The sequence below is a fragment of the Miniopterus schreibersii genome (genome assembly GCF_964146895.1).
Source record: "Miniopterus schreibersii genome assembly, chromosome: 4".
NCBI classification, from domain to species: Eukaryota; Metazoa; Chordata; class Mammalia; order Chiroptera; family Miniopteridae; genus Miniopterus; species Miniopterus schreibersii.
The window spans coordinates 68,841,601-68,963,496 of record NC_138105.1 but is presented as its reverse complement, the minus strand read 5'-3'; the positions used below and the strand labels follow the sequence as shown (position 1 = coordinate 68,963,496).

Here is a 121,896-nt window from a genome sequence, read left to right as displayed (position 1 = left end):
AGACACAGCACCAGCTCCCAGCTCTGGACTCCTCAGCCCTGGGTCCTAGGTTCCTTCTCTGCCCACCAAGGGTCTGAGCCTGGAGGCTGAGCGATGCCCAGGGACAGGGCGGGTCAGGCCGATTTTGCTGAATGAACGAGTGAATGAATGAAGGTCTGTATGGCCTCTGACCTGGGTGTGGACGGAAGAGGCCTGGCTGCTCAGGAGTGGGGAGGGTCGGGCGAGGCTCCCCGGGGCCAGACCCGAGGGCGAGGGCGGGAGCAGCCGCAGGCCAGGCAGCGCAGGCCCAGGCCGAGGAGGCGAGGCCAGCGGAAGAGCAGGCGGTGGGCCGCGCGCACCCACAGGCGGCCCGAGGGGTCTGCGGCCCGGAGCGCCGTCAGCGCGCCGTAGCGGGCGTTGGTCTGCAGGCGCAGGGGCGGCCTGGCCGAGCCGATGACCTTGACAATGGCCTGTGTGGTGGAGTCCTGAGCTCCGGAACCCAGGGACGGGGCTTCTGTAGGGTGGGGTCCCCTACATGCTAAAGGGCGTCTTGGGGCCGCGCCCCCCTCACCTGGGCCACATCCTGTGGGCTCTGCCCTACGGAGCAGAAGAGCTCCCTGGAGGCCGGGAGGTAGACATCCCTGAAGTAGTGCAGGGTGTCAGGGTCAGGGCCTGGGAGCTCCACCGCGGACACCTGCTCCAGGAGCTTTCCTTCGAAGTCCGTGGCCACCGGGCCGGGTTCCACCAGGGAGATGCTGGGAACAAGGACGGGGAGGGGGCCCGGTGCTCCAGCACACTCACGGCTCCATTTCGCTCATTACTGTCCCTCTTCCCTTTTCACCCTCATGTCTCCCGTCATTGTTTCATCCCTCCCTGTGCGCCCATCTCCTCGCTGCCCCCATTTCCTCACCTGCCCCATCACCCCTCCACTCCCCCACCCTGCCCAAGGGCTCGCCTCGCCTCACAAGATGTTGAACTGGAGCAGCTGGATGGCCAGGCTCTCGAAGAATCCTTCCAGGGCAAACTTGGAGGCTGCATAGACGTCGTTGAACACGACACCTGAGAGGGTTGGAGGAAGGCGGGCCCTTTGGGGCCTGGGTGATGGGCTTTGTGGGTCCTGGGGGAGAGGGTCTTTGGGAGACAGAACAAAGAGGGTTTGAGGATCGGAATGAGGAGCCATCTGGTACCAGGTGATGGGCATGTGGCGCCAGGATGAGGTTGTCCTGGGGTGCCAGCTGCCACTTTTTCCCAGCAGTGCTCCATCTGCCCTTGGCCCAGGAAATGCTCTTACTTCCCTCCTTCCTCTAAACCCTGAGGGCTACTTGGGTCTGGATCCCCAGGGCCCCTGAGGGCGAGTCCTGTTCAGCCGGGTCCTTATCAGTCCTGCTGAGCAGTGAATGCGGTTGGGTGAGGGGCCAAAGGAATGGGCCAAGTAAATGCAGCTTCTCCGCTGCAGGGTGGTGAAAAGGGAGGATTCCTTAGGGGACAGCTGGGGAGGGGGCATATCTGAAGAAATGTCCAAGGGAGAAAGGGAGGCTAGAGGGTTCGAGGAAGAGAAACCCAGGAGCATGGAGGTGGCGAGTAGGTGGCCTCCACTGCAGGCCCATGGCAGACGTCACTGGTCAGTCACTGTTCTCTTTTCTGAGGAACTTCAGAATCCCAAACCTAGACGCCCTGGGGCCTGGTGGGAGGGTTTGTCAAGGAGGAATCTCAGGAAAAGGGGTTCTGATGCTTTTTTTGGATTTTGGGGGGTGGTTGGGAGAGATTTTTGGAGGTGTTCAGAAGTGGGGCGCAGATGGCCATTGGCAGCACCTGTACTGCGGCTGCCGAGTCCCTCACCAGTCACTCTCCTCCAGAGCTTTTCCTTCTGAGCTTCAGAGCCCTTCCCAGCGCGGGCTCCTGTGGAATATGAACTAAAACCTGTTTGCCATCCTTCCAGCTAAGGAGAGTCAGACACGGGGGGTTCCCAGGGGTGGCACCCCAGAGCTTACCCTGCAGCCCCATGACACTGCTGACCACCACGATGTGGCCCTGTCGCCTTCTCTTCATGCCAGGAAGCACAGCTTTGACCAGGCGGACAGCTCCGAAAAAGTTGGTATCAAAGACTTTCTGCATGGTAGCCAGGCTGAGCCCCTCCAGGGGCCCCACCAGGCCCACTCCAGCATTACTCACTGGGGGGGAGGTGCTGAAGGTTACTTTAAAGTCCCCCCACCATTCTGGTGTCACTCCTTCAGGGACACTCTCCGAATCAGCCCACCCACCCACTCCAAATCCAGGGTATCCTGGGTGGACAAACGTGGAGCCTTGATAATATTTACATATAATTCAACATTTGCTATAGGGGACCCTGAACCCTGGGTGGGAGGAAGCACTTCTGGGAACAACCTCCCCTTTAATGTTTGAGTGATTCAACTCTGACCCCAAATTGCATCCAGCCATACCCACCCTCCTTGGGTATGTTAAGGAGTCATGAGCTCCTCTTCACCATGCTCCCTTCCCCAAATGACTCATCAAGCCACATAGGATTTTCTCCATGTGTGAGAAGTTTTCTTCAATAAAATCCCTCTGTGCAAAGATTTCAGTTTATTTCTTGTAGCCCTACTAAGACTTTGGTTCTTGGCCAACTGGTCTACCCCTTCTGTTCAGGGCAAGAGGATGCTGGTGCCCAGACACTGCAGGGCCTCGCTGTGGTGAGAGTGTGTGCTTAGGCCAGGGAGGGGGCGAGTGACCCCAGGGACTTCTCAGTCTCACCCAGCACGTCCACTTCTCCTCCCTGGATGCAGCTGAGACATTGGGCCACTGACTCATCACTGCACACATCCAGCTGGGCCACAGTGAGGGTCTGACCCAGAGCCTCCCCGGCAGCTGCCTCCAGTGTCCCCTTCTTTCCCATATCTCTCATGGTGGCCACCACTGGGGACAGAGAGCAGTTGAGCAGGTACTGACTCCTTTCGCCTACGTATGGACTTGCATATTTCTATGATCTTGCATGAGCAGTCACAGAGGAATGAAACCCACAGGTTTGCACACCTACATTCACCACAAATCCACAAATTCACACTTGTATACATATCTTTACATGCTTATCCATCCATCCATTCATTCATCCATTCATCCATCCAACATATTTATTGAGCATCTACTACATACCATGTCCTATTCTAGGTACTGAGGCTATTGCATAAAATAAGATAAAGTTAGTGCCTTCATGGAGTTCACAGCCTAGTAGGCCAGACAATAAAGTGAACATAAAACATATCTCCTTGAGAAAATAAATGCATATACACCTAGGGTCAACATATGTGCTATGTGCACATGCAAGTATGATAGACGCATTTACATCATCAACATAAGTTCTGACTTATTGAACACCTACTATGTGCCAGACACTGTGCTAAACACTGTTAGAAGAACCATCTTGATTCCTCCTTACAAGAACCGTATGATTAGATCACTGACTTATTTTCCAAAGATGGCCACAATGCTTTTCATCTAGAACCTTGCTGCTTCCCCATCAAGACATAAATCTCTTGTCCCCCTCTTTGAATCTTGTGACTAGCTGTGAACCAGGGTTTTCCTCATTTCTAAGATGGGGTAAATGATAGCGGCCACCTCAGAGGGGTGATGTGGGGATTAAATAGCTAACCAGATGCAAAACATTTAGCCTGGCACATTGTAAGCGCTCAATAAACACCATCCTTTAGCAGTGTATACACCCTGCCTGCCGCAGGGACACACGCAGCTCAGTGGCTGTCCCGCATACTGGCACTCAGGCGGTCACACTCAAAGCTGTGCATGTGTCTAAGACAGAGGACAGAGAGCCGGCTGGGAGAGCAGCTCTGCCAACTGGGACAATGCCCTCCCCCCTGCAGCCTCCTCTTAGGTAAGAGCCCTTTGCCTGCTTGGACTCCAGTCTGCTCTCGGCCAGAGGTCTCCATGGGTGGGCTGCAGACGGGCAACTGACTTCAGAACTGCAGGAGGCCAAGTCCCTAAGCCAAGTCCTCTAGGACCCCTTGAGCCCTCCAGGTCAGATTCACTTAAGAGGCTTATCTTGGAGCAGTAATCTGGGGAAGGGTGGGGGAAGGGAGTCCTAAGTGAAACCTCCCTGCCCAGCCCTTCTAAAACTGTCACCCCCCCCCATTCCCCTTGCTTCATTTTGTTTCTTAGCACGTCTATAAAAATTTTAAATCTGCATATTGCCTTCCCTCCCTCCCCTCCCCCACTACACCACTATTGGAGCAGAGATTTCGGTCTGTTTTGTTCACAGCTGTTTTTCCAGCACCTAGAATAGTGCCTGGCATCCAGGAGATGCTCAAGAAATATTCACTGGATGAGGGGTTGATTCATAAGGAGAGGTAGTCAGGGGGCTTCCACTTGTCCTGGGTCCTCCCCAAGCCCACAAATGCAGCTGGGAGGGAAGGGCTGGTGGAAATAGTGCCAAGGGGGCTGAGGGTCCTGGAAGCCGTGCCCACCCTGCCCTGGGCCCCTTACCCTGGTAGCGCTGCCTGGAGTCATGAGCCAGCTGCACTGCGAGCTCCAGGCCAATTCCAGACGAGCAGCCTGAGATCAGCACAGTCCGGGGACGGTCAGCCATGTTGACCCCCCCTGGACGCATGGACTCTGCTGGCCAGCACCTGCTCCCTGCCACCCATCTCCCTAAACATCTTTGAAACAGGCCCCCTGCAGGGCAAAGGGCCCCCTAGAGCCCCTGATTCTGAACTGATCGAGGGCAGGCAGCTGGGGGGAGTTCCTTAACCCCAATACACCCTCTTTTCTTTATCTGTAAATATTTCTTCTCACTGCTACACTTACAATGTGGAGCTTTTTATTAGGCTTGTAAATTATTCAGGGCTGGGGGCAGTTTCAGGGAGCCTGGGGAGTTACAGGGGTACTCTCTTGCTGTCTCTCTTCTGGGCAAAGAATCTCCGATTGGAGGGAGAGAGGGAGAGAAGGTGACAGAGTGTGGTCTCAGAAGGGTCCTTTCAGATGTGCACAGAAATGTCAGAAGACAGGGTGAGATAGAGCAGAAACTTCCCAGCAAGGCAGGGCAGGGCAGGGCAGGGCAGGGCAGGGCAGAAATTTTATGAGAACCTTAGCCTCAGATGTCCCTGGGGAGGGAGGAGGAGCAGCCTAGGGAGATTCCCTCTGCTCCCCCCACCCTGGGAGCCCCCACCTCCCTCTCAGGCCAGATGGGTCCCCACCCCCTCCTCTCCAGGGACACAGAGACTCTTTGTCTGAGGAGCCAGGGGCTGGGAGGGAGGCACTGCTGGCTTCTCTCTCTGGGTGGTGGGGGGGGAGTTCAGGGCCCAGGATACGCCCCTTGGGCTCCTCCCTGTGGAAGCTGCCTCAGGTCACACACGTCTGCTCTTGTCCAATTGCACAGACAGCTTCACCTGGTCCCCTGGGGCCTCTTCACACTGGGGGGTCCCAGCAGGGTGAGGGGGGCTCTGCCTCACCCCAGAAATGGCAGGGGACTGCTCCTCCCTGTGGCAGTGCTCCACATTTTATGGGGGTATGTGTGAGGATTTGAGGTTGGGGCCAGGGCGTCCATTTGGGACCTGAGTGGGGGAGAGGAGGGCTAGGCATGGAGGTGGGACCCTTTATTTGAAGATTAAGGGTTTGGGGGAAATCAAGGCCGGTGCTTGGGAATCTGGGGTAAGGTTGGGGGTGGGGCCCGGAATCCAATTCTGGAATTTGGGAGGATAGATGAAGGTTTACGGCAAGTCTGGGAACTTCATTTGGGAATCTGGGGCGAGGTCTGAGGTGGGGCGCGGACCCTTTATTTGGGGACCTGAAGGGAAGGTGCTGGGGTGAGGCAGTCCCTCTTCTGTGGGGCTAAAGGGTTGGGGCAAGGCAGGTGGCAAGAGTCTGGTGTGAGCCTGAGATCCCTTTAGGGGCCCTGGGTGACAAGGAATTTGGTATAAAGCTATACCCCCTGCTGCCAGGAGGCTGAAGTTTGAATGAGGCGAAGATCTCCTTTGAGGGGGCCTGTTAGGAGGAAAGAGTTTGGGGTAAACCTGGGACCCCAAATTCTAAGGCTGAGTGGGAGTGACCCTGCTCCTCCAGAGTGGGGTGGGGCCAGAAGGGCCCAGCGCGGGCCAGGGCTCCGCCCCCAGCTGGCCAATCAGCGCTCGGCACAAACTTCCCGAACTTCCCCCTCGGCTGCCGGCCGCCCCCCCCGCGGTCCCGCCCGGCCGCGCGCCGCCGAGCAGGGCGAGGCCAGGGCGGGGTCTGGGGCAGTCTCCTGCCGACCCCGAGCGGAGCTGCCGCCTCGGGTGCGTGGCCGAGCCCGTGAAGCCGCCACTCCCGGCAGCCGCCCCGGCTGGTCCCGCATCTTGCGTGCGGGCCCCGCGGGGATGGGGAGTCGCCGGGGCCTAGGCCAGCCGCGGGCCGGCCTCTGCCTGCTCCTGGCCTCGCTGCAGCTTCTGCCCCGGACACAGGCCGGTGAGCCCGGAGGGAGGGCATGGGACCCAGGGCGCAGGATCCGGAGAGGCGCCCAAAGACCGGGTGGAGTCGGGAAGGGGGAGGCGTGCGCGTTGCGCGTGGCTACAGTGTGCGAGTGTCGGGCTCTGCGCGGCTGTGGGTGTGACAGCTGGGCGAGTGCGAGGAGATGTGTGACCCTGTTTCTCTGGTGGGTGCATGGGAATGAATGCAATTTATAAGTGTGTGCATGCGTGAGTGTAGCAATGTGCGTCTGGCCATTTGGAGTAAAATTGTGTGTATGCTTGAGAGTGAGAGCTGACGATGACTGTATGGGGATGGGTGACGGGCTGAGCCCCCAGCGAGTGTGTGATTGTCAGCTGTGGACGTGCAAATGTGTCTGTGTGTGTATGTGTGTGTGTGGGGGGGGGCGGATTTTGAGAATAATTGTATGCATTACGCTTTATGATTGTGTGTCTCTGGGTGACCTCATGCGGGGTGCAGTGGTGATTTTGGGGCATAAATAATAGCCCAGAGGGACGTAAGTGGATGATTCTAAGGGTGATGGTGAGTGGGGCGTATGGGAGGGGGCTAATCGTAGGTTCAGACTTCCTTTTGCGTCTCCCCAAATGGGTTCACCCTACTCTCCCTCTTCTTCAGCCCCCAATTGGCGCGCCCACCTCCTCTCCCCAACCCCTTTCCCCTCCCCCACCCCAGCTCCCCAGAGCCTGGATCAGCACCATGGACAGGGCCCGGGGAGGGCCGGGTGAGGGGCGAGGCCGGGCGGGGCGGGGGGCGGGGCGGGGCGGAGCGCTAGCGGGGGCGGGAGTGGAAGTTGCTCCCCCCCGTTGAGCGAGCCTGGGGTGTTTTTCCCAAGGAGTTTCTCAGGAGCCCCCCCAAGGGTCTCGGGGGCCGCCGGAGGGGTGAGTCAGCGCTGACGCACGCCCAGCTGCGCTCGCCTGGCTGGGTGCCGCGCCCGCCCCGCAGGGTTCCTGGTGCGAAGCACCCGGGGGTTGGGAAGATGATAGTCCCTCAAGTGAATGTCTAGAGAGCTTCCCTGGTCTGAGAGATCCCAGGCCAGGCCCTCTTGGAAATCCTTCCTAAGGTAAACTCAGTCCCCCAATACACACACACACACACACACACACGCACACACGCACACACACGGACGCACACACGCACGTGGGCCACTGTCTGAAGTTCAGGGAGGTGCCTGCTCCCGTGGATAAGCCCAGATTGGCCTATGCCCCATTCCCATGCTCACACATCCACACAGTTGTTCAACCTCGGCAATTTTTCAGAATGCAAGCCCCTGGGACATCAGGAATGTTAAACACCGGTGCCCAGGCCCAGGCAGCCCCATCAGTCACCCGCCACATGGCCACAGCTTTTGTCACCCTCCTACACTTTCAAACTCTCACATATGCTTCCACTGGCATCCATACAACACAGTCAGCATTCACAGCCAGTCACCCACACGGCTTGGCCACACTCTCAGGTATTACCACATTCCCCCAACTTGAGTCTAAATGCAATCACAGACTCGCCTGCCGGACCTCACTGCAGGGACACAGAGCCACAAGTCAAAGAACTGAACCGAACCTTTCCATCAATGGCCAAATACCCACACACATTAACACACCACAGATCGCTCTCTTAGCCACTCCCTGGTCCATTGAACATCACACACATGTACAATCTCATGCACGTGCACAGAGGCACATATACCCATTTGCACAGGCACTCACACCTATGCTCCCCTACACTTCTGAGGGTGTCCCAGCTGTGTCCCAACCTGCTCCCTGCTTGCCCCACTCCACATCCTAGATCCCACCCAGTGTCTCCCTGGGGCCCTGACCACCACAGTGGAGAGTCTGTGGGGGAAGGGTGGGCTGGGTCTTTGACAGACCCCCACCCCCTGGCTTGCAGGCAAGACTCAATGCCTCTTGTGTGTCTCCTTGTCACGAAGCCAGCCATGAAAAGAAAGGGAAGTCAGTTTCTGAAAGGTCATTTAAGAAGGGACACAAGATTGAAGCAAGAGGCATTTGGGTTAGATGCTGGGAAGGAGTTTTTTTAAAAATTTAATTAAAAAAAAAATGTTCTTTTAAATTGACTTGAGAGAGAGAGGAAAGGAGAGAGAGGGAGAAACATAGATGAGAGAGAAACATTGATCGGCTGCCTCCTGCATGCCCCCCCCCGGGGACTGAGCCTGAAACCCGGGCATGTGCCCTGACCAGGAATCAAACCGTGACCTCCAGGTTCATGGGTTTACGCTCAACCAGTGAGCCACACTGGCTGGGCTAGGGAGGACTTTTAAAACATGAATGAGTGACTGGTAGAGAGGAGGCTTTTCCCCACTGCACAGAGACTGGAGTCAGGTTGAGGGGAGAGCCTGGGAGAGCCACACTGAGATAACAGATCTCAGGCCTCCCCTGGGCCCCAGCCTGGAGAGGGGTCAGCTGGGATGGTCAGCGCACGAGGGAGTGACCCTTGTGGTTAGCAGAGCCTGGGAGCCCAGATCTTAGTCCCAACGGTCTGTAACCCAAATACCTCTTAATGACAGCCCAGCCGCGGAACAGGCAATGAGAGCTGGGGCTGGTGATGGCAGCAGGATTGAGGGGGAAGGGGGAGAGAGGGGGAGAGAGAGGCTGCTTCAGAGCTGGACATGGAGAGACCTGGAAAGACCGAGACAGAAAGTGGGGCAAAGAGAGGGTGGGGTGGGGGGAGAGAGAGAGAGAGCGAGAGCGAGAGCGAGAGCGAGAGCGCGCGCGCGAGAGAGAGAGAGAGAGAGAGAGAGAGAGAGAGAGAGAGAGAGAGAGAGAGAGAGAGCGCGAGCAGACAGGTTGGGGGCAGGAGGGAGCTGAGGCTGAAACGGGCTCTATGGAGTAGGGAGAATGACAAGTCTGACCCAGGAGGAGTTAGAATGGGGTCCCTCATCCAAGCCCCTCTCTCCCGCTGGTCTGGCCCCCTATCCTGGCCCCCAATGGTGAGGTCAGCAGAGCCGCCCCCAGGGTGAGGTCATGGGCAGATTCAGTAGAATCTGGCTCCTGCCAAGAGGCTGGGTCAGGGGGTCAGTGGGGCGTCTGCTGGGGGTGGGGAGGAGAGATCAGGCAGGGGCTTTGGGCCAGGGGTAGCTCCCGCCTACCCCTGCCCAAGCCATGTGGTTCCACTTACTGCTGTTCAGTCTGGGCTGCATGGGGCAGGACTGGTGGGACTGCTTGGATTAGGCTCTGGTTGGGCCAGACCAGTCCTTTTCTTTGCTGAGATGAGAGGGAGCAGGTCAGAGGGAGGAGGTCAGGGCGGTATCAGAGCTAGGTAGTCCTAATGAAGACAAAGAGGGAGATAAAATGGGGAGGCCACAGGTCAGATGAAGGAGACTGGGACAGGCAGAGGGAGGAGGTCAGAGGGCGGAGGTCAGAGGGCATGGCTAGAGAAAGAGTGGTCAGAAGGAGGAGGCCTGAGTGCAGTAGTCACAGGGAGGAGGCCATGGGCGATGGTGGTCAAGGAGGAGATCAGAAGGAAGTGGTCAGGAGAGGTGGTGGCCAGAGGAAGTTCACTGGAAGTGGTGGTCAAAAGAAGAGGTCAGAGGGCGGAGGTAGGGAAAGAAGACACAAGGAGCCCCTCCTCTCCAAGTGGGTTTCCCCTGGCAAGGGGGCTTCAGGCCTGGGAAGCAGCCTGGGAGCTGGTGCGGGGGAGGGCAGAGAAGGGGACAGTCTGGCTCTGGGGCTCAGGCCAGGAAGCTTTGATTCATCCCAGAACTAGGTCAGTGTTTTTTCTCTCACCAAAACCAAGGGAAAAAACACAACAAAACAGGAGTCAACAGGCTACTGAAGCCGGAACAGCTGTGGGGGAGAAGGGGGTGAGGGTCCCACACCTGATTCCTCTCCCTAACCCATAAACACAGTTGGGGAGGGCTGAGTCCCCAAACCTGAGCCACTCACACGGAGTCCTGGGCTTGTTTTAACTGCCCTGCACTCTGCTTCTTTCTGCAGCAGACCCCGTGGACGTGCTGAAGGTGCTAGGTGTCCGGGGGGGCCAGGCTGGGGTCCCAGAGGGGCCTGGCCTCTGCCCCCAGAGGGCCCCAAAGGGCGACCAGGCATTCAGGGTGGGCAAGGCCAGCATCCTAGGCATCCCCACCTGGGAACTCTTTCCAGGTAAGTCAGTGTGGGAGGGGCTGGGGATCATCCTGGGAACACGGGTCACTGCCAGGTCATCCGAGCCGCCCCTTTCCCTCTGCCCCCCATCAGATGGACACTTTCCTGAAAACTTCTCTGTGCTGATCACTTTTCGGGGCCAGCCAGCCAACCAGTCTGTCCTTCTATCCTTTTATGATGAGAGTGGTGCCCGGCAGCTGGGCCTGGCCCTGGGGCCGGCTCTGGGCCTCCTCGGTGGCCCCTTTAGACCCCTCCCTCAGCAGCTCAACCTCATGGATGGCAGGTGAGTATAAGGAGAGTGAGGATCCAAAGAGTGGTGGGGTGAGAAGCATCCCCCACTGAGGCTTCTCCCTGCAGGTGGCACCGGGTAGCAGTCAGCGTGGACGGTGACATGGTGACCCTGGTGGTGGACTGTGAACCTCAGCCCCCTGTGTTAGGCCAAGGACCTCGATTCATCAGCACAGCTGGAGTCACTGTGCTGGGGACCCAGGACCTCAGAGAGGAGACTTTCGAGGTAGGTGTTCAGTGATAGGGGAAACTGAGGCAGAGGGCAGTGGAAGTTTTATCCACAGCCTGATCTGGAGAAGAGATTAGAGAAGGGGGACATCGAGCTCCGCTTACCGCCAGGAAGCTGAGAGAAGGGGCACCACACATCACTGTGCATCTCTCCGGTGTGTGACTGAGGTTCTAGAGCCACGTGGTAATTTGTGCTGCACACACTTGGCCTGTGGTGGGAGGGTAAGGTTGTGGTGTGACTGTGTGTGGGGTGGTTATGCTGTTGGGTGCCTGCAAGGCACGGTGTTGTGCAGCCGTGTGACAGGTGTGTTTTTGGTGCAGGGACGTGCTGTAAGTGATTGTGCCATGTGCCACCTCCAGGGGGCCAGGGGCCTCCTCTATCCTGTTGCTCCCCTCCCCAGGCGCCTGGCAGCAGAGAGCGAAGGGACGGATGTGCCTCTGATGGGATGGATGTTGTGGCGTGTGGTTCGCAGTTGTGATTTGCTGTGACCCTGATAGAATCTTTCTTTTCTCAGTTTTGAGGGGCAGAGGGGTCACTAGGGCTGTGGCGGGGCCACCCCCTCCTTGTACTTTGGTGCTGTGGGTGGAGAAGCACCAAGCCCCTGTGCTTGGAATGGGGTCAGAGGCAGCCCGTGGCTCCCTTTGCTGTCTCCCACCCTCTCCCCAGGGAGATATTCAGGAGCTGCTGATAAGCCCGGATCCTCAGGCTGCCTTCCAGGCCTGTGAGCAGTACCTTCCTGGCTGTGACCACCTGGACCCTGCAGCCACAGGGGTGAGTAAGAGGCTTATCCTGAGGTCACAGGCTGAGTCATCCCTGCTCCGGGTCTCAGGAGGGGGGGAATTCTGAGCCCCATCCATGGGACTGAATGACTCCTGCCCTCAAACAGATTCTAAGCATGAGTGACCTTGACTTCAGGTCACATAACCAGGTGACCCTTAGCTCCAGATAATATAATTGACCTTGACCTGGGGTCACAAAGCTGAGTGAGCCCTGGTTTCAAAACACAGGATCAATAGATCATGTGCCAACATAGCCCCAGGTGGCCTGATGAGGCCTCCACTGAGGGCCCCTGGGTCTGATTGGGGGTCTCTTTCCCAGGTCCCCCAGGGTGAGCCAGAAACCCCTCCCCCTCGGCGGAAGAGGAAGGGGAAGGGGAAGGGGAAGAAAAAAGGGCGCGGTCGTAAGGGGAAGGGCAGGAAGAAGAACAAGGAGACCTTGACCCCAGCTCCTACTCTTGGCTCCCTGGAGAACCAGGTAAGGGGCCTGCAACCTCACCTCTGATTGCCGACGGCTGATTTCTGGTCTCTGATTCCCACTGACAATTGGCAACTCATTGAAGGTCTTGCTTCTAGTCTCCAATCCCTGACTTTTGAATTATCTTAGCTGACTGATGAATGGGTGGCAGGGAGAGGGTGCTGGTCCTGCCTTACGAGCTCTCCATGTCTGCCCCCAATTTCTGGGGGACTGGAGGGAGGGGGCACACCCAGATGAGTATCTTATTATTAGAAGGGTCTTGATGAGGGTTACTGTTTAAGGGTAGCTGGGGTGAATGATGGGTTCATTAGTGTGTCACTGCTTGGGGTTGACGGGCTGGGGTCATTGGTAAGGATTATTTACTGGGGATCATTAACTGAAATTGGGAGCATTATTTGATCTCTCTGGTAGAGGTTGCTGGTTGGTGGGGTCACTGTAGGGAGATAATACTTGAGATCAGTGTTTGAGGGGTTCCTAGTTGGGGGTCACTGTTGGAGGACATTGATGGAGGCCACTGTTGATGTTATTAGTGTCACTAGTTTAGGGGTAAATTGTGGGGGGTCATTGCTGAAGGTCATTACTTGAGGAGGTCATACATGGGGGAATCACTGATTGGAAGGCACTAGTTGGAGGAGTGACTTTCAGGGGTGTATGGATGAAATAGTTAGTTTGAGAGACTGCAATGGGAAGTCATGGATGGGTCATTGGTTAGTCAAATCACTGTTTAGTGTTGGGGAGCACTAGTTGGGCTCACTATGGGTATTCATTGTTCATTGTTGGATGAACCGGTTGGGGAATGATTATTAGGAATCACTGGTAGGGCCTATTAGTTGGGGGGATCACTAGTTAGTGCTTATTGTGGGGGTATCACTGGCTGGAGTCATTGATTGGAGAGGTTACTGAATGAAAAAGTAACTGGTTGTAGCCATTGATGGGGGCCAATGATGTAGGTTATTTGTTGGAGACATTGGTTAGGTTTCTTAGTGGAGATCATCAATCGGGGGTCATTGATAGGGGTAATTATTTGGTTGGTCACTGGGCAGGGGTCATTGGTGAATACCATTGGCAGGGGTCTTTGGTTAGGGTAGGGTCACTGGTTGTACTACATCTGCTCTCAATATTAGCAGGGAGAAAGAAGTTATTACTTCAGGCCCAGGCTGCCCCTGGTGTCCGGGGTAGCCTGCCCCTCTCCAGTCCCTTCCTCAGCCACCGCCCCTTACCTTGGCTCCCACTCTCTTTTTTGTGCTCTTGACTCAGTTCCTCTGCAGCTGTCCAGCCAGGAGGAGCTGCCACTCCCTCAGTGACTGTGGCCTGGCTGGCTGACTGCTGAGCTCGCCTTGGGAGAGAACATGTGGGATAGGCTTCCGGGAGTCTGGCCCTGAGTGCTGGACCTTGAACTTGACCATTGGGCTCTGGAGCCAGCCCGCTCTGTTTTCCAGGCTTCCCAGACCTGGCTCAGCCTTACCCCTCCTGCACACATGAGGGCTCCCCCTGCTGGCTGTCCTGGTCCAGCCAGCACCCCTTTGCCTCCAGTGGCCAGCCCCCGGCCCCACATCCCTCTTATGTTTCCTGGGAACCCTCCTATATCCCCTTCCCCAGACAGCGCTGGAAGGAGGGCAGGGCCAATCTCCTCTGCTTCCTTTTTGTCTTAATTGGCCTGACCCTAAACCTGATACTCCCTCGTCTCTTCTCCAGACCTCCCCTGACATCCCCAAGACAGAGACAACAGCTCCAACTCTGCCTCCGACTCCCATGCCCTTGGTCATCACCACCACTGTGACTATTGGCAGCAATGTCACCATCCTCGAGGTTGGTGGGAAGTGGGTGGGGCTGGAAGGGAAGGTCCCTGGGCAGTGGTGGTGGTCAGGGGCAAACTTTGGTCTGTCCTAACATCCTCAGGGGGGGCTGGACCCTGACGGTGGAACTGAACTGGGGACCCTGGAGACTGAGTTATCCAGAGAGGATGAGGAAGGTGGCCCCACCATGGGCCCTGACTTCCGGGCAGCAGAACAGCCATCGAGGACTCAGTTCCAGATCTTTCCCGTGAGTCTGGGTCACTGGGTTAGGCACAGGGGGGGCCACACACGGTCAAATTCTCTCTCTCTCGCCTTTTAAAAACCTTGCTTAGAGTGCCTTCCCACCACCCCAGTTCAGTTGACAAATATTTATCTACAGACACTGTGCTAATGTGACAGGCATTGTGCTAATAGATGGCTCTGTGGGTGGGGTGATTCATTCAACTTCTAGTTTAAGCATCATGAGAAGCCTCTGGAGACGGAACATAATCTGCTTCCGAGCGTGAAAGGCTCCCTCTGGCTGCTGAACAGCACGCGGACTGTAGGGGGAGCCAGAGGGGCAGCAGGGACGCCAGTAGCCTCGGCAACAGAGGGTGGCGCCCGGGGAGGGCAGTGGAGGTGGGGAGAGAAAAAAGTGGACAGATTTGGGTCATGCTCCGTTTTGGTCTTGCTGCTGGAGGTGGAGAAAGATGTAAGGATGACGGTAGACCCTGATGGGACCGTTGAATGCGATGGGAAAGCCGGAGGAAGGAGCAGGTAGAAAGTGCCAGGATCTCATTCTGGGTGTGCTAAATTGGCAGCCCCTGTTTGGCATCCAAATGGGAATGTCAAGCGGATAGATGGTTAGTTAGAGGATTCTGGAGTTCAAGGGAGATGGTCTAGGCTGGAGATAAAGACTCGGGACTGATCAACAGAGAGATGTTATCTTTAGCCAAGGAATTAGGTGAAGTTGCCCAGGAAAATAATGCAGGCAGAGGAGGCGTCAGGTCCTAGCCTTGGTGCTGCACAGGGTGGAGGTGGAGAATCCTAACGAACTTACCCTGAGTGCCTGTTAGATGCCAAGCGTTGTTCTAACTTACTCATATTTTCATGGGATTTTATACAGTCCTCACTCAGCCACCGACTTTGCAGGGGAGGCCATAGAAGCTAAGTAAGTTGCTGAACATCTATTAGCTAGTGAGAGACAGCCCAGGATTAGGGCCTCACAACAGGCCCTGGAGTTGGTGCTTTTACCTGACGCAGCGGCTGAGCTGCTCAAAACACGCTGGGTGGAGGAGGGACAGCAGAGGCAGCTCAGAGGGCGGCCTCTGTGAGCATGCGAGCACGTGTGTGCGCGTGTGCGTGCGTGTGTGCGTGTGCGTGTGTGTTGAGTGTGAGGTTGGTTCGCTGGGAGTTCTTTGTCTGAGTTCCAGGGCTCACAGGTCTTTTCTCTCCACCCCCTGTCCCAGGGCGCTGGAGAGAAGGGAGCCAAAGGAGAGCCTGCGGTGATTGAACAGGTGAGGGGCCTGGCGCTGGGAGGAAGTGGTGGGATCGGGGCTAGAATGGGGGTGACACTCATTTCTCCTTCAGGGACAGAGGTTTGAGGGACCTCCAGGAGCCGCAGGACCTCGCGTGAGTCAGGGCTGCATTGCCGTCTTCCCCCCTTTCTCTTGCAGTTGGGGTGTCTGAGCCCTGGGGGTGAGGAGCTGGCATGTGGTATTGTCAGGCCATTTGAAGACTATTGGACATGTGAGGCTCAAAGGATGTCGACATAGGGGTTGGGTGTAAAGGGGATTGATGTGGGTCAGTGGAGTATTAGGGGGCCAGGCGTGGCTCAGTGGTGGGGTGGAGAGGTCGGCATGGGCTCAGGGCCAGCGGTGGGTCAGAAGTCAGCCCGGTCCAAACTTTGCACTTCTCATGACCTCTGTTCCTCTGTCCTCAACAGGGGATGGTTGGCCCCTCAGGCCCTCCTGGACCCCCAGGATTCCCTGGGGACCCCGGCCTCCCGGTAAGAGACTCCCCCAGGGCATATGGTTCTGGGGGAATGAGGTTTCAGGCTGCAGACTGGGGCTGGCAGCATGGATGCCTGAACTCGGGTCTGGGGGCTGGGACTGGGGATACCATCCTGGAGCTGGTGCTGACCTGACCCCTCCTGCTCCTCTCTCCCCATCTGTGAATCATCACTCTGGCTCTGGCTCTGGCTCCTCTTCTGTCTCTGGGCGCCTGTCTCCTGCTTTTCCCCCTCTGTCTATCTCTGAGTTTCTTTTCTCTCTGTTTTTCTCCCTGTGCCTCTGTATCTCTGTTTCTTTATCTCTTCTGTCTGTCTCTCTGTGTTTCTGTCTCTGACACTTCTTATGACACTCTCTCCCTTCATCTCTGCCTTTCTTTTCCCTCCCTCCCTCCCTCCCTCCCTCCCTCCCTCCCTCCCTCCCTCCCTCCCTCCCTCCCTCCCTCCCTCTTTCTCTGTCTCTCTCTCCTCTATTTGTCTCTCCCTGCCTCCTTGTCTCCATTTCTCTGCCTCCACCCCTCTCCATCCATCTCTCTCTCTCACCCCGTCTCTCTCTGTCCCCTTCGGCCTCTCTTAGGGCCCTGCTGGCCTCCCAGGAATCCCCGGCTCTGACGGAATCCGGGGTCTACCGGGAACTGTGATCATGATGCCGGTAAGGAGCTAGGGTGGCACAGCCGGGGGGGTGGAGCCTCTCCTTGGGGCTCCCCTCACTACCAGTTGCCTGCTAGTTCCAGTTTGCAAGCGGCTCCCTCAAAGGACCCCCAGTCTCCTTCCAGCAGGCCCAGGCTCAGGCAATACTGCAGCAGGCTCAGGTGCGTGGAGGACAATCCGGGCGGGGGGGGGGGGGGAGCCATCGAGAGAATGGCAGAGATGGGGTGATGAAGGGCAGGTATTTTGTCCCCTGAAGATCCCTTTGGGGGGGTGTGGTGGAGGCTTGTGGGAGATCTGAGGCTCTGTTGCCCTGTCTTTCCAGCTCTCCATGAAAGGCCCCCCTGGCCCAGTAGGGCTCACTGGACGCAGAGGCCCCGTGGTGAGTAAAGAGGCTGCAGGAAGGAGGCAGCTACGTCACTGGAGAGGGGAACCCACCCTAATCGCATTACCCCATCTCTTCTTCCAAGGGTCTCCCTGGGTATCCAGGCCAGAAAGGAGAGATGGGAGAAACGGGGCCACAGGTGAGACTGGTGGGGCTGGGGACAGGATTCCTGGGAAGGGTCTTCCCACAGGATAAATTACTAGTCAGGGAAATGACAAAGGGGCTGGGACACTCTTACAATTACTGCCCTTCCTAGGGAATGATTTAAAATAAGTCCTTCCTCCCCATCATTCTTCTTCCCATGTCTCCTTTCCCTTCTCCTCTAGGGCCCCCGAGGCCTTCAGGGACCTGTTGGGCCCCGTGGCCGACAGGGCAAGATGGTAAGTGACCCCTAGGTCCTCAGATCATCTCTTCTCCATCGCTCAGCACCCAGCATGAGCCTCAGCTTTGTGCTTCCAGGGTCTGTTGGTGTCATTGGTGGGATAAGAGAACAGGACAAAGGATGGCAGCTCCACTGAGTGTGTGACAAAAGAGCCCAGAGGCAGGGAGGACTTGCCAGAGGAACTGAGGCTTGAGCTGAGGTCTGAGGCAGAAGCAGGCAGACAGGAGAGGAAGGACATTCCAGGAGAAGGAACAGCACGTGCAGAAAAGTCTGGCACGTGGGGGAGATGACGAACAGGAGAGCTGCAGGTTGTTTTAAGTGCCGTGGAAAACACACAGCAAGGCAGTTGATGGAGACTGAAGATGACGGTTCTTAATTTTTGTGATGCTGGTGACTTGGACTAGAGAAAGGGAATGGTTATAAAGAGTAAGGGATGGGTTTGAGGTACACTTGGAAGGTTAGAGTAATACACACAGAAGCTCCCAGCACAGGACTCTGCATGTGGAAGGTGCTCAATGAATGGTAGTAGGTATCTTGATGATGTGACCTCTCCCACAGGGCCGCTCTGGAGCAGATGGGGCTCGGGGCGTCCCAGGGGACACGGGACCTAAGGTAGGTAATGGGGACGGGACTGGACGGAAGGTAAGTGAGGAAATGTCAGGGTCAAGGATTCGAGGCTCAGCTGGTGTCTCTTTGTGCAGGGCGATAGGGGCTTTGATGGCCTTCCAGGGCTGCCTGGTGAGCAGGGCCAAAGGGTGAGTGTGTGAGGTCCCTCCCTCGTGCCCCAGCCCCCTCCCAACATTCACAAGCCCCTCCACACCCCCAGTACCAGAGCCTCCATTCCTGTGTGAGTCCTCACCCTTCACGTCCCATCTTCTTTCCTGGGGGGCTGGTTTCCATCCCCACCTTTCCACACCAAACTCCCTTCTGTTCCCCACCCCAGGGTGACTTTGGCCCTATGGGGAAACCTGGTCCCCCAGGAGAAGATGGTAAGAAGGTAAGTTTGGAAGGGAGTTAGGAGATGGTTAAGGTGGAAAGCCAGAATGAGAGTCAGAGAGTAGAGTATTCAGGGAGCAAGATGGGGAGTGGTTCTCCAAGGGTCCTTCCTCCCCTCTCTCCAAATGATGCTTTCCCACAGGGAGCAGAGGGACCTCTGGGGCCCACTGGCCAGGCTGGAGAGCCGGTGAGTGTCAGGGACCCCTGGACCCTTTGCCTGGTGCAGGGGACGGAAGGCAGGACTCATGGGGCCTCAGAGCAGGCAAGAGTGGAAAATGTTCCCACTTCCTTGCAGGGCCCCCGAGGACTGATTGGCCCCCGAGGCTCCCCTGGCCCCCTGGGCAGCCCGGTGAGAATGCCTCCCTGCCTGCCGCCCCGCCTTCCTCTGCATGGCCCCTCCTGCTGCCTGGTCTCTCCTGTGCGCTCACCTTTCCACCCGCACCTCGTGTCTCAGACGCGGGCTCCTGCGTGTGCGTCTGCCCCGTCTCACAGCTTCTCCTCCCCCAGGGCGCAGTTGGAATTGATGGTGCTCCGGGTGCCAAAGGAAATGTGGTATGTGCTCTACCCTCTGACCCCGCTGCTTTCTGACACTCCGACCCCATGACCGTTCATATCCTTGTCTACTCCATGACCCCCCAATGTCAACTTCACTGACACCTCAACGCCATGATCCCTTCCAGCTTCACAAAACCCCACTTTCTCCCCAGGGTCCTCCAGGAGAACCAGGCCCCCCAGGACAACAGGGGAATCCTGGGTCCCAGGTTTGAGCTCTTTCCCAATACTGCGGGTGGTGAAGGTCAGCCAAGGTCATAGACCACCCCCAGCCTCCCCAACTGCAACACTCACCACCCCTTTCTCATGCTTTCCTTTGCCCTCTTTTTTATGTCCCCAGGGACTTCCCGGCCCCCAGGGACCTATTGGCACTCCTGGGGAGAAGGTGAGTGACAGCTCTGTCTCCCTCCTCCCCCAACCATGTCTTGTTTCAACACTGTCTGCTTCCCCGCCCAGCCCCTTTCCTTAGCTATGGCACTAAGCGGGATCACACAAGGGGATATTGTCAGGATGCAGGGGACCCCTCAGAAGCCAGTCATAGAAAATATTACCACCGCTCATGGGTCAGGAAAGCCCTTTCTCTGGGGTCCTGTGGTGTCAGCTTTGTTCCTCTGCACACGTTTCCGTCTCCCTTGGCAGACAGGCTTCTTTCCGCACAGACTTTAGTGTGTCCCCAACCATCATTTCTACCTGATTTTGAGTTGCTACCCCAACAGCTGATCCTAGTTTCTGTCAGGTAAGTTTCAGGAGAGAATCTGATTGGCTCGGCTGGGCCAAGTTGCCTGCCTCTGTTTGCAGGACATAGGGGGTCACCTCATGCTTGCCAAGGTCCATTTCTCTTCAGATGAAGCTGTGGGTGGGAGGTACTTCGAAAGAAAGGGGTGTGGCTAGGGAGCCCCCACTTCAACATGTTTTTCCATCCTTTGTCTCAACTCTCTCAGAGGCAGAGGATTTTTATTTATTTATTTATTTATTTATTTATTTATTTATTTATTTATTATTTTAGTTCTCACTGGAGGATATTTCTTCCATTGCTTTTCAGAGAGAGTGGAATGGAGAGAGAGAGAGAGAGAGAGCGAGAGAGAGAGAGAGAGCGAGAGAGAGAGAGAGAGAGAGAGAGAGAGAGACATCTATGTGAGATACATTAACTGGCCAAGCAGAGGGTTTCTGAGGCTCAGAGAGGGGAGGGGGCTTAGCCACAGTCACAAAGCAAGTCTGGGCAGAGCTGGGGTTAGATTTCCTGGCACGAGGGATCTGCTTGTTCTGGAACCCTGAGGTAGCAGAATGCTGGGCTCTGACACCCTCTGTCTCCTCCTACTGTTCATTACCTTTCAGGGTCCCCCTGGACACCCAGGAATTCCAGGCCTCACAGGATCTGATGGCCCTCCGGTGAGAACTGGATGCTGGAAGATGGAGGAAGAAGAAAGGGGAGGCTTGGGAATTTGGGTGGTAGATGTAGGCTTCTGACAACTTAATATTTTTCCCCAGGGTCACCCAGGCCATGAGGGCCCCACAGGAGAGAAAGGGACCCAGGTAAGTGATCTGGAGAGAAGCTGGGTTGGGAGAAGGGTAGGCAGGGCCAGGAGTCAGGGGCTAATGAGAGAGATGAGGGCACTGAAACCATGGAAGGGGGAAGGACAGGATGGCACTAATCTTATCTTCATCTCAGGGCCCACCAGGGTCAGCAGGCCCTCGGGGATATCCTGGACCTCGGGGCGTGAAGGTAGGTGATACTTGGGGCCTGCAGGTAGGGGTGACTCATTGGCATCGGCTTTGGGGAGCCTGCTCCATCAGAAATATCTGCATGTGTGTTGAGAGGAATCAATCTGCCAGGCAAGGTGTAGTGGCAGAGTGTGGTTTGGGTCTGAGGGGCAATATATGGGCGTGTGTGTGTTACTTTGGAGCTGAACAGCCTAAGGACAGCATTGTGGTGTGGTCGTTGCCTTGTAGTTGAGAACAGTTAAATCCATTTGAAGCTGAACCCACTTCACTGTAAGCACATAGGCCACGCCCAAGGCCAGGTCAGCACATTGCAGTTAAGCAGAGGTTGTTTTAAAGCTCAAGCCCAGAGTCACATGATCTACAAGCACAGCAATGGGGGGACAGCCAAGAGCTGCACTGTGGCTAAATAGAGGGGCACTGTTTACATCGGAATTCACATCTGTTTGGTAGCTAAATCCAGTTACACTGTAGCCAAGTACCGGAACACTTTACCTGTGGTCTAAGAACAGAGTGTGGTGGTAGCCAAGAGTCGTCTCTTTACGCTTTTGCATTGTAGGCAAGTTTAGTTACACTATAACCAGGGAGGAGGCTATATTATAGCAGGCCACAGAGTCCTGTGGGTGGCCAGACTCAGATTAACATTGTAGTCAGGCGTAGTTATATGTAGTTGAAACCTTTGTTACAGCTGAATCTAGTTACATTGTGGCCCAGGCCAGAGAACAATTGTTGCCAAGCTCAGTTACGTTGTGGTCAAGTGCATCTCTCTGTACCCGGAGACAGTCATGCTATTGTCAAAAAACATAGTTAGATGGTATCCTAGTGTAATTTCATTGTAGCCTCTGAGCTCAGTTACACTGTAGCCAAGTGCAGCTTTCCTTGGGGCGGGAGCCCAGAGTTTGGTGTGAGTGGCACTGAGCAATCTCGCTGTAGCCGAGCACACACTGGCCTTGTTGTCAGGCACAGAGTCGCATTGTAGCCAGTACAATGGGGAGCATTCCTTTGCCTTTAGAGTGAGGCTGGGGCCTGGAATGCTCATCGTCCTTCTCCTGCCAGAGGCAAATGTGGACACAGTGTCCCTGGGAGACGGGAATTAATTACTTGGAAATTTGGCCTTCCCTGCACATCCTCACGCAGATGACCTTAGGAGGCTGCCAGTGAGAAGGGGAGGGAGAGAGGCAGCTTCTTGCACACCACACTAGTGGGCTTTGGGAAAGATCATTTCCTCTGGGCCTGCCCCCACCCCACTCCAGTCCAACATCTTCTTGGGACTGTCCTGGCTGTTTTGGGGCAGGGGGCTGAGTTTGGGGCCCTTCTTAAGCAGGAGAGGGACCTGAGAACTTTTTTATTTTTCAGGGTACCTCTGGCAACCGGGGCATCCAAGGGGAGAAAGGCGAGATGGTGAGAAAGAAGGGGATCCCTTGGGGGGAGCCATAATAATAATGGGGCTCAGCCTGTGTCCCTTTCCGGAAACCCTGACCTCTGACCTCTGTACTCTCTCCCATTCAGGGAGAGGATGGCTTCCCAGGCTTCAAGGGTGATGGGGGGCTTAAAGGCGATCGGGTAAGGTGATCTCCAGATGAGGGGTCTTGTGGGTTTGGGGGACTTGGGGAAGATAGGGAAGGGGTGAGTTGGAGCTAAGACAGAGGGCTGGAGGGAGTAAGAGTGACAAAGGAATTGATATTAGGGTCTCTCCTTTCCATTCCAGGGGCACCCGGGACCCCCAGGTCCCCGGGGAGAGGATGGTCCTGAAGGGCTGAAAGGGCAGGAGGGGCTGCCCGGTGAGGAAGGGCCCCCAGGCTCAGCTGGGGAGAAGGTGAATGCACCCGGGTCACCCCCTCCAGTGTCCCCTTCGGCTTCTCATCCTGTGGTCACCGTGTTCCCTGGCCTTCTGCCCTCTGCCCTCTGCCCTTTCCTCTCCCTCCTCAGGAGGCTGCTGTCCTCACCATCTCCCCTAACCCGCAGCTCAGCATTGCAGAGCAGTTCCCTGCGCATTACCTGCTTTTTATTCCCATAATCAGCACATGCAACAGGCATTTGTTGTTGTTAATCCCCACCCCAGGATATTGATTTTTAGAGAGTGGAAGGGAGGGAGGGAGAGAGAGAAACATCAATGTGAGAGAGACACATCGATCTGCTGCCTGCCGCACGCGCCAGGACAGGGGCCAGATATCTAACCTGCAACCCACATATGTGCCCTTGACCGGGTATCGAACCCGTGACCCTTCAGTGTGCGGGTTGACACTCTAACCATGGAGCCACACCGGCCAGGGTGCAATGGGCATTTGAATCCCCATTCTACGGACAAGGGAACTGATATTTGGAATGGTCGAGTGAGCTGCCCAAGGACAGGCCCCTCCCAGGCAAGAGCCAGGATCTGAAGCATGTTGCCTGAATCTCACCCTGCTGCTCCCTCCACCGGTCCCAGCCATCCTGCCCTTTCCCCTCTGACCTCCAGGTTGCAATTTCTGACCTTTGTTCCATAATCCCTCCGCAGGGCAAACTTGGAGTGCCAGGTCTCCCAGGTTACCCAGGACGCCCGGGCCCTAAGGTAAGAAGCTAGGGGGCTGAAGGTGAGCAAGGGCAGGGTGCAGAGACTGATTAACATCTGGGGGTCTGGGCTGCGGCCTAGGGGGTGAGCTATCCACCCCCTTGGTCATTGACAAACAGCATAAGATATGGGCTTTGGCAACAGAGTTGGGCTCAAATACCCATCCATTAGCTTCTATGTGACCTTGGGCAAGTCACCCCTTACCTGTTAAGTAATCCTGGGCGTTTCTTGAGCCCATTTTTTTCAGTTGCAAAATGGAGATACCAGTGGTATCTATTTCATCTGTTTGGTTATAATAATGACGATTTTTATGATAAAAAATTTATAGGATCCTTCTTACTTTATGTGACTGAAATTGGTTTAAACATTCAGCAAGGAGGAGAACCATAAAAAATACAGATCTTACAGATCTTGAATTAGTTATAACTTACAATAAAATGTACTTAGATAAAAATGTACATCGCTTGCCAGTGGTTTGATGGATGAAGCTACTGATTAGACATGTTTTCTGCCAAAGCTACACCCATATTACATCACTAATGATTTATCATTTTTGTTTATATAACGTGGAGTAGAAGCTTAAAGACACTTGGGAAGAAACCTTAGTGTAGAATCGTCCCTGAGTTTCAGCTTTTGCCCTCTCAGTCTGGCACAGTTATCTTGCCCGTGCCTAATTTGACAACATTTTTTTTTAGTGGCTTCCCTTCATATCGAGTCTGTTACGTTTAACTTAGACTTGATGGACATCTTTCTTTTCCTTTCTACATTTCATCAGTTTCTGTAAACTTTCATTAAGTCACATGACTCCAGTAGCAAGGGCAACTGACATAATTAGGTTTGGGGATAAACTCAAAGCACCATAGCTACGGATAAAACTCAGTCTGTGGGAGAAGTTCATGGAAGTCAGAGCAAAGCCACTGAGCCAGGACCTGTCAGTGTGTCTTGGGCATGGAGCAAAGCATCCTGGGAGGCAAGGTGTGTCTGTTGAATCGAGGTCAGTGTCATAGTCAGCTCAGGCTGCTGTAACAAAAACACCTTAGACCGGGTGGCTTAACCAACAGAAACATTTCTCACAGTTCTGGAAGGGGGCGGTCTGAGATCAGAATGCCAGTGTGGTTGGGTTCTGGGGGGCTCTTCCTGGTTTGTAGACAACATCTTCTTTCTGTAGCCACACATGCTGGGGGGGGAGGGGCGGGGAGAGAAAGGGAGGGAAAGAGGGGGAGAGATCTAGTCTCCTCTTATTTTAAGGGCAACGATCCCATTCATGACGGCTCCACTGACCTGACTTAACACCCCCCAAAGGCCTCGCTTCCCAGTACTGTCACAATGGGGATTAGAGTTTCAGCATGTGAATTTTGAGGGGGACTATTTCAGTCCATAGCAGATAGTAATACTCAGAAATAACAACAATGACAACTAACATTTCTCGAGCACTTACGATGTGCCAAGCATTGTGTAAAACACTTTCTACCCTTTACCCTACTTAAGCCCCACCAAAGCCTTGTGAGGGGGATGCTGTTGGCTGCAAATAAGGAGACTGATTCCAGAAGAATGAAGGCATTTTCCCAGGGCCACACAGCGGTGGATCAGGGATTCAAGACGCAGTGAAGGGTGGGAGGGGACTCAGAGCCTGTGCTGCTTCCTCCAGGTGGAGGGAGGACGCCCCCAGGATGCAGCACAGGGTGGGCTGGAGCCCCTCAGTTAACAGACGGTGGGGAAGCGCCCACTACGTGCCAGGCAGTGGGGAGTGAGAGCAGAGCACTATGTCCCAGTGGGGAAAACAGATGTAGGATAAGTAAGCAAGTGAACGAGGCTGTTTCGGTACAAATATTACGGGAAAACAAAATAAGACAATGTGATAGACAGAGGGTGACTCAGGACGTGGTGGTCAGGAGCGGGCAGGAAGCCAGATGCGTGCATGACACTAAGTGGTGGGGAGGAGCCAGCTCTGTGGGGACGGAGAGAAGAGCGTCCAAGGCCAAGGGAGCAGCCAGTGCCAAGGCCTCGGGAGGGAGAGTGTTGGTGTCTGAGTGGCACTGAGGAGGCCAGTGCGGCTGCAGTGGGGTGAGCAAGGGGGAGAGTGAGGGGGGAGGAGGGCAGAGGGCTGCTCTGGAGGAGACGGGGCTGGAGGGTCACAGAAGCTTCTGGAATCAGTGGCATGGGAAGGCCTGAAAGGATGGGGTGGTTGAATCGGGGTGAGGGACCAATGGGGTGAGGGATGCAGCAGCCACACTCTGCACCCCATCTTTTCTCTCCGCTGCTTCTCTCTACTCAGGGATCTACAGGCCTTCCTGGTCCCCTGGGACCCTTAGGAGAGAAAGGGAAGCGGGTGAGTGGTGATGGGCAGGGGGAGGGGCTTGCGGGGGGGGGGGGAATGACAACATCTTGGCTGTGCACGATGGGGGGGCGGGGGGGGGCTGAGTGCCTGTGTGTGTGCCTGGAAACACTTGTGTGCACACTTCTTCCCATGTGCAGTGCAGGGCACATGCAGGTGACCCCACTTGGCATCGTGGCAGACGTGTCTGTGCGTACCTGTGCGCATGCGTGCCTCTCAGTGCAGATTAGATGGGGTGTGGGTGCTGTCGCCTGTGGGTCCGTGGCTGAGTGACCGGGGCATGAGCCTACACACAGTGTGTGACTGCGGACATAAATGAGTGTGAGGGGCATGCCTGCGTGTGTGAAAGGATACGATACACACACATGCGTATCTACTGAGGGACTGAGCACACATTCATGCATTACTTGGCTCTGCGCATTGCTGCTGGGTAAAGGGACATCGTGTGTAGGCACATGAGTGCATGTACGAGTTGTGCTTATCAGGACTGTGTCCTCGCAGAAACCCACGCGTGTTTACATGGAGTGTACACGCATTCAAGGGACATATTGCATGACAGGCTTCACGTGGCAGCCTGAGGTTGCGGCCACCCGGTGCCTGTCCTGGTGGCATGCAGCCCTGTGTGCAGCTGTGGCGAGCAGGCGTGCACGTGGGGGGCATGCTTGTGTGGGCGGGTCCTGGAGGTGCGATCATACAGGTCTGTGATCTTCGTGCGTGTGCGTGTGCGTGTGCATGTGCGTGTGCAAGGCTTGTGAAGAGGTGGTGGCAGATGTCTTTCCAGGCCTGTAGGGGGCGCCATCGCGTGTCCGCGTCATGTGTTTGCGCCCTAACTCTCTTCTGCTCCCCTCACCTGATCCATTTTCCAGGGGAAGGCAGGGCAGCCGGGCCTGGAAGGAGAGCGGGGCCTGCCTGTAAGAAACGGACGGCTTCTCCCACCCCGCGCGTCTCGGGTCTGGGGGCGGGGCTGCGAGGAGGGGCTGCGCAGGGGAGTCGGGGGTCAAAAGTGGGCGAGGGAGAGGACTCGGGTCGTGTCTGTGTCCCCGGCGGGGCCGGAGGGGAGTCGTGAAGCGGGGAGACCTAGGGGGCTCCAGCTCGCCTCCGAGCCCCCCACTTCTAACCTCTGCTTCCTGTCTATTCAGGGTTCCCGTGGAGAGAGGGGGCAGCAGGGTGCCACAGGGCAGCCGGGCCCCAAGGTACGGGTGCGGGTGCGCGGCGACCAAGCCCAGGCAGGCCCTGTGCGCGGGCTCCCAGCCGGTCCCAGCCCCGCCCAGCCCCGTCCCAGCCCCGCCCAGCCCCGTCCAGCCCCGCCCAGCCCCGTCCAGCCCCTCCCAGCCCCTTCCAGCACTGCCCCAGCCCCGCCCAGCCCCGTCCCAGCCCCGCCCAGCCCCGTCCCAGCCCCGCCCAGCCCCGTCCAGCCCCTCCCAGCCCCTTCCAGCACTGCCCCAGCCCCGCCCAGCCCCGTCCCAGCCCCGCCCAGCCCCGTCCAGCCCCTCCCAGCCCCTTCCAGCACTGCCCCAGCCCCGCCCCAGCCCCATCCCAGCCCCGTCCAGCCCCTCCCAGCCCCTCCCAGCCCCTCCCAGCACTGCCCCAGCCCCGCCCAGCCCCGCCCCAGCCCCGCCCAGCCCCTCCCAGCCCCTCCCAGCCCTGCCCCAGCCCCCCCAGCCCCGCCCAGCCCCTCCCAGCCAAATTGTTCTGGGGCGTGAATCTCATTCGCTCTGTCCTAGGGCAACGTGGGCCAGGACGGGGCCCCTGGGGTCCCTGGAGAAAAGGTGAGTGAGTGAGTGAGTGAGTGAGTGAGTGAGTGAGTGAGTGAGTTTTTGGGTAGGAGACAAATCCAGGAGGGAGGGAGATATCATAATGCAGTGGAAAGAGCACAGCTTCTGAGGTCAGGGTCATGAGTTCAAGTCCTACCTTGGCCACTGACCCGCTGTGTGACCTTGGGCAAGCCACTGAACCTCTCTGGGCCTCAGTTTCCTCCTCTGCAAGATGGAAATAACCACGGTCCCCACCCCAAGGGCTGCAGTGGTGAACAAAACGACTGCTGTATGCCAGGCTCTGTGCCTCGTATGCAGAAGGTGCTCGATATGTGCTAGTTCTTGTCATTATGTAGGGTTCAGGGGTGCCAGGCAGGAGTGATGAATAATGACTTCTGGTTCCATTTTAGGGCCTCCCAGGCCTACAGGGGCCCCCTGGATTTTCTGGGCCAAAGGGTCCCCCTGTAAGTGAGCTCACCCTGGCTGGGTGGGTAGGAGGGGGGCTGGGGAGTGGAGAGGCTCCTTATTTGTGCCTCCACTCTCTCCGACCTTGTCCATCAGGGCCCCCAGGGGAAAGAAGGACGAACTGGGCACCCTGGACAGAGAGGAGAATTGGTGAGTGACCACTTGACCTCTGACCCCATTAGGCTTTCCATTCTGCCCCCCTCCCCCGTGTGACACCTTTTAATTTTTTCTCTCCAGGGCTTTCAAGGTCAAACAGGCCCACCTGGTCCAGCTGGCGTTGTGGGACCTCAGGTCAGAGTGGACCCCCCAAGTTCCCCTAGTTTTGTACCAGATGGGGGATATTTGGGGGGAAGTGGATTTCAGACAGACCCCTACCCCAGACCACCTCCGTTCAAGATGGTCCTCCTTTCTCTCCAGGGAAAGACAGGAGAAGCAGGACCTCTAGGTGAGAGGGGGCCGCCAGGTCCTCCAGGACCCCCTGGTGAACAAGGCCTCCCAGGACCGGAAGGCAGAGAGGGGGCCAAGGTGAGACCCTGCCCTGTGGGAGATCCTGGTGGAGTGGCCCTGAAGGTCCCTCAATGGCCCCATGCCACCTAAAGGCTCAGAATTAGCCCCACAGGGGGTAGACTCACAAATTGAGGGGAGACAGCCTTTCTCTGGAGCCTGACCCTTCTCCTCTGCACTCCTGCAGGGGGAGCTGGGGCCACTGGGGCCCCTTGGGAAGGAAGGACCACCTGGACCTAGGGGCTTCCCTGGCCCCCAAGGAGCCCTAGGGGACCCTGTGAGTATCCTTCGGGGCCCTCTTGTACCTGGCTGGGCTGTGAAGTAGAGAAGGAAATGAGGGGCTCAGGGCAGGGACATGGTGACAGCATCTTGGGTGGGGACAACCGTGAAAGTAAAGGAATGATAGCAGGAGGGACCTGGAGGAGACTGACCCCTGAACCTCAGTGTCCGGAAGGAGGTGGGAACTGTGAGCCCCCCAAAATGAAGACAGGACCTGGGGGTACCTGTGGGGGTCTTTTGACTGTGAATCATCTCCTCCTTCAGGGACCTACTGGGTTGAAGGGTGACAAGGGCCCCCCAGGCCCCATTGGTGCCAATGTAAGTGGAACCCCATCTGCTGGGTGGGAAGCAGGGTGGAGGGAAGTTGGGGTGTCTGGGAAGCTTGACATTAAAATATTAAGTCCACTATTTTTGCAGTCAGACAGTCCTGGGTCACATCCAGCTCTGTCACTTGCGGGTAGTCATGCTACTCTGTGAGCCTCAGTTTCCTCACCTGTAATATAGCCCATCTCATAGGTTATCGTATAACTCAATGAGATGATCCCTCTGACACATGCTTACCTGCGTGCCAGACAAAAACATATAAAACCTCCTTTCTCCTGGAGGTTGTGTTCTAGTTGGGGAGACAGGAAATCAGCAGTGATGAATACCCCCAAAACAGCAGTGCAGAGAGAAGGGAAGAGCAGTTGAGGTAGGCTGGTCAGGGAAGGCCTCCTGAGAAGGTAGAATTTGAGTTGAGACCTGAGGAGGAATGGAAGGAGCCCTGTGGATGTCTGGGGGAAAAGAATTCCAGGCAGAGGGACAGCATGTGCAAAGGCCCTGAGGCTGGACCATGTCTGGCTTATTGGAGGAAACAGCAAGGAGCCCCGTGTGGCTGGAGGGGAGTAAGTGAGGGTGAAAGTAGGAGGAGGTTAGGGTAGGATGGGCCAGGGGCAGGTTGTGTGGGCTGCCAGGAGGACTTCTCTTTTTTTCTGAGGAGGGAGCCCTGAGGGCTGTGGTTACAGAGGGAAACACTTACCCTGACTTAGGTGTTCACAGAGTCCTCTGCCTGCTGCGTGGGCAACAGTTTGGGTGCCTTCTGGTAATCACCTAAACTCTGCCTGGCAGCTTGAAAACCTCCAGAAATGAGAACTACTGCTATTGTTATTTTTCCTGACACCTCACCCCTGTTTTCAGGGCTCCCCTGGGGAGCGTGGGCCTGTGGGCCCAGCAGGAGGCATTGGGCTTCCTGGCCAAAGTGGAGGCCAAGGCCCTGTTGGCCCTGCAGGAGAGAAGGGGTCCCCGGTAAGTGCTCTGCCCACCCCAGGCCCTCCACTTAACAGGACCCCCCTCTAGCCCTAGCGCCTGACTTCCCTCCTACTCTCATACAGGGCGAACGTGGGCCCCCTGGCCCCACTGGCCAAGACGGCATCCCAGGGCCCCTGGGGCTCCCCGGGCCCCCTGGAACTGTTGGGCCTTCTGGAGAGGAGGGGGACAAGGTGAGAGTTCATGGAGAGGGAGGGCTGGGGAAGGCTGGGGGCCAAGGGCTGGGGTCCTCCCTCATCCTGGTTCCTCTGCAGGGGGACATGGGCACCCCTGGTCACAAGGGGAGCAAAGGCGATAAGGGGGACGCGGTAAGTAAGGGGTCCCCACTTGGGGGTGGGTCCTCAGGGAGGGGAGAGGAATGTGGAGGATGGGTGGGTGGGGCAGAGGGGAGGCCATGGAGCTTCCTGCCTTCCTGAGCTTCATCTTGACACCTGCAAGTAAGAAGAGCCACTCAAACTACCTGAAATGAAGCGGCCAAGTCACTGGGGCCCCAGGAGGATGGGAAGGGCCCTGAGGCAGTTACTCTCTCCTCTGCTCTTCCTTGGTGGCATGTCATTCTCTCTGGGGTGACTCTGCGGCTCTGAGGCATTGCGTCCCCAGCTTCCCTTTGGGACTTCAGCCACAGCTGCCAGCATCAGTCCCTGGGTGCTGGGGGACTTCTGGGGAAAAGCCTGATGGGCCCAGCTTAGGACAGATGTCTGTGTCTGATCCCTTCAGTTGGTGGCTAGGTGGACAGGGTTGAGGTGTGTGTGCAGTTGTGGCTTCCCGGTGGGGAGAGTGGGCAGGGGACAATGATTGACATTTCTAGTTCCACATCCCAATCTTGAACTTTAGAGGTTTTCAACTGTTTTCTCCTCCAGGGCCCACCTGGACCAACAGGGATACAGGGTCCTGTGGGACACCCAGGTTCCCCGGTAGGTGCTTCCAACTTTGTGACCATCTCCTGAATTCCTGATGGGACAGTGTCCTACACCTGGACTCAGGCTCAGGCTCAATTCCAACCATAATCTACTCCTCCATGCTGACACCCAGTATGAACTCATCCCAGAATCTGACTCAATCTGAAACAGCCCCAACCCTGGACCCCATCTCAGCCCCAATCTCAACCCGCCTGTGACCTTAACCTCAATCCCAACTCAAACCTTATCTTCAAATGCCTCATTAGCTAAATCCTGACCCAGTCTTACCCTAACCCCAATCCTGGCGTACCCTTCAGTGCTGACCTCAACCTGAGTCCAAACTCTGAACCTGGCCTTGGCCCCAACCTCAAACCCAGCCCTAAATTCTATCTCAACCCCATCTCAACCCTGCTCATGACCTTGACCTCAATATGAACCCGACTCATCACCCAATGTTCATCTCAAAACTTTGACTCAACCCTTGACTTTATTCCCAAACTCTAACCCTTAACCCACACCCCTAACTCCAAACCTAACCCTGACCCTCCCCCACAGTAAATCCCAACCCTGACTCCAACCATCAACCTCGATCCTGACTTTGACCCTGAGCCTATTTCCAGCCGTTGACCTGGACCCTAACTTTGCCCGGTCCTCTTCTTCTCCCAGGGAGCAGACGGGGCTCAGGGACGCAGGGGACCCCCGGGCCTCTTTGGGCAGAAAGGAGATGATGGAGTGAGAGGCTTCGTGGGGGTGATTGGCCCCCCAGGCCTGCAGGTGGGTGTCTGAGTTTGGGGGGCACAGACTCTGGTTCTCACCACCCTATGCCCCAATCTTGCTTCTTTTTTCCACAGGGACTGCCAGGCCCTCCTGGAGAAAAAGGGGAGGTCGGAGACGTGGGGTCCATGGTATGGACAATGGGGGAGAAGGTAGAAGGGGGAGGATAGTGGCAGGGTGAGGATGGCCGTTAGATTGATGTTGGGGAGACATCACAGGCCACATTGTCATTTTAAGGATCATTCGAGTCACAAGCATCAAGGGTGGTGTTTGTGGCTACGGGAGCATTTTTGGGGGCCTTGGGAGTCACATGATGCTATTCTGATTGTCCCACAGGGTCCCCATGGAGCTCCAGGTCCTCGGGGTCCCCATGGCCCTAGTGGATCAGAGGTGAGGACTCTGGGGCTAGAGGAAGGGCTTCAGAGGTAGGGACATCTTTTTCCCAAGAAGGGGAGATTGGAATCCCACAGTCCCACCTCTACCCCTTGCTGTCTCTTCAGGGCCCTCCAGGGCTGCCTGGAGGAGTTGGTCAGCCGGGCGCTGTGGGCGAGAAGGTAAGAGAGGACAGTGGACTCCACAGGGTGGGGGAGGCACAACCAGTCCTGATTGGCAGTGGCTGTTTGGGGACCCTCTCCCTGTCTACCAGGATCGAACCTTCCCTATCCTCACTTTGCCTCCTGTAGGGTGAACCAGGGGAGGCTGGAGACCTAGGACTCCCAGGAGCCCCTGGCATCCCTGTGAGTGGCTGTGTCCTGTGCCCCTGCACCCATCCCAGGGAACCCCTGGCCTCTGGGCATCTCAGGCCAACTGACCTCTGGGCAGTCCTAAGTCACCCACTGACCCAGCACTTATGGGCATCCTGAGTTATCTTGATGACACCTTGGAAGGTGTCAGTGCTACATACAGGTTGTACACTGCACAAGGGTGTGGGACCAAGGGGGTAGATGGGGCTCAGATCTAATATGACCCTGGCTTGGGGATGAGCTTCTCACAGGGGGCTCCTATTTGAATTCACTCTAGAGTGGTACATGGACTAGGCCAACCTTGCCATTGACCTCTAGGCAACTGGACAATCCTGATCCCTGACTCCTATGAGTCCTAGATCCCCTTGACTTCTTACCCTTGGGAGTCTAGGCTACTCTGATCCCTGACCCCAAGAAAATCCCAGACCACCCGGATTCCTAAATCCAAGTGTGCTAACCTTGACCTCTGGGGAGTCCAGGCTCTTCTGACTTCTGACTTCTGTTTCTGTAAAGGGACCCAAGGGAGAAGTTGGTGAAAAGGGGGACTCAGGCCCATCTGGGGCTGCAGGACCCCCAGGAAAGAAGGGCCCCCCTGGAGAGGATGGAGCTAAAGGGAACGTGGTGAGTCTTGGGGGAGGTGGAGGCAGAGATGGGGGAAGGGCACTCGTGTCTACTCAAACCTGCTTCCCAACTGCCAGCCAGGTGTCCGTTCCTCTATTGTTTTGATCCTATGAACAACCCAGAACATGGCTGAATGAATGAATGAATGATAGAATGAATGAATGATTGAATGAATGAATGATTGAATGAATGAATGAATGAATGAGTCAACATGAAAATACAGTGATTATATGTCATCGGGGGGGGGACTTGCTTCCACATGGAATCATTCTAACAATGCTGGGAACGACAAGGTGAAGATTGGTGCTGCGGTGGGATTTCCATTGGGCAGAGGCTGAGACCCTCCTGCCCCGCGGTGGGGCGCGGTGGGGTGGCAGGGCAGTGGGGAGCTTCAGTGTCTGTGGGGCCGCGATGTGGGCCTCTCCGCCCCCGCCTGCTGTGTCCCTCTGGGTTAGTTCTCCCCGTGAGTCCCGAGCTGGGGGCTGCTGGGCCAAGCGAGCGATGCACCTGAGGCTCCTAGCGCGGCACCTGCCCGCATGAAACACTAGTGCGCTCTCTGCCGGGTGGACGTGTGTTCTGTTCGCATGTGTCACCAGCAGCCAGAACTGTGCCTGCGCCCCATGCATCTGTGACATGAGTGAGTGAGTGTGCAATAATTCTGAGATGTGATTACTTATTCTGTGTTCCAGGGACCCACGGGGCTCCCAGGAGATCCAGGACCCCCTGGAGACCCTGGAGTTTTGGTGGGTGTGAGCCCTCCTGCCCCTGCCAAACCCATCAGATTCCCTGATTCTCACCCCCACTCATACTCACAGGTCCCCCCTCACCCCCCAGAGACCTGGTGTCCTCATGTCCCTACCCCATAGGCCTAAGCAAGGTCGCTTGAACAAATAACCTTCATTATCCTCCAAGTCTCACCCCCAAATTCTCATGTGCCCCCATGATCCCTCCCAACTCTGTCCCCTCTCCCCCACCGCAGGGTCTAGATGGTCCCCCGGGGGAGAGAGGAGACCCTGGTGATGTTGGAGGACCGGTGAGTGAGGAAACAGGATGTGATGCTGGGAGTGGGGGCCGGGCTGGTGCGTAGGTGCATTGGGGGCCAGAGGAGCGGGTTAAAGAGGCACCCAGGGCCCATGTAGGTGCACCTGCTTTGTCTCTTGGGGCCTCACCGTGAATGTGAAAAGCTTGAGGGAGGAGGCAGGAGGCGGGTGTGCTGGATGAGTTTGTGTAAAGCTGTCTTTGGGTCAAAGGCATCTTGAAACGTTGCCATGCTCAGCCAACATTAGCTCATGCTGTTCTGGTGCTCTTATCATCTCCACAGGGTCCTCCTGGTGCTTCTGGGGAACCCGGCCCCCGGGGGCCCCCTGGCAAGAGGGTGAGTGATCACCTGCCTCCTGGCTGCCCTTGCTCCAACCTTGTCCCACTTACCCCCACAGGCCCCCACAGGCTTCCACTCACCCCCACAGGACCTCGATCATCCCCACATGTCCCTCGTCGCTCCATAGGCCTCCCACCCCCACAAGTCCCCACTTACCCCCACAGGCCCCCACTAACCTCCAAAGACCCTCACTCACCCCCACAGGCCCCCACTCACTCACACAACCCCCCACTCATCCCCAAAGGGCCCCATCTAATGGTCTCTCCCTTCTTAGGGTCCTCCTGGCCACATGGGGCAAGAAGGCAGAGAAGGGGAGAAAGGTGCCAAGGTGAGTGCCTCCTGCCCAGGGAGGCGTCCCTGGCCTGACCCCTCAGCTAACAGTTGGGCCACCAGAATGAGGAGGGGCTCTGTGACCACCACAGGTGCCCCAATTCCCTCCCTTTCCCTGAAGGTTCTTGGTTAGGGGGTCAGGAGGCAGGTATTCCCTGACTCTCTGCCCCCTCCCTTGCTCCTGTCCATTTTAGGGGGAGCCAGGTCCTGATGGTCCCTTAGGGAGGACAGGCCCCGTGGGAGCTCGAGGGCCCCCTGGACATGTCGGGCCTGAGGGTCTTCGAGGGATCCCTGGGCCGGTGGTGAGTGGGGCAGGAGCAGGGATGGGGTTGGGGTGGGTCAGGCCCTCCCCGTGTGCTCACACTTTATAACTTCTCATCGCAGTTGGGAGGGGCTGACCCTGGTAGGGGTGGGGGCATCCTCACTGGGTTCTGGCAGCGTGCAGACCCCCATGTTCTGTTCCATCCCAGGGTGAACCAGGCCTCCTGGGACCTCCTGGACAGATGGGTCCTCCTGGCCCCCTGGTAAGAGACTTCTTTGTCTCTGAGGCCCTGGCACTAAGAACCACAGTGACCACCACGTGGCCATGGCGCTGCAGAGCAGGCTGACCCTTCACTGACTGTCGACGCTGACCATGTGTACTACGTACCCTGGCCACACATCTTGATGATCTGCATTGGCCACCACACTGCTCTCCACCGCGGAGCATTCATATTGGCCACCCCCCAGCCAACCCTGTATTATCCTTCATCCCTTCTCCCTCCTGACCATCCCCACGGTCACATCCTGGCAATTTCCCTTTGAAATCTGGGAAATTTCCCGTTTGACGCCCCCCCCCCCCCATTCACCCACATGGACCTTGAGGTTTTATGTTTGAGTCTCACCAACTGACTCTCCCTCTCCTTCCAGGGGCCCTCTGGCCTCCCAGGGCTGAAGGGAGATGCTGGCCTCAAAGGGGAAAAGGTAAGGCCACCTCCTTCCATTATTTCCCTCTCCCTTCACCTCCATTTCCTCCTTGGCCAGAGGGCTGGGAGCCTGGGGTCTTACCAATCTGCACTATCCCCGATACCCCTTCTTCCTCCACATGCGACTTCTGTCCTCCAGGGCCACATCGGATTAATGGGCCTCATTGGCCCCCCTGGAGAGGCTGGTGAGAAAGGGGATCAGGGATTGCCAGGCGTGCAGGGCCCTCCTGGCCCCAAGGGAGAGCCCGTGAGTGTGTGGGAAAAGGGCCCTCAAAGGAGGGCACAGTGGGGAGGCCGGTTTGCTTTGGGCTGCATTAGGGAAGCCTGGGTCTGGAATGATAGCGCTGTCTGGGGAGAATGGGGCTCCATCCCGGGACTTGAAGGCTGGAGGCTGTGTCTTGAGGGGACTTGAGGGGACCATGGAGATGATGACTCTGATGTCCTTTCTCCAGGGTCTCCCCGGTCCCATTGGCTCTCTGGGCCCCCCTGGGCCCCCGGGCGTGGCAGTGAGTATGAGGGGCCTGTGAGGTGGGGGTCAGCATGGTGAGCCAGCCAGGACTCCATCTCTCCCTGTCTCTGCTCCACAGGGCCCCCTGGGACAGAAGGGCTCAAAGGGGGGGCCGGTGAGTACTCCCTGCTCCCTTGGGCTCCCACGTTCCAGCTCCCCACCCCTTGCCACACCAGAGCCCTCAGTTCCTTTGCAGTCATTCATTTATTTAGTGATTCAATCACACATTCAACAAATACTTATTCAACACCTACCATTTATTTCATCAAATCTAAAATGCCATCAGTTGTAAGATGCACCATTATTTTATAAACTGCTATGAAAGAAAACAATTCTGCCAAATAACTATGACTTGCCAGAGATGGTAAGACGCTGATTTCAGAGATGTTAAAATATGGAAAGAAAATGGTATTTTATTCTTGGTGCTGACAATGCCATGTCCCACCCCAAGGGCTCTAGGTGTGTGTGCATGTGTGCGTGTGTTGGCAGGAAGGGGTCTCGTCTCCATAGACTGAGTTTACTCCCAAGTCATTTCTCCCTACAGGGATCCCTCGGCCCCCGTGGAGACACTGGCCCCCCAGGCCCCCCAGGTCCCCCGGTGAGTTCCCCAGGGATGAGGGTCGGAGTGTCCCACTGGGTCCCCCAGTGCTCAGAACCAGGTGGGGCACACACCAGATGTTCAGGGGAGGCAGGGCACATACCAGATGTTCAGGGGAAGCAGGTGCCTTGAAAACCAAAGAGGGATCTGGGCTGTGTGTGGTGGGGGGAGATTAGGGGGACATCCATGGGACCCTGACCAGGTCTCCTCTCCATTCTGTCTTCCCCACCCTGTCTCTCCACCTCTCCTGTCTCTCCTGGCCTTTCTCTGTCTCTGTCTCCAATGCTTGTTCCACTATTTAACCTGTTTTCTCCCCTCCCCCCCTCCTTCTCTCTATTGTGACGTCTTTGTACTCCTCTCGTGCCCTGTCTCTGAGTCTTTCTGTCTCTCTCCCTCCTGTGGTCTCTGTCCCCATCTCCCGCGTCCCTCTCCCTGTCTGTCTCGCTCCCTCACCTTTCTCATCTCTCCCGCCCCTGCCTCTCTGCCTGCCTGTCTCTCATTTCTGCCTGGATCTCTCCCTCTCTTCCTCCCTGGTCTCTGCCCTCCATCCCCATCTCTGCTCAGGGTCCCCCCGCGGAGCTGCACCGGCTGCGCCGGCGCCGGCGCTCTGTCCCAGGCCCCAGGGCGCTGGAGGCTCCGGAGGGCGGCCTGGAGGAGGTACTGGCATCTCTCACGTCGCTGAGCCTGGAGCTGGAGCAGCTGCGGCGCCCTCCGGGCACTGCCCAGCGCCCCGGGCTGGTGTGCGACGAGCTGCACCGCAACCACCCGCACCTGCCCGACGGTGAGGCCCCGCCCCGCCCCTCCCCGGGGGGGCGGGGAGCCGCGGGGCCCGCCCTCACCCGCCCCTGGCTCCGCGCAGGGGAATACTGGATCGACCCCAACCAGGGCTGCGCGCGCGACGCTCTCAGGGTTTTCTGCAACTTCACGGCGGGCGGCGAGACCTGCCTCTACCCCGACAAAAAGTCCGAGACCGTGAGTGCCTCGGGGCGTCGGGGGGAGGCGGAGGGGGCTCTGGATGCATCCCACCCCCCCAGCACCCAGGAAGGGCTGTTCCCCCTCCCCGCCCCCAACACACGCACCCGGCTTTGTCCTTCCTTCGAGCAACATTTATTGAGCATCTAGTGTGTGCCAAGTGCTGGGGCCTCAGCAGAGAATTAAAACAACACCACCTGAGCTTTATGGGGCTTGCCTCCTAGGAGGAAGACAGGCACCGAAAGCTAGTAAAGAAATCAGGAATGCTGGCCAACCTTCAGCGCTCTGACAACTTAGATGCACTAACTTACAGAGCCCTAACCACCAGCTGTGCTAGGTCTGTCATCATCCCCCAGACAAGGACACCGAGGCCCAGAGAGGTGACCAGATTACCTATGACAGTCTGGCTCGAGTCCCAGCCCCTAACCACCAGGCTACCCGCCTCCTGACCTACTATCTTATAGGCCCGGTGGGCTCGCTGCCCTCCAGGCTGCAGGCTGGGAGGGGAGATCTCCTGGTCCCCCCGAAATCCTGGGCATCTCCACCAGGGAGCCCTGAGCCTAACAGCCTCGTACACCAAGCCCCAGGCTTAGCAGTGGAGGGCAGGGGGCGAGCAGCACCAGCTCTGGACCAGGGGGTTGAGATTCGAGTCTGTCACCTCAGTGTTTTAATCTGTAAAATGGGGCTCAAGCAGTTATCTACCCCAGAGGGAGGTTGTGCAATCGCAGTACCAATGCACATATCAGGAAATACTGATTAAACACCGACTACGTGCTAATATATCTACCACAGGTAAACACGCAGCCAGCACAGGGCCTATGAAAGTGCATAATCATGGCTTTTTCTTTTGAATCATGCTCTTTTTCTGACACATTATTATTTTTAACTGATCAGAGCCCCAGGTTAGTGGCACTCAGACCTCCAATGTGTGGGGGCTGGAGTGCTGACATCTGCAGCCTGACCCCTCACCAGCTCGCTTCCTCCTGCTCAGAGAGAAGCTGGAGAGGGGAGTGAGGAGGGGTCTTGGTTTGGGTTCCCCACATTTTGGGCAGGTCATTTATTTAGGAGGCAATCCCAGGAGGCAGCAGAAGGGGAGAGGGGGATGTGAGAGGGGTCATGGGAGGCAACTAGTATTGTTAAAATGTCACCATTGGGCACCCAAGGCTCGGTTCCACTGAGGACTTCTGGGAAAACGGGGGGGGGGGGGCGCCTGGAAGTTGTCCATCCTGTGCAAGCTGCTGACCTCTCGGCTGTCTCAGGTGAGGGCTGCCTGGGAGCGGGGCCCTCCCCTTGGGCCTGCCCTGTGCACCAGCCAAGCCCTCTCCCATGGCCAGACAACAGCCCCACAGTCCCGGGTACTTAAGGCCTGCAGCCTTCACTGATGGGAGGGAAATGCAGAAAGGACTTGTGGGCACCTGCTCCTGACCCTCCCTCCCCCCCCAGGTGAAACTGGCCTCCTGGTCCAGGGAAAAGCCGGGAAGCTGGTATAGCACGTTCCGTAGAGGGAGGAAGGTGAGTTGCTGAAGGCCGAGGTGGCAGGTGGTATGAAAAGTCACGAGAACCAGTGTGGGGAGCTGGGAGAGGGGCTCTGAGGGAGAGAGGGAAGGACAGACCCGCTTCTGCCTTGTTGGTGACTTGCAGGCTGGTGGGGGGGGGGGTGAGTGGGGCAGCGTCGGATCTGTGATGGGGAAGCATGGGGCATGGCGGAAACCCAGAGGCAGTGCTGGGAGGACCTGAGGCTCCCTGCGAGCAGTCACAGCTCAGCTGAGGCCTAAAGAATGAGTTAGCAAGTTCAGGAGGACAAGAAGGATTGTGGCAGGGAACAGCATGTGCAAAGGCCCAGAGTCAAGGGAGGGTCTGGTGAATTTAAAGAGGAAAAAGCCACTTGCTCTGCTTTAGAGAGTGCGTGTGAGGGGCAATGTGGTTAGAGAAGAGGCTGGGAGGTAGATGAGGGCTAGGCCCCTCTCCCCAGAAAGACCTGTGGGCAGTAGGGAGCCATTGGATGTGTTTAAGTGAGGGAGGAGCTCAGATCAAAGCTCTGTGTTAGAAAAATGCCTCTGGGGCTGGTGGTGGTGTTGGTGAGACTGGAGGCTGGGAGACCTGGAAGAGAGGGATGCATTGACCCAGGCGAGTGAGGAGGGGGTCCAGGCTGGTGCTGGTGCCACGGGGCAGAGAGGAGGACATGACTTGGAACAGTATCAAAGACGGCAAGTTAATAGGACCCAGTAATGGATGCGCTGCAGGGGAGGGAGGAGACAGGTACGATGCCCAGTTCCTGCCTTGGGGAACATGATGGCCGGTGAGGTTCCGGGATTTGTAAAGATCAGGTTTAAGGGGCATTTCTTGACTTGGTGAAGTTGATATTGTACTGGCCATATAACCAAGGGAACAGACGGACCAAGGAAACAAATAAAGCTGTAGAGTGATGTAAGGGGGTATCTTGGTTTGGATTCCCCCCAAACAGGCCCCGAGACAAAGGTTCAATTGCAAGTAGTCTATCTAGGAGGTGATCCCAGAAAATATCGGTTGGGGGTGCGGAAATAAGCCAGGAGAGAGAAGGAAGTGAAGGATGCGCTGCCCAGCGCAGTCTCAAGCCAGTGATGTGCTAATCACACACTTTATTAACCCAGCATATCCAAAATATTGGCACAGCAATATAAAGATTATGGAGGCAGTTCGCTTTTTTTTTCATACAAGTTCTTCAGAGTCTGGTGCATATTTTACACTCACGGGACACTGTAATCTGGAAGCTAAATGTCACTGAAAATGCTTGATCTGTAGTTGGATTTCACAAGACCTGCAGCGGGAATAGAAGAGCCCCTTCTCAGTGGGTTCCAAACCTAAGCTTTCTGATAACCGGGTGGGGGCTCGGTTACGAGTTATGAATTTAAGTGAAGAATTTGAATGAAATCATTAAATAAAACATGAACATTACACAAGTACAGTTAAGAAAGAAAAAGAAACTTTCTCAGTCTCCCGAGGCACCTTTTAAGCGCTGGGTAGCTCAGGTGCGGAAGGGCGCCCGGGGCGCCCACCCTGCGCCTTGTCCCCCCAGTTCTCCTACGTGGACGCGGACGGGGCGCCGGTGAGCGTGGTGCAGCTGACCTTCCTGAAGCTGCTGAGCGCCACCGCCCGCCAGAGCTTCACCTACACCTGCCAGAACTCGGCCGCCTGGCTGGACGAGGCGGCCGGCGACCACGGCCGCGCCCTGCGCTTCCTCGGCACCAACGGAGAGGAGCTGTCCTTCGGCCACGCGGCCGCCGCCACCGTCGCCGTCCCCTACGACGGCTGCCGGGTAAGGGAGCGGGCGGGGCGGCCCGCGCGGGGCGGGGCGGGAGGGGGGCGCCCTCCGCCGACTCACCCCGTGCGCCCCCTTGGCCAGCTCCGCAAGGGACAGACGAAGACCCTCCTGGAGCTGCGCTCCTCCCGCGTGGGCTTCCTGCCCCTGTGGGACGTGGCGGCCTCCGACTTCGGCCAGACGAACCAGAAGTTTGGGTTTGAACTGGGCCCCGTCTGCTTTAGCAGCTGAGCCCCGGCGGAGGGCGGGGCGCCCAGGGAGCCCCATTCGGGGCGCATTGGTGCTGCGGCTTTGAGGCCACCGTGTTTATCGTCTCCTGTGACTGTGGGGTCCGAGGGAAATCTGCTCGCCATGGCCAAACGATATTCCCTCTCTGCGTCCGGAGGCTGCGGGCTGGGCCCCTGGGGCCGCCCCCCCCGCCCCCTGCTGGCTCTCCCCGCTCCACGCGCGGTCAACCCGCAGCTCCCCGCTCACCCCCGCGCAATGACCTTCTGGTTCCGAGCTGATGGATGCCCCCACCTGCCTTTCCCGTCTCAGGCAGTGCCCCCAACACCCCTTGGTGCTACCCTTCCCCATAGTTAAAGCACTGGACGTCTCCTGACCCCAGGCGGGCCCCTTCATTCACCCCGATTTCCAGGTGGGCTCAGCGGGAGGGAAGAGGGGCTTGGGCGGCCTGAGCGTGAGGTCCCTGCTGCCTCGGCCCAGCTCGGATGCAGGCCCCTCGTCTCGCGCCGCGCCAGGTGGTCTGGGGACCAAGCTGCGGGGAAAATCAGGACCCTAATGGTGCTGCGCTATTTATACCTGGGTCCACATGAAAGGGAAACTCCCCTCTGTTGTATATTTCATCTGCTTCCTCCCTACGGAAGGCTGGGAGGTGATGAAACTCTAGCCTGACCCTACCCCCCCCCCCCCAGGGCATGATTGGCACCTCAAGTCTGAGAATAAACCAGTGAACTGTGTCCCTGTCTGTGTGCTTCCTCTGGCGCTGGCTGTGTCTTTCTTAGGGTCTGGCGCTTGTGTCACCTGAGGTATTGCCACCACCTGTCTTAATTAAGTGTGTCCTCTGGTGGAAGTGACTGGGGGGGGGGAGAACCCAATTATAATGGGACTCACTGGAGATGGTGGGCCTGATTGTTAACTCAGGGAGAGTTGAAAATACATCTCTAATATATCTAGATCTCTAAGAGAGTAGATCTTAACTTTTCTCACCACAAAAAAATAATTATGTGACTTAATACAAGTGTTAGCAAATCATTTTGCAATACATACGTGGGTCAAATCAACACATTGTACACTTAGACTTACATCTTATAGGTTATATATATGTCAATTATATCTCAGTGAAGCTGGAAAAAATGAGAACCCATTAGGAAGGAATCAACCTTGAAAGAAGAAGGAAGGAAGGAAGGAAGGAAGGAAGGAAGGAAGGAAGGAAGGAAGGAAGGAAGGAAGGAAGGAAGGGGGACAGTCAGATTTTTATGTTAGTCTTTATTAGTCCTGGAGACACTGGCTGAGCTGAGGAGATGCATCAAGAGATGAAATGGGATGTGGTTTTGATGTGAGATGAAATCACTAGATGCCAAAGGCCTGGGTGGCAAGTCAGGGGATGAGTTGGGGGTAAAGAGAATTGAGTTAGGAGTTGAGCCTTGAAGTGAGTTTGGGGTTGGCATTTAGGGTCTGAAAATGGGTTGAAGAAGCGTTGATTTGGAGGTTGGTTTGGAGTGAGTTGAATGAGTTTGGGGTTGTGAATTAATGATGGGATCTGTTGAGTTGGAGGTTGGATGGTGAGTGGATTGAGTTAACGGTTTGGAATTAGGTGTTGGGGTAAATTGAATTAGAGTTGATTTGAGAAGTAGGATGAACCGAGTACAGATAAGTAGCAGTTACTATGAGTAAGGGGTGGGCATTGTCAGTTTGGTCAGTCAAGATGGGATCAGTTAAGCTGAGAGATGAGTTTGTGGTGGCATGAATTGGGGGTTAGATGTTGGGTTCAAGTGTTTTTATTTTTTTAATTTTTGATTTTTATTTTTTAAAAACAGATTTATTGAGATGTAATTCAATACCATATAATTCACCCATTTGAAGTAAATGGTTTTTAGTACATTCACAGACTTGTACAACCATCACCACAATCAATTTTAGAACATTTTCATCACCTCAAAAAATGCTATATCCATTAGTAGTCACTCTCCACTCCCCCAGCCTCTCAACAGTAGGCAAGTACTAATCTCTCTGTCTCTATGGATTTGCCTATTTTGGACATTTCATATAAATGGACTGTTACAATATGTTGCCCTTTGTGTCTGGCTTCTTTTGTTTAGCATAATGCTTTCAAGGTTCACGCTACAGTATGCATCAATACTTTGTTCCTTTTGTTGTTGAATAATATTTCATTGTCTGGCTATACCACGTTTTGTCTACCAGTTGATGGAGATTCACCTGTTGATGGAGATTGTTGAGTTAGGAGTGATGGCGGGCATGTGTGTTGAGTTGGGTCAGGTGGGGTTGGATGGGTAGAGGTTGTAGGTTGGGGTGAGTGCTTCCCCCAAACCCAGAGCTTACCCTACTACTCCTGCCACCAGCCCCCTAAGGTCACCTGAATTTATCTGTCTTGGATTTCCTTATTCAATAAATGTCACTAAGAGTCTTACCACCATGAAGAATGTTGCTGTCCAGAGGTTGATTGATGAGTTCATTCACTCATTTATTCATTTGTTTCATTCCATTGAGTGTTTACTCAGTGCCAGGCACTGTTCCAGATGCCAGGGATAGGAGAGCAATGTGGTGTTTGCCCTCAGAATCTCACTCCTGAGGGAGATGATAATACTGTGTAAATGTGATTTCAGGTAGTAGTGGTTGTTGTGAGGAAAATCAAACAAGGTACATGGCTAGAAAGTGATGGGGTGGGTGGCTATTTAAAATAGGGTGGTAAGGAGAGGCTTCATTGAGGAGGTGACATTTGAGCAGAGACATGAAGGATGTGAGGGAAGAGCCATGTGGAGTCTTAAGGAGCCGTAAGGAATTATTCCACACGCAGTGAACTACCCAGAAACCCTCACAGACCCGTGAGGGCTCTTGAGGGGATGCTGTTTCTCTTGGCTGCCTTGTCTCCTGATTTGTTGCGTTTGCTGATTTCTTCGCCCTGTGTTCTCTTCTGTCAACCGAAATGTAGACACGGTCCTGCTTTCCTCTCCCAAACATCTTTCACTCAACACATATGGTAACACCAGTGCTGTAGGTTATTTTCCTCTTCCTGGGCACACCTGAGAACACATTTTCTAGCTTCCCTTGCAGGTAGATTGGGGCCTGGCATGGGTAGCCATAAAACCTCCTCCATAGTCCTCCATGATCTTTCTTCCCATTCCATGGTGACTCCATGGTGACTTTGGAGATCTCATGAGTAAGATGGAGGGTCATATATGAAACTAGAAAGGGACCTGGTTCCCCGAGTTACTACTTGGAGGATGCTACCAAGGAGATCTCCATCAGATATGACCAAGAAATAACTTGTTTTAAGCCCTTGAGATTTATTTTTTTTAAATTCCTCACCTGGGGATATATTTTTCATTGACTCCGAGAGAGAGAGGAAGGGAGAGGGAGAGAGAGAAACATCGATGTGAGAGAAACATCCATTATACGCCCCAACCAGGATCAAACCTGCAACGTGGGGATGTGCCCTCACCAGGAATGGAACCCATGACCTTTTGGTGCATGAGATGATGCTCCAACCAATTGAGCCGCACCAGCCAAGGCTAAGCCCTTGAGGTTTTTAAGAGTTGCTTGTTACAGCAGCTAACATTCATTATCCTGACTAATACAGTGACGGCATCTAACTTTTACTGAACGTCAGCATGTGAGTGTGTATGTGAACGTGGAGGCGTCATTGTAGGACAACCAACAAGTTAACATTGAATATGGAATATCCTTATCCTCAAAAGCGCCCACCATTGTGGATTTGCCACTGGAGGTGTACTGTCCCCAAGTCTGGATTTCCTGCTGTTCTGCTGCCCTTTCTCTCCCATCGCTCCCTCCCTGGTGTCTCTCCTTGCCTACCCTCTTCACCCCCTTCCTCTAAGGCTGTCTACACTCAGATCAAATTTATCTCACCTTCTTGTGAATAACCTGTCACTCAGCCCTTCTTCCTTACAGACCACATCTGCGAGTGCACATGATCCGTGATTAGTTCACCTAACACTATTAATAACGATAATGATGATAATGACCGGGCATGTACATGCCAAACACTGTTCATCAAATGTTTTCCCTGGATGAATGTATTTGTTCCTTCTCGCATCCTTAAAGGAAATTGCTGTTACTGTCCTCATTTTGCGGATAAAGGAACTGAGGAACAGAGAGGTGGAGAAATTTTGCTAAACAAAAATCCATCATCTCCTTTGAGAGAATTTTTTCCTATCCTTTTAAAAAATTACCTCCACCCTGGCTGGGTGGCTCACTTGGTTGGAGCATCGTCCTGCACAAAAAAGCCTTCGGGTTCAATTCCCAGTCAGGACACATCCCCGGTTGGCCAGGGCATGTACGGGAGGCAAGTGATCCATGTCTCTCTCCCTCTCTCTCTCTCCCCCCCTTCTCTCCCTCTAAAAAAAAATTCAATAAACATCTCCTCTGATGAGGATTTTATATATATATATATTACAGCCAATACACAGCCCAGGGTTTGAATGCAGATCAGCTGGCATCAGCTTTTGCAATTCCAACCCACCTTGGTGCAGGTATTTTGGAGGGGAGGTACAATTAATAGTGTAATAAGAACTCTTTAATTAGCTAAAAAGCTCGTTAAAGAATTAGAAATCGGGCGCTGCTAAATTAAAGGGTAATTGACAAAGGTGCGAGGAGGGACTTCTGAATCTCGCAGGCTCGGCTCAGCTCAGCTCTGTGTATTTACTCAGCAGCATTGCTGGCACCCCGGCGGCTGCTGGGAAAGCCCCCAGCTGATTTGCATATTCAGCGGCCATAATTAATCAGGGCTTGTGCTTCCAGCGCAATTTCACCCGCTGTTCTGAGCAGGGAGCTGGGTGAGGCAGCCAGCTTGGGGGCACCTGGGGCTTTATACAGACGCGGTTGTGGGGGAGGGGGTGGAGCAGCAGACTTTGCACACAGCCCCCCCAAGAGCCCAGGGAATCAGACCCTCATCTTGTCTCTCGCTTCCCCCTGCCCTGCCACACACAGCAGCAGGCCACATCCAGCACCCACAGGCAGATGCCTAGGGCCAGACCCATGTTATAACACGCCCTACACTCTCAGCCAGATCAGACACATTGACACGGACAGCAGGCCACACACACAGTTGCACACACCCATTTGTGCCTGGACACACACCCAGAGCCCTTTCACACACATACACACAAACAACTGTGTTCACAAACTCAAACTCAGAGGTGGAGCCACATCTGCAGGGAGACACCCATTGTCACACAGAGACATGCTAGGCATGCAGAGGGACACATAGTCTGGCACAGGGACATGCTGCCAACACATAAGCTACATACACAAACCCAGGTAAACTCCATCATGACCATCTCCAAGATCCCCACACCCTCTCCACACAGTCATTCAGTCATTCATTCAAGAAATATTTATTGGGCACCTACTATGTGCCAGATGCTGTTCTAGGCTCTGGGGAACCAGCAGTGAACAAAACAAAGATCCCTGCCCTGGTGGAATTAACACTCCAGTAGGGCTGACAAGCAGTAAGCAAATACATATAGGGTATGTCAGGTGGTACCATGGAAAAAAAATCAGGCAGTGAGGCAGACGAAAGGCCTCCACCAGGAAGGCATCCTTGAAGCAGCTGCTCAGACGGAGAGAGGGAGGGAGCCGTGTGATGTCTCACACAGCCATGCCCAGGCAGGCGCCACGTAGATTCACAAGGGCAGCTGTGTGGCCTTGTGTCCTGAGTGCCCCATACACCAGAGCTTCCTTTTGAGAGGGTGGGCCTGGACCTCCAAGGTAACAGTGGAAGCACTGGGAAGACAGGGCAAGCTGAGCAGACCAAGGACCATTGACCTTGAGAGGCTGCCCTATTCTTCCTTGATGATGCTCTCATCTCCTTTATATATGCTTACCCCGGGTATATTTCTTATTTTTTAATTTTATTTCTGTGGTTTAAAAAAACAATAACCCCACATGTAACGTAAAGTTTACCATCTTAACCATTTTTAAGTGTCCAGTTCAGTGGTGTTAAGTATATTCATATGGCTGTTCGATAGATTTCTAGAACTTTTTTATCTTGCAAAACTGAACCTCTGTCCCCATCAAACAGAAACTCTCCCCTCTCCCTCCCCCAGCCCCTGGCACCCACCATTCTAATTCCTGTTTCGGTGAAGTTGACTCCTCTAGGGACCTCCTATAAATGGAATTATACAGTATTTGTCTTTTTGTGATTGGCTTATTTCACTTAGCACAATGTCCTCAAGGGCCATCCACTTTGTAGCGTGTGTCAGAATTTCCCTCCCTTATAAGGCTGAATAATATTCCGTTCTATAGATCTACCACACTTGTTTATCTGTTCATCCATTGATGAGCACTTGGGCTGCTTCCAACTCTTGGCTACTGTGAATAGTGCTCCTATGACCCTGCTTTCAATTCTTTTGGATATATATTCCCAGAAGTGGGATTGCTTGATTGAATATATTTCTTTTTAAAAAATTGCTTTCATTGAGGCACACAATATACGATAAAACACACTGATCTCAAGTGCTCTGTTGGATGATTTTTGACAATTGTGTGCACACCCTGAGCAAGAAGTAGACTGTTTACAGCACCCCAGAGAATTCCTCATGCCCCTTTTTATGCCCCTTCCAAGAGCTCTTCTTGGATACATTCCTAGTGTGACAAAACCGAGGAATGAAATATGGAAGGTATCTAGAGGCAGTGCGGTGTAGTGGTTAGAGCCAAGCCATTTGGGCCACGTTTCTTTTTAATTTATTGTTGACAGCATTCTATCCAGATGTCCCCACCCCCCCGCCTTTGCCCCCCTCCACCCAGCTCCTGCCCCACCCAGGCCTTCCCCACTCTATTGTCCATGTCCATGGGCTATACCTATATGCATATATGTTCTTTGGTTAATCTCGTCCCATCCCCCCCCTCCCCCTCCCCTCTGAGAGCTGTCATTCTGTTCCATGCATCCGTGCCTCTGGCACTTGGCCCAAGTTTTAGCCCTCCACTGTGACAGGTGTGACCTTCAACCCTCTGAGCCTCAGCCTTCACAGGTACAAAGTGGGGCGAATAATAGCACCCATAGCATCAGGCTGTGTGAGGGTTCAGTCAGTTGAATTAGATCAAACACTTAGAACAATGTCTGCCATGTGGCAAATGCTGTCGAAGGGTCGCTGTCATTTTGAAAGGCACATGTAGAGAGAACTTGATAATGAACTGTGTGCACCACCCAGCCTAAGAAATGAAGCATCGTGCAGTTAATGCCCTCTGCATACATTTCTGCCATTACACCCCTCTCCTTTCCCCACCGAGGGTAGATAAATGAGTGAAGAATTTTCAAAAAAAAAGTAAATTATGCTAAAATATGCATAAGATAAAATTTACTATTTAACCATTTTTGTGTCCAGTTCAGTGCCGTTAAGTACAGTCCCATTGTTGTAGCCACCACCAGCAGCCGTCCCCAGAACTTTCTCACCCTCCCAAACTGAGACTCTGCCCATTCACACCAGCTCCCCCTCCCTGGGAGCTCCTGGTCCGAGGTTTCTCCATGTTTTCGGCATATGGGGCGGTATCCATGGATGACACACAACATGATTTGGCAAGTTTTAAACCACAACTGGTACGGTATCGAGCATTTTCTTTTGCAACTTGCTGTTATTCAACCGGGTTTTCTGTCTTCTCCATGTAGACACAGGCATTTCTGGTCCTGGCCGGCCTTTGAATGTCTCTTGAAGTGCTTGCCTCAGCACAGTTCTCCGTCCCCCTAGTCATGAGCTTTCGGGGTTTCCATTTGCTCCGCTCACGCATCCCAGCGTGACTGCTGTGCGCAGGATGGTGCCCCTGGGTTTAGAACACATAAGAATGGACATCCTGGGTGGCCGTCCTGAGTCGGATCTTCATGCTGGTTGCCCAGACCTCACTGTGTCCTTTCCTCTTATCATGCTCCTGAGGCTCCCTTTTGGCCCCAGGATGAATCTAGTCCTTCTGTCTGGCAGCTCTGGCCTCCCTTGTCATCATACCTCATGAGGAGACCTAGCCTCCCGCAGTTGTGGCCTCAGGGCCTTTGCATCTGCTCTTCTCTCTGTCCACCGTGCCCTGCTGGCTCTTACTAATCCCTCAGGTCTCAGCTGCAGTGTCATCCCCTGACCCTGAACCCCTCAGGCTAGACCAGGGCCGCCCAATCATACTCAGAGAACCCTGCCCATCCTTGCATGCACCACACTCTTAACTTTCTTTTTTTACTCACCTTAGTACACACTGAGAGAGGAGAGAGAGAGAGAGAGAAAGAGAGAGAGAGAGGTGAGAGAGAAACATTGATCAATTGCTTTCAGTACGTACTCTGACCAGGAATTGAACCCACAACCCAGGTAGGTGCCCTGACCAAAACTGAACAGGGCCACACTCCTAACTTTCCATTACTTGATGACAGAGGCTGCCTTGTTCATAGCCACAGAGTGAGTCCAGGCCGGGCCTGGAGGGAGCACCTGGTCTCTACTTGTGTATGAATGGAGGAGTCCTTGCATCTACCTCCTGGCTGGGGCAGGGGCTGCACAGAGACCTGGGCTCCCATCCCAGCCCACCAATTCCTGGCTGTGTGGCCTCAGGCAAGTGGCTTAACCTTTCTGAGCTACTCACTGTCCTTTCCTGTAAAACCCTTCCCAGGGCTGTTGCAGAGGTTGAAATGAGTGAGCCCCAGTCAGGCCTGGCTCAGGGTAGAACACTCCTGGTAGGAGCTACTGTGGTTCTGAGCCAAGTTCCGGCCCTGTTACCCTGGCCTGGGGCCTTGCTCCTTCCTGGCTTGGCAGAGCCGGGAAGCAACACCAGGTCTCCTTGTCCAGCCAGCTCATCCCTCGAGTCCCAAGCCTGTAATGAGAATCACATGTGCTGGATGCCGGCCCAGCCCCTTCCTTCTGCCTTCCCCTCCTCCCCCAAAGGGGCCCCCTGAGTCATCCTGTTTAGCCTCATTCCCACGCTGCCCTGGCCTGTGATACACATGTCAGAGGGTGTGTCATGTCATGGGTTTCTGTGTGTGTGTGTGTGTGTGTGTGTGTGTGTGTGTGTGTGAACTATCTGTATGTACCGTGTGATTGTGTCTCAGTTGTAGGTGTGTGTGTGTTTCATACAAACTATGTGCTTATGTTGTGTGTCTGTGTGTTTTGCATATGAACAACTTGCCTATTTTGTGTGACTGTCTTTGGGTCTGTGCATGTGTTAAGTACATGTCTGTTTCATGACTCTCCATGTATGCCAGAGGTGGGGAACTCTTTTTCTTTTTCTAAAAAATATATCTTTATTGATTTCAGAGAGAGAAAGGGAGGGGGGGAGAGAGAGAGAAACAGCAGTGATGAGAGAATCATTGACCGGCTGCCTCCTGCAGGCCCCCTACCGGGGATCGAGCTGCAACCTGGGCATGTGCCCATAGCCTGGTGTTGAGTTCTTAGTGGGAGCCCGATGAGTGGGGATGGTTCTCATTAAAGAGATGCAGTGCTGAGTAGGTCATCACAAATAGCCTGGAGTATTATGGCTTCGTGAATGATGAGGTCCTCTCCAGACAGGTCAGGGGAATGAACATTCCAAGCACATATCAATCAAGGTTTCACTGTAGGAAACAAGGACCCAAAACAAGGAACTTTATGCTCACAAAACTGTTGGAAGTCTGGCAGATGGGACTCTAGGCTAAGTCTATAGGATGACTTGCTACAGAACATCACTTCTGAATTGGCCCACCTAGGACCTTCTGTCTCTGTTATTTACAGGAAGGTGGGGAATCACCCTCTGGGAACCACTGACTTCAAAAATACATCACCATAGCCCTAGCGGGTTTGGCTCAGTGGTTAGAGCGTCGGCCTGTGGACTGAAGGTTGGATTCTGGCCAAGAGCACATACCTCAGTTTTGGGCTTGATCCCCGGTCCTGGTCAGGTCGGGGAGCATGTGGGAGGCAACCAGTCGATGTGTCTCACATAGAGATTTGTCTTTCTCTCCCTCTCCCTCTCTCTCCCTCTCTCTCTCTCCCTCCTCCCCTCCTCCTTCTCTCTGAAGAACAATGTAAAAAATATCTTTGGGTGAAGATAAAAAGCAAAACCCCCAAAATATCACCATGATGGATAAACACAATGTGGCCCACCCATACAGTGGAATATTATTGAGCCATAAAAAGGAAGAAAATTCTGACATGGATGAACCTCAAAAACTACGCTAAGTGAAAGAAGCCAGACATAGAAGGAAAAATATTGCATGATTCCACTTATATGAAGTACCTAGAATAGGCAAATTCATAAAGACAGAAAGTAGATTAGAGATTACAGGGACTGGGGTGGAAAAAATGAGTTATTGCTTAATAATTATGGATTTTCTGTTTGGGGAGGTGAGAAAGTCTGGAAATAGAGAGTGTTGATGGTTGCACAACACTGCAAAAGTAATTGATACTACTGAACTTTACACTTAAATATTATTAAAATGGAAAATTATGTTATATATTTTACAACTTAAAAATTAATCACATTAAATATACCAAAAAACATGGAACAAAGTACTTTAAAGGGTGAATTGTATGGTATGTAAATTATATCTCAATAAAACTATTTAATAAAACAGTGTATTACAAGAGTTGCAATTTAGAGATTTGGAAGTTACCATCATTATCACTTGCAACTGCCTCTCAACAAAAGCTGGTGGCACTGGTGACTGGAGACAGTAACATTCCTGCAGGAAGACCCATTGTCTCCATGATGTGTTTTCCACATGCCAGTGCAGTGCAGAAGAAAGATGACCTCCACCCACTTCTCCCACCCACATCTCATGTTTCCACTTGATAGAACCTAATTGGCACACAGAAGTCTAGCTGTAAGGGAGTCTGGGAAACATAGTTTTTAGCTTTGCAACCTCTGTAGTATGGGACTGCACACTAGGAGGTTGGGATGGTGCCTCAATGCTTGTCATCTTTTGGTTTTGCTTGTACAGCATTCTTTCCCTCTTCTTTCTGTCTTTCTTTTTTTGTTGTTGTTGTTAATCCTCACCTGAGGACATCTTTTCCATTGCTTTCTCAGAGAAAGTGGAAGAGAGGGAGGGAGGGGGAGAGAGACAGAGACAGAGAGAAACATTGATGTGAAAGAACCACATTGACTGGTTGCTTCCCACAAGCAACTTGACAGCAAGTGGGGGGTAAACCTGCAACCCACATACATACCCTTGACCAGGAATTGAACCCGTGACCCTTTGGTGTGTGGGCTGACACTCTAACCATTGAGTCACACCAGCCAGGGCTCTTTCCCTCTTTTAATAGTAAAAGCTCCGTATCTTCCCCTAGTTCCTTTATTTTCTATCCAGTATAGGTTAGATGAAACTAACTTCACTCTCTGGATCCACGGGGTGATCTACAGTGAGGTCTGGCCAAGCCATATAATCCATTGCTCCAAACCCATGATTGGCTCAGGGATGGGCACATGACATGGGATGGACCAATGAGAGTCATTACTTTGTGAGCTCTTTTTGCTGAAGTTGTTGAGCTTGGAAGATGTAAGTTCCTGGGAGCCATATTCGGCTAAAATGGAATCCTTTGTAGAGAATAACAGAGACAAGAAATGAAAGAGACACAATCCTGATGATATAACAACCCCTGGATCCAGCCATGCCTGAATTCCATTATCCCTGAATTTTTTTTATGTGAGCGAGTAGGTATCTTTTTTTGTTTACGATTGTTCAAGTTGCCTTTCTACCACTTGCTAGCAGAGGAGCCCTGACTAATATATAGAGACATGTCAGCAAGAGCAAAGGCGTGCTAGACACGCATGCTATAGATTCATTCACTCATTACATTCTTTTTGATCATTTTTTCTGGTCAGGCCCTATGCAGGGTGTGGGAAAACAAATGCCTTGACTGTGTCCTCCTCTGGCTGGACACACAAAGGGGTCACAGGAGAGTAGAGGCAATAACTGCTCAAGCACCGATTAGGAAAACCTATTAGCCAGGTGATAGGAGTTGGTGGGGATCCAACGTCCCTGCACCCAGCCTCCTGCACATTGTGGAGAGCAGACTTTGCCCAGTGCCAGACCCTGAGCCACCTGATCCATCGGTTTTGCTGCATGAGGTCCTTGAGAAGCTCATCTCTCTTCAATGATGGTCCACAATTCTGACCACTACACTAACCACAGAAGAAGGCAGACACCATGCTCATCACAGCATTGGCCATGATACTGACCTTGAAGTGGACAACGGTACAGCCAGGACACTGAGTATGACCCTGACCACAGTATGATCTGATCATAATTTTGACCATAGCATGGCCAGGTAACTGTCCAAAGCAAGGTCAGAACATGACCAGGGCAGTGATTGTGATTCAGAGCACAACACAGCCAAGGAAATGGTTACCACACTGACCACAACACAACCAGGAATGACTGGTGGAGACCACAATATTGACCACAACGCTGACCCCAGTAGAACCAGGAAGCTGGTGGCAGCCCCTATCACAGTTCAATAGGACACTGACCACAACATGTTCAGGACACTGAGATTGCCATTGACCACAGCTGTGGTCATGACCACAGCACTGAATGTATTGGCCAGGGTCCAGTTGCAGGAATAAAGCGAACACCAGGTAGTTCAATAGAAAAAATTTACTATGTGGATTTAAGCAGAGGTGTTAGTTAAACTTTAAGAACAAATGGGAGAAGGTGAATTGGCTCTGGGTTAGAAAGCACAGGGATGAGGTAGAGTCTAGGGGCTGGGGCCACCTGCCAGGAGCTGAACCACGGTGGATTCTGTCCACTGGGGTTGAGAGCGCAGAGGAGACACAACAGCCACTTCTAGAGACACCCAAAGTGGAGAGAGATGGAAATATGCTCTGGCTTCTTTCTTCCCACCTGCCAGTCTCCCTCCAGGCCTCCCATTGGCTGAGCCTAGCCTGATGCAAGGGAGCCTGGGATATATAGTTTGCAGGGGTCACCTGAACCTAGAAACTGTAGTTTTCAGGGACCATCTTCCCCAAAACAGAGAAAGCTGGTTGGGAATGTACTTAAGGGCATATTGACTGATGCCAATTACACAACACAGGCTATAGCTTGACCATGACAATGACCATCTCAAGGGCCAGAGCCCAAGGAGGACATTGTTCACAGTCTTGAAACACAGCACTAACAAGAACGCCACTCAGTAGGAAAGGGACAAGTAGTAACCCCCCCCCCCCCCAGTGTTGACCGCAGCCCACTCTTGGCCAAGAGCTTGAGGGTTGCACCAACCAACATCCCTCTCCTGCCCCTTGCCTATGGCAGACTTGCCCTGAGGAGTCAGCAAAGGACCAGCTCCTGTTTGGAAAGAGGAGGTAGAGGGACAAATGAGATGCTCTTCCTGGCTCGGCTTTTGTTTGTGTCCCACATCCCATGGCCAGTGTCCTCAGCCCCGTGCTTCACTGCAGTAAAGCCCTCTGGGGACTGAGCACTGGCTAGGTGCTCTATTTGCCCACCATCCACAGATGTCTCTCAGCAGCTCTGTGAGGACACAGGTCTTCTGAGGGAAGGAATGCTCTTTGCCTGAGGTCACATGGCCAAGAAATGGCAGAACCAGGGTTGAACCCAGGTTCTACCGGACTCCAAACTCTTCCTCCTTGCTTTGACAAAACCATCCATAATGTGCTATCTGCCTCGCACACAGAAGGGTAAAAAAAAAATGCCAGGCCTGCCCCTTATCATCGCCAGTTCTTCTCTAAGCCGACTTGCTTGCTGCCTCCTAAAAAAAGCCACCGAGGGACTACAGGGAGGAAAGGTGCCTGGGGAGACCCACGAAGGAGAAAAGGCGGGGAAAGGCTCGAGGCGGGGCAAGGACGCCCTTCACATGCAGATGATGCCGGCAGCCTCCATAAGGTTCTCCCGCCGCCCGATCTCTAATTTTGGGCCTTTGGAAAGGGAACCGGAGAGTGTCCCAGGTGTGGCGGGGGAGGGCGCGACGGGAATAGGGGGTGGGATGGGGAGAGTGAAAACAGGGTGCCCCCTTTGGGGGCCAGGCCCACCCTGCCGGCCGTCCCCATCGCCCTCTGGTCTGGCTCCCGCCCCCCGTTTTTGCTTTTCACTCCCAGTCTCCATCTCTGCCCCACGCCCCTTGTCCCAGCAGTGACCCCTTCCTCCAGTGTCCCATTTTACAGACTGACTCAGTTTCCCTCTTGATTCTTGAGTTCTTTCAGGAGGGAGCCTCTCCATTTCTCTTCTTTGCTACCAGGCCCTCCTCCTCCCCTCGCCCCTTGACCCCGCTCGGCCCCCATTTTCGAACGTGGGAAATGTCCAGGGAGGGTGACATTTACAAACACGTGACGGAACCCCATTCCATCTCGGTGACCCGCCCGCATAGTGGCCGGGGGGCTGCTGGGTTTGGCCCCCAGCTACTGGGTACCCAGTGCGGGCTCCCCGCGTCCCCGCCCCCAGACCCCGCCGGGTGGGCGCCCCTAGACGAGCTGGAGGCGGGGCGGGGGGCGGAGCCCGCAACAAAGACTCGGAGGAGTGAGGGGCCGGGGGCGGGGCGGAACCCGGGCGCCGGGAGGCGGGGAGGCGGCGCGGAGGGTCGCCCGGCCGGCGGGCGGGTCGCGCCTGGTGGCCGTCCCGCGCCGAGGCGCCGCGAGGGGGGCGGGGGCAGGACGCGGGGGGGCGCGTCATGTGGCCGCTCACGGTCCCGCCGCTGCTGCCGCTGCTGCTGCTGTGCTCAGGCCTCGCCGGACAGGTAGGGGCCCGGCAGGCAGGTGCGGGCGCCGGGGCGCCGGGAGGGGAGGGCGGCTCACGGGGCTCCCCAGGAACGGGGCCGGGGCTGCCGAGGCCCCCGGGCTGCGAGGGGCGGAGGTCGCGGCGGGGGAGGGGCTGGAACGGCCACCCCGGCTTGGGGAGAGAAGTAGGGCTTCGGATCCAGCCTCAAGCTGGGATGATTTGGGGGACAGTCTGACCCCATCTTCGGGGTTCTCAGCTCCTCGGTGACCCGGGGCCACCACGCCCGCCATCTCGATGGAGCTGAGTGGGGTTGGGGGGAACTTCAGGGGGCTTTGGGGTGTTGCTTACCCTTCCCTCCCCCCTTCATGGCGGGAGGTCCCCAGCTTCTGAAGCCCCCGCTCCTCGCCTGCACCCCCAGGGTGGAGAAGGGGGCGGGACTCACGCGTGAGTGACTGATGGGGACGTGTGAGGGGCTGCTGGGTGCGGGGTAGACGTGTCTTTGTGTCATGGCTGGGTGTGACTGGGAGTTTGTGTGTGTGGCTGCTGGTGTGTGTCCAACTGTGCGTGAGTTGGGTGTGATGGGAGGGTGTTTGTACGTGAGGAAGAGTGTGTGACAGCGGGAGGCTGTGACTGGGGGGTGGTGTAACAATGGGGGGCCTGGGAGGCTGTGACTGGGGGGTTGGTGTCCGTGTGAGTGGTGGTGTGAGAGCGAGTAAGGGCTGTTATTCCCGGCTGTACCCGGGCAGCTGTAGCTGTGCGTAAAGACTGTGACAGTGTCCCCACGACTCTGTCCACCTGCCTGGGTGTCGTACAAAATGCACGCAACCAGGTGTGTGGCTGTGTGAGAGCTTTGGGGTGAGTGTGCTGTTCGGTGCCTTTGAGTAAATCACTTAAAAGGGGGTGTAAAGAACAAGGGCCGTGTGTGCAAATGTGTGCACCCATGCACCTGTGTGTGTATGTGTGCTGGTGGGGCCTTGAACACTCCATTTGCGCTCCCACAGAAGCAGGTCTCGCTCTCCATGTTACCACCATCTCTTTGGCAGGCTTGAGGACCTTGCACAATGTGGGGGTCCAAGCTTTTTTCAGCTATTGGGAAGCTTCTTTCCTCCTCCATCTTGGGGGTGGGAGCACCCTCAGGCTCTCAGATCTGTAGGAACTCAGAGGGAAGCTGGAATGGAAAAAAATGAACTGATGATCACGGCTAACATTTATTAAGTGCTTATTATGTGCTGGGCATTGTTTCAAGCACACGGCATGAATTAATCATTTAATCCTCCCAGCACCCCACTGGTGGGTGCCATTGTTACCCTCATTTACCATATGGCGAAACTGAGGCACAGAAAAATTAAGTCACGTGCTCAAGCTCAGACTACTTGGGAGTGGCAGAGCTAGGGTTCCACAGACAGTCTGGTTTCTGAGCCCACATGTTTACCTTCTTGTGAAAGAATCCGCTCCATGGTTGTGGACAGTGCCTGTGTGGACACTGGAGGGGGTTTAGGTAGAAGCTCCAAGGAAAAATAGTCCTGGCACATTCTCTTTCCTGGTCAAGAGAAGAAAGGAATCAGACCCTTGTACCCAACCTGAAAGGGGCATTGGGGGGCACGGTGACCTAGATAGGATCTTCAGACCACAAGGAGAGGTTGTGAGGTCCCCTTTCTGGAGGAGCCCCCCTCCCCCCGTTTTCCCATCTTAGGACCCACATACTGGTGGGATAGGAAGCGTGCTCAGCACCTAGCATCAGGCTGCACACAGTAGGTACTCAATTGATACGGGAACCAGAGAGAAGTAAAAAGAGTCAGCTGAGGAAGAGACAAGAGATCACAAGAGGCATATACTTTAGAATCTGCTGGAGAAAAATGAACCGGGTGTGAAGTTGAATTTATTTCCAAGCAGGATCCTTGGGACCACCACCTGGGTACTCTCCGCCGCCCGGCTAGCCCCTAGGGAGCTGGCTTTCCCGCCTCCCAGCCAAGACTGCCTAGGGGGGCGGGAGCCTGTGCGTCTCACTGACCCCCGGGCGGGGACCGAGTTGCTTGGGGGCGGGGCTAAACAGGGGCCGGTGGAGGCGGGGCCGAGTGGCGGATGGGGCGGGGCTGCCGAGGGCCTATCGCCCGCTGCAGTTCCGCAGGCGGCCACCGGGGGCGCTACGGTGTCGTAAACCGGCCTCAGCCCCCAGCTTGCCTGTCGCCTCAGGGAGGGAAGGGGCCTGAAGAGTGGGTGCTCTGTCCCCTCTCCGTCCTCGCCATCGCTTCCCAGAGCTCCCTCCTCGGTCCCTGCTGGGCTCTGAGAACCACCAGGGTTCCTTTCTTAGAAGCATTCATTCGTCCGTTCAATCAGCAGATACGATTAAGCACTGGGATGCAGCCATGCGCCAAGTAATCAAATCCCTGCCCTCCTGGAGCCGATCTTCTGGCAGGAGAGACAGACAAGAACCGAATAAATACATAATACAAGGTCAAAACTAAATATAATACAATGCAAGTGTCATGAAGAAGTGGGGGAGAGGGAATTAAAGAGCGATGGTGGTGGGGAGGGGGCTGTTCTAGCAGCATGATCAGGGACAGTGTCTCTAAGGAGGTGGTATTTGAGGCCACACATGAAAGAGGCGAGAGAGGCAGCCTTCTGGTATCCAGGGGAACATTCAAGCAGGGGGACAGCAAGTGTAAAGGTCCTGAGGTGGGAACAAACTTGGTGAGTTTGAGGAGCAACAAGGAGGCTGGTATGGCTGGAGAGGGGTGAGCAAAAGGGGCCTTGTGGGGAGATGAGGTCAGAAGAAGGTCAGGGAAGTCAGAAGAGGGCAGGCCACATGGGAACTTGTGGGCAGTGGGCAGGAGTTTGGAGTTGGCCTTGAGAGCGGGGGAGTAGCACCTGTCAGACGAGACGCCCCTCCTTCCATGCTCTGTCCAGGATGTTCTAGATGTAGCCCATGAGTGCCTGGGAGCTACCAGGGAGCTTTCCCTGTGGGAAAGATGCCCTTTTCTTGACCACTTGGTCTCCTCTAAGATCTAGCTACTTCTTTGGCACTATCTGGGTTTGGGGTCACCTCTTCCCTGGGGTCTCCATGGGATAGGATAGGAGTAGTAGTCCAGTTTGCATTGCATGCTTCAGGGCTTATGCACTCGCTATTCCTTCTGCCTGGGACACTGTTCTCCCAGGTAGCTACCTGACTCTTCCTCTCTCCTTTTGCTCAAATGTCACCTCCTCCAAGAGGCCCACCTCGAACATCCACCTACCCACTGCCATTCTCTGAGCTCTTGATGTTATTTTTCTTCATAGCCTTTGTCACTATCTTTACACAATGTTTATTCACTCGAAGGTGCTCAACAAATATTTGCTGAATGAACCGATGGCTGGATTCCTCTCCTCCTCCCACAGAATCTTTTCTTTCTCAGACCGTGGGCCTCTTGTGCCAAGGGAAAGTCAGCGAAAACACTCTGTCCTAGCACCATCCCATACCCATCCTAGCCAACCGCGGCTCCTGGATGTGAAGCATCAGGAAAAACCCTCTTCATCTGTGCCTAAAATTCCACATTAAAAGGCACCGCCACTTGGGGTTAAGATGCTGTTTTCTCAGGCCCCTTTTAGAAAATATAAATGTCCCAGGTGGAGGGAAGTAACGGGAAATCTTAAGGATTCCAAGATAATAAATGAATTGGGTATTTTCTTCCTAAGGAAGATCCAGGTTGGGACTGGGCGACACCTAGTGGTTGAATAAGGTTTGTGCAGAGACTGTGTGTGTGTGTGTGTGTGTGTGTGTGTGTGTGTGTGTGTGTGTGTGTGTGAGAGAGAGAGAGAGAGAGAGAGAGAGAGAGAGAGAGAGAGAGAGAGAGAGAGAGAGAGACTATGATAAAGGTGTACTGACTGATGTCCCTGTGTGTCACAGCCCCCTCCAGAATGAGGCATGTGAAGCACTGGCCTCTGGTGTGAAGTTGAAGGGGTGCCAGAAAGCTCCGAAACCAAGATAAATGGTATCCCAATGCAATATCTTAATAAAATAAAAATTAATTCCAAAAATCTATGATGTACAAAATATCAAAATTTTAAATAAAGACAGGATCAAACTCTGCACTTGCACAACTCACATCACTTGCCTCACTGTACCCCTGGCTCTATGGGCGTGTCTGTAATGTCTATGTGTGTGTGTGTGTGTGTGTATGTGTGTGTTTAGGGATTGTGTACCTGGCATTGGCCAAGTGTGCCATAATCATGTCTGTGGGTGTGTACACACAGTGACTCTGTGTCCTTATGGGTCAATCATGTGGGTGTATGCATGGATTTCTCATGAGCACAGCAGCTGGTGCAGGCAATGACTTTGTGCTTCCAGAATTCAGTGTCAGTGCTGTTTTCCCTATTTCACGCCTTGTGTGTTCATTTGGGAAGCATTCTCTGGGAGCCTTCTGTGTGTTGAGCCTTAAACCAGACACCAAAGGCTGGGTGACAGTTTGAGCTCTCAAGGGGTAGGATGGAGGATTTCACTTCTGTGATGTTGGGTCTGGTTGTGCTGGGGAGAAGGGAGCTGTGACAGGAGCAGGAGACTTTGTTCCCACTTTTCGGGAACTCTTGTCTGAGAACATCAACATGTCTTCACGCCCAGAGTGGGAGCCTGGTCTGTGTTACCACCTCACCCCTCACAGAGCGAGGAGACACCAGATGGAGCAGAGAGGAGTCAGAATAGATACCATGAAGTCTGTGTAAAGCGGCTTATTTGCACTGGGAGCCCCAGTAGGCTCTCAGTGCCTGTTTACTGTACTTTACACACAGTTCTAACAGTGCTGCGCAGGGAAGACAGGGAGTCACAGTGTGGGAGACAGAAACCAAAAGGCGAAGTCAGCCAACGCTGTTGAATGAAATGGCAGATAGCTCCTTACCTTTTAGGCTCTGAGAGTGCTCCAGTTATTCCCAAGAAAAACACACGGTGTGCACATGCTGAGCCAGGTTCTTTCTCTTCCCAAGTTCTCTAGTAATTCCTACATGAAAGACATCAAGTGGGGTGCTGGGGATATGAAGGCTGTGGCACAGCTCACTGTGGAGGGGCTCTCAGGGCCAAGTTGGGGAGCATGCAGCAGGCACATGGTACAATGTGCAAAATGTCAAGTCAGGCAGGCTTCCTGGAGGAGGTGGCATTTGAGTTGGGCCTTGAAGGATGAGTGAGTGAAGATTGGAGGGTGGACATTTCATGCAGAAGGAGGTCATTGGCCAAGCTAGCAAGACTTACAGCACATGGTGGGTCCTGAAAATGGGAATCAGGTGGAGTGGGGATGGTGCACATGGGGAACTGAGAAAGGTGGTGAGCTTGGAGAGGTAGGTTGTGATCTGGCTCTAAGGGACTTGAAGGCTGGTTAAAGGTTTTACAATTTATTGAGCTGGCAATATAAGACCATAGAATGGGATGTGTGCGTGTGCATGCATGCCTCTGTGTGTTTTTAAACAGAAGGTCATTTAAAAAATTTCAGCACAATATACATAAAATTTACTATCTTATCCATTTTAAGAGTACAATTCAGTAGAATTCAGTGCATTCACGTTTCCATGCAGCCACCACCACCATCCATCTCCAGGACTCTTTTCATGTTCACGAACTGAAACTTTGTCCCCAATAAATGATAATTCCCATCCTCCCACCCCTACCCCCTCCCGGCCCCTGGCAAACATTTTACTTTCTGTGTCTATGCATCTGACTCCTCTAGGGACCTCATATAAGCAGAACCATACAGTATTTTTCTCTTTGTAACTGCCGTCCTTCACTTAGCATGATGCCCTCCAGGTTTACCCATGTTGTAAAAAGGAATTGCATTCATTTTTCGGGCTGAATCAGATCCCATTGTACGTACACATCACACCGTGTTTACCCCTTCATCCTTTGGTAGACACTTGGGTTGCTTCCACCTTTTGGCTACTGTGAGTAATGCTATGAACATGGGTGGACAAATATCTTCCAGCTCTTTTGAATATATATCAGAAGTGGGACTGCTGAGTTATATGATAATAATGGATTTAATTTTTTTTTTCTTCATTTTAAACAAGAAGTTTAAACAAGAAGCTTGACTTAAAGGGAAAATTATCTAGGATACATGTTTTGTTAATGCTCACCCGAGGATATTTTTCCATTGATTTTTAGAGAGAGAGGAAGGGAGGAGAGAGAAAGAAACATCTATGTGAGAGACACACACTGATTGGTTGCCTCTCACACGTGCCCCAGCTGGGGCCGGGAATTGAACCCGAGACCCTTCGGTGCAAAGCCAACCCTCTAACCACGGAGCCACACTGGCCAGGTTTAGGGCTCATTTCTTTTAAAGTAATTTATCCCTACTTAAAAGACAGATTACCCTACATGTAACAGCTATGTACAAAAAAGTTATAAAATTGTCCTTGGTTTTACAATGATAAATGAAAACATTAAAATTCTGCAATCAAACAAGGTTTGCAAGGATCTTTATGCTGTTCTTTTTTTGTTAAACAGTGAGAGCAAAATAACTTACTGGAATATAAAGATAAGAGCCAAATGAGTTTCTACTAACGGAGAAAGGGGATATTTTCACAGAACCAGTACTTTCCCCCCTCCCATCCATTGGCCACTTAGCTTAAAAAGTGCAAATGCTGTGCACATACATCAGTTACTTTATGCACAATAAACGAATGGGGAAGGGGAAATGCAAGAGTAGAGAAAACTATACTGTAGAAGTCAGGGCGTTGTGGCACCAAGTGGCGGTTTTCTAATTGAGACTGTCCTCTTGGTCTGGAGGGACCGGGCCCGGGAGTAAAGGGGGCAGGTTCCCTGTCTAGCGGGTGCCTCGAGTCTGCTGCTGGACCGCAGCAGCTGTGTCCCCACCCTCCCTTTCCTACTGTGCACGTGTGTGTTTCACCGATTGGCTGCCCCTCAAATTGGACTCTCACCTGCCTCACCCACAAACCCTGTCCTTCGCAATAGGCGTTCGTTAGTTTACTAAGTGGTGTATGCCTCTCAATCTTACCCTGCACCCCAGGACCATCCTGCCTGCCACCTTCACATGAACATGATCGTTGTGCTCAGTCTGGATTCCTTCCTTGGGCTTTTCGTGGGCTCGCCCAGGAATCTCCTTCACAAAAGACGCAGCAGGCCCACGCCCAATGAGTACACGAGCTGCACCAGGAGCCAGTCATGTATTTCAGTTTTTGAGGAACTTCCTTACTGTTTTCCACAGTGGCTGCCCCATTTCCCACTCTCACCAGCGGTGCACAAGGGTTCCACTTTCTCCACAACCTCACTAACACTTGTGATTACTCACTTTTGATTCTGGCCCATCCCATGGGGGTGAGGCGATCTCTCGTGGTGGCTTTGGTTTGCATTTCATTAAGGGTTAGTGCTGTGGAGCATCTTTTCATGTGTTTACAGGTCATTTGTACATCTTTGGAGAGAAATGTCTAGTTAAGTCCTTTGTCCATTTTTAAATTGGGTTGTTTGGGTTTTTGTTGTTGTTGTTTAAAGAGGTTTTAGAGCCAGGAATGAGACATGATTGGATTTGTGCGAGGGACAGATCTTCTGGCTATAACATGGAAGACAGACTGGAGTGGGAAGAGTAAAGGCGTGAAGACAGAATTACTTCAGGAGCTGCAAGGGCCTGAGGCAGATTGGCACCAATCTGAGGTGCTGCGAGACTAACACTTGGGGTGGGGCACTGAGGGAGGGCCCTTCTCATTGTCTGCTGTCTGGAGTCCCTGACGACGAGGCTGCAGGCTCCTTCCCACTCCTCCTGGAATGCTGAACCAGGTGGGAAAGCACAGTTGACAGGAGCAAGACTGTGCTGAGAGGAGAGAAAAAAACAGCTCTTCCTCGGGCGAAAAAAAGGAGACACATTTCAACACCATTTCCCAAAACTTGCTGCAACCAAGAATTTAAAGCCAGCCACAGGCTAGAAGGCTCACACCATTTGGATTCGGAGGGACCCAGAGCTGTGGATGCATGGGCATCAATTCATACCTTTTTTTAATGTGTGAAATGAAATACTATGGGGGTCAAGATGGCCCAACTGACAGAGGCCACTTGGCTTACTGCAAAGGCCACTTAGTTTTGCTTGGTTTGCATTTTCTAGCTTTTCTGCTGGAACTTATGTTTTATGCTTGATGCCTTAATTCATAATTTTGAGTCAATTTTCTTCTTGGCATAAAACCTGCACATTGTAAAGGTATGGCTTGATCCATTGTTTTGAAGTGACCTAGCTTTAGCAGCACCAGGTCAAGAAACAGAACTTTGCAAAAATCCAGAGGCCCTCCCCTCATGCTCCTTCCAGGTGCCTGCCCCCTCCCCCCAAGTAACCCGCCACTAAGCTGACATCTCTCATGCCCGGTTTCTTCCGCTCAGCATACTGTTTGTAAGATGCCTCCACATCATTGTTCTGGGAGAGATCACGTTTTCATCTCTTTATGGCGTCCCACTGTGAATGCACCGACGCGTCCGGCCTAGGCATCTGCATTGGTGGTTTGTGGCCGACACAAACAGCGCTGACAGAGACACTCTGCACGTCTGCGGTGGGTGTGAGGGTGTACACATTCTGTAGGTTCTCTTTACTCACAGCAGTCATGCTCTGTAAAGACCCGGCGGACACTGAATTAGCGAGTACCGAATCGTCGCAGGGTTAGATTCCTGCAAGCCTCTGGTCCCAACATATTTATGGACCAAACAATAGCAGCCTTGTTTTATATGTGTTTCTGTTTAACAACACCTTATTTAACATATATTGTGGGTTTATTAGTATCGAACTCACAGCCAAAGGCAGCATAACTCATACCTGAATGAAATTTATAGGCCAGACGTAATTTCTCCTGAAGACACATCGCAACTTTCCTGTGCTTAGAGACACTCGACAGCCCTTCAGCATTATGCGTGGGAGCCACTTAAATAGAGAAATCACCACTAAAAACCATGAAAACATGAACAGCTTGGCACTAAATGGACTGAAAAGGACATGTTTACAGTTAGGAGAGCTGACACGGGAAGGCAGAGGATGGCTGTGTTGAACCTCAGCTGGGAGCCTGTGTGTGGGTGACCAAAATTCTGCCACTCTGCGTGCATATCCACGAATGACCACAAAAGCACTGCGACTATTGATTTGGAGGTTACAAGTAAATTGTAACGAGTAGGCAAGCTTGTCAGAAAGGAATCTGCGAATAGTGAGCCTCGACTGTATATACCTAAGAGTAGGGTAGGGTTGCTGGGTCATGGTGGTGGATATATTGAGATTTAGGAGATACTGCCAAACAGCCTTCCAAAGTTCCGAAGGCTCTCCGAAGAGTTTACCAATGTACTCTTCCACCGGTACTGCCTGAGAGCTCCAGTTCCACACTGTTGCCAACACCTGGTGGTGTCTTTTTCATCTCAGACATTCTCATGAGTGTGTAGTGATATCACATTGTGGGTTTAATTTGTAGTTCCTGGTGACTAAAAGTTCGAACTACCTTTTCATATGTTTATTGACCACTCAGGTATTTCCATTTGTGAAATGCCTATTCAAGTCTTTTGCCCATTTCTCTATTAGGCTGTCTGCCTTTTTCTTATTGATTTGTAGGAATATCTCTATCTACCTATACATATTTTATATAAGTATAAAGTCAGGATATGAGTTCCTTATCGGACATAAAGATTGCAAATACCTCCTGTTACTCTGTGGCTTGTCGTTTCATTTTCTTCATGGTATCTTTGATCAATAAAATTTTAATGTAGTTTAAATAAGTTTTTTCCTTCAAGGTTAGTGCTTTGTACTGTCCTGTTTTAGTGACCTTTGCCTACCCCAGAGTAATGAAGATATCCTTCTATATTTCCTTCTAAAAGCTTTATTGTTTACCTTTCACCTTTAGAATGCACATTCTACCTGGAATTGATTTTTGTATGTGATGTGAGGTAGGGATCAGCATTATTTATTTCCCTATGAATAGGTCCGATTGACTCAGCACCATGTAGTCTGTCTGTCTGGGATAGGACCCTGGGGGGCCCTTTGAGAAAGTTTCTTAGCATCTCTGTGCCTCTTTCCTCATTTTAATTATAATCCTATCTACTTCATAGTGGTATTCTGAGGGTTAAATGAGTTATCACATGTATATCACTGCAAATGGTGCCTAATATGTGATAAGTATTTAATAAACCTTAGCAAATATTGTTCTGACAATAACTTTCTGACAGTTATGAATGTTTTTCCTCCTGTGAATTTTCAGGGGAAAAACATTACTTTCCATGGCTCCCAGCCTCAGTGTACTCAGGCTGCTGTAACAGAACACCACAGACTGGGTGGTTTATAAACAACACAGATTAATATCACACATACACACACAAAGAAAAGATCTATATCTCACAGTCTGGAGGCTGAGAAGTCCAAGATCAAGGTGTTAGCAGATGTGGTGCCTGGTGAGAGCCCATTTCCTGGTTCATAGGAAGTGTCTGCTTGCTGTGCCCTCACATGGTGGAGGGGGTGAGGGAGCTCTCTGGGGTCTCTTTTATAAGGGCATAGCTCCCATTCATGAGGGCTCCACACTCATAACCTAATCACCTCTCAAACACCCCACAACCTAATACCATTACCTTGGGGTTAGGGCTTCAACATGAATTTTGGGAGAACAAACATTCGATCTACAGCACTCCCAAGCACCATACTTACAGTGATGATGGTGATGGAGAGGAGGAGACACTTCTGGGGATATTTCTGTATCAAAATCAGACGGCATTGGTGCTGGCTTGGATGGAGGAGTAGGGGAAGAGAGAACAAGGGGGTAAAAGGGAGCAAGTTCTGTAGTTTCTAACTGTTGATACACCTGGGTTATGTTCCTGGGAAGCAAGGAACATAGGCCGCAAAAATCAAGCAAGAACTCATTCTCATGTCAGTGCAAGTACAGGGCACCTCAAGGAAGGGGGCTTGCAGGGGACGTTTAAGAATGTTCCCCTTGCCTGGCCGGGTGTGGCTCAGTGGTTGAGCATTGACCTAGGATCCAGGCGATCGGGGTTTGATTCCTGGTCAGGGCACATGCCCGGGTTGTGGGCTCGATCAATGACTCTCTCGTTGTTGATGTTTCTATCTCTCTCTCTCCCTCTCCTTTCCTCTCTCTGAAATCAATAAAGATATATTAAAAAAAAAAAAGAATGTTCCCCTTGCCCTGGCCAGTTTTGCTTAGTGGTTAGAGCAGCAGCCTGTGGACTGAAGGGTTGCAGTTTGATCCCCGGTCAAGCGCATGTACTTTGGTTGCAGGTTGCACTGGGGTGCATGCAGGAGGCAACCAAGCAACCAACCAACCAACCAATGCATTTCTCTCATGTTGATGTTTCTCTCTCTCTTTCTCTCTCTCCCCCTCCCTCCCCCCTTCCACTCTCTCTAAGAAAATCAATGGAAAAAATATCCTTGGGTGAGGATTAAAAACAATGTTCCCCTCATTTTTAAAAAACCATGTTTTTATTAATTTCAGAGAGAGGAAGGGAGAGGGAGAGAAAAACATTAATGATGAGACAGTCATTGATTGGCTGCCTCCTGCACGCCCCCTGCTGGGGATGGAGTCCACAACCAGGGTGTGTGCCCTGACTGGGAATCGAGCTGCAATCTCCTGGATCATAAGTTGATGCTCAACCACTGAACCACACCGGCTGAGCTGTTCCCTTCCTTTAACAGTTTTATTTAGGTATAATTTACATACCATAAAATCCACCTGTTTAAGTGTGCAATTCAATGGCTTTCAGTAAATTTACAGAGTTGTGCAAACATCACCTCCATCCAGTTTTAGGACATTTCTATCACCCCCCCAAAAGATCCCTCATGCCCATTTGCAGTCAGTCCATCCTCACTCCCACCTGAGATTATGAAATTGCCTGAAATTAGTGATTGTCTGGCTTCTTTCACTTAGCGAAATATTTTTCAGGCTTATCTATGTTGTAGAATGTATCCGTAGTTTGTTTCTTTTTATTGCTGAATGGCATTTCATCATATGGGTGGGCCAGTTTTATCCATTTACCAGTTGATGGGCATTTAGATGGTTTCCTTCATTATGAAAAATGCTGCTCTGAGTATTCATAGACAAGCCTTTCCATGGACATGTTTTGATTTCTCTTGGGCAGATGGACTTGTTGGGTCTTATGATAAATTTCTGTTTAACTTTTTAAAGAAACTGCTAAATTGTTTCTTAAAGTGGTTGTAACATTTTATATTCCCACTTGCAGTGGGTTCTGGTTTCACCACATCATCACCAATACTTGGTATTGTATTTTTAAAAAATCCTTACCCAAGGATATGTTTTTATTATTGATTTTAGAGAGAGAGGAAGGGAAGAGAGAGAGTGGGGAGAGAGGGGGAGAGAGAGAATTATTGATGTGAGAAGGGAACATCAATTGGTTGCCTCCCACATGTGCCCCAACTGGGGATCGAACTCGCAACCTTTCAGTATGTGGATGATGCTTCAACCAACTGAGCCGCCGTTCTGGTGGGTGCAACGTGCTATTAGTCCGACTGTGAAACACACAAGTGGAGATGTCCACAAAGCAGATGGGCATAGGGGTCTGAGTTCCAGGAGGAGATCTGGGCTGTAGATATACCTTTGGGAGGCCTCAGCTGTAGATTCACTTAGTCAATCAATCAACAATTTCTTGGGCACCTACTATGTGCCAATCACTGTCCTAAGTCTTGGGAGGTAGCTGTGAAAAATACAGACATGTAGGTATGTAGGTACCCTTGTGAAATTGCAAGTCTAGTGGAAGAGACAGACTATAAACAACTAAAAGTATAATGTCACATGCTGTTCAAAAAAATAGAGTGGTGTAAGGGACGGGGGGGGGGGGGGGGCTGCTGCTGTTGTAGATGAGGTGGCCAGGGAAGGTCTATAATGTCCATATTACTCAGAATCCAGTCAGGGAAACTAACTACCCTAGGGTTTCAAAGAGAGGGGATTTAATACAAGAACCTGGTTGAGTGTGAGATGGAAAAGTTAAGTCAAGCTGATGGAATGATCAGGGAATCCAGCAATAAGCCCTAATACAAAGCTGTTAGACGGACATGACAAAGGGTGGTGTGACGAGAAAGGGGCTCTGTGTGGGAGCTGGCACCACGGAGGGGGTGTAACCACTGTCAGAACCCCCCCCCCCCCCCCAAGCTGAAAGAGAGAAGAGAAATACCCCGGCTTCTTCCTTCCTCCCCACTCTCCAATCTCCCTCCATTGCCTCCCATTGGATGAGCTTAACAGGAAGCCAGTGTGCAAAGGAACCTGGGAAATGTAGTTTTCTGGAGAAGGGTAGGGCCTGTATCTTACCCACACAATGATAGAACAGAGATATAAATGAAGCAAATGAGCAAACCATATGTGTATCTGTGGTAATAGTGTTCTGGGTAAAGGACAACAAGTGCAAAGGCCCTGAGGCCAGATGGAACCAAAACCCTGGCATGATGGTCTAGACTAAGTGTACAGAGTGAGAGAGACTAAGGACCTATGACAAAGCCCTGGAAGATATAAATATTTAGGGAGAAGTCAGGAGACAGTGATGGTGCAGCTAGAGAAGAGGGGCAGAGCTAGAAATAAGGTGTCTGAAATCAAGGAACAAGTGACTTTCAAGAAGGAGGGAATGATTCATGAAGACTAACCTGTGAGAGTGACTAAATGAGGGCTTGTGTGAAGCACTGGCAAACTGGATGGTCATTAGCCACTTTGGTGAGAGGAGTCTTGGAATGATGGAGGAGGTGGGAGGTGAGGAAGTAGAGACAGCAAGGGCAGATGTGAGTGAAGACCATTCCTTACAGAAGCTTGGCTGAAAGGAGCTAGGGCAGTTTCCTACAGCACCGCTGGTGAGTGAGAGTATCACTGAGTTCCAAATTCTCTAAGCCAGGAGGCCTGGAGCCCAGTGGTTTTGGAATCTAAAATCAGACCTGGGTTCAAATCCTGGGCCCTCATTTACCTGCTGGGTCACCTTGAGCTGGTCCTCTCTCCTCTCTGAGTCCAGTCTCCTCACCTGTAAATAGAGAAGTCACTGCACTTTTCATGGGAGGTTGCAACAACTGCTCAGCAAGCACATCTGCACAGTGTTCAGCACTCATAAATGCAAGCTGTAGTACAAGTAGGCAAGGACGCATCTCATTTTTTAAAGCTCATTATCAGTTGCAAATAATAACAGTTTTGAAACGCCAATCCCAGACATCCTGCACCATCTCTCCTCCACTCTGCCCCAGCTCACTCTGCTCCAACCACAATGGCCTCCTCCCTGTTCCTTGAACACTTATGCTCCTGCCTAGGACCTTCGCACTTGCTGTTCCACTGCCTGGAACTCTTCCCTCAGATCTCCAAATAGCTCCCTCCCACGCCTTATTCAGGTCTCGGTTCAAACGCCACTTTCCCCAACCACCCTGTTTAAAGCTTACTCCCTATTTATTTCTCTGCCCCACCCGAACCCCGGTGTCTTATTTTACTTGTGTTTTCCTATTTCTTATCTGATCACCCCACGGGATGCTCAGCTACACAAAGGTAGGCATTTTGTTTGTTGTGCACAGTGCCTGGGACACAGATGCTCAATATATCTTTCACTTGATTCTCAGGACACTGGAGCCCTTGACACATATTAGGTCCACGGTCTTCATAACCACCCACTTTGCAGATGAGGAAACTGAGGCAGAGAGAAGTCATTGCTGGAGGCAGAACCTGCCTCTCGGTGTTGCTAAGCTCAGAAAAAAGGACGGTTGAAGACACGCACCCCGGTGTTCAGGGCTGCTCCCCAGGCGAGACCTCGCAAAAGCCTGAGTCATCGCCGCCTCCAGACGGCGGCGGCCGCGGATTGAGGGCGGCGGCGGCGCGAGGTGATGCGGGGACGCCAGGAGGGGGCGTGAGTGCAGGGAAAACAGAGGAAATTAAACCCGCCGGGCGCTCCTCCCCACGGCCTCGCCGCCCCCGCCCGCGGCTGGTGCGGGGGTGGGAGGTGCGGGGGCTCTGCACGCCCCGCTCCCCGAAGGGGCGGGCCCGGGAGTCCTGGGGCCTGGAGGAAGGTCCCAAGTGTCACTTCCCTGCCCCCACCCCAAGTTCAAGTTGCGAGTGGAGAGCCGCCCGGGACTTGTCTGCAAAAGGCTGGCGCCTGTCTCCGCTGTGCCGGGTCATTTTGCCGCCCCTGGGTGTACTGGGGAATCTCCCGCTGCCCTAGTGACCCCCATTACCGCACCTTTATCCAAGTCACCGCGCCTAATGGCTTCGGACGCGCCACTCTGGGCTTCCCTGGTTTCCAAACGACCCAGGGTCCCAGAGCGGCCCTGGTGCCAGGAAAGCCCCTTCTCCAAGGAAACGGACACTGGGCTGTCGGATTCACGGGAGCGCACCGGAGTCTCGCCCCCCAAAGACCCCCGTACCTGTCGTCCCGCGTCTGAGAGAGCCGGGGTTGGTGTCCAGACAGGAGATGGGTGGGGACTTGTGGCTCGGGTCCCAGTCAGCTTTGGGGGGTCGAGGTGGGCCGAGCGAGCGCCTCGGGCTCTGTGCGGGGAGGGCGGACCGGGAACACCGCCGGTGGGGGGGCAGGAAGCGGGGAGAGACACCGCTGGAGGCGGGGCTGGGGATGCCGCGGGGGTGGGAGCGGGGCCGTGGGGACGCTGAGGTGGTACCTCTCCTGGAGGGGCGGCCCCGAGCTGGGGAGCCGCGAGGCTGGGGGGGGCCGTCCGGGCGACCCCCGCCCCCCGCCGGGCCGCGGGCCTGAGCCGTGACGTCACGGCGGCTGGAAGTGCCCGGCGCGGAGGCGCGGGAGGGGGCGGGGGCCGAGCCGGCGCCTTATAAGCTGAGCCCGCCCGGCGCGCGGAGCCGCAGCCCGCGTCCCCGAGCCCCCCGGCCGGCCGGGACCCGGACCCCAGCTCGCACGCGCGGCCCCGGGGCGGCTGGGCGGCGAGGGACGGAGCGGCAGCGGCAGGCGGGAGAAGGGACGCGCGGCGGGCGGCCGCGGGGCATGAGGCGGGGGCGCGATGTCGGTGCCGCTGCTCAAGATCGGGGCCGTGCTGAGCACCATGGCCATGGTCACCAACTGGATGTCGCAGACGCTGCCCTCGCTCGTGGGGCTCAACGGCACCGTGTCCCGCGCCGGCGCCTCCGAGAAAATCGTGAGTGGCGGCCGCGCGGGGGGCGCTCCCGGGGGGCGTGGTGCCCGTGCAGCTGCCGCCGCAGCCCCCGGGGACCCCTGGGCCCCAGCCTCCCGGCTGGGGGCGCCGTCCTGGGGCTGGGGGCTGGACGCAGAGGCGGAGGAGCCGCGGACCCGAGCCACCTGGGCGCCGTGCCTTGTTGTTTCTCATCTCAGTGAGCAGTGTCCGAGGGGCTACATGTCCTGGGCTCGCTGAGGCCCGGCGGAGGCGGCGGGGGCCCGGGCTGCGCGGGGCAGAGCCGTGGGGGACACCGCCTCTGACTGGGGCAGCCTCGGGGTCTCCGAGCGCCCCCACCTTCGGGCTCCCCCTGTTTGCGTCGGCGCCTCGGCGCAGTCCCGGGTCTGTGTGTCCGCCTGCGTGTCTCCGCCTGTTCTTTCCCCGGTGGCAGCTTCTCCGTCTCTCCCTGCCTCGGTTTCTACTCTGTTGCGCTGTCTCTGACTTTGTATCTCTTTTTCATGTGTCTCTTTCTCTCTCCCCCATTCCTCACGCCCGGCATCTCCGTCTTCATGACCGGCTTCACCACCACGTGCTGAATATTTATTCCCATAACTCGCCCTCCCCGAAGGGGTTCAGACCGGGGCGGGGGCCGACGCTGCCCCCAGAAACTCCAGGGTTGCTCCCTCCCCGTGCCGCCCTATCTGCCACCCTCCCCCTCTAGCTTCCTGCCTCAGAGCTTGAGGGGAGGGAGGGCAACCCTGTCGCGTGGTCCTGGTGTCTGAGGAGAGGGGAGAGGCACCCTCGGTTGCAAATTTCCCTCCGCCCCGTCGAGCTAGGCCCCTCCCCCGCCCCTCCTCGGCAGTTTGCGGGACTCCTCCCCTACGTGGAGCTGGGACGTATGGGCTCGCTCTCCTGTTTGATTTCCCCCCAACTTCTCCAGCAACCCCGTTTAGCCCCCAGTGGCTACCACACTGCTTCTTTCTCTCCCTTCCATGAAAGAAAAGGGGTCTTTGCTCCCAAGAGTTGCAGGCAAGTGGAGAGGGGGTGCCATGCACTGTGCCCAGGCTTTGCCCAGCCCCTGGGGGGAAGTGGCACTGGGCTTGGCACAGATGAGGGCTTTCAGTCCAGATTCTCAGACTTGAAGCCAATGTGTGGACCAGTTTCTTTCTGTGTGTCTCAGAGTATGTCCTGGTGTGCCTATCTGTGTATGAGTTTCCGCGTGTCCACGGGGCTGTGTGTGAATGGGGGGTGTGAGAAAGGGTATGGGCTTTGCCAGCAGGAGGGTATGAGTGTATCTGCGTGTGTGAGGGTGCATCCCAGAACGAGTGTGAGTGTGTCTGAGTGAGTGTGCCTGGGTATGGATGTATCTAAGTGTGTATCTGCAGTTCTGTGTCCCTGACTGTGGGCTTGCATGTGTAATGTGACTGCATGTGCACATGTGAGTTTGTATACATGAGCCTGAGAAAGCCTTCTTGCTGTTACCTTCTGAGGGGCAAGAAAGATGTTGTCTCATTGAAATTAGAAGCCAAATTCCCCTCCCCACCATCTAAGGGGTACAAGTTTGTGTAAATGTGTGCATGCATTATGTGCAGCGTATGGTGTGTAAATGAGAGCATATGCTGTGTCTGGGGAATGTGTACATAAGTGTGTAAGAGTGTGTCTCTGAGTTATGATTTTGTGTTTGCATATGTGTCTGTATAAATATATGCATGTGAGTGTTTGTGTGCATTTAAGTGTGGACATGTACGTATTTTATTTTTAATTTAATTTAATTTTTTAACAAATTTATCTTTATTGATTTCAGAGAGAGGAAGGGAGAGGGAGAGAGAGAGAGAGAGATAGAAACATCAATGATGAGAGAGAGTCATTGATTGGCTGCCTCCTGCACACCCCTGACTGAGGACCGAGCCTGTAACCTGGACATGCAACCTGGACATGTACCCTGACCAGGAATTGAACCGCGACCTCCTGGATCCTAGGTCGATGCTCAACCACTGAGCCATGTCAGGCCGGGCTGGACATGCATGTCTTTAGAAGAGTGTGCATATATGTGCAAATGTGTATCTATGAATAATGTGTGTGCCTACCTTGTATTATATGCCTGTGGATGGATTCCTGTGTGTACCATATGTTTCCTGTAAGTATGAGTGTGTGTGTGTGTGGGTGCTCACGTGTGCACCTAAGCAGACCTGGTCTCCACTCTGGCCCCTTATCAATGCTTCCATGAAATTGCCTGCTGAAAGCTAATAGTTCTCCCATCCCTGATCCCCATCCCATCCCTGAGTCTCACTAAGGCTTGCCAGAAGGGCTCTGTGGAGTGAGATGCCAAGGGACTCTGTTTGGGACCTGGAAGGGAACTATGACATGAGGGTGCTCTAGAAGGGTCTTGGGAGTGTCTGATAGACCTAGGTGGAATCCAGACCTTCCTCTAACTTGCTCTATGACTTGCTCTTGACTCTGGGCCGGTGACTACACCACTCTGAGCTGCAGTTTCTTCATCTATGAAATGAGCGTGATCATTCCTACCTCACAGAATTGTCATGGGTAGCAGATCTACTGTCCAGCTCCCCTCCCTCCCTCCCTCCCTTCCTTCCTTCCTTCCTTCCTTCCTTCCTTCCTTCCTTCCTTCCTTCCTTCCTTCCTTCCTTCCTTCCTTCCTTCCACCCATTCATCCATCGCTATCCTTCCTCCATCTCTCCACCCATCTCTCCATCCATTAGCCATCCTTGTCTCTCCATCTCTCCTTCCATGCACCCATCCTTCTATCTATCGATTTCGCTATCTATGCATCCACCTATATTCCTCTATTCAGTCATTATCCACCATCCAACCATTTCTTCATCTATCATCTATTTATTCATCCTTCCATCCATCCATCTATCCATCCATCTCTCCATCCACCCTCCCATCTATCTTGTTTAGTCAACAAAACTTTTGAGTTCCTCCTCTGTGTCAAACGTGTGTATGCCTGAGAGCCCCAGCTCAGTGCCTGACATAGTAGATTCTCAGTTAGCGATAGGACTGAGTCAAACACCTGCGTTTGAATTCTGGCCCTGCAATTTACTAGCAGAATGACCTTGAGGGAAATGATTTAATTTCTTTAAGCTCCAGTATCCCCATTAGTCAAGGAGAGTTCAGGGTCCCCATTACACCATAAGACCCATGTGGACATCAATGTTTTGCTCACTATTGAACCCTAAGGCTTGATGCATAGCAGGACTGCAATAAATATAGGGTGTCCCAAAAAATGTATGCACACATTTTGAATAATAGATAAAGGTAGGGTTTATTAAAATACATTTCATGTTCAAAATTGAGCTCTCAGCTGTTACAGTGTGCACACATTTTTGGGATGCCCTGTATTCATTCAGTGGCTGAATCAACAATCAAGTCTTCATAAGGGTTCAAGGGTTCAACCTTCAAACGGAAACAAATTGTTGGGTGCATATAGGTCAACGATTGCCAACCTTTCTCATCTCATGGCACATGAAAAACTAATTACTGTAACTCTGCAGCACACCAAAATATATATTTTTTGGCGATCTGACAAAAAAAAAATAGGTAAAACTCATTCACACCAGACAGCTATTGTGTTGGCTGTTGTCATTTTTTTACTTGACAGTCTAAGGGGAAAGAGGTCAGTGTCCCTGACTAGATAGTCAGGTATTGCATGTTTAAAAACTTCTTGTGGTACATCAGTTTAAAATCGCTGATATAGGTGCGTAGTAAGAAAGAGTTACTTTGTTTGCCATTGTGGCCTAGCACATAGTAGGCCTGGAATAAATGTCTTTCAAGTGTCTAAATCAATAATCCACTTTCCTAAGGATTGGGAAGAACAAGTGGAAGGAACTAGGCACATAGTAGGTGCTCAGTAAGGAGGAGTTGTAAGAAGGTCTAGAGCGCCAACATGGGTAAGGAGCGCAGACAGTGAGAATCCCCAGTTATAAGGCAGGAGGTTGGGTGCTGGCATTTGGCTTAATAAAGAACCTCAGTTGTGAGGTGTGGGGGCAGGTGAGCCCAAACCCTCTGGCCATTCTTGTCTCTGGCTCCCCTCCGCCCCCATCGGATCCAGAGGAGCAGCGTAGCATTCTCAGAGATTCTAAGAGATGGTGTTACAGACCATCTCTGGAAAGGAGTGGGGAGGAAACTGCCGCCGCTGCTATCTTTGGCCAACTCCCAGCCATAAACCATCCTTGTGGGCTGGGCTCCTTCTACGGAATGGCTCCTCACCTGGGGGTCGTAAATCCAGACCCAGACTAAAAGCTGTCAGCCTCATTGCCAGTGGCTGCCGTCGCTATGGGGCCTGAAGTGAGTTACCTGCATCTTCTGTGTTCTGTCCTCGCCCATTCCCTCATCCTTCAGGGCTGGGGGAAGAGGGGGAGATGGAGGAGGGCATTCTGCTTGGGGAGGACTCTCTTCCTCATGAGAGGAATGGGGATGGGCTGAGCAGCTATCAGCAAAATGTTCTTTGAGGACTTTCCTGTGAATCCATGTCTCGTCTTGACAGTTTTCGGGAGGAAAAGGCCCCAGATATTCTCTATCAGTCAAGAGAGAGGCCCAGTTACACTGCGGCAACAAACAGCTCCAGGTCTCAGGGATTTATTTCTCTCCTGCACTATGTATCCGTTGTTGGCTGGAGAGCTCTGTCCATGCTGGTCACTCAGGGACCCAGGGTGATGGAGGCTCTGTGGTGACGCAACCATTGAGACAGGAAAAGAGGGCACAGCAGCACCCCCCTCCCACCACCAGCTCCTGAAGCTTTGCCCTGAAAGTGACTCGTGACCTTCGCTCACGTTTCATCGGCCAACACTGGTCACATGGCATGCCTGACCTCAAAGGGGGTAAGAAGGGTGGTACTACCAGGACCCTGACGAAGAGGAATGGCCACATATTTGTGAACAGCCCTAAATACCGCCCTGCTCTGCTGGTTCCCTCCTCCTTTCATCCTAAGTGACAAGAATCCCCTTAGAGGGCGTCTCCATTCATTCATTCATCAAGTACGCACTGAGTACCTACGACGTGCCGGGCCCATTCTAGGCATCAAGGATATAACGGTGACCAGAACAGACAGGCATCCGCGTGGAACTGACACTCTAGGGCAGGCGTGGGGAGAAATAAATAAGTATATAGAACAGTCTACACTATTTCAGGGGACGGTATGTGCTATGAAGATTAGAGAGCAGTGTAAGGGGAGTGGAGAGTGATGGGGGGTCTTTTAGATTAAGTGGACTCTCTGAGGAGGTGACACTTGAGCAGAGACCTGAAGGAAGTGAGAGAGGGCTTATATCTAGAGGAATAGAATTATGGGGAGAGGGAACAGCAAGTGAAAAGGCCCTGAGGTGGAATGCTTCTGGAATGTTGGAGAAACAATGAGGAAACTAGTGTGGCTGGAGCAGCGTAAGTGAGGGGGAGAGTGAGAGGAGATGAGGGTGGGCAGGTCGTGGAAGCCACATCATGTTTGGGATGGGGGGACCTTGTAGGAATTTTACACTTAACATGAAACTCCTCGTGTATCCCTTGTCCTCTCAGGATTTCCTTTTCTCCATTGCACTTTTAACCGTCTAATATACTCTATGTATTTGCCTTACTTATCTTGTCTGATTCCCCCCACTAAAATGTCAGCAACTTGAGGACAGGGATTTTTTTAAAAATCAATTTTTGTTGACTGTTGTAGCCCCAGTGCCTAGCCCAGGGCCTAGCACACAGCTTGTGTTTAAGAAATCCTTGTTAAGCGAATGAATGGGGTGTTAAGGGGGTTCTGGGCAGAGGAGGGACGGACTTGACTCAGGTGTTCATAGTTGCCCTCTGGCCTCATTGGGAAGGGCAGAGTAGGAAGTGAGGGCAGGACCTGGGAGGCCAGGGAGGAGGCCACTGCACTGGTCCAGGTGAGTGATGATGGGGACTGGACCAGGGCAGGGGCCCAGGAGGTGAAGAATAGGTGTACTGTGGATTTGACCACACCTGCTGTATTTACCTGCTCCCAATTGTGGACTTACAGCTCCTGCTCAGACACCTCAGAGTGTGAGGACATGTTTACCGAACACCTACCTTATACTGGGAGGGGTTCTAGACTATGGAATATAAAGCTGAACATGCCCCCGACTTCAGTCAGATCGCAGTCTCATCAACAGATTAGGTAGGGACGTTTCTGGGGTGTTATGGGGGCACAGAGGAGGGGCACTGATACCAGCCAGGGTGCGATGGAGGTTTCCTGGAGGTGGTGATGCCTAAACTGTGTCTTTAAGGAATTGGCCAGTTGAAGACAGAGCAAGGGCATCCCAGACAGAAGAAACAGCATGGACAGAGGCGAGGAGCATTCTGGTGGGCACAGACTGCAAGCAGTTCAGAGTGGGTGGGGACTTTCACGCCAGGTTGGGAGGAGTGTGGAAGTGGCCTGAGTGGTCAGGAGGGTCCATGTCACGAAGGGATTTTGCTTGAGGTGCCTGTACTTCATCGTGAGTGCTAAAGGATGGGAGACTTGGAGGGGTTTGGAGTAGGAAATGAATGAGGCTGCCTGTCACACTTTTCAGGAGACCTAATTGTTAGAAAATCCGTCTAGATTGTGAGTGTGAAATCTGCCTCCTTTTAACTTCTGCCCACCTCACTTGCACGAAATCTGAACTCCTTATGCTGGCCCAACTTGTTAAGCCTAAGGCTCTTCATCCATAAAATGGGGGTAGTAGTAGAACGTACCTTACAGCATTGTGCTTGGCAGTGTGCCTGACACATGGACGGTGCCTATAAAGGTTAGCTATTGTTACCATTGTCATCGCCATGATTATTACAAGACCCTACGTGCCTGCGTCTCAGATCTTGGACCACGCATCTATCCCTCCACACTCTTCTTGTCCCCGCCTCTGAGACTTTGCACTTGTCCACCATCCTCTGGGAACACCCTTCCTCCATCCCTTCCTCTAGACAGCTCCTTCTCACCACTCAGGTCCCAGCTCAGATGTCACCTCCTCACGCGTCCCTGACTGCCTCAGCTAAAATGTCTCCATGCTATTATTTGAACCTGTTCTATTTTCCGCCCTGTACTCATAATTATCCGAAATCATCATAGTAATTGTTTGTTTACCACCAATAGAACTGGAAGTGCCACGTGAGCAAAAACTTTGCCCCTCTTGTTTATTCCCCAGAACTTCTCATTTCAAGCAGTTGGTGTTCTCTGAATGGTCTCAGTTTTGTCCCGTAAGACCACTGCCCCTTTTCCTCCCAGTGGCATCATGAGCCTTGACGAGTGTTTTGGTGACCCTGGTCTTCTCCCATGGCTCAAAGCGTCTGTTTCTCAAAGCATTTTCTCCCGTATCCTTGTTTCTCAACCTTGCTCTGTTTGAATGGGTGTCCAGAAAGTGTGCACATTGCCAACTTCCCGCAGAAAAGGAGTGGTGTTGCCACCAAAGAGCAGAACAGTCACTCCCAACGATCAGTGATTGAGCCCCTGTATGTGCTGAGTCCTGGACTGGGGGCTGGGGACACAGCAGCGAACAGGAGACTCAGTCTCCCCCTCACAAAGCTTCATAGGGAGACACAGGGAACATGGACTTGTGCAAATGGCTGTATAATTGCAGTTTGATAAGGGCAGTGAAGGAGATGATGTGGAGTCATGAGGGCATGCAACTGGGGAGGGGCAGCCGAGAAAGGCTTCCCTGAGGAGGTGACATTTGCCCTGAGACACGAAGGATGAGTAAGGCAGGGACAGAGCTGGGAGGTGGAGGGAGAGAGGCCAAGCCACCTGGGTTTGTGAAGGTGTTGGAGAGGGATGGCAGGTGGTGCGTGTGAGGATCTGCTGAGGTAGGAAGGAGCCTAAACCGTGAGGTGACCACCGCCCTGGACCCAGTCAACCCCAAGTGTGATGCCAAGATGTAGAAACGGCTTGAGGTGTGTGTGGCCTTTGCCCACCCAGTCAGCACCACAGACAGCTGTCAGGCAAGGTGGCCTGGGCCACTCGAGTGTGGCTAAACCTGGCTGCCTCCTCTTGCAGGGGAAAGCGCTGGTTTCTGTCTCTCTGCGTCTTTCATGCCCCCCCTCCCCCCCCATCCTCACCTCCGGCCCGGGTGATTGACGCCTGTTTGTGAAGCTCCTCGGGGAGCAGCCGGGAAGCTGGGCGAGAAAGAAGAGCAGCCTCTGGGGGAGGCCCAGGCGCTTTGAGAGTCTGACGTGGGGCTGGATGTGTTCGCGTGTGGGAGGGAGGCTCCCACTGGGAGACCAGAGGTGCCAAGCTCGTTCCCAGTCCCTGTCTCTCTCAGCCTTAACATGTCTCTATTTTTAAACTCTCATCTTTTGAATCTCTCTCTCTCTTTCTCTCTCATCTTTGTTTCATGAACTATCTTTATTTCTTCTCTCTTTCTGTGCATCCACAACACATAGTAGACATTTAATGAATGTTTGTTGAGTGAATATTGATGACGGTCTCTTTGCCTGCCTCCCTGTCTCTGTCACACTGTCTTTCTCCCTATCTGTGTCTTGTCTCTGTCCGTGTCTTTGACTCTTTTGTCCTCTCTGTCATTCTCACTCTCTTGGTCTCTATCTCTGACTCTGATTCTCTCTGTCATTTCTGTCGCGTGATGTCTCTGTCTCTCTGTCTCTTCCTCCCCTGTCTCTCAGTCTGTTGTCTGAGTCTTTCTCTCTCTGAGATTCTATTTTCATGTCACCACACTCGGGTATCACAGTCCAGGACCCTGACAGGGGTGGGAGAGAGACCAGAATTCTCAGACCTGAGGGGGCTCTTGAGCCAGGACAGAGCCAAGACCTGTGTTGGGTGCTCGGGCAGGATTCAGGAGACAATGAGGCAGGCCTGCGGTGTCTGGGCCCCGGGGCTGTTGGGGATGAGATTTGATGGGAGCCAGGATGAGGGGTGGGTGGGTGCCCAAGCTCTAGGTGACCCCCTCCTCTCCCCCCCATTGCCACTCCCCCCTGCCGCCCAGGAGGACATACGCCCCCCTAGGATCCAGCCACCCTGCCCCGATGCTGGCTCCAAGATGGAACAGCTGTCTGGGCTGCAGCTGCAGAAGCTCATTTTGAACAAGGGAGATGATTGCAGGAGTGATGGGGGAGGGAGAGCCGAGGGGAGGGTGGCAGGGGCCAAAAGGAACCGGGCTTGATGCTGCTGCCGCAGTGGGTGGTTTGCCCAGGAGATGGGGAGACCGGCAAAAGGCAGAGGGAGGTCTGTCTACCCAGCCGTGGGTCCATCTGTCCCCACTTCTGGTCCGCCTTGTCGTGAAGTTTCCCTGCCTGTCTCCCCCCCTTCCTGCGTTTCAGAGCCTGCGTCTCTGCCTCTCTGCCTGTGTCACTCGTCTCCCTGTTGCCTGTTGTCCTGCCTCCTGCCCCGTATTTCAGTTTCCCCATCTCTCTCTGCCTGGATCTCTTGCATCTCTGAGCCCCGCCGCCCCTCCCTGGGTGCCACCGTTATTATCAGAAGCGCAGCTAAGGTTCAAGCAGCTTTTGGACTGCTCTGTCTTTTTCTTGTCATTTCTGCGATACTCAGGGGCTGGAGACAAGCAGAGATGGCAAATTCCCAGGAAACGATGCGCTCCTGTCTTTCAATAAAGGGATATTTACAAAGATATCTCAATTAGGACTAATTAATTAAGCGAGCCACTCTTCGCCTGCCCTCTCCTCCACGCTGTAGTCCCGCAGCCTCCTGGGACAGAACCAGCCAGTAAGTGGATGGCAGTCTGGTGCTCAGACCGTGTCTCAGTGTTTAATTTATTACAGCCTTCTCTCTGCGCCCAGTCAATCCATCCAGAAGGGCAAGGCGGCCACATGCGTATAGACTCAGGGGCAGAGGCTGGAGACCTGCCAGCCCCCTAGAGAGTGCTGGGGCCTATGCATGTGCCGTGGAGCCTGCCCTGCATGTCAGGGCAGGTCATAGCATGTTTGAACATGTCCCGGCCTGTCTTTGTGGCAGGCGTGCCGCTTTGTATAAGTGGAGTCCTATGGCCACTGGGCACATCTGAGCACATGGGACATGTAGGAGCAGGTCTCTTCTGGGGGACTGTCTGAGCAGAGCATGCCCAAGTGTGCGGGGGAGCATCTCTCCTTGAGGGCATGGTGAGGTAGTCTTGCAGGTTCCCTGGCCAGGAGAGTGGAGGCATGGCAATATCTACAGCTTCCAGGAGGAGCTGGTCACATCCCCCAGCCCCAGCCCCAGCCCCAGCCCCAGCCGCACTCTCTGGATCTCCGGAGCCACTTCAGCTCTGGCTGATCAGAGGGCTGACTTCCAGCTCCTGATTTGTTCCTCTGTCCTCTGGTGCATAGCTTCAGAGTCCCCCACTTTCCCCACTGCTGAAGGGGCCCCAAAGCAGGCCCCTTAGGTCTACTTTTCAGCCTCACCTCTGCCTGTCCCCTCCCACCCCGCACAGAGGAGTCACCGGTGCAGGGGGAAAATGTTGCTTCTCAGATGTTACTTTCTAGTTATGAAGCCCTTGGTGGTATGACCAAAAGGGCGATTCAGTCCTCACATAAAGACGGGTTTGATGATGCAGCCCTCACCTAATGTCCAACAAGGTGATGCGGCTCTCAGTGTAATGACTCGTCTGTTGATGGAACCGTCAGCCTAGTGCCCTGACGAGTGATGCAGCCTTCAGCAAAGTGACAAATCTGGCGATGCAGCCCTTAGTGTGATGCCAGGGTAGTGTTGGGGCCATAAACCTGCAATATCTTGAAATGTGACTTCGGTTTTGCAGACAGGCACTGGCTGGGACGTTTGGTGCAGTCGGAAGGAAGGGGAATTTGCTCCTTCTGGTGAGTGCCTCCTCTGGCTATTCCAGGAGGCCAGGACTCCCCACCCCCCTGGCCGCGACTGGCTTCATTAGCTCTTGTAAGCGCCCCGTGACCTCAGCAGGACACCAGGCTTATTTGTAAAGCCGGGATTCTGCCCGAGTATTTCAGGACTGATTGCAATGCTAATGAGTTAGTCAGGGAGACCTAAGAGGGCAGCCGACAGAATGCACACAGATGTCCCTGCCTACTGAGAGGGGTGTGGGAACGTTCGCAGATGCAGCAGGTGCACGCATATGGATGTGGAGAATTATACATGGAAGGGCATGCATGTTCTCAAATGTACATGTGCGACATGTGTGGCTTCTGGGTAGACATACACGTGTGCCCGTGGCTGTCCAGAATAGCACACAGAGGGCCAAGAGTATTTTCAAGGAGGCGTTCACCTGTGTGATGGGCACGCTGTGGCCGAGGTGTTCGCGGGTATAGGCAATGCGCATTTCTGTGCGTGGCTGTGGGGCGGCGCGGACATGAATGCTCAAGGGGAGAGGCAGATAGACACAAATGTATCCGGTGTGCACATCTCAGGATTCACTTGGTGCTCATGAATTATACAGAGCACATGGGAATAGAATGCTGTGAACGTGTCTGAATGAAGGAAATGTTCATGGCCGTGGGCAGCTGCGCAAGGTGCGCATATACTTGCACTTGTCCACTGACGTGCACTGGCGTTTGCCTGGGTGCACACGTACGTGCACCTATATGTATGGCTAGTCACAGATGTGTCCAGATGTTCAGTATGTGTCCAGAATGATGCTCACAGGTGCCCTTGGATAAACATGGATGTCCACAGACAGTCACGGACCCCCTGTGTGCCCCAGAACCTATATGCCACTGTTTTGGGACGCAAATGACCAAATCTCCTCATATTCCCTGGACTACTGGCGAAGTGAGATTTTTTTTTTTTTCCCAGAGAGAGGAAGTGAGAGGGAAAGAGAAATAGAAACATCAATGATGAGAGGGAATCATCGATCTGCACCTCCTGCACGCCCCCTACTGGGGATGGAGCCCACAACCCGGGCATGTGCCCTGACTGGGATCGAACCATGACTGCCTTGTCCGTGGGTCCATGCTCAACCACTGGGCCACACCGGCTGGGTCAAAGTGAGATTTTGAAGCCAACAAGAGTGGCCTCAGAACTGCCCTGGCCCTTTCTGGAGAGTCACGTGGGTGACTGGGTGACCCAGCAATGCCATCCAAGTATACAGAGCCCTGGGCCCAGCCTCACTCACCTGGCCCCCCTCGTGGAGATTCTCCCCTGGTGACACCCTTCCCATCAGAGCTGATTGTGGCAGCCAATGCTCAGAAGTGGCTTAGAGTGGTCCCCTGGCACAAGGAAGAGCCCAGTGCATGTTGGGGACCATCGTTATCACTGAGTAGAGTCATTATTACCATATGAATGTTCTCCTTGAAATGCAGAGACCCTGGTCCCTTCGAGTCTAGTTTTGCTGTCTTTCCTCTCACCCCCTGCCTGTCCTGGCGCCCACCCCAGTGTCCCTCTAGCTTCCCAGCTTTATCTGTTTCTCTCCTGTTCTCACTTGAGAGAGTCAGTCCTTGAAAACCTTGGTTTCCTCTCTTGCTGGTGGGCTGTTTCCTGGCACCTCCCTTCATCCTCATTTGCCGCCAAGCATCACAGTTCTGGTCTGCTTGCCTGGGGGCGTGTGGGTGTCAGAAAGCCAGTTGTGCCCGGCCGGGCGTGGCTCAGCGGTTGAGCATCGACCTGGGATCCAGGCGATTGGGGTTCGATTCCCGGTCAGGGCACATGCCCGGGTTTCAGGCTTGATCCCCAGTTGGGGGCATGCAGGAGGCAGCCGATCAACGACTCTCTCATCATTGATGTTTCTATCTCTCTCTCTCCTTCTCCTTTCCTCTCTCTGAAATCAATAAAGATATATATTTTTTTAAAAATTTAAAAAAAAAAGTCAGTTTGGAAAGAAAGGCCCCTAAAGTGGCCCAGTGAAATAGGACCTTGTGAGGAACGCAGGGAATCGCACAAAACCCAATAGCTGAGGCTCCAGGAACTTGGAGAGTGATAAATTCACTCACCCATTTCTCAATGCAGTTAGCAAATATTTATTGCGCACCTACTGTGCACCAGGTAGACAAGATAGATAAGGTGCTTGCTCTCATGCAGCTGACATTTTAGTGGGAAGAGGCCAGTAACAAACGCATGAGAAATGGTTGTTGAGTAATAGCGCTATGCAGAGAGGGATGGTGCTGGGGTGGGGCTACCTCAGATTTAGGAGCAAATCCCCACTTTCCTGTCCCGTCTCCACTCTGAGGGACCTTCCTTTCCGCCCACCCCCACTCTAGCCTGCCCATGACTCTGGGTTTCTGTGGCCTCTGGTCCCCCATGAACCTTCAGCTCCACAGCCCTGCACCTTTTAATCACCCCGACCTCCATGTTCCAATTCCAACTCCGTGGACTGGAGAATTTGCCTCTTTCAACTTGTATCAGGAACCCACTTGTGGTCCAATTCCCTGGGACTGGACACTTGGGCACCTGGGAACACATGGTTATGGATGTCTCCCTCTCAGGATGGATTTACAGGTAAGGGACACTTGGGAGGGGAGACGATGATAGACACCGTCATTCATTCATTCATTCATTCATTCATTCATTCATTCATTCACTCACTCACTCGCCGGACGTACTGATTGAGAGCCTACTCGCAGGCGCTGCTGTAGGTGCTGAGACGCAGCTGTATGACGGGTCTGCCTCTATCTTGTGATGTGTATTTACTGGAGATGCAATAAACATGTAAGCAAATAAATAAACATTCATTTTAGATAGATAAGTACTGTAAAGAAAATAATGAGATGTGAAAGAAAGTGATTAGAGAACCTCATTTTGTTGGGACATTGGGGTAGGCTCTCTGGGGAGATGACTTTTTCCAGCTTTTTTGAGATAAATTGACGTATAAGAATGAATAAGTTTAAGGTATACAATGAAGTGATTTGATATATGTATATATTGCAAAATGATTACCACATTAGGGTTAGTTAACACCTTCATCGCCTCACATAATTACCTGTGTGTATGTGTGTGTGTGGTGAGAACATTTAAGATCTACTCTCTTAGTATCTTTCAAGCATATAATACAATATTGTTGACTGTAGTCACCATGCTGTACCTTAGATCCCAAGAACTTATTCATCTTATACTTGGAAGTTTGGGGAGGTGACATTTGAGCAGAAACCTGACAGGTGAGGAGTTGACTGTGGAAATGACAGGAGAGGAACATTCTGGGAGAGGGAACTGCACGTGCAAATGTCCCTGACATGGAAATGAGCTTGGTGACTGCTTTCTGGAAAGAGAGGGCCGGGGTGGCTTGAGAGGAGGAGGGGATGAATTGTACAGATTGGCAGGGGACACCTCACAGGCCAAAGTGAGTTGTCGGTTTTTATTCTAAATGCAGTGAGAAGCTGCTGGATAAGTTGCGGTGGGGAGGAGCGCCGTGACCTGATTCCCAATGTTTAAAGATCCCTCTAACTTCTCTTATGGGGAATGGATTCCAGGGAGAGAGGGTGGAAGCAGGGAGATCAGGGAGGAGGTGGCTGCAACAGCCCAAGCAAATGCCAGTGGTGGCTGAGCCAGATAGAAGCATCTGGAATGGTGAGCAGTGGGCAGATTTGGCTCATGTCTTAGTAGTAGAGCCGTCAGGACTTCTTGATGGATTAGATATGAGGGGTAAGAGAAAGGAACAGAGAAACGGTGGTAGCTGGAGAGAAGCATGCAGGCTAGGAAGAATTTCTAAAAAATGGGGGGGGGGGACAAGAGCAGGCCAGATGTCAGCTAGGTCACCCTGCCTTAATAGCCAGGAAGAGATAATGGCCTGAACCCCCTTTCATGCTCCATGGAAGGCCAGTGTCTCTCCAAGATTTTCACCCTTCCTGGGGGCCTATATTCTCGTGGTCTTCCCTGCCTCCCAATCCCTGCTTCTGCTGACCATTGCTCCCCATGTGGCATCTCTTTGCTCTTTGGTCTCTGCTTTAATCTGTCTAGACTGAGAACTCAGACCTTGAGGTGATGGAGAGCCTCAGATACCAGGGCACATCACTCAGATTTGATGCTGAAAGCAGTGGGGCCATTTACCCACCCACATATTTATTCAACAAGTAACTTCTGAGGACCTACTATGTGCCCATCATGGGCGTTAAGATGGTGAGCCACGCAGACATGGATGCATGGAGCTTCCTTCAAAATGGACACAGATATGATCAAACATTCACAGGTATAAATGGCAGCTCTGATAACAGCTTGAGGAAAAGATCCTTGGTGTTATAGGAGCTTCTGATAGGGGGATTTAATCTATTTTGAAAGCTCAGAGGAAGTAAGAGCTGAGATCTGAAGCAGAAAGCAAAGGGTATTCCAGGCAGAGGGAACTGCTTATGCAAAGGCCCTGGGGGTGAGAGAAAGTGGGGACAGTGTGACAGACTAAAGAAGGCCTTGGAGGGGAAAGCGGTACAGGATAAAAGCAGAGAGGTAAGTAAAGGGCAGACCTGGAAGGCCTTGGGGCTATGTTAAGAGTTTTAGCTATATCCTAAGAATAAAAGGAGCTTACCAGTGAGGTTTTGGTTGGGAGGGTAATATGATCAGATGTGCATTGTAAAAGTTCCCTGAGGCTCCTGTGTATAGAGTGGACTGGAAAAGGAGAGGGTAGATCAAGGTAGACAAGAGAGACTTTCTGAATTGTGGGGGTGGCTTGGACTTTGTTGAGTGGTGATAAAGATGGAGAACCATGCTTGAAGTGTAAAAATTTCTAGGAGTTAAAGTCAACCAGACTTGGTGAGGGAGTGGAAATGGGGGTGGGGATAGCGCCTGGGGAAATGGGAATGGTGACACAGGGAGTACTGCGTGAAAACTAGGTTCAACAGACAGTCGTGCATTTCACTTTGAGCATGTTGGGAATGAGATGCTTCTGAGACATCCAAGGGGGAGAATCAAGAAGTCAGATGTGTATGTGGGCCTGGAGCCCTGAGGACGCGTGTGGATGCGGGTGGTGAGGGGAGATTTGACAAGGTTCAGAACCCTTAGAGAAAGGCTGAGGCGAGGAGAGAGCCGAAGGCAGAGTCTAGAGCAGTGGTTCTCAGCCAGGATTTTGCACCCAGGGGACATTTGGAAATGTCTAGAGATATTTTTTCGTTGTAACTGAGAGGGGGTACTACTGGCATCTAGAGGGTAGAAACTAGGAATGCTGCTGGACATCTTACAGTGCCCAGAATTGTTATCTGGCTGAAATATCAATCATGCTCAGATAGAGAAACCTGGGTCTAGAGTAACATTAATAGCCGGGTGGAGGAAGACGAGTCTGCACAGGAGATGCATCGAGGTAGGAGGGAGCCTCCTTGAGGTGATAGTGCTCAAGGGAAGGAAACATATTGAGGAAAAGAGGGCAGTCCACAGAGTGGAATGCTGTTGAGAGGTCAAGAAAATTGGCAGGCTGAAAGGCATCCATTGGATTTAGAAACATGGAAGCTTGATGACATTTGCAAGAGCTGTGTTGGTGGTACTTTCAGGTCAGAAACTGGGTAGGAGAGGTGGATGAGTGAGTTCAGGGAGCGAGGACATGGAGGCAGCTGGTGAGGAGAGAAGTAGGAGAGAGCTGGAAGGACGAGCCAATAAGGTGTTTTGGTTTTTAATAGGAGAGACTTCAGTTTACTTAAAAACCAATGAGAAACTTCTTGAGAGGAAGAGTTGAATATGCAAGATAAAGACAGTATATTGATTATATGAGATTCCCAAGAAGGTAGAAGCAAGAATAGCAAGAACAAAGCAAGAATAGCTACACCAACCTCAAGATGAAGAGCAGCTCCTCCCTTATAACAGGACAGAGGGGCCAGGATGGAGCAGGAGTTCGTCAATGATGACAGGAGAGAAGAGAGACTCCATTTTATGGCTCTTGTTTTCTCTGGGGGTTCAGGGGAGGGTGGAGGAGAATCGAGAATGTTTCGAGTCTTCCTGTTCAGCTTGAACTGTCCCACGACAGTGTGCTGGCCTTCCCCATGGTGCATGCCCATGAAGAACGCCCTCTTCAAAGTCCCCTCCTGAACTCCTGGCCTGAGGTTTGGCATCTGAGCCTAGAGAGGGCTTGGATGGGGGGGAAGTCAAACTCCAGGATTTATGAGGTAAGACTCATGATGGGTTCTCGTAAAGTCCCCAACTTTTGAAAATTAATGCTGTTTGTAATAGCTCATCAAGAAAGCCTTGTAATAATCCTTGAAAAAGACCCATAAAATCTACTTTAATGAATCTTAGATAATGGCATCGGAAAAGTAAAATCCCCTCACCCTCATTAATCCTTAGTCACACCAATCATTTTCAGTGACATTGATCGAAGAGTCCTGAGCACTTGGGGGAAAGTGCTACATGACTGGGGAGATGCTCAGGAAAAGGAAACGTTAGCTATGGATTTCTCACTTGGTTGTGAAAGCTGAGCTAGGTCAAGGTGGATGCAGATGGTGAGAGAGACCTAAGGGAAACTGGGTTCTAAGACCACGCTCAGCTCAGGTTCCAAGATTAGGGATTAATTCAAGTCCTGGGTATTCCCCTGAGGTCTTAGGATACTCCCTGGTTGAAGCTGAGACAGACAGGGTCAAGCCCAAGCCCTGGACAGACAAAGGCTGATCTTGGATCTAGGGATCTTGGAGACCAGGACCAAATCCAGGTCCTGGGTGAAGCAGGGTTACAGTATGAGTTTGAGGTAGACAAGGCCTAACACAGGTCCTGGGATAGACAGGAGTTGAACCTGAGTACTAGGGTGGACCAGTGCTGAACCCACATCCTGAGACAGACCAGAACAGAGCTCATGAGGATAGAAACAGAAAGTGGGCTGATCATGGGAAGTTAGGGCAGAATTGGTTTGCCCTGTGGGGGTCTTCCTATTTGTTGAGCCACTTTGCTCAAACTGTTGAGTACCTCTGGGATGAATGTCCATTGCAGAGGATGTAGCATGTCCAGGACTAATGAGGGGAAGTGAATTTTATTTTCCAGTGTCAGGTCATCCTAGGACCCAAGTTTAAGCTAGCTCAGGCCCATGAACCTGGAAAAATGCTTAGCAGAGCTGACAGCCTGGGAATGAATGGCCAGGGTGACCATCCTTCCATCTGTGTTGGCTGTGACAGCTCTGATACAGACTAGTGATGCCCATCCTCAGGCTCATCACACACAGGGGCTCACACAGTCACACCACAGCAGATACACACACACAGCACCCAACCCTACACACGTACCTCAAACACACAGAAACGCACTTTGCACAGACATGCACATTGACCCAGCATCCACATACAAATCCTCTCACACACATGCACAGACCATATCACGATCTCACACTAGCTAGCCCAACAGCACATTAAGGTGTAGTCTTCCACACCACGACACTTTCACATATATAACAGTGGCACGACTCCAGGGGACATGGTGTTCTCTGAGACCAGTGCCCCTTGGAGTTGTGCAGTGCGATGCCCTGTCTTTCACATTCACATTTTTTCACCCACATGCAGTCTTGTACACTCTCACTCAGTTCCAGTTTTATACACTCATGTGTAGTTTTATACACTTGCTGATGCTCACATACTTAAGCCTATAAATGGCTACACACTCATGTGTGTTCTTGGCCACATGGACACAGAAGTTCCACACATCTGTCTCACATACTCATAGGCTCTATGCTAGTCAGCATAGGTGAGGATGTGCTGCGTAACACACATTCCCCAAGTTTCAGTGGAGTAGTACAACCATATGAGGTATTGCTCATGCTACACACGGGTTGTCAGGGGTCTGCCTAGTGTATTCACTCAGAGACTCCAGCGGACAGAGGCTTCTCATCAGCACAATAACATGGCTTTTAAAGCTGTCACCTGGAAGTCACTTCCACTCACAGGGTATTGGCTAAAAGTAGTTGGAAGGCCATGCTGAGGAAGTGCAGTCCTAGTGTGCCCAAGAGAGAACTAAAAAATTTGTGAATACTTCCATTGACTGCCACAGTCTCTTACACATTCAGAGACTTAACACACTTGCTCATGCAGTCCACACACTCACACTTTATTCCCTCTCGTGTGGACCAGTCTTTATGGCCCATTCCTCTCTATAGGATGAGGCAGGAGGCCACACATGCCCTCCGCCTGGTTTGCCTCCAGAGTTTGCCTCCAGAGTGCCTTTGCCTTGTGGCACATCTGAGGGGTCTCCCCTTCCCTCCTGAGCTGGGGGTCCCAGGGTAACAAATTTTCAAGCTGGAGCTGGAGTCAGAGCTGAGAAAATAACACAGACACCTTCTTTGCCCCTGGAGTGGGCGGTATTTTTCCACAGACACTGGGGAAGAATAATAATAAGCATTGGGAGATCTCCTTATTGGCCGAGAACCTTCCCTGTCTTGCCAGCTGCAGCTTGGAAGGGGAGCATGGAAGGGAGAAGGCAAATCCAGAGAGACCCCTGCTTCCCCACTGCAAGTCCTCCCCACCACCTGGGACCCTCTCCTTCCTCTCTCAAGGCCTTCCCTACTCCTCCTTCCAACTACTTAAATATTCCAAGGCAGGAAACTCATGAATATTTATAGGGCCCTGGCAGTGAGGGAGATAAAAAAAAAAATTGGAATTTATGAACCAGGATATGTCTATAAATAACAGGCCTGTGGCTGATGGGGTTCTTCCCTCACCCACCAATTCCTTCTACTTTAGCTCCAGCCCCATCCAAGCCTCGCAGAACTACCTGTGCATGTGGCTGCACACACATGCAAACACACAGCTTGGCGTGGGTGCACAGATTCCTGTCCTCCAGCTCACTGTCACACATGCACACATTCGCACACAGCTGAACATACAGATATGCATCCGCACCTGCCTGGGGCCTGGCCCCACTGCCTCCCTTCCACACGCAGGCACTGACGTGCAAAATCTTCCTGAACTTGTCCGGCAGCCTCCTGTGTCCACTTTCAGGCAGATACAGCCAGTTGGGCTCAGACTGGCACGCACAACACACAGTTGCACACAATCACACACACCTTAGAGAGGCCCACGGCCCCAGCTCATGGGTCCTCTCTCTGACCCATAACCCAAGCATGGCACTTCCCCTGTCTGGGCCTAAGTTTCCTCATCTATGTAAGGGGGACACTGAGAGTCCCTACCTCATAGGGTGGTTGTGCAGATTTAAAAAAATAACAAATAGATACCAAGTGCCTGTTATGTGCAAGGTACTACTATAAGTGCTGGCAACACAGCAGTGAACAGAAATAGGTAAAAAATTCCTGCCTGACATCTGGAGGGGAAGAAAGATAATATGTGAAATTAATGTGAAAATGATGTGTGTTGGAAGCTGATAAAGTAGGGGGGATGACTAGTGCTGAGATACATGTAGTTCTGACTGGGGAGGGGGAGACCAGGGAAGCCCTCTTGAAACATGACATTCAAGTAAAGATTTGAAGGAAGTGGAAGGACATTTCAGGCAGAGGGAATAGGCTGTACAAAGACTTGATATAAAAGAAACATGCTCTGGGTGTTGCAGGAACAGTGAGGAGGCCAGTGTGGCTGGATCACAGTGACTGAAGGGGAGCATGGAGGAGGTGAGGGCAAGGAGGTGACAGAGCAGATCTTTCTGGGCCTTGTGGGCCATGGGGTGGACTTTGTTTTTTACTCCCAGTGGGGTGGGAGCCATGCAGAATTTTGAGATGAGAAGGAATGTGACCTGGTGCTCAAATGTGAACTGGCACCACTGTCTCCCTGCCCCCCCCTTCCCTTAAGGCATGTACTGCTGTGCTTTCTCTCTTTTCTAAGCCCCAAGGGCCCTTCTTTGCCTCTGTAAGTTGTTTCCTGAGCCCACGAAACCCAGCTGGCTCACTTTTTCTACTTCTGTGACTTTGTAAATAAACTGTTGCTTGTATTTGGGAAAAAAAAAGTGGCCTGACTCAGGTGCTCACAGGTGCCCTCTGGCTGCTGTGGTGGGAACAGACTCTGGAGAGGGGCGAGGGTGGGAGCCAGGAGGCCAGGGCAGAGGTAACTGCACTGGGTAGATGGCCATCGAGGGATAGAGAAGTGAGTAGATTCTGACTGTAAAGCTGTACAAGAAAGAGATTATTAAAGCTGTCTCTAAATGAATGCATTTCAACAATTCATTCTTTAATTCCAGAAATGTTTATTGAGTACCTACTATGTGCCAGGCACTGTTCAGACCTGAGAACACAGCAATGAGCAAAGCAATAATCATCCTGCCCTTGGGGATCTGTTAGTATCATGGAGGAGACAGGCAAAAAACAAGATCAGTTTCAATGGGGTAGGTCAAGGGGTAGGAAGTTTTATGCAGAAAAATGTAACAGAGCGAGCCTTGGGGAATGATGGGTGCTACACATGTAGACTGGGTGGACTGGGCAGAATTTGGGATGCATTTTGAAGTGAGAGCTTCTCTCAGGATTGGCTAACAGATTGTATATGTAGGTGGAAAGACAGAACTTGGTGCCTGGGTGTGAATTTGAGCTTTGAAGGGACACCCACATAAATACCACCTTACATTGAATGGTCATTGTTCCCCCACCTTAGGTTGGGTTCCTGAGAAGCAGAACCTGAGATGGGGAGTTGGAGTGTGTGATTAATTGGGAGTGGGGGGCTAAGGGAAGTAGAACTGAGGGGGGAATGAGTTGACCAAGGATGAAGTTTCCGGTAAGGTCCAGGCTTGGCCTGATCCACGGGGGTGCGGGTCCCTCCAGAAGGTAAATTGTGCTGCAAAGAGGTGGGCTTTTGGGTCCCTGCATCAATCAATCATTGGCTGCTCCTGGGGGTGGGGGATACCTCGTAGGCATCTCCAGGATGTGTTGGCTCCCCAAAGCCAAGGGCAGATCTCTGGAAAATGTCACAGGTGACAGCTTGGGCCTCCTCTCCCAGCACCTGTGGGGTGGGTGTGCCCAGTCAGTAGAGGGATCTGGGCAGAGCCCCGGGCTCCACTAAAGAGGGTCAGAGGAGCACCAGGCATTTATGCCAATCACAGCATGGATGTCTGACACCACAGCCTGTTCTCAGCTCTCTCGGTATGAAAATCAGGCCAACTTGGCACTGGGGCTCCCCCGACACAGCTGAGATCCTTTCCGGATTCATTAACTGCCAGAGCTTCAGCCCTTTGCTTCCCAGATTGCCTGGGAATTGCAGAAGGGAACTGGGAGGAAGAGATGCTGTCCTGAAACAGGTCAGAATGGCTCGTTTAATTCTCCCATGGCCCTATAGGAAGGCGCTGCTATCACCCCCATTTTGCAGATGTGGAAATAGATGCACAGAGAAGTTAAATCACTTACCCAAGTTCACACAGATAGAATGTGGAGGAGCCAGGATTTGAACTCAAGTCTCTAGGCTCTGGGGTCTATGTGCTTCAGAGCTCCACTCAGCTGCCTTAAACTCCATGACTCCTTCCAAACCCAGAGCCCCTGCATCTACTCTGAGAGGTAGGGGAAGAAGGGAGGTGAGTCTGAGAGAATGGAACAGAAGGTGTATGGAGAGTGGGGAAGAAAGAGGTGACATTGGGGACTTGCAGTGTGCAGGAGGCATTCATTCACACATTGGATCATTCACGGCCTGCTGATGGCTGCCTACCCTTTCCCGCATGTGATGGTGTTGGGGCCACAGTGGGAAAGAAGAAAGACCTCAGCTCCGCTCTTTTGGAGCTCCCAGTTTTACAGGACACCCAGGCTTTGACCCAGGCAAGGAAGAGAATAAGATTTAAGAATCTTTGGATAGGGAAGGGGTAGGGGACTGTGGAGACATGCACAGCAGCAGATCGTGGCTTGTCTGCAGGGGTGGGGAAGGCTTCCTGGAGGTGGTGATGTTTACTCTGAGGCCTAGACTAGGCATAGCGTTTGGAGAGTCCTGGGGTAGCTGACAGGAGGACAGCAGAGAAGGAATACCAGCATCTGTACAGGCCACAGGCCTGGGTTTGTAATTCCAGCTCTGCTACTTAATATATAGAGGAAGCATCATCACCTCAAGGTTTTTAAAACTTGTACAAATATTTATTGAGCACCTACTATGTGCCGGGTTCTTTTAGGCATTGGGCACATGGTAGTGACCAAGACTTGAGGTCCTTGTACACGTCCCTCCTCGTGGGTCATACACCACACCAGCCAACAAATATATAGTATAGTTTCTGCCACGACAAATGCCAGGCTGGGAGATGGGGACTGAGAAGGGTTTCTTTAAGGAGGCAGTCAGGGGAGGCTTCCCTGAGGTGGTGACTTGTAAATTTAATTCTTAACTTTGGACAAGAAGGATCTATCATTATCACTGTTCTTTCATAGGCTTATTGTAGGGGATGAAATGGGACAGTTAACGTGAGCAAATGCTCTCTGAGTGTGTAGTTGGGTGATTAAGACAATTTTAGAGAGAGGCAGTATGGGCCTTGAGACCTGTTAGCTGGTCATTTACCTGGTGTCCCTCAGATCTATTCCTTCCTTGCCCTTCCTTTGTTCTCTGTCTCAGGGGACTTGACCCCTGAAAACTACATTTCCCCGATTTCCTTGCTCACTGGCTTCCTGTTAGATTCAGCCCATGGGAGGCCGTGATGGGAGTTTAGAGCAGGCAGAAGAGAGAAGGGGGGGTGGGGTGTTCTCCCTGTTTCTTTACTGCAGGCAGGGGGCCTGTCTCCTCCCTGGGTCTAGCTCTTACCTGGCACCCACCCAGGCAGCCAAGATTTCTGTTGGTGGCCTCGGCTCCTGGGCTCTGATAACACTGCTCCTCCCTTTGCCCTGCCAGCCCTGCAGCGTCTGGAAGTTGCTATTCTTTGGATCATTTCACCTTCTCCACTGCCCTCTTTCAGCCCTTCTGGCTTCTCAGCACCGCCCTCTTTCAGCCCTTCTGGCTTCTCAGCACCGCACTCCCCATGTTAAATTTTCTCCACGAACCATCAAGCATGGCCTCTGTTCCCTTAACAGACTGGTGGCACATCAGGGGCTGCCCCCTGACATTTCCTCCCTTGCCTTCATTTTGTAATACTGCCGACACCCTGGAGCTGCCAGGTGGGAGACAATACTATCAGTAGCTGACCTTACACTGTTCTTATTTGTATGGTTTGGAGCTCGGCACAGGCACTCATTTAACCTCCGCAACAGCCCTAAGAGGTAGGTGCTGCTGTCAGCTCTGTTTTATGGGGAAACTGAGGCACAGTGAGGTTCGAGTCACTTGCTCAAAGTCACGTGGCTAGGAGGTGGCACTAGGAAGTCCCTGGCGCACGCATTGTGAATGCAAAGTGGCTGGCATATGGGCAGTGCTTGGTGAGATGGGGACAATGATAATCATTTCATGTGGCTGGCGTCTGGTGAGTGCCCAGGATGGAGGTGACGCCGAAACCACCTCAGATGGAAACAGGCACTGGCAGCCACAATGCATGTTGATTGAAGGACCTTCTGGGGTCCGCCACATGGAAGAGCATTCCTCAGACTCATGCTGGCTCCTGTCCCAGCCCTGGAGGAGAGGGGCAAAGGGCCTCTCTCTAGCAGCTTTGGCTGAGAGCAGCTGCTCAGCGCTTAGCCAGAATCGATTTCCCTTCAACTGGCCCATTCTCGCTAACAAAGGGCTCCCTGACCCAGGTGGCTGTCACTGCCCCCTCCCCTCTGAGCGGAGGACGTGCTTTGCAGCTGGCTGAAGCTGTTTTCTGTCTTTTAGATTAATTTCTTTGAAAGCTTTGGAAAAATCCTAGGGTGGAGTTTTTAGCCCCCCTTTCCCTGCGCCCATGTGCTTACCTGCAGCTCACTGGTAGACATCTCTGCCTCCGGCCAGTCCACCCTCCATGATCTTCCTGGCCAGACCCTTCCCCCAATCACACATGGTTATGGGCTGAATTGTGCCCATCCCCCACTCCCCCCATTCATATGTTGAAGTCCTCGCCCCCAGGACCTCAGAATGTGACTGTATTTGGAGAAAGGACCTTGAAAGAGGTAAGTTAAGTGAGGTCATTAAGGTGGGCCAAATCCAATATGACTGGTGTCCTTATAAGAGATTAAGACACAGACGCGCAGAGAGAAGACCATGTGAGGACACAGGGAGAAGATGGCATCTGCAAACCAAGGAGAGAGGCCTCAGGAGAAACCAACGCTAGTGGCACTTCATCTTGGGCTTCCGGCCTCCAGAATGGTGAGAAATTAAATTTCTATTAAGGCTCAGCTGGTGTGGCTCAGTGGTTGAGTGTAAACCCATGAACCTGGAGGGCATGGTTTGATTCCCGGTGGGGGCACATGCCCAAGTTGCAGGCTCCATCCCCAGTAGGGGGTGTGCAGGAGGCAGGGGATCGATGATTCTCTCTCATCGTTGATGTTTCTATCTCTCCCTTCCTCTCTCTGAAATCAATAATAATAATTAAAAAAAAACATTAAAAGAAATTTCTGTTAAGCCCCCCAGTCTGGGGTACTTTGTTATGGCAGCCCCAGCAGCCCAATACACACAACCTTCATGGCTTCCCACCCCCTCAGAGTGAGCTCTGAGTCTATTATTCAAGACCCTGTGTGACCAACCTCAGAAAGACTGTCTGGCAGGGTCCCAGTACAGAGCATGGCTCCCTCAAAAGGGATGAGTAAAGAGAGTTCAACAAATGACTGTTTTCAGAGGGGTGGGCAGGGTTAAGAGATCAAGCAAGGGGGGTGTTGAAGACCCCTGGGGTCAGCAACTGAGGGAGCTGTTGCCACCCTCGGGCCTCAGAGGGAGCTGTGGCTGTAGGAGTGTATTCGTCTGCTCGAGCTGCCATAGCAAACTACCACAGACTAGGTGGCTTCAACAACAGAAACTTAATTTCTCACCATTCTGGATGCTAGAAGACTGAGAACAAGGTGTCAGCAGGGTTGACTTGGTTCCTGGTCTGAGACCTCTCTCCTTGGCTTGTTAATGGCTCCGTCTCCTTGTATCTTCACACAGTCTTCCCTCTGCATATCTGTGTCCTGATCTCTTTACAAGGATGACAATCATTTTGGATTGGGGCCAACCCTAATGACCCCATTTAGTTTCCTTAAAGGACCTATCTCCAAATAAAGTCACATTCTGAGGTCCTGGGGGGAGGGACTTCAACATATGGATTTTAGGGGGAACACAACTCAGTCCATAATAGAGGGGATACCCAGAGGATTCAGGAGAGAGACACAGCCGCCATGCTTGGCAGGAAGGGAACAAGGGGACTAAATACCCCAGACTCCCCTCTGCTCCCTAGTCTCCTATGACTGCTTTGTGACTGCTTTCATTGACCAGACCCCGGTGGAGGCTGGAGGGCAGGAGATTCTGGGAGGTGTGGGCTGCAGGGGTCAGCCTCCCAGAGTACAGAGCAGATAGAGAAGTGGGGAGAGGATCTGAAAGCGCAAACAGGGGCATCCCAATTTGAGCTTCAACTCCTCATTGGACAAGTTGCAGGTGCACCGTGGCTCTTCCTATTAGAGTGGAACCTTCATGAGGGCAGGGTTACTGGCTGATGTGTCTCCAGTGCCTAGAGCAGTGCCTGGCACATAATAGGTGCTCAGTAAATATTTTGGGCTGCACAGATGCTCTGTCCTCTCCAGGCCTGTGCCCATGCTGTTCCCAATGCCTGGAACCCTCTCCTCACCCCGCTGGCTCCCACTCATTCATCCGGCATGTTTAGCTATCCCTTCTTTCAGGAGGCTATCCCTGCACCCTCACAACCAGCCTCTCTTCTGTAGCCTCTGTTCTTAGCATACCCCCTCACAGCACCCGGCACGCCATTCTATAATCACCCTTTTTTTGTCTTTCAAATATATTAGCCCACCTAACCCACAAAATGTCAACATTGTGATCACCCCCCCACCACCCCCTTTGAGAGATGAGGAAACTGAGACACAGGGAGGGTAGGTAAAGTGCCAAAGGTAACACAGAGCCAGGATTTAAATGCAGGCTGTCTGGTCCCCAGGTACTGGTTGCCTTTTTGTATTCCCCGTCAGCACCCGCTTGCTTATTTTTATCACATAATCAATTTTATCGCACTTGTATATTACACTGCCTATGTTCAGCCATTTGAATATATTAACAACCACCTCAGTGACATCAGTACTCTTCGTAGACCCATATTACAACTGGGGAAACGGAGGCCCAGGGTTGTTAAGTCACTAGCCCAAGGCCATGCAGCAGAGCTGAAATTTGAACTCAGGCGACGAGGGACTTGGCCTCGGGAATTGAATGGCTTTGAGAATCAGTGTGTCCATTGCGCAGCCACATGATAAGAGGTGTGGACCCACATTAACTTGCCTCCCCCAGGGCACACCCGGTGCCTGTGGAAGCGGGTTTTTAGGCAGTGCTGGCACCTGGCTGTCCCTGTGAGTTACTAGCTGGCGGCTTGGTTCGGCCGTCCCTTCCTGGCCACACTCTTCAGTCTCCGAGGCCTTCCTCCCTGCAGCCCGCCTGGGAGCCTCGCAGCAAGCACCACTTCCATTTTGTGCAGGGTTGGCTGCGGCTATTGCGTGAAATGCCTTTGCCAGCCATGGAAGATAAATTTACCCCATGACGACCTTTTCCACGTGCTGACGGATTGATTTCAGAAATCACTCAGCCCCAGCCCCCACCACAGGCGCTGATGGCTGCAAATTTATGCCCATGCCAGAAATTGAATTCCTGTAAGTTGAGGGAAGTGTCTGAAGAGCTCACCCAGGCTCATTTTTACTTCTGACAAACTTCAGTCGAGAGATTAAACCTGGGCCGGTGTCTTCCAGCAGCAGGGACCGTGGTGGGGAAATTATTCACTGTGGGCATTTTTCTTACATTCACTGCCTTCAGCTTGGCCTCCCAGGACTGAGAAATAAAAAGCAGCCAGGCCCACAGGCCTGCATGGTTAAAGGGAATCCCCACTTCCGATCAGCTAATGTTAGAAAAAAGACTCACTCTGTGTACCCAAAGGCAGGCCTCTTGGTCCCCATGGTAAATAGTAAGCCATTTAGGGGGGATGGGAAGTGAAGCTGCTAATTCATTGCCAGGCTCCTGCACCGGCGCCTGAGGCCGACTCGGTCTCGGTCTCGGCAACTTCAAAAGGTCCTAAGCTTCCTTGGGTGGCAGCAGCGAGGACATCAAAGTGCGGATGTTTCAGCAGCGCTCACTTCCATTCCGCCCCCTGCCAGAGGCCCAGAGGTGGTGGAGGGAGAAGCAGGGGAGCCAAGTGACAGCCCTGTGAAGGAGGAGACCCTGTCTCGCCAGAAAGATCTCTCGCTAGCCTTGAAAAATGTGACGTCTGATGCAAATGTAGCTGCTTCTCTTGGGTACAATATTAAAGAAATGAATCCTTGATGTCTACAAAAAAAGATCAAAAACGAATCTTTCTTTCTGAAAGGAGAAGGGCTTTTATTCCGCTGTGAACTTTTCTAGGTCTAGCCTCTGGCGGGGCTGTCTGCAGAGCCCGAGTGTGGGAAGATAAAGAAATGAATGGCTGCCACTCCTGTACTCATTCATTCAGGAGGCGGCGGAGGCAGGGGCTGGCAGGGGCTGGGAGCTGGGGAGCCTGCAGGGGCGATTAGAAGGCAGTTCCTGCCCCCCCCCCCCCCCAGCCAGAGGGGCATCCTGCAAAACCCCTGACCGCCCGTCCTCAAAACCGTCATGGCCACGAAAACCAAGGAAAGACCGAGGGACTGTTACAGACCAGAGATTAATGGGATGTGACGACTCAGCTCACTGTGGGATCCTGGGTGTGGTTCTGGGCCAGAAAGAGGACATGAGTGGAGAAATTGGGGAAATCCAAATAGTGTCTAGAGTTTAGGAATAGTGACGCATCAGTGTTGGTGTTTTAGCTGTGCCAGATGCACCATGGATATGTGTAAAGGTGTTAGCAACAGGGGAAAGTGGTGAGGGGCATATGGGAGCTCTCTGTCCTATCTTCATAACTTTTCTGTAAATCTAAAATTATTCCAAAATAAAAAGTTTATTTTAAAAAGTCAGTGAAGGACATGGAACTGTTCTAGAATAGTGCTGGTTCTGTCAGTTGATATAAAAGCTTCCCATCACTGGGCACTCACTAAGTGCCGGGCACTGTGACTGACTCTTCTTTTTTAAAATCCTCACTTAAGGATATGTTTTACTGATTTAGAGAGAGGGAAGAGAGAAAGAGAGAGAGGGGGGCTGAGAGAGTAACAACGATTGGCTGCCTCCTTTATGCACCCTGACCCGGGATTGCGCAGCAATCTTTTGTGCCCTGAACGGTTTGTGCCCTGACCGGGAATCAAACCGGCGACCTTTTGGTGCACAGGGCGACGTTCAACCAACTGAGCCACGCCAGCCAGGGCCTGTGTTGATTGTTGACGTACTAATTCATCATCCTGACAACAACCTTGTGAAGCCCAGTCATTGTGATCCCAACATTTAGATGAGGAAGCAGAGAGGTTAAGAAAGGCACAGAGGGGTTAAAGGTACTTGTACAAGGTCACAAAGGAAGGAAAAGATAAGAATTTGGAAACAAGTAGCCTGAGCTGTTAAACTCTACAACTGCCTGTTCATGCACAGGTATTTATTGAGCAGCTACTTATAGTATGGGGGGGGGCAGGAACTGCCTTCTAATCACCCCTCAGGGGCTGATTAGAGAAACAGAACTCTTCTAGGTCTTTTGGGAGTTTTATTTTATTTTATTTATTAATTTTAAAAAATATATCTTTATTGATTTCAGAGAGAGGAAAGGAGAGGGAGAGAGAGAGATAGAAACATCAATGACTAGAGAGTCATTGATCCAGCCTGCAACCCGGGCATGTGCCCTGACCGGAAATTGAACCCTGATCACCTGGATCCTAGGTTGATGCTCAACCGCTGAGCCACGCCCAGCCAGGCCTTTTGGGAATTTTAGTTCAGGGATTTGGTTACAAAGATGATGGAAGATCCCTGGCCAGTGTGGCTGTTTGTTGGGTGTTGTCCCGTGTACTGAAAGGCTGCTGGTTTGACTCCAGGTCAGGAGCACATGCCCAGGTTTCGGGCTTGATCCCTGGTTGGGGGCATGCGGGAGGCAGCTGATTGATGTTGCAATCTTACATCGATGTTTCTCTCTTCACATTTTCACTTGGTTGTGGTCACAGCATCGTGAACTGAGCATGCCTTTAGGCGGGACTCTTGATGTTCATCCCCCCAAAGCTATTCCCCCTCCGCTTCCCATGGGCTCTTCCTTCAGCCTTCTCCAGCTCAGTAAATGGCACCCCCATTCATCCACTACTTAAGTTCCAAAAGTTGAAATCATCCTCAACTTCGCTCTTTCCCTTCGACTCCACATCTAGTCCCAAATCTTGTGGGCTCAGTCTTTAAAACATAGGAATCTGAAACTTCCAGTCAAGATGACGAAGTAGGTAAGCCCTGCGCTTGCCTCCAACCATGACCATATCAAAATTGCAACTAAATTAGAAAACAACCAACTTTGAGAACCACCTGAAGACTGGGTGAACTAGTCTTCTAACTAGTCTACTAACTAAGGATATAAATGAAGAAGCCATGTGGAGACTGGTAGGAGGGGTTGAGACATGAAACAGGTGTGGCAGTTAAGAAATCAGGAGGGAGCCCTGGCTGGTGTGGCTCAGTTGGTTGGGGATCTTCCTGTGCAATGAAAGGTCACCGGTTCGATTCCTGGTCAGAGCACAAGCCCGGGTTGTGGACTTGATCCCTGGTGGGGGGCATGCTGGAGGCAGCTGATTGATGTTTTGCTCTTGCATCGATGTTTCTCTCTCCCTCTCCCTTCCTCTCTCTCTAAAAATCAATTAAAAATCTTAAAAAAAAATTGGGAGGGCTATCTCTGATGCAGAGAACCTCTCCTTTCCCCCTTGAAAAGCAAGAGATCCCAGCCCCACACCTGGCTCCTCAGGGCACCAGTGCCTAGGAGAGGAGTCCCTACAACAGCTGGCTGTGAAAATCAGGAGGGACAGTCCAGGTGGGACAGGGGGCTTCTGTAGACTCAGGCATCCTCTTAAAGGGCCGGCACACAGACTCACTCACCAACACTCACCCTAAGCTGTGGAGAAGGGACACCAGCTCAAAAAGCACCTGGACATATGAGGAGGAACTAAATTCTCTGGCTTCAGGCCGAGGGCTGGCGGGGCAGCTCTCTCCGGGACTAAAATGCTGGCAGGCCATGTTGTTCCTCTGTTGAGCCCTCCCCACATACAGCTTGCAGGTGCAGGTGGGCGTCATATCTGAGTCTCCATCAACCCAGCTACACTGATCTCTCCTGCCCTAGTGATTCTCTGAGGCCCCACCTCACCCAACTCATGTGCCGGGCCCAAACCGCTTTCAGAGGCTAATCTACACAAACGGTGCTGTGAACTTTCCTAAAATCTCTCAAAGGTCCACAAACCCCAAACAAGCTACAGCTGAGTTCACAGTGCCCTGTACCTTTTGTTAAGTGGCCCTCAGCCTGGCACGAGTGGCAGCAAGTCTCAGTGCACAGCATAACCACTCCCAGGCACCTCCAAGCCCAGCATATAGCTTCCCATCACAGAGCACTTTCTAGCTTCTACCAGGTGGCCCTGGGCTAGACACAGGCCGTGACTGACCTTGGACTGCATCTGAGCCCCTTCCAAGAGGCTCCAGAGCCAACACTCCTAGTGGCTGGGATCAGACCACACCAGAGCACCACCCAATTAGTGCCACAGATGACACACAACAAAGTGTGGACTTGGCAGACACCAGAGCCCTGTTTTGTTGTTGAGTTGTATGAGTTCTTTATATATTTTGGATAGTAGCTCCTTATCAGAGATATAATTTGCAAATATCTTCTTCCATTCAGTTGGTTGCCTTTTTGCTTTGTTGATGGTTTCTTTTGCTGTGCAGAAGCTTTTTAATTTAATGTAGTTAAATTCATTTATTTTTGCTTTTATTTTCCTTGCCTTTGGGGTCAAATTCATAAAACCCTCTCTGAGAGCAAGGTCCATAAATTTAGTACCTATGTTTTCTTGTCTTTTATTGTTTCAGGTCATATATTTCAGTCTTTAACCATTTTGAGTTAATTATTTGTATAGCGTCAAATGGCAGTCTAGTTTTATTTTTTTGCATGTGGCTTTCCGATTTTCCCACCACCATTTATTGAAGAGCCTTTCCTTTCTCCATTGTATGTTTTTGGCACCTTTGTCGAAAATTAGTTGCCCATATACATGTGGGTTTATTTCTGGGCTCTCAGTTCAGTTCCATTGGTTAGAGTGTCTGTATTTCTGCCAATACCATACTATTTTGATTATTGTGGCTTTGGAGTATAATTTGAAGTCTGGCTTTCTTCTTTTTCCTCAGGATTTATTTGGCTGTCCAGGGTTTTTTGTGGTTCTATACAAATTTAATGATTTTTAAAAAATTCTATTCCTTTGAAAAATGACATTGGGATTTTGATTGGGATTGCATTAAATCTACATATTGTTTTAATGTAATATGGCCATTTTAACTATGCTGATTCTTCCACTCTGTGAAAATTTCCATTTCTTTGGGCTTCTTCAATTTCTTTCAATAATGTCTTGTAGTTTTCAGTATATAGGTCCTTCACGTCCTTTGTTAAGTTTATTTCTAGGTATTTTATTCTTTTTGTTGCAATTACAAATGGAATTGTTTTCTTAATTTCTTTTTCTGACATTTTATTGTTAGCATATAGAAACACAATGGATTTTTGTACATTGATTTTGTATCCTGCAACTTTACTGTATTTGTTTATTGATTCTAGTAGTTTTTTTGGTGGAGTCTAGGGTTTTCTATATATAAAATCATGTCATCTACAAAAAGTGACAATTTTATTTTTTCCTTCCCAATTTGGATGCCCTTTATTTCTTTCTCTTACCTGATGGCTCTGGCTAAGACTTCCAGTAGTATGTTGAAGAACAGTGGTGAGAGTGGGCGTCCTTGTCTTGTTCCTGATCTTAGAGGAAAAGCTTTCAGTTTTTCACCATTGAATATAATATTAGCTGAGGTTTTGTCATATATGGCCTTCATTATGTTGAGGTACTTCCCTTCTATACCATTTTATTGAGTGTTTTAATCATAAACGGATGTTGTATCTTGTCAAATGCATATTCTGCATCTACTGATATGATCATATGATTTTGGTCCTTTATTTTGTTAATGTGGTGTACAACATTAATTGATTTGCATATGTTCAACCATCCTTGCATCCCTGAATGAACCCCATTTGATCATGATGTATTATCTTTTTAATGTATTCAATTTGCTAGTATTTTATTTAGGAGTTTTGCATCTATGATCATCAGAGATTTTGGTCTGTAATTTTCTTTTTTTGTGTAGTTTTTGCCAGGTTTTGGTGTCAGGATAATGTTGTTCTCATAAAATGAGTTAGCCTCTTCTTCAGTTTTTTGGAAGGATAGGTGTTAAACCTGGGCTTTTATATTCAGAGAGGTTTTTGATGACTGTTTCAATTTCTTTACTGTTGATTGTTCTATTTAGATTTTCCAGTTCTTCATCATTCAGTCTATGAAGGATGTATTTCTAAAGACTTGTCTATTTCTTCTAGGTTATCAAATTTGGTGCTGTATAGCCTTTCATAGTATTCTTGCATAGTCCTTTGTAACTCTGGGATGTCTATTGTAACTTCTCCTCTTTCATTTCTGAAAAATTTTTTTAGTTTTAAAAAAAAATTTCTTGAATTTATTGGGGTGACATTGGTTAATACAATTGTATAGGTTTCAGGTGTACAATTCTACATCGTCTGTATATTGTATTGTGTGTTCACTACTCCAAGGCAAGACTTCTTCCATCCCCACTTATCTCTTTACCCTCTCCTACCTCCCCACCCCCTTCCTCTGGCCATCACCATACCATTGTCTGTGTCTATGAATTTTTTTTCTTTGCTTCATCCTTTCACCTTTTTTACCCTGACCCCAACGCCTGCCCCCCCGACAGCTGTCAGTCTGTTCTCTGTATCTATGAGTCTGTTTCTATTTTGTTTGTAAATTTATTTTGTTCCTTAGAGTCCACATATAAGTGAAATCATCTGGTACTTGTCTTTCTTTTATTTATTTTTATTATTGTTAAAAAATATATTTTATTGATTTCAGAGAAAGAGGAAAGGAGAGGGAGAGAGAGAAAAAAACATCAATGATGAGAGAGTCACTGATCGGCTGCCTCCTGCACGCCCCAGACTGGGGATCGAGCCGGCAACCCGGGCCTGTGCCCTGACCGGGAGCCAAACTGTGATCCCCTGGATCCAGGTTGATGCTGACCCGCTGAGCCACGCCGGCTGGGCGGTACTTGTCTTTCTCTGCTGGCGTATTTCACTTAGCATAATACTCTTCAGTCCATCCATGCTGCCCCAAAAGGTCAGTCAGACTCAGAGGCCCGTGTCTCTTCCTGCCTTTCCCAAGAAAGCCTGTTTCATTGATTATTGGTCCACTTTGGCACAGTGATGGCAGAGCCTAAGGTCTACTAGCACTGGCTTGGACTGGGGCTTAGGGGGCGCTGGGGTCTTCTGCCAAGACTTGGGTGGCTGCGGAGGGTAAGCGGTTGTGCTGTGCTGCCAGCCTGGATAGCCTCTCAGGGCAAGATGGGTTCATTACATTGGAAAAGAATAAATGAATAAACGAGCGAATGAATGGACAGGCTCGAGGTTTCTCCCCATCCCGGCCCCTCTCCCAGCCACCGTCTCTCACAGGCAAAGCCCCAGCTACCCAGGCTGAGGTAGACCCCAGTTCTCCCTCTTGGCATGGATGAACTGCTATCTTCTTTAAGGCCTGTCAAGCTTATCACTCAGGGAGGATTTGCCCAGTACTTAGGGGTTTGACAGGGGCAGCCTGCTGTTATCTCAAGCCCTCCAAAGGGATGTGGCCCTTGTCATGGCTTAGATATGGCAGACAAGCATGTCCCTGATGATTCATCACGGCCATCCTGCCACCTTTCTAAGAGAAGCCACGGCTGCCTCTGAGCTTGCTGGCGTCCGTCTGCAGCCTGATCTCAGACCATCCCTCCTTGGGACAGACAGGAGGGGAAAGGCACAGTGGATCTTTGGAGATGTTTGCTGTCTGTCCCACCGGCCGACTAGCATTCAGTCGTTCAACAAACATGTGTTGTGCCAGGCCTGGGGGATTCGGTGATGAGCAAAGCAGACAGGACTCCTCACACCCCTGAGGTCCTAATGGCCGCTGTGATCAGGGCTTGAAGGAGGACAGGCAGGTGCAGCGTGGTGCTGCGGACTAGAGCCAGATGCCACGGGTTTGAATCCCAGGCCCACCACTTACAGGCTGTGAGGCTCTGGTCAAGGGGCACGAGCCCTCTTGCACCCAGTTTTTTCACCTCTCAAAGGAGGACAATGACAGCCCTGCCTCCTAGCATTGTGGTGAGAATCAAACCAGTTAAAACATGCAAAGCACTTAGAACAGTGCTTAACATATAGTAAGAAATGGAAGTATTAGGGGGAAAAGCACAGGATGCCTTGAGAGGTGGGTTACATGGGACAGTACAGCAGAAGATGCTTTTGGAAAAGACATTTATGCTTGAGCCCCAGGAGTGGGGAAGAGTGAGCCCGGCCAGGAGATGGGGTGAGAGTGTTGATGGCAGAGGGTGCAGCCAGTGCAAAGGCCTGGGGGTGAGAGAAGCCTGGTGTGTGGCAGGAAGGGTAGGACATCTAGAAGATGGGCCAGAGAGAACGTGGCCTTGTGAGCCTCATGGATAGCTGGTAAAGATGAAACAGGATCACCTCCCCCAGATTATAGCAAGGAGATGCCCTAGGACAGGAGGCCCCCGAGCCACATGGGGGTCAGGATGCAGCAAGTGTCTCTGCCCATCTTCCGTGGGGCTCCACTCTCACTTCTCAGCATCGTTGGGCTTTCGGTGATTCCTCATCACTCTGCAGCCTGAGGCCCAGCTCCACAGGACTTCATCAGTCCTTCCAGATTGTCTCAATTTAGTGACTGCATCAAGCTCAAACCGTTTTGACTTCAGGAGGTTACTGAATTGGCTTTAGAGTGTCATGAGGGTAATGATAATAATAATACAGTGGTACCTCGGTTTTCGAACCTCTCCGTTGATGAACATTTTGGTTTACGAAGGCCCTAAACCCAGCAGGAGATGCTTCGGTTTTCGAACGCGCCTCGGAAGTCGAACATGCCGCACGTCTTCCGCTGAGGGCAAGATCCTGAGGCCCGGCTGTCGGCTGTTGATCCCTCAGTTTTCACACATTTCAGAACTCGAATGGTCTCCCGAACAGATTACATTAAAAAAACGAGGTACCACTGTAATAGTAATTTTTGTCCAATTGCTCGTACATATAGTACTAACACATCCAAGCTTCCCAGCAACCCTGTGAGGTAGGTGCAATTGTCATGTCCATTTTACAGATGAGGAAATGGCAGCACAGAGAGGTTAACTGAGTTGCCAGGTCACACAGCAAGTGAATGGCCGAGTCAGGACATATACCCAGGCAGCCTGGCCCCAGGACACTGTTCTTTTTTTAAAATATGTTTTTACTGATTTCAGAGAAAGGAAGGGAGAGGGAGAGAGAGATAGAAACATCAGTGATGAGAGAGAGTCATCAATCAGCTGCCTCCTGCTCGGTCCCTACTGGGGATTGAGCCTGCAATCCAGGCATGTGCCCTGGGATTTGAACCATGACCCCCAGGTTCATGGGTTGATGCTCAACCACTGAACCACACTGGCCGGCCAGGACACTGTTCTTAACTGTGTGGCTCTACTGTACTGTGTGAGTGGGAATAAGGGACACTCAGAGGAAGGAGTCATTTCTATCGTAAGGATGTTATCTGGAAAGATGCTGGTGACATCACACAGATTCCTTTTTGGGAGGACAGTGGGAGAGATCCTTGCCTGTTGTTGGTACCAAAAATACTTAAGCTTTCTCCTGAGCATCTGCTGTACTTTGTTTCAGGACTCTGGGAACCGCATAAATGACCAGCTTTACCTTTCTGAGTTGGCGGGTAAGGAGCTAGGAGCCAAATTTATGACCCAACCATATGTTGGTGGTTTGGGTTTTTAAGGGATCAGTTTTTCTTAGCCTCATTTCTGGCTCTATGTTCCTGTTTTTTCTGTCTCCCTTTTCTCCCTTGCAAAAAAAAAATGTTTTAAGGAATTGAAAAAATCTTTACCAAGACTCATATGCATTCATTGTAGAAAACTCAGAAGATAAGATACCTTTGAAGATGGCAATTAAAATCCCCACTAATCCCCAACTTTAATGTCCTCATAGTATTCCCTCCTGTGAATGTACTTTAAGTTTTGAAATCAATCCTTCTATCATCAGACACCAAGAGGGAAAAATTTCAGTTGTCCAATTTTGCCTGGTACTTTAATGAGCATCCTTGTAGCAATTGCTCATCCACACAATTTCCCTGGGCTAAACTCTTAGACTTGCATTGGCTGGGTCAAATGTAAATGCAGAAGCCTTAAAGCTTTGGCTCTGGATTGGCAGACTGTCCTCCAGAAACGTCTAATTCCCACTCTTCTATTTAATTGGAACTATTGTGTGGTATTTTACATATCCTTGCAAACCACTTGGGTCCTCTCTGGAACAAGGCAGGGTACAAATAAATTTATAAGCCCCAAGCCACTTCTGCTTCCTGATTAAATTGTCCAGCCTCAAATGCAATAACATCCTTGTCTTATTAAGAGGCAGCTGCTTGCTCTATTCTTGTTGGCTGATCCCCGATAGCCAGTGCTGGCTGGCTGGCTGCCCCCGGGATCTTGGAGCAATCCCTCTGCCTCTGGAAGATCCAGGAATTGTTTTTAAATCAAGGCGTAGGTGGTGGAGCTGGGCACTGAGACCTGGGTGTGACAGCGAGGAAAAATTTCCCTGAGTTTCTCAGTCTCAGTCAATTCTGGATCTGTTACAGAGACATGGGCTTAATTGGGGCAGCGGCCTCAGCGAAAGTATTTGAAAAATCCCAGCCAGAAAGACAATTTGAAGAGTAGCTTACCCTCTTAGAACCCATTAGCAGGAATATTAAACTCGGAACCAGTGTCTGAGCCAAGAGAGTGGCTGGCTTCTCTGGATCATTTGCCACATCTGAGGTGTGACAGGCCACCCCACCAGAGGGTCATTACCTGGGGAGCTCCTGGGCTCTCACACCTGCTGTGACAGCATTTTCCTTAGTATAAGCCATTCTCTGTCCCTAGGGCTGTGACCTCCAAGAGTATATGACTTTGGTCTAAGCTAAACCCAGTCTGGAAGAGCAGGCATTTGGATCCTCAAACATCAAGCCTTCTGGGACGTTCCAGTGGTCCCTGGGGACATGAACTTGCCTGTGCAGTATTTGATCTTGAACCTGACTACGGGCAAAATTCAGGATCTCTGCCATGCTGAGAGTTGGCGGCCAAACCTCAGGCATTTAATTACACTGCTGCAGAGAGCACTCTCACGAGGGGCGTCCATGCAGACAATTATTTTAGGAAAGCCGTGGAGGCTGCCTCTCCTTGCCACTTAAATCTTGCTTCTTTGCAATTCAATATTTTAGTTGTTGAGAGAACGTGGATTGTTTGCTTCAAAGCACAGGCTAAGAATTGTAAGAAGGAGATGTTAATCCTGTTGAACTGGGCAGCTTGGTCTCTGCATGAGTGAGAATTTTCAGGGGGTTCTGTCCAAATTGCTTGGGGATCAGAGCCAGGGAACATGGGTGGGGAAGCTTGGACTCACGTTTGTTGCTTTTTGTTTGTGTTTGTGTGTTTTTAAAGAACTGGATTTGTTGTGAAAGGAGGCAAAGCTAGTACTATGTTCTCCAGGAACCATGGGGGAAGCTTTCTTGAGTCACCCTTGTCTTGGGCCACCCTTGTTGTCTTGGGTTGGGCTCTCTCGGGAGCAGAGCTGGAGGAGAGGAGTTGAGTGTAAGTGTTCACCTGGGAGGTGATCCCAAGAGGAACCAGTGGGGGAAGTGAGACGAGAAGTGAAGGAAACCCCTGCAGGGTGAGCTGGAGATTGTGCTGCTGTGGGCACCTAGAGTGCAGGTCCTAATGGGCTCCCCTGGGAAGCCGCGCTCACCTCAGAGCTCTCCTAGCAGGAGGTGAGAGGGATGCATTTCTCACTACCTCCTATGAGGCATGGATGGGGCCTGCAGGTGGATGGGACTCCTGCCTGCCCAGCGCACAGGCAGAGCAGGCTCGGAGTGCCAGAGAAAGCCCTTGGCATTGGGTGATTCTGGACACTTCTGCCCCAAGAATGCAGAGGTGTGAGTGGTGGCTCCACCTGAATCATAGCTGCATGCAAGGGGGTCTGGGAAGGTGAGCGCCTCCATTCTCCACAGGGAGGACATGGACTAGTGAAGAGGGGTTCGCGCAATTTCAGAGGGATGTACACAGGCACAAAGAACGACTAATTACAGTAGTTTCAGATGGCGTTTAGGAATGGATTTTTTCCTTATAAATTAGTGAGGTGTCAAGCTCATCTGTACAATTATATCACTCACTCACATTCCAATAAGCTTTTTAAAAAAAGGCTTTATTGAGTGGGAGAGGAAAAGGTGGGTGTATAATAGCTGGAGACTCCGGGATTGTGCATAACTCACAGCCTGGCTTTTTTCTGCCACAACTCAGGGGAGCAACCCCTGCTGGGCACCCAGTTAAGGCTTGCAAGGCATCGGTTATCGTAGGGCTTTGTTTCTCTGTAAAACACTTGGGCTTTTATCAGAATTTCTTCCATGCCTATAGGAATACGTCCCGGATAGGACCAGAATCTTTCCTTTCCCACCTCTACGTTCACCACCCATATCTCTTGCCTGGATGTGCAGTCACCTCTGCCCTGGTCTCCTGCCCTCGCCCTACTCCCTAACCCCCCCCAGTCTGTTCCCCCCACAGCAGCCAGAGCGAGCCTGTGAGCACTTGAGTCAGGTCATGTCTATCCTCTATTCAGAACCCTCCATGGCTCTCACCTCACTCAGCAAACACCAATCCTCCCCACCGCCTACAGGCCCTGAACATGTGCCCTGTCTCCTCCCTGCCCTCCTCTCCCTCTTCCCTACCCCCACACCATCACTTACCCTTTCGCTTACTCTGCTGCAGCCGCACCAGCCTCTTCCATGTTTCCTAAACACGCCAGGCAGGATCTTGCCTCAGGACCTTTGCACTTTCTGTTCTCTCTGCATGGAACATCCTTCCCAGATAGTCACATGGCTTCTCCCTCACCTCCTTCAGGTCTTGACTCAAATGCATCTTCTCACGGAGGCTTTCCCAGGCCACCCTAAAATTGCAGCCCCTAACCACCTCTAACCCGTGTCCCCCATCATTTCTTCCCGGCATTACTGTACTTCTCTCTGTGGCGCTCATCACCCTTGAAATTCTTGATGTTTACTTAATGGTTTGTTTCTGTCTCTCTAATGTGCACTCCTGGAAGAGCTTTTGTATTTGTGTGTTTTTACTGCTGTGCTTTCAATATTCAGAACAGAGCTTGACACACAGTAGGCACTTAACAAATATTTGTTGAACAAATGAGACCATCATGCCATGATAAAAACAAAAGGATTGGGACATGTGACCAACTCCAGTGTGTTCTGGGGAAGCTCAAGGGAGCCTGATCTGGAGGCCCAGCATGTTCCAGCCAGGGGCAGTCAATGCTTTTTAAAATTTCATTTTATTTTTCAATTACAGTTGACATTCAGCATTATTTTATATTAGTTTCAGGAGTACAGCATAGTGATTAGACAATTATATAATTTACAAAGTGATCCCCCTGATAATTCAGATACCCACCTGGCACCATGCATAGTTATTACAATATTGTTGACTATATTTCCTAGGCTGTATTTCACATCCCTGTGACTATTTTGTAACTACCCATTTGTTGTACTTTTTAATCCCTCACCTTTTCCACCCGGTCCCCCAACCCCCTCCCCTCTGGCAACCATCAGTCTGTTCTCTGCATCTATGAGTCTGTTTCTGTTTTGTTTGTTCATTTACTTTGTTGTTTAGGTTCCACATATAAGTGAAATCATGTGGTATTTGTCTTTCTCTGCCTGGCTTACTTCATGTAGCGTAATTTCCTCTAGGTTTATCCATGTTGTTGCAAATGGTTAAGATTTCATTCCTTTTTATGACCGAGTAATATTCCATTGTATATGTGCACCGCCTCTTCTTTATCCAGTCTTCTATTGATGGACACTCAGGCTGCTTCCATACCTTGGCTACTGTAAATAACAGTTCAATGAACATAGGGGTGCATATATCTTTTCAAATTAGTGTTTTGGGTTTCTTTGGATATATACCAAAGTGGGATCACAGGGTCATAGGGTAGTTCCATTTTTAATTTTTTGAGGAACCTCCATACTGTTTTCCACAGTGGCTGCACCAATTTCATTCATACTAACAGGGCACGAGGGGTCCACATCCTCCCCAACACTTGCTGTTTGTTGTCTCTTTGATGACAGCCATTCTGACAGGTGAGGTGATATCTCACTGTGGTCTTTTTTTTTCATTGTGGTTTTAATTTGCATTTCTCTGATGATTAGTGGTGTTGAGCATCTTTTCTTCTTAAAATTGTTTTTATTGATTGATTTTAGAGAGAGAGGAAAGGAGCAAGAAAGAGAAACATCGACTTGTTGTTCCACTTACTTATGCATTCGCTGGTTGTTTCTTCTACGTGCCCTGACCAGGGATTGAACCTGCAACCTTGGCGTATCAGGACAGTGCTCTAACCAACTGAGCTACCTGGCCAGGGAGCATCTTTTCATATGTCATTGGCCATCTGTATGTCCTTTTTGGAGAGGTGTCTGTTCAGTTCCTCTGCCCATTTTTTAATTGGATTGTTTTTTTGGTGGTGAGTTGTATGAGTTCTTTATAAATTTTGGATATTAACCCCTTATTGGATGTATCGCTGTGAAAGATCTTCTTTCATTCAGTAGGTTGTCTTTTTGTTTTGTTGATGGTTTCCTTTGCTTTCCAAATCTTTTTAGTTTGATGGAGTCCCATTTGTTTATTTTTCATTTGTTTCTCTTGCCCGAAATAAATCAGAAAAAATATTGCTAAGAGAAATGTCAGAGTTTGGGCAGTTGGTGTTTTCTGAACAATGCACAAGCTTACTTGACCACAGAAGACCCTTTTTCCAGCATACCCGGTAGGATCGCCAGTGTTCCAAGGATCATGGCTTGGGAAACAGCCACGATTGATCCCCGCATTACCTGAGTTATATAAACTAACTTGAAGTGTAATTTAGGAGGAGTCTGAAGGTTGTAGCTTCTATTCAAGGGCCTGGAAGTCTCTGTGAGGATTGTCACCCTTTGGCCATTACCTTACCTGGGCTTCTCAGGAGCAGGGACAGAGGTGGGGAATAGACTATAGGAGGGTTGTGCTTAGTGGCCTCAGAGGTATATCCAGAGCTTATGTGTCTCCCTGGGCTGAGGGAGCAGAAAGGGAGGTGCAGGGTTGGGTGTCGGTGTGAGCAGGCCTATTTCTAACGGTGGTTGTGGAGGCAATGTCCTGTGCGCGCCAATGTGTGTGAGAGATTAAATTCCCATCTTGTGGAAGGGCTCGAATCTCACAATTCCCTGCCATGTTCTTTTACCCCTCGTACCTCAATCTTGTCATCTGTAAAATGGGTTTCCATGCATCAGGCACTCTGCACATTCCGGGAATCCAGCAAAGGGCGTCTGTTGTTTCTCTGGGTCCCCTTGCTCCCCAGCGGTGACGGGTAAGTCCCCTTTGGGTTCCTGCTCTCTAATCCTTAACCTTTCCACAGACCCTCTTCCAAAGCCCAGAGGAGGGCTGGCAGCTGTATACTTCGGCCCAGGCCCCTGATGGGAAATGCATCTGCACGGCCGTGATCCCCGCACAGAGCACCTGCTCCCGAGATGGCAGGAGCCGGGAGCTGCGGCAGTTGATGGAGAAGGTAAGAACCTTCCAGGTTTCCCTCAGAAGCCAGAGAAATCTCCCGATTCCCATCCTGCCCTCTGCCCCCATCCAGGTCAACCGGGGCCACATCTAGCCATGCAGGTTATTCAGAGCTGGCAGAGAACCTGCCTCCCCTCCAGGTAGGTATTTTAGTTAATATCTGTTCAGTGGTTCATTGGAGAAGAAGCTGAGTGCTGCGTGGGGACCAGGAGGAAAGAGGACCCTAGTGGCAGCGTCTGTGTCTCCTGCATGTGTGAGCTCCAGCCCACTGTGCTTGCCCCACTCAGCCCTTTAGTTTACCAGACTCACCTGCTAAGGTGTTTTGTGTCCCTTGGGGAGGAGTCTCACCCTCTATCCCAAGAGGCTTGTATAAAGATTTCTTCCCCTTGTGATTGTGGTCAATAGAAAATTGTCCCCATTCAGTACATCCTTTTATAGACTTGGTGCTCTTTATAGACTAATTGCTGTCCCTTGCCACTGCCCAGCTGACTGCCCATTAGACAGTTCTAATGTTGGTGTCCAGTTACCTCCCACCGTCATCCTATGAGGAGGAAGTTGAGGCTTGGCAGGGAACAGAAGAGGCCTTCTCGTCACAAGAGCCTCCCACCCATTAACTCCGTGGGATCCTGCCTTACCCATGACACCGGGACTTCTTTCCCCAACAGTTTGGGGCGTCCATGTGATGTCCCCTGATTGTTTACAATGGCTATATATAATGTTCTGTGGTGCCCAGGGTGGGTGTCAGGCGGCTGGGTTTCTGAGAAGTTCCAGTGTCATGTGGAAAGTCTATTATTTCAACAAGCACCCAGTGTTGCCCTTGAGTTCGCCTTAGCCAGGTGGGGCTCGCCGTGGCCATGTGCAGCTCACTTTACCCAGGTGGAGGTGGGAGCTAGGGGGCCTCAGTCTGGGTGAGGAGAGGCCAGGGCTAGGGAATTTCAGTTTACTCACTTTGCCAAGAAGTATTTATTAAGTATCAGCTTGGGACCAATGCTGGGCACTAGGAATTCAGCTGTGGACGGGCTAGACACTGGGTCTAGCTCTGGGGACCCCATCTGAAGGTGGCCAGGCGAATAAGAGCATTCCAGATAATAGTCCAGCTGGGAGGATGACGCCTGGGTGAGGGGAGGGTGTGTAAGCAGGTGCTGGAGACAGGTGATCAGATAAAGCCACTGGGAGGGGGTGATGCTGGAGCTGAGACCTGAAGGATGAGAAGGAGCCGGATGTGGGAGGATGACAGGAACAGCGTTCCAGGGAGAGGGGTCAGCATGTGCGAGGACCCCGAAGAGGGGAGGATCTTAGAATCTGTGAGAGGGAAGGTGGCTGGTGGTTGGAGTGGATGGACATGGAAAGGGGCAGGCAAGGGGGCAGAAGCAGCCCGCAGAGTTTATAGGGAAGGAGGTGATCGCAGAGTTTATAGGGAAGGAGGTGGTCCAGTCTTCCTTTTGAAAAGCTCCTTCTGGCTGCTCTGTGGAGAACTGACTGTTGGGGACTCGGTGGGAGCAGGCGGCCAGGGAAGAGAGAGGTGGGAAGTGATGGTGGCCATTCCAGGCGGAGCCGATGGATGGGTTGGGCATGCCATTGGCAGGCTGCTGGTAAGATCAGGGGAGGAGAAGGTAGGTTGGGTTTTTCCCAGGTCCCATCTGTGGCATCTCTGGGGAGACGGTGGGGGCAGGAGTCTGGCTGTCTTAACCCTCCCGGTTCCTAGGTCCAGAATGTCTCCCAGTCCATGGAGGTCCTTGAGCTGCGGACGTACCGTGACCTCCAGTATGTGCGCAGCATGGAGACCCTCATGCGGAGCCTGGATGCGCGGCTCCGGGCGGCCGACGGATCCCTCTCCGCCAAGAGCTTTCAGGTGAGTCTTTTGGGGTTCAGGTCAGAGGTCAAAGGGAGAGTTGGGAATGGTGCCCAATTTTTTGAGAGTAGGATCAAATCTGGGAAGACTGAGGGTTGGCTGGGATCTAGGGTCCAGTATGGGCCAAATGTCAAAGATAAGGGGTGAGCTATGGGTCAAAGCTTGGGGTCGTGTCTCGGTTAAAGGTCAGGAGTAGGGATCAGTGACAGTTCCATCTCCGTGGGTAGGAACTGAAGGACAGGATGACGGAGCTGTTGCCCCTGAGCTCAGTCCTGGAGCAGTATAAGGCAGACACGCGGACTATTGTGCGCCTGCGGGAAGAGGTGAGGAATCTGTCCAGCAGCCTTGCAGCCATCCAGGAGGAGATGGGTGCCTACGGGTATGAGGACCTGCAGCAGCGGGTGATGGCTCTGGAGGCCCGGCTCCACGCCTGCGCCCAGAAGCTGGGTATGCTTTGACCCTTGACCTTGACCCCTGACCTCCATGCCCAACCCCAATACCACCTGTGTATGCAGAAGTTAGACAGTTTTTATCTCTAACTTCTAAACTTTGACCCTTGATCTCCCTTCCCAAGACAAAAAATAGATGCCAAAGCTGGAAATGGCCCTAACCCTTGATATCTAGCCTGTCACCCCCAGTGTAACTCCATCTTGGAACCAGCTCTCTGGATCCACTCTGACCCCTGGTCCCAACTCTTCCCAGTCCCACCTCATCCTTGCCCTACTTCCCTTGAGCTCTTTCCACCCCCCCACTCCCTTATTCCCCCTGTTCCTGCCTCCCAGGCTGTGGGAAGCTGACTGGGGTCAGTAACCCCATCACCATTCGAGCCATGGGGTCCCGCTTCGGCTCCTGGATGACTGACACGATGGCCCCCAGTGCGGACAGCCGGGTGAGTGACTGTGTCCATTCTAGGGGTCAGAGCCTGGGAGGGACATAGCCTGTGGTTACCCATAGGTGCCTGGTGATTTCATGCCAATGATTTTCTTGTAGCCCAAAGTGCCCTTGGGCCTCCCCTTGACTGTCTAGTGACTACCAGGTGATCAAGGGCCTTCCAGACCTATGAATCCCCAAGTCTGTTGACCTCTGATGACTGTGGTTACTAGTACTACTGACCAGCTCCCAGTGACCACTGACCTTTAAATAACTACCTAGTAACCAGTGCCTTCACAAGAATTAGAGAGCTACCTCCCCCCCACCCCCAGCTCAGGACCGCTCAGTGACCTTTGTACTCCCAGTGGTCCCTATGTCCACAATTGACTATCACCTCTGACCCACAGGAACCATTCATTAACTATCCAGTGACAATACTAGTGACTGATATCCTCGCCATGAACATTGTCCTGCCAGGGATTATGGTGGTTCAACCAGGTGGTTAAGAGCTTGGGTTTAGGAATCAGACTTGGATTTGCAACTCAGTTCCACCAGTTCTTAGCTGTCCAAGGTTCCTTAATGTCTTGGATACTCAATTTCCTTATGTTTAAAGTTTTTAAGATGATAGCTCAATAAGCAGCCCTAGTAAGGGCACTAGGGCTAATGAACATGCTGACGAGTGATGATGATGATGATGAAGATGCTAATTACAGGCTTGGTCATCTCGAGGCTGCAGGGGTTACCATGGGCAATGAATTCAAGTGACCTCTCATCACCCAGTGGCTGTCCAATGGCCATTAACCATCCAATAGCCAATGACCAGTGAATTCCCCGGTCCAGTGAATCCCCGAGACTGCAATTTTCCTTGATCCTTGGGGATCAAGCACTGTCCGTTTAGTGTGTGTTTTAAGACCAATGGCACTCCCTGATCAAATGATCCCAGTCACTAGGACTGTGATAGGTCACGAATGGTCACTGGTCTTCCCATGACTGACTAAGGACCATTTAGTGATGTTGATCCCTAATGACCACAGTTGATTCCTGAGTGAGTGCTGGAGACTTTGGGTCACTGGCAGTGGTCCCCAGTGACCAGTGGCTCTCTCACAGGTCTGGTACATGGATGGCTATTACAAGGGCCGACGTGTTCTGGAGTTCCGCACTCTGGGAGACTTCATCAAAGGCCAGAACTTTATCCAGCACCTGCTGCCCCAGCCGTGGGCCGGCACAGGCCACGTGGTGTACAATGGCTCCCTGTTCTACAACAAGTACCAGAGCAATGTGGTCGTCAAGTACCACTTCCGCTCACGCTCCGTGCTGGTGCAGAGGAGCCTCCCGGGGGCCGGTTACAACAACACCTTCCCCTACTCTTGGGGTGGCTTCTCTGACATGGACTTCATGGTGGATGAGAGCGGGCTCTGGGCTGTGTACACCACCAACCAGAACGCAGGCAACATTGTGGTCAGCCGGCTAGACCCGCACACCCTTGAGGTCGTGCGATCCTGGGACACGGGCTACCCCAAACGCAGCGCTGGCGAGGCCTTCATGATCTGTGGCGTGCTCTATGTGACCAATTCCCACCTGGCAGGGGCCAAGGTCTATTTTGCTTACTTCACCAACACGTCCAGCTACGAGTACACGGACGTGCCCTTCCACAATCAGTACTCCCACATCTCCATGCTGGATTACAACCCCCGTGAGCGGGCCCTCTACACCTGGAACAACGGCCACCAGGTGCTCTACAACGTCACCCTCTTCCATGTCATCAGCACTGCTGGGGACCCCTAGAGGGCCACTAGGGGCCCTTTCTATTCTGCCTGTGCCCCTTCAAGTTGATCTGTCGCTGTCCTGCCCCGCCTCCCTCCTGCTATTTTTTTCTTTCCCTGCCTTTCTCGAAGCTTTCATTCTCTGCTTCCGTATTTCTATTGGCGCATCTTCTCAATGTTGTCTCTTCTCCTTTATTGATCTGATTTTGATACTCCAGTTCTTTGTCATTCTGCCTTTTTATTGATGTGCCTGTCTCTATTGATCTGACTCTCCGGATCATTCTGTCTCTGCTTGTCTCTCATCCTTCCCCTCTCTTTGCTTCCCTCCCACCATTCCTTTTCTCTCTCTCTCTCTGAACCTTTCCCTCTTCCCTTTCAAGGAGTTGAGTGCATGGATCTGTTTCTTTTTATTTTTATTTACACCTTTTCTTTCTGGGTTGCTGGAATAAACGGGACCTTTGACATTTGATGCTTTGGTTGTTCTGTGTCCGGAAGGGGCAGGGGAGGCAGTGTTGGAGGGTAAGTCCAAGCCTGGAGACCCATACCCGCCGGACCCCTTTCCATGCAGCAAGCTTTGTGAACCAGGGCAGGGGAGCCCAGCCTGGGGGGCGGGCCGGGCAAGCCCTTTGGGGAAATAGGCAAAGTTTCAATCGAAAACAATTTGTTTAAAAGCAATTTGATCCAAACACCTGAAAACTGGCCTCAAATGAATATTCTCCATCATTTTTTCACTCATTGATCATCTGGTGCATTGCTGAGCCCTCTGGCAACTTTTTAAATGGGGGCTTTAACAGCTTGGCTGCTTTTAGAATTTGGGTATGAGTGGGTAGGACACAGACGTTTTCATTTTGCTTCTTTTTGCTTTGTGATTTCGAAATCATTTTATATGAGTTGCACCTGTTCTGAGTTATCTACTAACAAAAGGCTAGAAACAGCCTGAAGGTGCACTGGGAGCCTTCAGTTGAACACACACACACCTAAGTCCCATTTATCTGGAAGGGGCTTGGGCAGGTGTGGGCTTGCCACTGGGGACCCCACATAGGGACCACAGCTCCTGGAGGGGAAGGACAGGCAAAGCTAGGATGTATCTGAGACAGGAAGGGGTGAGTCAGGTAGAGACTGAAGTAAACTGAGGCCAAATCCTCAGGAGCCTGGGGGGAGGCTGTGGAGTCACATAAGGGAAAGAGCAGATGAAGGCTTTATTTTAGCCAGATCCCTGGTGGCCTGGGTGAGACAGACAGCAAAGGATGTGGGGAGAGTGACCTCTGGGGCCGGTGGTCAGAAACAAAGGTAGTCCTGTCCACCACAACATATGGTCCCCACTGAATCCTGAGCAGAAACATTGTGCAAAGAGCCCCACTGGCCCAGACCCCACCCCCACCCTGCTGAGGCCACAGGCTGTGAAACCTGCTCCTCTGGGAGAACTCCCCCTCCCCCCAGCTCCTCAGCTCTAATTAATGGCCTCCTTGATTAAATCATCTCCGCTCCTTGCTGGCATCTCCGGAAACTCGGGACACCAGGGCCATATTGTGAAGGAATCTAATGAATAATAAATGCGACTGCGTAATGCATTCATTTAAAACCAATTTTTAAAGAAATGTTCAAGAAAAGCAATTAATTTCCATTTAAATTAACAAGTTTGACATGGAAAGGAATCGATTCCTGGATAGACATGCTGAAAGGCACTTTGCTCTGAGATGAGGGGACCCAAACTGGCCCTGCCCTGTGGCCACAGAAGCCTTCACTGGTGCACAGGGAAGAGTGGGCACCAGTCAGCTGGGATGAAGTTTGGCTGCAGGGGAGACTACACTGTTGTCACCAGCCTGAAGGCCTGGGATTTATGACCCCACTTCTGGGCAGCAGGGGGCAGGGGGAATGTGGAGCAGGTGAGGAAAGCCACAGCTACCGAATCATGAATCAGCCTGACATTGAGTGGGCTCTGGGGACATGTTTATCTAACAGTGATGTTCTTTTGTGTTTGTGTTTTGGCTGCCGCACAGCTAGACAATGGGGAGGGGGTCACACCCAGAGGGGGGAGTACTCCCAGGGTCGCACTGGACATATACCTAGAGACAACTAGGGTTACACAGCCACATGCACACTTGAGACATGGATGCCCACAGTGACAGAGAGTGCCACAAAGACCACTTTCGTGCCAGCCAGAACAGGAAAATACACACCCCTCTGCTAGGCAGATTTTAGCCACCTGGGAGTCCATGGACACCTTCTCTGGGCCTTTGGTGTTGAAAGTGCCCATTCTCCAGAGGCCCTTTGCCTTGAAGCAGAACTCTGCAAACCCTCCTGCCCCACAAGCACTCATTTCTGATCCTTCCCAGAGGAACCACTGGGCCAGGAGAGGGGTGATTGCTCCGCGGATCCCACAGAACTGTTGACGCAAATAATGGGGCTGTTGCTGCCTGCCTTGTGGCCCCCACAGGCGATGGAAGATTCTGTCAGAAGGTGCAGCCAACTAGCCAGCTCTCCCCAGCCCATTAGAGCTGAAATTCATTAAACCTAATGACAAATGTTCCAGTAGGGGCAGAGAGGAATTGCTCCAGAAACCTGCCAGACTGGAGTCTGCGAGGTGACCGAGACTCAGGCCTTCTCTCTGATGCGGGCTGGTCCCATTAAGGGGGGTGGCAGAGTGGGAAAAACCACCTAACAGGCCCGTAAACCCCCAGAATGAACTGAGCTCCCAGCCCAGGCCCTGATGCGGGGGCAGCTGTCAGGAAAGGATGGAGAGCTGGTAGGCCACACCCACAGTCCCACCCTAAGAGGAGGGAGAGCCCAGCACCTCCCCCTATCTGCGACAGGGATCCCCTCAGCTCCAAGACACCCCCCTCCCCCCACGTTCCTGTGCAGGGCCTCCCCAGCACCTGCAGAGGTGGCAGGACCCAGGCACAGCCTGCCAGAAGAGCTTGTGGTGTGACAGGGAAGCAGGCACC

The 121,896-nt window shown here is 52.1% G+C and overlaps 3 protein-coding genes across 6 annotated transcripts; 2 read left to right on the top strand and 1 right to left on the bottom strand.

The window, feature by feature from the left end:
- Positions 1 to 200: 200 nt before the first annotated feature.
- On the bottom strand, positions 201 to 4,573 carry RDH8 (retinol dehydrogenase 8; the record flags this gene model as incomplete). Its single annotated transcript, XM_081135461.1, has 6 exons — positions 201 to 449; positions 551 to 734; positions 945 to 1,038; positions 1,971 to 2,150; positions 2,731 to 2,892; positions 4,471 to 4,573. The coding sequence occupies 6 exons, from the start codon at positions 4,571 to 4,573 to the stop codon at positions 201 to 203; spliced, it is 972 nt and encodes a 323-aa protein (XP_080991587.1).
- Positions 4,574 to 6,259: 1,686 nt separating this feature from the next.
- Positions 6,260 to 42,030, top strand: COL5A3 (collagen type V alpha 3 chain). 3 transcript variants are annotated; one of them, XM_081135748.1, is made up of 67 exons: positions 6,260 to 6,423; positions 10,395 to 10,553; positions 10,647 to 10,836; positions 10,911 to 11,067; positions 11,737 to 11,841; positions 12,169 to 12,324; positions 14,020 to 14,133; positions 14,224 to 14,367; positions 15,569 to 15,616; positions 15,690 to 15,731; positions 16,045 to 16,107; positions 16,685 to 16,759; positions 16,836 to 16,919; positions 17,081 to 17,137; positions 17,226 to 17,279; positions 17,467 to 17,520; positions 18,081 to 18,134; positions 18,224 to 18,277; positions 18,466 to 18,519; positions 18,661 to 18,705; positions 18,814 to 18,867; positions 19,026 to 19,070; positions 19,226 to 19,279; positions 19,411 to 19,455; positions 20,406 to 20,459; positions 20,559 to 20,603; positions 20,740 to 20,793; positions 22,146 to 22,190; positions 22,299 to 22,352; positions 22,498 to 22,605; positions 23,287 to 23,340; positions 25,616 to 25,669; positions 26,542 to 26,586; positions 26,815 to 26,868; positions 27,400 to 27,444; positions 27,840 to 27,893; positions 27,991 to 28,044; positions 28,132 to 28,185; positions 28,312 to 28,419; positions 28,586 to 28,675; positions 28,942 to 28,995; positions 29,854 to 29,961; positions 30,048 to 30,155; positions 30,237 to 30,290; positions 30,843 to 30,896; positions 31,548 to 31,655; positions 31,733 to 31,786; positions 31,992 to 32,045; positions 32,156 to 32,209; positions 32,339 to 32,392; positions 32,912 to 33,019; positions 33,709 to 33,762; positions 33,999 to 34,052; positions 34,341 to 34,394; positions 34,672 to 34,725; positions 34,922 to 35,029; positions 35,198 to 35,251; positions 35,637 to 35,690; positions 35,832 to 35,939; positions 36,145 to 36,198; positions 36,280 to 36,315; positions 36,745 to 36,798; positions 37,363 to 37,579; positions 37,658 to 37,770; positions 39,214 to 39,282; positions 40,826 to 41,065; positions 41,153 to 42,030. In XM_081135748.1, the coding sequence occupies exons 1-67, from the start codon at positions 6,336 to 6,338 to the stop codon at positions 41,297 to 41,299; spliced, it is 5,247 nt and encodes a 1,748-aa protein (XP_080991874.1). In that variant the 5' UTR covers positions 6,260 to 6,335; the 3' UTR covers positions 41,300 to 42,030. The 3 variants fall into 3 exon arrangements, with proteins under 3 accessions (XP_080991874.1, XP_080991873.1, XP_080991875.1); XM_081135747.1 differs by having other exon boundaries at positions 10,392 to 10,553; XM_081135749.1 differs by lacking the exons at positions 18,224 to 18,277; positions 18,466 to 18,519 and having other exon boundaries at positions 10,392 to 10,553.
- Positions 42,031 to 55,821: 13,791 nt separating this feature from the next.
- Positions 55,822 to 119,420, top strand: OLFM2 (olfactomedin 2). 2 transcript variants are annotated; one of them, XM_081136135.1, is made up of 6 exons: positions 55,822 to 55,950; positions 114,315 to 114,464; positions 116,172 to 116,318; positions 116,546 to 116,765; positions 117,101 to 117,207; positions 118,296 to 119,420. In XM_081136135.1, exons 1-6 carry the CDS (start codon positions 55,885 to 55,887, stop codon positions 118,971 to 118,973), a joined length of 1,368 nt encoding a protein of 455 aa, XP_080992261.1. In that variant the 5' UTR covers positions 55,822 to 55,884; the 3' UTR covers positions 118,974 to 119,420. The 2 variants fall into 2 exon arrangements, with proteins under 2 accessions (XP_080992261.1, XP_080992260.1); XM_081136134.1 differs by lacking the exon at positions 55,822 to 55,950 and adding an exon at positions 71,645 to 71,989.
- The last annotated feature ends 2,476 nt before the right edge of the window (positions 119,421 to 121,896 follow it).

Excerpts from the sequence above, each read along its gene's own strand:
- OLFM2 (XM_081136134.1), top strand. The coding sequence starts at position 71,855 with ATGTCGGTGCCGCTGCTCAAGATCGGGGCCGTGCTGAGCACCATGGCC. Across the intron at positions 71,990-114,314 it reads CCGGCGCCTCCGAGAAAATC|ACCCTCTTCCAAAGCCCAGA; the intron begins GTGAGTGGCGGC and ends ACCTTTCCACAG. Across the intron at positions 117,208-118,295 it reads CCCCCAGTGCGGACAGCCGG|GTCTGGTACATGGATGGCTA; the intron begins GTGAGTGACTGT and ends GCTCTCTCACAG.
- COL5A3 (XM_081135747.1), top strand. The coding sequence starts at position 6,336 with ATGGGGAGTCGCCGGGGCCTAGGCCAGCCGCGGGCCGGCCTCTGCCTG. Across the intron at positions 14,368-15,568 it reads CTCAGTTCCAGATCTTTCCC|GGCGCTGGAGAGAAGGGAGC; the intron begins GTGAGTCTGGGT and ends CCCCTGTCCCAG. Across the intron at positions 17,138-17,225 it reads CTGGACGCAGAGGCCCCGTG|GGTCTCCCTGGGTATCCAGG; the intron begins GTGAGTAAAGAG and ends TCTTCTTCCAAG.